We start from the raw sequence: 110,510 nt of genomic DNA on the forward strand, positions 1-110,510 counted from the left end.
ACTCCACCATCTTCGGAGGATATAGCACCTTCGCCACCAAAACGCCAAAATAAGAAAAGAACACCACCAGCACCACAAAAAAAATCTGCACGAAATAGACAATCGGCGCTGACAAATGCATTTGGCAATGCCATTCCAATAAACACAATAACTGAGGGCAGCGGGAAAACAAAAGGGTTTTGCTTTGAGATTGATTCGCCACCCGAGCAACCAAACTCAGAATTCCCGAGTTTAAAGACTCTAATTCAAGAGATGGACTTTACAGACAAAACCCCACAATATCAAGCCTGCCCAAGCTATCAGTCCAAAACACGGAACCAAACACACCGAAGTGGTGGACCTGACGTCACCAACTGACGAAGACATAGCAGACAACAACAAGGAAACCCCACTTATCAAAGAAAACGAGAAGAAACGAAAGATTGATGACAATGATTTGCAGGATGACGAGGAACATAACAAACAAGAGGTAGAACCATCAAAGGAAGGAAAATGATCAAACACTCAAAAGTCCCACGGGGACTCAAAAATCAAAAAATTACAACGGTCCCACGTGGACCCTAAAACTCAATTCGTATTTATTATTTTTATCCCAAAGGGAAATGTCATCCGGCATGGACCGACAAAACTTAGATATAAATATTTATTTCTATACATGTTTTATGTTAATGTAGGTTTTAACCATACATATGGCTGGTCAATCGACCCTGAGAGATTTTCTCTCAAACAGCGACCGAATGGTCGGTCAAACCAAGAATTAACATTGGTTCCAACTAGTTGTTTTATCTCGTTTCGCATTAGAATATCAGTTTGTCGATCCATTCGGATTCTAGAATTAGAAGTTCATACACTGAGGTATGACAAATGACTTGAGAGATCCCGTTATTGAGCCTTTAAACTACATCTACAAACTACAAAACATTACGCACAAGTAAACAAGACTACTCGTATCAGGACGAAGCCCTGAATGTTCCGACTGCCTTTTAATGTTTATGGAGCAGTAATGACCTGAAAAAAATGAATAAAAAAAACAAAGCTAAAAAAAATTTTTAAACTTCACCCCACACGCCATAAAAAGTTCAAAGCGATCAATTTCGCTCCTATTAACAAATCAATTATGGCATATAAGCTTCCGTGAACCAATTTGGAACAATTTATAAGACTTGGAACGATTTCTAAGCCGGATTAAATCTCTGCTTACGCGTTAATAACGCGAAATTCATCTCGCGGTAATTGTCCCAAACTGGCCAAAATGGCAATCTTCAAAGCCCCATAAATTAACAAAAAATGGTCACAGGTAGAATATTTTTTCAAATTTAAGCTCAAGAGAACAATAGCTTTCGAATGTTAAAAAACATTCCGTCAAAAATGGCTAGTTAAAAAGTCGAAATTTGTCTGAAGAAAAAAAACCCACCCCGAGAATTCCGTTACTTTCATTCCGTTCCGTCAAGTTTGTTTTCCCACAAAGGTTTGGACGGGTGCTAGGTTATTGTAATAGAGAGTTCGCTGTTTTTGTTGAGTATTTATGAGTCACAACTTTTGCTTGTATTCAAAATGTTGTTCTGTTCAAATATAAGAGTCTCCACTCCAAAGAGCTCTAATACGTACTTCCATATATGTACAATTCGTACTACTTCCACTATAAACAAGACTGCTCGTAACAGGGCAAAGCTCTAAATGTTTCGACTGCCTTTTAAGGTTTATGGAGCAGTAATAACGTTAAAAAATTCAAGGAAATAAAATTAATGAAAATTTTTTTTTAATTTGAATTTTTTTATGAAAATCATCTCCCCACACGCCATATAAAGTACAAACGGATAGATTTTGCTCCTTGTAACAAACCAATTATGGCAAATAAGCTTCTTTTAACCAATTTGGAACTTTTTCTATGACGGATTAACTCTCCGCTTACGCGTTAATAGCGCGAAATATCGCGCGTTAATTGTCGCAAATTGGCCAAAATTGCAATCTTTAAACCCCCGTAATTTTACAAAAAATAATCACAGGTGAAATATCTGTTCAAATTTGAGCTCATGACAACAATACCTTTCGAATGATATTAAAAAAATCCGTCAAAAATGGCTAGTTAAAAAGTCGAAATTTGTCTGAAGAAAAAAAACCCACCCCGAGCACAAATATTCCGTTACTTTTGTATCGAAAGTCGGAACAAAAAAATTTTATCCTGGAGTTTTCTTACAAATTTCCGAATCTATGAAACTGTAAGAAATTGTAGGATAAGCTTTTTGTTCCGACTTTCGATACGAAAGTAAAGGAATATTTGTGCTCGGGTGGGTTTTTTTTCTTCAGACAAATTTTGACTTTTTAACTAGCCATTTTCGACGGAATTTTTTTAAATCACTCGAAAGGTATTGTTGTCTTGAGCTCAAATTTGTAAAGACAATTTACCTGTGATCTTTTTTCGCAAAGTTATGGGGGTTTAAAAATTGCCATTTTGGCCAATTTGGGACAATTAACGTGCGATATATTTCGCGCTATTAAAGCGTAAGCGAGATTTATTCCGTCATAGAAATCGTTCCAAATTGGTTTAACGAAGGTTATTTGCCATAATTGATTTGTTACAAGTAGCGAAATCTATCCTTTTGTACTTTATATGGCGTGTGGGGTGATGATTTTCATAAAAAATTTTCAAATTTAAGAAAAAAAAATTTTTCATTTTGTTTTATTTTTTATTTAATTTTGTAATGTTATTACTGCTCCATAAACCTTAATAGGCAGTCGGAACAATCAGGACTTCGCCCTGATACGAGCAGTCTTGTTTCATAGATGGAAATTGTAGGACAAGCATTTTTAATCAACCTGGGACTGCTATAACGTCCATTTTAACTGCGCTAGAGTTCTAAATAAGGATTTTTTCAATGAATATCAATTTTACGGTCATCTTGCTGCCGACAATCAACCTCAAAATTTGTAATTTATAGTCGCGAAAATCATCACTAAATTGTGTAGGGATAAAATCAGCGATAGAATCAGAAGAGGTCTATGATGAATAAGATTATGATTTCCTGAATTAGGCAAATGGGTTTGGTCGATCTTGGATAATTACTGAGATTTTGAGTTGCTGCCTCCACCAAGAAATCTTGCTGGCGTAAGAACACATCTATCTTCTACAATACTGCACATGTTGTTTTTCTTTTTATTTCACTGGGGCAGGGGGGCGAATCTAGGATTTTCTCGAGGGGGGACGGATTTTCATAAAATTTTCGAAAATTTTTGTCGACTTTTTTTAGGTCGACCAAAATGATTGTTCGAGCTCCCCCATAGCACTAAAAACCCTGTTTTGGCCCAAAATTGCCCAAAATTTTGAAAAAGAATGCCAAAAATAGCGTTTTTAGGCACCTTTCAGAAAATTTTGGCCTAAAAATTGGTATATACTAGCGCCAAAAGCGCCTTCAGAATAATAATACAAAGGGTGGACCCTTTGGGTCGGCAGGGGGTCGAATCCCTAAATCCGCCCCTGGCACTGGGGTATAAAAAAAAGAAAAAACCACTACCCAGTTTGATTATTTTTGCACAGCAACTGAGTCTGCGCTTGTTTTCCTACAAAGAAAGAGTAACAGGTTTTTTGCTAATTATATCCCAATTGTCTTAATAAACCAGCGTTTACAGGGCATGGAATTAAGTGAAAGTAGTTGACGCACAGCTAGACTTCTACAAAAGCTTGGATTGCTTTAATCTGCCCATATCCAAATTGGGTGCTTTAAAAAATAGGTTGGCTGGTTCATTGGGAGCCATTTGCCATATGGTTTATATAAAACAGGGGAGCTTGTTAGTGCCGGGTAGTTTAGCAAACCGGTGGTTATTCGATTCCCACATCCGGAATTATCTCGAGGAGACTTTTGTCAAATTTTCCCAATTAATTTCCGGCCTCCTTTTCAGCCCGGGTAAGAGTGCGCAACCCAGTGAGCCAGACAAAATGTTGGATGGGTCTATTGAGAAAACCCACTGACACATGAGCCACAAATTGCCCCACAAAGCGGGGCTCAAAAGTGGGCCCAGAAATAACAAGGAAACAAATTAGAGCTCAGTCCAAATTGACTTAATAAAAATGTCTATAGGCTTCAATTGAAAAGTAATTGTTATACATGGTGTAACGTGCCAATTGCAACAAACACCGTTCTTTTTCTACACATGGAGTATTATGAACACGTTTGCTCCTAATTGATTTCACAAAATATGGGCTGACAATAAATTGGATAGAAACGGAATTCAAAAAAAAACTTTCATATCTAAGTCAGGAATTGATTTAGGGGAGAGGGGTGAAAATGGGTAATAATTTATTGCTTGTCTAAAGCCATGGTTCCTTTTGCAGCTTTATTTTTTCTCTGGAAACCACAGCAAAAAACAAAATTCCTTTCATTTTGCAAAAACTTGGTCATATGTCTAGAAATGCAAACCATTGTTGGTCTTTTTAAGCTTTGTTTTTAAAAATTTTTGTTCCGACTTTCGTAACGAAAGTAACGGAATATTTGTGCTCGGGGTGGGTTTTTTTTTCTTCAGACAAAATTCGACTTTTTATTTATTAATTTTCGACGGAATTTTTAAATATCATTCGAAAGCTATCGTTGTCATGAGCTTAAATTTGAAAAGATATTTTACCTGTGATCGTTTTTTGTAAAGTTATGGGGGTTTAAAGATTGCCATTTTGGCCAATTTGAAACAATCAACGCGCAATATATTTCAGAAATCGTCTTAGAAATGGTTCCAAATTGGTTGAAGGAAGCTTATTTGCCATAATTGATTTGTTAATAGGAGCCAAACCTATCTCTTTAAACTTAACATGACGTGTGGGGTATATTGTTACAAAAATCTAAAATTTTTCTAAAAAAAATTTAATTTTGTTTTATTACATTTAAGTTTTTTATGTTATTACTGCTCCATAGACCTTAAAAAGCAGTCGGAACATTCAGGAATTCGCCCTGATACGAGCAGTCTTGTTTATTTTAGATGCTAAGTTTTTTATCATTGCAATCGTTTTCATAAGCAAAATTGAGTGAAAAGTCAGAAACTGGCTGATTGTGGTTATCAGCATCCAAATAGTTTTCTTTGTATTTCGTCAAAAATGGATTTTTCGGTTTGTTTCCAAAGCCATTGAAAACTGTGAACTGCATAGCCACTTATTTCGCTTTTAGTTAATTGGATTCGCACATAATGCCCGGCCTAGCTAAAATCCGGTACAAGGAAATCTGGAAGGGTAATTGAATATTCAAATACTCGCCCGCTCTTCCTCTAAGCTATTCTGTTTCCCCCCTAGCTCTGCCTCATTATTCAAAGTGAGACCGGATTAGAGCTCAGTCCAATCCCATCAACCTATTCTCTGGCATTGCTCATCATCAGCAGCGGGGGAATCCCTCTTGGCCGAAGGACCGGTTGTCCGAAAATTATGGCAGCCAATCAGAGTTCAGTATTCAAAATTTCGAAGGAATAAAAAAATTAATTTTTGGCCCATTTAAGCAAGTTTACTGGCAAAAAGTTTTCGCGCATTTGGTCCCTTTATTATGAGAAAAAGACCAGTCTTCCTCTGGTAGTGTAAATAATTGAAACGTACGTGCATCAATCAACGGAAAAGTGAAAGGATTCATCAGCTGGCTTACCCCACCCCAATTTTTTTTGAAATTTTTCCCAGATTCACTAATTTGAGGATTGTTCAAGTTTGGATGGCCGCTAAATACAGTATGAAACTTTTGTTTCGATTTAGTCTCAGGTACTTTAAACTAACACACCGGGACCGATTTAGTAACTTCGCCAGAGAGGGTCTATTTTTCGTAATATTTCTTTTGGTTTTTGGTAGGTTGAATAATACTCATACTTCCGAGTTCTCACATCTAGAGAAAAAACACCTCTGGCAAATTTTCCAGAGAAAGTTCCAAAATGCCGTTTTCCGGTTAGTTTTGGAAGCAAAGCGGCGCCCCTTTAATAAAATGATTATATCTTGTAGCCGTACTCATTTGTTGAAAAAAAAATTTTGCAAATTAAATAGTCAGCACAAAATCACGCTGTAAAATGACCTATTTTTTATTTGCTTGTTTTCATGAAGTTCCGTCAGCTGCAAACAGCATGAAAAACAATGGCAAGAAAAAATAAAAAACAACAATTATAATTGACTACCCAAACAGGAAGCAGTTTTGTTATACTGTTCAGCAGTCGGCTCAGTTTTGAAGGAGCCAAGGCGCTTGCAGAGCAGATTGGAAAATTTGAAAATGGAAAATGGATACAGTCATTTTTCCATTACCCCCACAAAAGCCCTTCCGTAATAGACTGTGAGGTGATGAGAAAAGTGGATGCGATTTCTGTTTCTGCGCAGAAGCAAGAGTGGCCGTGCTTCGTTTGGTTTTTAAATAAGCAGTTAATGGATTTTTTATCTTGGAAAACGAATATCTTGTGAAAGCCAAACTAAGGGTCCTCAAAATCCAAAGTTAAGAGCCAACAACAATGAGAGGACATTGCTAATCAGAAACAAAACAACAAAACAACCATCTTCACTCATCAATGGCCTCATTCAGCTCCTATCCATCAATAAAAACAAACAAGAAAATAAATAAGAAAAGGAAGTGGATTAAGAGTGGCTCCGAAATTATGCTGCTATTATTGACAGAAAATCCATTTTGGAAATGCACTCGAATAAACGCCGGGAAAAGAATTCAAGAACTCGACAACTAATGAAAAATGAAAACGAGTACTACAAAGACTTGATAAAATTTGGGAGGTCTTTTTGATTCATGACTCAAGGGCACTCCGTTTTCCGTGATAAACAGAGTTTTAATTCTTTTCTTATATTTATCATTCAGCTCAATGATTCATCCGTATATTCATTAATTGCTGAAAAAAAAAAACAAGACTGCTCGTATATCAGGGCGAAGCCCTGAATGTTCCGACTGCCTTTTAAGGTTTATGGAGCAGCAGTAATAACATAAAAAAAATTAAATGTAATAAAATAAAATGAATTTTTTTTTCTAAAATCATCCCCCTCACGCCATATAAAGTACAAAAGGATAGATTTTGCTCCTTGCAACAAATCAGTTATGGCAAATAAGCTTCTTTCAACCACCAACTTGGAACGATTTCTAAGACGGATTAAATCTCCGCTAACTCGTTAATAGCGCTGAATATATCGCGCGTTAATTATCCCAAATTGCCCAAAATGGCAATCTTTAAACCCCCATAACTTTACGAAAAATGATCACAGGTAAAATATCTTTTCAAATTTAAGCTCAGGACAACAATACTTTTCGAATGATATAAAAAATTAGTAAAAAAATAGCTAGTTTGAAATTTCGAAATTTGTCTGAAGAAAAAAAACTCACCCCCTGCAAAAAATATTCCGTTACGTTCGTATCGAAAGTCGCAACAATAAATAAACCAATAGCGAGTACGGAGTGTTGGAATTGTGGGCTCTTTTTCCTTTTTTCCCCACCTGCAAATTTTTATATTTGAGGTTACTGTTCACTTTGTCCGATTGTCATGAAAATTGCCATGCAGACTAATTAGGCCATGACAAACATGTTTGGTCTTCATATTTAACCTTGTAAAACCACTCGTTAGAGCATAAAAATCATGTTTGAGTGAGGTGGGGGGGGAGCCGAATTGTGTATCACATATATGATCTAGGAAATTTCAAATTTTGTTTTTTAAGTGTTGAATCGATTGACATCAAATTGACAGAAACAGGTGCTAGTTTGTTTAATCAGCTCTATGTTTGCATTTTTTCAGGCTATCAGCTTTGGCGATAATGATTTTATTTTCTTTTGCAGTTGATTTTTTTCTCGCTAAGTTTGTTGCAACCAACAAACATCAAATAGGGAGACTGCTGAATCATATAAAAACAGTTCCTTCTGCGTTGGAAAAAAATTCAAAAACGAACCGGGTCTAAGTCTGGGTTTTATGTTCAAGTTTAATAAAGAGTTTGAAGCCAGGGGTAGCTTACTCATAGAGTAATTTCAGATAAAGTACACCATCTGTTCGTCACGCTAACTCATTTTCGGCCGGATAGATTCGTTCAACTTCTTAGTCTAATACCAATCCTAATCTTACTCTTATATCTCCTAGTCTCAATAATTCTTGTGTATACTGGTATTTGCGAGTTAGTTTTGGAGCTTGTCCAAAACGATAACAACTGTAGTCTTAGATTTCTTCAAATTGTTCTGGTGCTGAAACTACAAGTAGTTTCAGTACTACAAATAATTGTCAGTTTAAGTGATGGAATATGATTGGTTAGTTAGTAATATTTTATAGGGATAATTTTATCAATAAAATAATTGGTTTATAAATACTAGTTCAGAACTGGTTCCAACAGTGTGAATAAACTTGCCTGGAGGCCTAAACTCGTAGACCCATTGCAGGTCAAAGTCAGCGAAGACTGAAAACAGTTTGCGCAAAGTCTGAAAACATTCTGCGCAAAGTCGAGCCAGACTGCTTGTATCAGGGCAAAACTGCCCATTTGCTTAGTCTCGAAAAAATTTTAGTTTATGAAATATTGACAAACGATAAATTTTAGATTATCAAATTTTAAGTATTGAGTTGTGCATGCAATTGATGAACCAATTAGAATAACGAAGCAAAAAGCAGGCAGGTCATAAAGTAGACACATCGTAGCCAATCGAAATTGACAAAAGAAAATATTCCGTTCGTTAGCAAAATTATCTCGATTTTTTTTGCCTTGACTGTTCTTTTTTATGGCATGGATACTTTTCGACCGCACTCCACCAATTAACTTGCTTCAGATCAATTTGGAACAATTTTGTGGTGCGGGGTAGTTCGTCGCGCGTACAAATGTTGCGTACAATTTCACCATCAAATATAAAACGAGCAGTTTATTTAGACTCGTTTCGCAGCGACCATAAAATTAGGTTAGTTTAGTGATGAGAGTATAGTGATCTTCAGTAATCACAAAAATCTAGGAATAAATCCCCCGAAAAAAGAAATCTTCTAAAAACTGGTCTGAACCAACAAGGCAACCCGGACATATATATTTCCTAATTTCTTCGAAAGTCGGAGCAAAAACAGTCTCTTGAATGTCAAACAAAGCTAACAATTTTTTTCTAATTTAGTTGCAATGTCCTAAGTCATAAACGTACAAAAAGTAATATCCCAGATGAAAAAAGCATGTATAAGATGATTAACCATGTTTTTAAAAAGTAGACATCATTTTGAGTATATGAAATTTCAGAAAAAAAAAACATTAAAAAAAATTTCATTCAAAAGCAGCTTGATCACTTTTGTTAATCATTGAAAAAAGTTTTTCTAGATAACAGACAAAAAAATTGACATGAATTGCATGCAAGACTGCTCTCATATTAAGGCAAAGCCTCGAATGTTCCGACCGCCCTTTAAGTCGTCTTAAATAGATTTTTTTTTCATTTGAGTAGAACTAATATGTAAGTACAATTCATGTGACCTATTTTAGTTGGCCTCAGTTCAATGTAAAACAATTATGAACGCAGAAAATTTGTCACGAAAAAAAAGTTAGCGTATCGAAACTACCAAAATTTAATTCGAGCAGCAATGCCAACCACATTCCAAGCTATATCCACCAATTCCCGGATCGATGCCCATATGCTGTCAACCTTTGTAAAGTTGGTCTCAATTAAAAAAAACTAGGTCAGTTTCCTTGAAAATTAAGAAACAAATATGCGTGTGGATCCAGATTATGGCGCTAGACAAAGTCTGAAGAAAGTTTTGTTTAGTTCCGAAGGTCTGAACAAAGTTTTTGGTCCCCACGGTCTCAAACCGCGTTTTTTGGAACGACGATCTGAACCCGGTTTTGTGTCAATCCTTGCCATCTGAACTTGGAATAACTAGTCTACATGATCTCAACTTAGCAGCTTTTTGGTCCCACGGTCTGATTATACCAATTTTTGGCCCCCATCGTCTGAAAATATTTTAACTTGAACAACACAGTACTGATATAAAACCAAGAGATCTTCAAGGCAAATTTTGAATAATTACTTTGATATATGATCTACTCAACAACCTTTATCAGATATAAGTTGTTACTCATCGTATTACTACAGGTCCCCGCATTTTTCTTTCTCTCTCAGAAAATTAACAACCTCGCCGAAAGTTCTGCCCTTAAGTACAATTTCACAGCACATTTTTTTCGCCGAGCATCGTTTAAAGTTTTATTAACAAAACATTTCTACTACGCATAATAAATAACTGAAAAAAAAAAACGCTAAAAAATATTAATAGTTAGCAAATAAAAGTACTTTTCAGTCTGAACTTTCTGAGACGCTTCCAATGCAGAGCACCTGGCTATCAAATTTTTTTGATAAATTTGGAAGCAATTGCGTTTTCAGATTTGCAAAATGAGAAAAACGCTATTTTAAAGGGTAAAATCAGTTTTTGGGTCATGAAACTGAATACTAAAGGAAAAAAAATAAGTTGAATCAAAAATTGGATTTTGTTCCAAATTTATTCCCTCTTGTTTGCCTTCATTTAAACAAACCTTATAAAAAATGCTGTCCTTATTAGCTACAAAACTCTCTCAAAAAACCGCAGCTAGAGTATCAACTCTCAAGATGTTTTCACCATAAAAAGAACATATTCTATGTCTGCCAAAAGAGCTTTCCAAAATAGAAAAGAAAGTAAATTAGCAAAAACGACTACCCTTCAAATGCTCTCCAAAGCTAATTATCCCAAAAAATCGTTGAATATGTCAAAGTGGCTTGCCAAAACCCGTAAGTTAAAGCTAATAGCTCCATACTCAAACCAAAATACCTCTTAAACTTCGAGGCGAGAATAAAACAAATTACTTTGAAATATGGCGCTTTTTTGTTTCTACCGACAAACGGTAATTAGCATATGCGCACGAAACTGAAAAGCAAGCAAAGGTCAACATCTAAACTATTATACTTCCGTGCACAAATTTAAGTTTTGTGAAATCATTTCTTTTAGAGAAATCAAAAGAAGCTTTCTGAGCCGAAAAACAGTTTATTTTTTGTTTATTCTATAATACAACGAAATCACACATCGCGAATGGGAACTTGCAGTATCTTTTTAAATGCTTTTACAAATGCCTCCATTAGCGTTTGTAATCAATTATGCTCCAAAATTCAGGAAATGGTACGCCAAAACTAAAACTTTGTTTCGAATGTTCCAAAAAGTGCCAATTGTTTTCTCAGAATTCGCAATACGTTATGAAAAGTGTTGTATTTTTAGCTCATTAGAAAATAGAAGAATCGGTCATGCTGCTCAGTGCGTAACCACAAAGCCGCAATGCAGGATAGCCAAAAAACCAAAACAAATTGCAAATTTAATGAGTAATCAGCGTAAAAAATTATGACTAAAAAGACAGGGCCGCTATACAACTTGCTTGCTAATTGGAAAAGTGAATCCCAAAATAGTTTTTGAAACTTTCAGCTAACAACAATTATAATAGATTTAAGTAATTTTAAAAAATTGTTCTTCTTAAGGTTATTTGAGCGGCATTCCTTATTCGATGAACACTTATGAACACTAGAGAATAATCTTTTTCTAGAAAAAAAAACGCATATGTTTGTGTTTAGATTATGATCACTAACTCTTTTCTGAAACAAATCCGTTCATATTAGATTCATTATTCATGCTCCTCAGTAACCCCAACACACTTCGCTTTTTCTATTTTGATGAAGATGGAGTTTAAAGATTCGTCTATTTTAATTTTCCGTCTCATTATCGACTTGTTGATTTTTCTGGTTCCAATTAGCGCTCGATTGCTTCCACTTAAGACCAGAGCGCTTCTTTTCATAAAAGTCATTCTACTTTCAGTAGTGTTTTGTGGAAAAAAACGCATTATTTACGGAATCCATTTAGCAAACCAGGGCTGTTTTAAGGGCATTAAAATTTCACTTAGCTGAAAAAAAAATAGAAAAGTGTTTAAAATGTGGAAAACTGGGATAATAAGAGAAAAGAATACTGTAAAAAACCGAGGCAACAATACAAAAGAAAAGATAAGGAGGCATACTATTTTTGTTCAGAAAGAATCAGTGGCTAATTGGATCTTGCCAAAAAAGAAGTCAACAAAAATAATTAACCAGATATGTATTTATACCTGTTGTGTTCTCGTTTAATTGCATCGAAATGAAACGAATAGAGATCCAAAAATCAGGTCTGCGTCAAAATATTAGGATCAACCTGGTACAACCAAAAATTGCCTGCTCCCGCCCACCCCATTTCATAATATTCCAACCCTCACCCCCTCTAGTGCATGGAACTAGAAGTCAAAATATTTTCAACTGAATTGCCATCAACCCCAATGCAAGCTGTTAATCTAAACTAAGCTCTATATTTTTATGAACCAAAAACAAAAAAGCTTTTCTGATTTACTTGAAAATTTTAAAATATATTCAACATCGGAAAGGTCTTGGCTCTTTTGTTAAAATTGTTTGCAGCTAAATAGCTAATCAAAAGCATGACTGGCATTTTCACCCAAAGCAATCTACCATTCTACCCAAATTGGCTTTTTCATTTAATTGGAACAAAAACAAGCTCAATTTTAGCCCGTTTTTCGGAACAAAAAAAAGAAACAAAACAAAGGCAAAAAACTGTCAATTTGGACTTCTATTTGGGCTCCATTTTTCCAAATTGGTTGGGAAAATGATCTCCCAGAACGTCTTGGGAATAAAGCAAGTTGGAATTTACAAAATTAGCCCCAAATCGGTCGGGAATTAGTAGAAAAAAGAAAATGGCTTTTGGTCTTTTGATTGTACGATGGAATAACTGTCATTTAACGAGATGCGCAGAACTCCATCCTTTTTTGCAATCACTCTTTTTCTGCTTAAAGGGGAAAATAAACAAATTAAAATGTTTGTACAACAATGGATTATCAATACTAAACAAAAGACTCCAGTTGTTTATTGGAACTGAACAATTTCAACTTTTTCAACGCGGCCTTTGTCAATTTGGGAATTCATTTTTAAAAGTTGGGCTAATTGGGCGCTTCGATTCAGGATATCCACAGGTTTTTTTGTCCCAAAATTTCCAAAAGTTTTTGTTTTCCGGACTCAATACTGAAAAGAGTCTTTGTGGAAGTAAAAAAAATTACTCCCAATCTATTTTAAGCTCAAAACTAACATTTTGTCTTTCTTACTGACAGGTCAAACCGGCGCCATATGCCTGAAAAACAGTCAGAAGGACAGAATTAGCTTAAGTTATTTTGGTCTGAAAAATCAGTATTTTAATTTAACCGTATTCTCTGCTCAGAGATTTCAATTTAACCCTCGAAAACTCTTTTCTGCGTGGCCTCTTTTGAAAATCTAAGCACTTAAAATTGTGTTAAAAAACTGTTTTCAGATTTTTGAAAAAATTTTGATTTTGGGCTTTCAAGTTTCTCAAGAACACCGTATAAATTGTACAAATACTAAAACAAAAAAATCATCAAAAATTGTTCTAAAAAAATTGTATAAATTTGAAAAGCAAGCAATAAGCAGCTCATTAGGAGGCCTCCTATTTTTGTCTCTGGTTGCTGGTTTCATCTGAGTGTTTAAACTTGGATCTTGTGATCCAGATGAAATTTCATCAGTGCAGCTAATGGGGCTAATCACTTTTCCGGACTGGAGGAGTCTATCCAATTTCTCTCCACTTTTAACCGCAATAAACCTAAAATATTATGCCTAAATCAACCTCCCTCATATTTTCAGAAAAAGTTACGGTAAAATCACCACAACGCGGTTTAGGTAAAGATAAGTTCAGGTTAGCTTCGACTCAACTTTACTTCAACTTTATCTGAAAAGAATAACAAGGATACCTTTTAGCTCAACTGTGTTACGTCTTCTCAAAGATCATATGCGGATTTTCAACTAAATCAAAACCCGGACAGTTTTATATATTTCATTTTAAAAATAAATATTTAATCAAAATTCTGGCATTAAGCTAACTGCGTATGTTTTTTCTTTCGCGGCAAGAGAAAAATATATCACGTTAGCAAGCAGTAAAATGGTTCGCGATGATTCTCAAACCAACGAGTGTTAGACTCAAGCCGGAGCAGTTAGCAATCAAACTGCGTTCATGATTCAAAAACTTTTCGTTTTGTAAAAGAATTATAAGTTTTTCTGCCTGTTACTTGCCCCGCACTTATCAGTTTCAGAGTTTTGTAGTAACAAAAATAAGAAATCAATCAGAAACTCCTTAGGTTTTATCCAGCTTTTTCGAATTAAAAAAAAGTTTTTATTACTTATATTAACAGAACACTTTTGGGTAGCTAATTTTTTTTTGAGAAATTATGAAAATTGGTTTCACGCATCTTCTCGGCCATATATTTATATATGAAGAGGTCCAAACAGTTTTGCAGTTACGAGATTACTTTTTGAAGAGGAAAAATAGTCGAGAACGCCATAAAGTATGAACCATTTTCTTCATCTAAAGCAAAAAAAAACTGGAAAGCAACGGCGTAGACTAAATAAATCGCAAAAAAGGCGGTTGAATGACTGCTATAAATCCAGTGCCAAAATTGTAGGAAAATTGAAAGTACACTATCATTAAAGCGCTTCTAACGCCAAGTCGCCTTCAGGAATGAGAGCCAGCGCAATATAGGTTTTCGTTTTATGATATTAATAATAATTAATTGTTCCCAAACGATATCTAGTTACAGAGTTAATTATAGAAAATTTAGAGACACAAATTGGAATTGTTTAGGAAGAAACATTAAGCCATCATGGCCCGTTTTCAGGTGTCTCATCATGCGGAGAACAAAAAATCGAATAACTTTTTAGATCCAATGGCATGGATCTTTCTACCAAGGGCATGGAACATTTATTAAACGTTAAACTCTTTGTTCGCACCTTTGAACACTTCTCTCTAAAAAATATCATTTTGATGTTTTGTCGGGTAGTCTTTTCTACTCATAACCTAGAAACCAACAGAAACCAACTCTACATAATCAGCAAAAAAAACATGTTTAAAAGTTTGCCCAATAAAACCGTATTTCCTAGAATGTAATTATCAAACAATTTCTGATTAAAACCATCCAATTGAGACCGAGAAGACTTTTCAAGATGTTGACCCAGGCGGGAAAAATTACATTACTAAAATTTTTCTAAATTCAGGTGTAGTCGACCCTCTGTTGAGTTTATTTCTATTGGAAGCTAACTTTTGATTTGGTGCTCTCTTTGAAAATATCACGTTTAACTCTAGTTCAGTAATTGCATATCTTAAGGGACTAACTTGGCACTCTTTTCGGATAAATTTCCCGGTTATTTTCAGAACTTCGTACGCAAAAGTTTTCTTAGGGTATAAATTTTCTTTTCTTGCATTATTTCAGTGTCTGCATCCACCCTGCGCTTATAAAAATTTATTATAATTAGCCTTCTGATTTTCATTTCCGGCTCTAACAGTCTGGTTTTGTCGGTATTTGCATAAACTAAAACTCCATTTTGAATGATTGTTTGCGCATAACTTTTAAACGCAAATATTAATTGCTGCCTGTTAGAAATTTACCCAATTGAAATAACACTCCACAGAATTGCAAAACTTCAACTTATATCTGGTCAATATGCTGATGAAAATTTATTTCACTGTCATAGTGATTTCTAAGAATTTTAATAGATTCTAGATCTTCTATTTGGGTGTCATTCAAAAAACATTTGACAAGTCTTTCAGTTTTTTGGGTCCGAAAGTGGCCCATGGTCTAGGTTCTTTGACATTTAGTGTCAATTTGTTCTTTCTTAACCAATCACTTACTTCAAGCAAAGCCGAATGATGTGCGTGAGCAATATACTCTTTGATGTTAGTCGATTTCAGAACAGTGTCATCAGCATACAAACTACCCCTGTGTTTTTCGTGACTATTTGAGGATCGTTAATGTAAAGTGTGAATAAAAGTGAGCCAAGGATAAACCTTGAGGTACTGCAAAAAACACCAGCTTCAGTTCAGTCTTAAAAGATTACGAGTATCAAAGTAAGATTCCAAGAGTTTCAATACAGGCCTTCTGAATCTCATAAAGTCCAATTTTATTAACAAATTAGAGTGTTCAACCATGTCAAAAGACTTAGTGAGTTCTATAAAAAGTATTTTCTTTTTTTTTAATGCTGAATAAAGTTTTATTCACATTTTTATTTATTTTCAGTAAAACTCTCTGCAGTTACGAATCTTCTGTAAAATTCTTAACTTCCAATCTTCTTATTAAATTCCTCTACTTTGCTTAGGTTCGGATCTGCTTTTCTCATATTATCAACCACTTAGCTTGTTTTTTTTGCAAAGGGTATGTGGTCCAACTATTTGAAAAATGAGCGAAATTCAAAAGCCAAATAAAAGTGAATGATGCAATCCCAGGAACCCATTACGAATGTACAAGTTTCTGATTGAAGAACATCACCTTACCCGGGAGACAATTGCCAGTTAAAAACTAAAACATCAATTTTTTCAGGATACTTTGTTTATAATTGTTTGTAGTCTTTCCTCTTCCTTATAGTAAATAATTTTTAAAAAAGATCAAACGAAGATTTTAAACACTGAAAACTCAGTGAGAATTTGATTTGGTTTCAGATTCTGGTGCCTTTGGTTTTTGCAGTTTCCCAATTTGATGATTTTTGTTTTGTTTTTTTTTGTTGCCTAATGGTTTAATTTTTTGGGATAAATTTTTTTTTACAATGTTAGCTAAAGTTGATATCACGTCTAATCTCAAGTTTTCAGCTTCGCTTCAATTGAAAATGACGTAAGACTGAACTGAGAAAGAAACCTTTGATGTGATAACTAGCCAATGTCAATTTAACCACCATATACGAGCAACGGTACCGCAACAACTCGCAGCAAGTCAAAACCCGCAAAAAAAGACAACGCGCAAAATTTTTTAGAAAGACAACTGGCAAAAAAGACAAACCGTAAAAAACTCGGGAGGAATAAATTTTTCTTTAATTTATATGTGAGGCAAAAAAACGGTAAAACATCAAAGCCTCTGGGGCGCCAGAAGATCTTCCACACAAATGGGTTTCACAGATTAAAGTAAGAAGAAAGAGCTTCCAGCTGCAAATTAGGTCATTGTTTTGATAGTTTTCAAGCGTTTCTGAAATCTTTTGTTTCAATTGTTCATATTTAGGACAATTATAAGGCTTTTCTCCAAGTTTGAACCAATTAAGGTGCTTTTCGTTCAGGTCTTGCTCCTTCCTCATTTGCTGAACGAATTTCGATACAGCTGGTTTCATTACAGCAGATTCCATATAGCTGGTTTAAAGTCTGGATTTTTTCGTACTCTATTTTCTCCCACTAAATATTTTCCAAACAACCGAGCTGCTCATTCTCAGTTAGTGTTGCACAAAAAGTTTCTAATGGCAAGTCGCATTCATGAATGAGAGCCAGCGGAATATCGGATTTCACTTTTTCCTAAATCTTTGTGTTTTCTCTACTCAACCGCGCGTCCTATTTTTTTTGTTTTTGCCGGTTGGCCTGAAAAAATGAAAAAAGCGCCCTCTGACAAACGCTGTTGGGAATTTCCGGTTTAAAAGCAAAAGCTGTTGTTGTTTAGAAATCAATACAATTTCTGTTGGCTTTAATCGTGGGTTACGTTTTCGTAACAGTTATTTAGAAGCAGAAAACACTGCTTTTTCGGAATCAATAACAATTTCTGTTGGCTCTAATAGTGGGTTAAGTTCTCGTTTGTTCGTATTACTGGTGAGTTTTTGTTATAATTGCGAAAGTAAATAATTGCGAGGGAGCAGTTGTTTATAGCAGCATGTACATAATATATCGCGTACGTATCAGTATCTAAAGCATCAGCATCGAGATCTTCTTAGCCTACAAGGATGTACCGAGAGATACATTTTGAAATTTGCATGAGTGTCAGTGTAAAATACAAACTAGGCGAACTAGTAGAATATCTCATCTTTTCCATGTCAGGGTAGGGCCTACAAACAAGTGAGCCAAACTTTTTCAGCAAACCCCCAAAATTTAAGCGAACAAAAAATTGATGTTGTTGTCTATAGCAAGCCTTCAAATCTTCTTTTGAATTCATATTGATGTTTCAACAAAATCGCCGAATTCAAGTATTATTCCGCGATTGATGTTATCCTGAAAAAATTGAAAGTAATCTGGGATCAACAGAGACTCAGACGCAAAATATTATGCAAACAATTTTTCAGTTTTAACTTCGGCCATATTGATAGCGTTCGTGGTTAAAGTCAAATGAACAAAATAAGCGTATTTAACAATTTCGTGTTTTCATCGTGGTTATCAGACAAACAATATGCAAATATGGTTCAAAACAATTATGGAATTTAGTTTTCACCTAGCGCCTAAAAAGTTTTAACGGTTATAATCCTTTTGATACTTCTCAAAATCGAATTTACCATTTTTTTTAAATACCTTTTGTTCTATTTGTTTTCTTAGTCAAAATTTTATCTTGAAAATTGGTGTATCCATTTCCCTAGTTTTCAATCCGTACGTTTTTTACAGTAGTAGACTTTTGTACGTCACAAAAATTAGCATACACAGATTGTGTGAGATCTTATCAAAACTTCAGATGTTTAGTCAATGATTTGTTCATGACGCATTATTCAAATCGCTATTGATGTTTAGTAATAGATTAGAACCAGTTATGAACCGGAAGAGTTACAGTTTCCAGAAGAATTGATTCAAGGAAATAAGGAACTATTTTATCATAAGATAACTTTTATTTGCATAACTAAACAACGATAGCCGGTTACTGTGCAAGTAGCACAGAATGTTCCGACCATATTCATAGAAAACTACAGATAAAAATTCTTCAATTATTTTAAGTTCTGTAAATTAGTATCGTTTTTGTACGCGACGTGATCATATAACTATGCACACAAGTAAAAAGATAGTAATGAAGCACAATCGACGACATTTGTCTAAAAATAATAATAACAAACAAAAAAATTGAAAAAAAAAAATATTTAAAAAAATTGATTTTTTTTTCTATTTTTCAACAATGTATCAAAAATAAAAATCTTGACAAGGAAGTGCTAACTAGTTTTCAGTAAAAAAAACTATGTTTTTTTTAGCCTAAATGACCAATTTAACAAGTTATTATCAGTTCACTTGGTCGAAATAAGACAAAAAAAAATTTATCAATACTGGGATTTGGATGTTGTTTGAATCCCGACTGAAGGTGTTTTATAATGACTCATCGCTCCACCCAGCCAGATTATTATGCAGCCTAACTTTGCGTGAAAAAACAAAAAGAAAAGAAAAAATTAAAACACACCCAAATACAAAATTCCTCCCCATTTTCTATGGTCGGAACAACAACATTAGGCTTATCAACAAAGCAAAACTAAAGTGTACATCCTAGACCCCATCCAGCAACACAACTACGAGAGAAGTGAATAATTCTGAAACTCCAAACAAGATGCTTTCCTCAAATGATCTTGGCAACCTTGAACATATTGACAATCATAATATAGAAAAAAGTTTTACCCTGTCAAAAAAGTGAAAAATCTGTGAAAAGTATTTAATAAACGAATCCACTATTTTTCTTCACTTTCATTTGTGTTTAAAAATTAAACGTCTCAAAAACTGGGATAATTTGTAACACAATAACAAAAAACGCAATTTTTTAGATTAGCTGTTCGCTTGACAGAAAAGGGCCCGAAAATTAAATACGAAAAAAATTAAGATCTAAAATAAGCAAAACAAAATTAGGTCTGAAATTAGACATTAAATTGACCACGAGAAATTCAAATGATAATTGAACTTTTCATACATGTTCCTTGAACATATGTTTTTCAAGCAAACATCTTAAACGGCAAATTTTGGATTTTTCCCGCAATAGTATTTCTAGTATTATTAATTATCAATATATCTGATGTACCTATTGAAGAATATATCTAAGTACCTATTGAAACAGTTGGTTCCAAACTATAAATATAGTCCACATTTTTCAAAAATACACCTGTTAAAAACTTTGTTTTCCCGCTCTCGTACGACTCCTCATGTTTATGTTACCATAGGGGAAACATTTTTCAGCAAACTCGTTTTGAGATTTTGTCAACTACCTGCTAGAGAGTACTTGCCAAAGCAGCAGAAACAATAATTTCTACAAGAGATTTATATCTTATAAACACCTAGTTGCTTTGAAACTAAAATTGGAACGCAAAAACCTAAGATCAGTCAGCAAAACTCTAAAAAAACAGAAGTTGTAGGCAGCTGCAGCAGTTCTAATAAAGCTGCGGATATCAATCCAAAATCGTTTAAAACACTTAAAAAAATTATTTACGAGTTATAGAAAATCGAAAATAATTTTTGAGGAAATATTTTTTATTTTCACGACAAACTGTTTTTAGGACTTTCGATTATCATATTTTCCAAACAATTTTTTTTTGAAATCGGAGATAAATTTGAGAGAATTATTTTTAATGAAACAATTGTAATAAAAGTTGAAAATAAAAAAGCAAAAACTTGTACATTTTTCACTCTAAAGCAGTATAGGCACTTACAAGTGTGCTCGTATACAGGGCAAAGCCCTGAATGTTCCGACTGCCCCTTAGTCCATATCGAATACTTTTTAGGAATTTTTTTTTGAAAAACTATAAATTTTGGACAATATCAAAGACAATTTGAGTCTTATGAGCTTAATACGAACAGTTAGCTAGGCCCAGTTTAATTTGGAACAATTTTGTTCAGCGGGATATTTCGTGTTATGCTTTCAAAATTATGAATAAAACCTTCATGGTGCGCATCAATTAGTCCAGAGCATGACCAAACTGGCAATTTTTAAACTACCATAACTTTGCAAAAAATGATCGGCAGTGAAATATCTTTTTACATTTGGTTTACAAGGAGTCGGTAATTTCAATAGGGTATAAAAATTTTGTTAAAAACTTTTAATTCGATCGCCAAAAGTTGAAGAATAAAAAAAATACCCCAAGCATAAATATTCCGTTTTTTCGAAAGTCGGAACAAAAACTAAATTGAAACTTTGAAAAGTCTTCGGTACAAAAAGCAAAACTGAAAGAAAGTGTTTCATTTGATACCATTTTTTGACGCAGAATCATTAAGTGCCAGCTAAAAAATTTCGAACGAGTATTTGCTCAGCTACCTTAATCAGGGTTAAAATATTGCATTAGAGGGCAGTAGAAGACAGTTTAACCTCATTGAAATTCACTCGAAAAAATTCGAGTTAGAAACAGTTTTTTACGGGAAAAATTCTAGTTCACGATTATAAAACACTTGCTATGGCAACTGTAAAATGTTTAGATTTTTCGATGGACAAGCAGGGATCAGTGGAGAAGAAGCTGAATCAAAGCAGTATGGAGAATAACCGATTATTAGAATTTTGTTAAATCAAAATGCTGCTGTAGTTTTTTTAGTATGTATTATTTTACTAAGAGGCTGCAAAAAACTCATTGAATTTTTTCATTTACTTGATTGATGTATTTTCATTTCTGGCATACATTTTCTCGGAAGCCGCATGTAATTTTTAGATAAGGAAGAACATGAACCCGCTGCTGTCTTTACTTTGAAAATTCCCTTCCAAATCAAAGCCCATATATCAGCAATATGTGGTCCAGCTAATAAATCTGTACATTTTTATTATCCTCTGGTTTGTTTAATATATATAACGTAGTATACATTCATTTAGATTCAGAAAAAGGAAGGCAGAAGGAGCTGGGTTGTCCGTCTCTCTTTAAGAAAGCCCTCCAAATCAACCGGGTAAAATTGACTCGATACCCGGGGTAAGGGGCAGCTAAGTGGGTTGGAATTGGAATAACTACATGTACCTAATTTCTCAAATATTCCCTATCAGTATAGAAACAATTCCATCACTACCAGGCCAAAATTGCAAGCTATTTTATCCATCAACTGGTACTCTAAATTCCAACAACCAGCCAACACCCCCCTCCCCCGCCTCCACTCTTTTCTCTTTCTACCCTTCTGCCTTTTAGAAGAGAAACCCAACTTTCGCATCATGTGGTATATACTTGACATATCATCTCTGATTTGTTAGACCAAAAGTGCTCTCATCTAATCCAAATTTCAGTACTTTTTCTCCTGATGCTTCCTCTCACTCCCTCCCCCTCCATTATTCCGTACCCCCTTAATTCGTCATTCATTTTTTCCAGTACTGGACTGTTGGGATGACAAAGTAGAGTACCGGTTGTGGTGAGGGAAATTCTTCCTTTGGCTTTATCCACCATCTAAGTGCGATGGACGGTAGGATTTTGTACCTTTCGTTTTTCTCCTGCCAATAAATCACTCTAAAATGGCATATTTTAATTCAACCCGCCGCCCACCCGGCCGAGAAAAGGTCTGAATACACCAGTAAAACACTGGATATCAATGCATTCCAGATACAAAAAAAAAGAAACAACAAAATGTGTATTTTGAAACCATAAAAAATACAAAAACAAAGAGCAGTATAGAAATCTGTTCAAATAAATTGCTAGAAATGGCCTATTTCGATTATAAGTAGACTGAAAGATAAAATTTTTGAAAGTAGACTGAAAGAAATTGAGAAAGATAACATTTACTAATGAACAATACAAGTTTTTTTGTCATCTTAACCAATTTTTTGCCCCTCGCACCGGGTGCCGGATGGTCTACTGGTTCCTTCTCAGGATTAATTTGTTGACATCTTTCTGTTAATTTGTTTTCATAATATCCACAATAAGCACCCCAAATTTTCCCTCTCTGACCCATCAGTTCCATTTATGACAGTTAAGAAATCGACAACTTAAAACTACTCCATTTCTTATAGTCACAAATGTCTAATTTCAACTCTCGCCAAAAGCAACTCACTAAATCTGCAACAGAGAGATCGCAACCATGAAACTACCAGAGGAAAACAAACTGCTCAAAACATCGTTTTTTATCAGCTGTTTTCTATCAGCTGGGAGGTTGTTTTCTGGGAGTTTGTTAAACTGGAATCATTCGAAAAGAAAGTTTTTTTGCCGAAACCTAATTCAACCTTTTTCTATTTGGGTTGATTAAAAACAAGTTAATTGTGCCAGTGCAAGAATTATAAAAATATGCAGAAACATTTGTTAAATTTGACAAAATTTTGATAAAGCCAAAACAAAACACGACATTTTTTTATTTAAAGAAAATATGAATCTAATTTGTGACTTCCGGGTTAGGATGAAATTAAGTTTCTCATATACGAACAAAACTGCTCGTATCAGGGCGGATCTTTGAATTTTCCGACTGTGTTTTAAAATGTATTGAGTAAATTCAATGTTTAAAATAAAATAATTGAAAAACTTTCAAAAAAACTTAAGAAAATGACCAGGAGCAGGCCTCCATTCAATTTGGAACGACGGATTAAACCTCCGCTTACGCGTCAAAAGAAATGAAAATATCGCGCGTTAATTGCTCATTGGCCTCAAAGGCAGTCTGTAAACCCCTATAACTTTTCGAAAAATGATCAGAGGTAAAATAATTTTTTAAATTTGAGACCAGGATAACAAAATTTTTAAACGAGATGAAAAAATCATCACAAATTGCTGGTTAAAAAGTCGAAATTTGTCTGGAGAAAAAACACCCCTTTGGAACTCGGATTAAAACATGATTTTGAGCAGAGAAAAAGGAAAAAAGAATGGTTAGATCCCAATGACCTTGACCGTAAGGATATTACATTCATTACATAGATAAATTACAATATCAACAAGGTTACTGCCAGCGCAGTACCACAATACCCTCACGACAAGAAAATTTTTAGCACCAATTAGAGATAAAATTTTATAAAAACCATAAGAGTTTGAATCTCAGTTTTGCATTGTAATGTTTTTTTAAGTAGTTTATTTTTTAAAACAATTTTAAACAGTTCAGTTCTATTTCAATTTGCCAGCTCGGCTTCCAGTTGACGTCTGGGTCCAGTGTCCGGTAGCCAAGTTTTCGCCTGAATAAGTGGCGCTCTAACAATATTGATCTCGATTCGATTGGCCTATTCTCTTGGTGTTTGAAATTCACAAGCTTGTTCCTATAATTTGTTAAGGCTTCCTTGAGTCGACCTCCGTGTGCCTCCATCTCTGAGTCCGTAAAATTTTTGTTCGCCGAGTGCTCTACTGGATTGCCTTATCTCGCTGGTCCTCTACTACTCTACCTTGCGCTTCTTCTCCTGTTTTATTCTTGGCTTGATTCATTGGAGAATCCCGGTGGATTTTCATATTTGTCATCTCTTTTATCGTTTGAATTTTTCTCAAATCCGATTTCGTCCGCAAATTTTTGGTCAGCCAGCGACTCCCATTCCCCTGGTGCTAGATTCTGATTTTGGAAAGTATCCAGAATATTTTCTGGTTCCATCTTCATGTCTATTTTCTTTAATTCCGTTGTCCTTTTTTTTCGCTGTCTTTTTCGGGTTGGAACTGCTGGTTACTTCTTCAGGGTCCAATGATGTGTCCAATGATGCTGTTTTTTTTTAATTTCCTTTCTACCTCTGTGTCCTTTGTTGTGGATTATCTCCATGCTGCTTGAGCAGCTTTAATTCCCGCTTCCTGGGCCGTTAGCTCCTCATCCGTTAGTTCCTCCGTGCTTTTTTGCCGATCCCTTCTATCAGGAGTAAAAGAGTTCTGGATTTGTTAGTTCAGTCATATCCACCACTCTTTCAAGGTCATTGGCCGCGGCGTCTCTTCGTTCTTCATTCTATATCGCGTTGGCTTTGAGGGGGTTTTTGAGGACCTTCGCACGATTTCGATGTTCTCTCTAGAATGGCCTAATTGTCTCTTTAGTTGAGACGCAGTCAGCGTTGATCGTTCCAGATGTTCTTTAACTGAACGCGCAGAATTGTACAAAAACCTGTCCCTAATTAAATTCGACTTTAGATAACCTTCTGAAATAAGCTTCAAATGGAGATTTTTGGATGGTTTTTTGTTTGTTCCATCTCAAGTCTCTGAATTTTGTGCTAAGATTACGTTTTATTGACTTAGTAGTTTAGCCCAGTAGCACTACTCCCAGTCTCCGTTTTATCATTTGTAGAGTTCTTTCGACCACACCACAACCCCACTGGACAATGGTCCCCCACTGGACACAACTTTTGTTCGAAATTAAGTTTTGTAAAGAAGCGTTTCATATCGTTCACTTTAAATCCCGAGAACTGATCTGCTCTAATTGATTCAGAGGTTCCGTTGGTATCAATGTACAAATGTAAGAATTCTATGCTTGACTTGCTTCGCGTTGATTTAGTCACTTTAACAGACGGAATTTTAGAGAATCTATTTATTGCTTCTAGTAAGTATATTTTCGTCCCCTTGTGGTTTTCAATGGGCTCTGCCTAGTCTATTTGCAATTCCTGACGTGATTGTGAATGAGAGGGGTGAGAAAGGTTTCGTCAATTTTTCAGGGATATAGTATTTAGCGTTCTTACCGTATCGCGTACAATTGCGGCATTCTTCCATGAAGCTGACAATATTCTAGTGCATATGCGGCCACCGTAAGTAGTTTGAAAAGTTCAGCGTCGCCTCTCGCCCCAGATGTTTTTGGTGTATTCTATTTAGGACGGCTGGTCTCAGCAAAAACTGTACTGCGAGTCTATTGTCCACAAAGATACAGCCAACCACCACTGCCATCTGGTTCCAGAGGGGATTTGTGCACGGCCCCATCAGCTCGAAGTCTTATCTGTCTCCCCTCTCGATCAGTCTCCGCATTTTGTCTAGCCACATATCCTGTCGTGAGTTCTGCTGGTAGACTTTCATCGAAGAGGCGTGATAGCTGTGAAAGTCCCTGATCTTCTGACTGCTCCCGCAGTTTGTGTGCTTCATTTCTCGTTAGCTAGCTTACTCGCCAATTTGGGTCCACCAATTGTATTTTTTGTTCCCCTCCTCGCCCATGGCTAGGTCTACTTCCATGATGGGTCCTGTGAGCTCTGTAGTAACTTCTTGTTGACTTTCCGCCTCCTTTAGTATCTCGTGTGTGATGGCTTCCAGGTCCCCTGTCGTAATGTTGAGGGCGACCTCAAACCCGACTCGCCACGGTTGGAAAAGGAGAAGGTTCTTCTACTGACTCTGACAGCCTTTGTCGTTCGATGGACTTTTTCGGTTATCTCCTCCTCCTCCAATGCTTCCGTCTGTTATATTTTCTTCCTTTATATTTTCTTCCTTTAGCAACAGTCTTAGTTTTTCTGTGAGACTAGCGGCGTTGGGGTGAAAAAATATTTTTGTTCATCTACCTGATCTACCTGAAAATGACCTTGTTTGTTTCAAAGTCTTAGGTGGGCTAAGTTTTATGTTTGCTTCGATCTTTGATATTCTAGGAATAACATGACTTTCTGATAGATGGTCTCCTAGTTAGCCTACTTTCTTTGTGAAAAAATTCACACTTCGTGATTTTTAGAAACAAAACTTTTTCCTCCTTATTTTTCATTACCATTTTGACTAACTTTTCAAGTTCATTTTCTGTTTGCTTACACACCACTAGAAAATCATTCATGAAGCAAAATGTATTTGGGTTTTAATAATGGTTCGGTCCAACTTTTTTTGAAATTCTTTTGGCATTTCTGCCAGGCCACAAAAACCCTTTAAGAATCTGTATGTGCTTGGTGCATTGCACCCAACTATATTGATATTACACGATTTAGGTGTTTCTGCAGTTAATTTCAATCGACTGCTCTCATATTTTAGTTGTAACACCAAAAAGTATAGCTCTCAATGTTGATGTCCTGCAGCGGTTTGGCTCACGCGATCTAGCAACTCGTCGATATTAGGCATCTGGTATTTGTTCTTAAAAAATTGCTTGTTGATTGGCTTAGCTTCTAATGCCAACTTGATTGACTATCGAGTCGTCTTTTTTAACGGTAATGACAATTGCTGCGATGAAGCAGTCGCTTAGTTATTTATCTAATTTATCAATTTGGCCCTCATCTAGTAGTCTTTTATTCCCAGTCGAGCTTGGTCTCCTATATGTTTGGGGATTCTCCTCTCCTTCTCTTAAATTGGACAAAATGGGTACTTAAATTTTGAAGAAAATGCGTGATTATTTCGACCTTCGCTGTCTTACAAATAGTTGTTTGAATTTGCTTAAAAAATTTTGTTATCCAACCTTTCGATTGCTTGTACAGTAGCACGTCAAACCCCAACAATTCACTGGGCGCTGTCCTTTGCGTTGTAGAAATCCCAAACTGGCCTATTAGGTCCAAGCTTAAGATGCACCTCGTTTTTTTGATGTTATTAGGAGGATTGCCCCTTCCACTTCCCATCTCGCGGAGCCTAGATTTGTCTTTAAAGCTCCTAGAATCTGGAAATAACCTTTTTTATAGTTCACAAAGTGCGCAGGTAATTTCAGTTTCTTTGGAAAAGGCTTTTTCGATACATCCTTGGTTTGTTTCGTCATTGCCCATTTCAAAAATGATTCTCCACTACCTGTATATACAGTCAAATGGTTGATATATCGGTCAATTTAGACTATTGCTTTTAGTGATTTCATCTTGATCCTCTTTGAATCTCTTGTGATGTCTATCCTTACCACGAGTCCTTATTCAACTCACCGTAATATGTTCTACTCACCGATGTGATGTCTCTTGTGATGTCTATTTTTGCCAAAAGTCCTTGTTCTACTCACCGTAATATGTTCTACTCACCGTTGGCCTTGTTGGCTAATCAATTTCAAACATTAGTCTGAATTTTCCCTAATGACATAATTTCATATTCGAGACGATCCTGGAAACCTTCCACCAGGTTATATTCAGTGTCTAATGCTTAGGATTCCTCCGCCAATTCACAACACTGTTCAGAGCGGCAAAATTTTGCAATATAAATGGCTTTACTGCAAGGTTGGATATTTTTAAATTTGGGGAATTTTTTTAGGTGTTCCTCCGTAAACGATCTATCGCAACGGTTACAATGTTTCTTTTTCCCGTTATTTCTTGTAGTTTCATTGTTTGCATGTCTTTCGTTGGAATCCTCATCTCAGTATTCTCTCTGATTTGTGTTCTTGACTGCCATTGGTGGTTTCTGTTTTGTTTTGCACCTTGGATCGATGTTTTTTAAGCTGCTCCTGCAGTCAATGAGTTTGTTTTCTGGAATGCTGATGTTATTTGTTGATTATGTTTGAATATTATCGCTCTTTTGAATATCTTTTGTGAGTTTAATTTTTCAAATGCTAAAGTGTCCTGCAAAATCACTTTTTTCATTCTCGAGGTGAATAGATCTCTGAATAAATAATCTTCTATTGTTCCTAATTCCGATCTAGCTATTTAGGCAGTATGTGCAGCGTAGAACGCCTCTAGTGCTTCTCCTTGTCGTTGTTTTCAGTATTCTATTGAACAATTTATATCGTCCGTAAGTTACACTTTTCACTTTTTCGAATGCCACTTTAGCCATTTCTATAAACTGTCTAATGGTTATTTTTGATTTTTCTTCGTCAGGATTTTAATGCATGAATCTTTTTACTCTCAATTCCTAGTGCCAAAAAAACAGTCGTGTTACTTATCGTTGTTCTTCAAAGTAAAATACGTTGTGTCCAACCTTTGGGCCTCTGGCTTATTTCTCATCATTTTCTTGAATGCATTTATCAAGTGCTAATTTGGTTCTTAGCTTTCTCGCTGCCAGTGCAGTCGCATCTTCTCGCGTTTTGGGGGATTCTGGCGAAGTTGATGGTTTTTCTATCACATCTTTTGGGTCTTCCAATAGCAGTTCTGTATTGTCATTCTCCTTAATTGTCACCACCATCAAAAAAAAGTTCTAACTAAAAATTGACTTGCCATGGTGGGTCTGAGTTAGCTCTTGGTCAAAAGACTGGAAATCCCATGTCTGTTCAACTATCCTGCATATGGAACCCTGCTGGCTGCGCCATGTGATACTCTAAAGAATTAGGAGATGAAATTATTATTCATTTCTTCTGGACTTTAATTTACGCTTTCAGAACGTCTGCTGTTTTCATAGCTAGGGAGCTGCTGAGTCTTGCTCAAGCATAAGAAACTATGATCGCGTTTTATTAATTACATGGTTTGATACTAGGTGATCTTTACCAAAAGTATAGTACTTTCATTATATACATAAATAAAATTACTGTCAAGGTTACTGCTTGTGCAGTACCACAGGGTCCTTTGGTGTTTTTTCACGACACCAAATATCGACCAATCCACCTTGAATTTTTTTAAAAGGCGCTTTTTGCGCAAGTTTGTACTAACTTGGAGATAAATTCCTCGCCAAAAAAAGGGCTGATTTAGAAGGGGTGGAGTATTCGGCATCAGTAAGTTTTAATTTTAAAGGGCACCGCGCACAAACGAATTTTTTTTGCCTCAAAAATCCCAAGTGCCCGGCTTTTTTGATCTAGTTTCCAAACATTGCCTGCGACGCAACCTTTTTGGTCAAAGTAGGGTCTTTATAGTGTTCTGGGAACACTCGGAAAATCAATTTTGTCGATTTAAAAAAAGGCCGACAAAATTTTTAAAATTCGGCCTCTTTGAGAAAATCCTAGATTCAGCCCTGATCTAAAATATAATTTTTTGGCTGTTTTTTTGCGGCCAGAAATTATCTTCCAACAGGACTTTTATGGTGTTTTTGGAGCAGCTTACAATCATTTCGTCGACCTCAAGGTCGAAAATTTTTTCTTGAAATTCTTTTGAACCCCTTCTTCCTCCCTCTAGAAAATCTTAGACGCGATGATTCAGACAATTCTTTCATGAGAGTGAAGTAACTTAAACTGAGGCATCCTGAGATTGCGACTCCAATATAATTACACACTTGACCACCTAGAAACTTCATGGAGGCTCCAAAAGTGCGGGGATCACAAACCAGGCTAATTCACAGTTTTTGCCATTCCTTGAGTCGTCCGTCAGAATAAAACAATTAACTTATTAAACGGTAATGGCTGGATAAAATAAGTGTTGGTAAACATTGAATTGGTCAAAGCAGATAGCGTTTGATAGAACTCAATTATTCTTGGGACATTCAAAGTTCGAAGAAAAGATTTATGCTAATGTATTAAACATCAATTTAATTTAACATCCTCGCCCTTGGGCGAGTTATTTTGCCACATGAGGTTTTACTTAAAATGTATCATGATATTTTACAAAGTTAAGATCACCAGTATTGCAACATGAACCAAATTTGGTTAGGTAATTAATAAATTAATAAATGTTAACAAGAGTGTTAGCCGGCAAGGAAATGATAGATTATATCTTATAAGTACTGATTGTCGCTTAGAGTTCAGCACACAAAAATAAATTATCAAAGTTATTTTTAACAGAAAAGACAGTTTAGTTTGAACGTTGATTGATGAAATGTGATTACATAATTTGGCAATAGTTACTGAACGGAAACTTCCATCGGAGTCGCCGATCTCAGAGGTTTCGGGGCCGCTTCGTCTTTATATGTCGATTTTAAGGAATTCTCCGAGAAATCCGACTTGGTCAGATTCAAAACATCCCCGAGGCTTGCACTTGTCGGCACGACTGAATTTGCTATCGACCGACTGATGATGTTGCCGTTTGTTGTCGACGACATGATTCCGAGACGTTTGTCAAACTCGGAAAGCAAATTCTGCGCGACTGAATTGGTCGGGAATGGGGACGTTTTCTCGGGCTGTGACGAGGTTCCATTCATTATATCAACGTCTAATCCTGCTCCCGAGAAGTAACTGTTGATAGCACTTAACGAAGAGTAAAGACTCAAGTTCAGTTGCTGCTGCGCTGTCGACTCGGTGAAATCGGGTCGAGTTATCCCATTAGCCAATGAGGTTGCAGTACTGCTTCGGGATATTGTCTCGGTTGTGTTCGGTTGGCTGAGTGGCGAGGTGAAGTTTCCCGACGGTGGGGGTGGGGGAGGGGGGACTCCGCTGTCTTTATGCGCGATGCTCAGGTGTCCGAGAAGTGATCTGCGTGACTTGAACACTTTGTCACACTGGTTGCAAGGCAGATTCAAAAAGTGGATCTTTTTGTGTTCACGAAGATCGTTCACAAAGCCATACGCTTTTCCACAAATGTCGCACTAAAATCAAGCAGACATTTCATTTCTAAGTATACATCTACAATTCGATAACTTGCAACTCAATAACCATGCATTTAACTTTGTTGCAATCAACCGCTTTTTGATGATTTCGAACATAAAATGTTCTCAAGGATATTGCAAACGGAAAAACAGTCGTTTTTGCACCAAACTAAAAACTTTAAATCAAATAAATCGTGTAAAGAAAGCACACTGATTAATTAAAACGCTATAGATGTTAGTTAGAGTTGGCATCATGCAGAAAAAGCTGTTTATAAATTCTGATTCAATTTTTATCGATACTTGGATGAAAACTATTCTGCGATCGAAAAGTAATGCGTAAGTATGCAAAAACATCAGGCCCAATCTGTGTTAGAAAGAGATAAACTTCGGATCAAATTAAATAGAAAGAGAGAAAGCGACGCATTTGTGTGAGTGTTGTTGTTTCTTTCACAAATAATCATACCAACCAAATCTTCGTCCCAATTCGCAACAACGAACCAGCAGGAGTTACGATATCTGCCGAAATATGAATAGCTTTAGGTAAAAATACACAATATCAGAGTCATCATTGTCAAAGTAAAAAACAAATTCCTCATAAACCTTTAATAACATCTGTTTAAAAAAACTAAAGACTTTGTAATTGGTGCTGGGGAATGTTTCGTATTTTTAATCTGAATTTAGTTTTTTTTCTCATTAGAACATGTGAGTTGACTATTAACAATATTATTTACAAGATCTTCAACAAATAAAACTCTTTGGTCTTTTTTTCTGGTACAAATTTATTTTTCTTACTTATTCTTGAAAAAATTATAATTGGACAAATGAGCTGATTCTGAACCTTGTGAAGGGGCGTGCTATGTTTTCTCTGGATATGTTTCTTCAGGTTCATGCTTGACCCCAGGGTCACAGGACAGAAAGGACAAGGGTGCACTTTTGTCTGGTCAGTCTTGTTCGGCATGAACGGCGACGGAGACGCTCCTCCTCCCGCTACTGGTCGGCTTCTCGAGCCAGAGTTCGGCTTTCGTTGTCTCACAACTGTTGACGACATTGAGTTGGGTGTTTTTGATCTCACATTTGGATGCATATCGCCATTGATGCTCAGAGCGGCTTCGCTTTGCGGCGAAGAAACCATAAATTGCGAGTCTGAACATTTGATATTTGGAGGTTCAATCTTCATATCTAAACCAAAAACAGTAAATTAAAAATTTGCCAACTTCAAAATTACATTAAACGGCAAAAACAACGCAATAAATATTTGAAAACAGACTTATCGAAGATTGATTATATTCCAGAACAACTGAAAAAGAATATTTTTTGGGGGTATGCGTTCTACAAAATAGAAGTTCAAGCTTACCCATGAGGCAATCGAGCGCACTTTTATTCGATGTAGTTGTCGACTCAATATCGACCGGTGAGTCATTACTGTAGTCCGAGCACTCGTCGAAGCTTCCATTATCGTTTTCATCTTCGCCTGACGCTTCAAGCTGATGACTTATTCCATTCGACAAATTTCCATGACCTCCCAAAGGGAGACAGCCAACCGAAGCTAAATTGAGAGCCGCCGTCTGTATCGCGGTGGTACTGATAGCTGTGGGAGGCGAGATTTGCCCACCCGCAGTCACGCTGCCGAAAAGACCAAGAGGGTGAGTCATACTTTTGAGGGAGAGGTCGAGTCCACGAGAGACGACAGGGGAGTTGGCTGAGCGATCGTAGAGGGCTTGACTGAGCGACAGTGCGCTGATCACGGGCGATGGCATTCTGAAACAAAACAAAAACAGCAAATAAAAAAAAGTTACTACTTTTTGAAATTGAAGGTTCCATTCATTTTTTGGGATTTTGGTGAAACAATAATGTGTCAGAAATACGGACCAAAAATAATAAATTTAAGACTCTAAAATTTTATACTATTTATTATTATTATTTTACCTGTTGTCCGAACAGAGGTTGAAGGAAGAGTTGGGTGTGATGGGTTCCAAGGGTGCACAGGAGGTGCTGTCGGGACTCGGCTTCTTAGATTGCGACGAGAAGTGGACACTGTTGGGGGTCAAGAGAGGGTACTGCTGTTGATCTCCCAAATCTGCCAACTCTTCGGCACACAGTTCTGCTTGGTACTTGTACAGTACGGTGTGACATCTGAAAAAAACAATATTGTCAATTAAAACAAACAAAAAAAACTAATAACTCCAGTCGCTTCAATTTGTTAATAAAAATACTTCGTACTTCGAATATCGTTTTATCACTAATTCGGAAAATATCATAGCAAAATACCGTAAAAAATACAAGTCTTCAAAAAATACTATACTTTTTAGTCACAAAAGAGTAAGCTCTTCTCTCTAAAATTAAGAAATTTCAATGATTATTTCATTTTTTTTTTTCACCTTTCCAGGGCTTCCCAAGTTCCTTCAATGACGTATGTGCAGTCAGCATTCATCTGAGGGTCAATTTTGACCCCGGTCATCGTTTGAAGTAGTTCGAAAAACGTCTGCTTGTTGTCATTGTGTCGCTTGCAAATTCGCTCCAGCAGGTTGTCGCCCAGTTGAGCTCTTACCATTTGAAATACTGACATATCGGTTTTTTTCTAATCGTCGCGACTAGTCAACCACAAATCAGCTTGAAACTTGATGCTGAAACAGGCAATTTATTTTAATTACCTCGCAATTTTTTTGTTTATATAAAAATTTGGCGGTGATTTTTGCTAACTTGTTGCAGTTTAGGATGAAAAATGAATGGAATTTGCGCAATTGCAACCGTTATTTTGAATCAGTTAAGATATCGTCAATAATTTCAAAGGTAGATTCGAAAGGCGGGAGCGGGCTAAGAAATCCATCCGCTCAATTAGCGTTGTTAAGTACTTGTTTATGAAGATCGGCTCAAATCAGCTTTGATTCATTCGGTAAGCAGCCCCGAATTCTAATCGCCAAGAAAAACAAAATGCAGAACGGCCAAAATTTAAAACAAGACTATTTAAAAAGAAGGTTTGGTGTTAGCTAGGAGTATCAATCATATTTTAACAACAACTGAAGATATCTTAAGTAGTTATTAACCTATTAAGAACTTGTTTTATGATTTGCAAAACGTTTTGGAAAACTGAAAATAGCAGGTTTTATTGGATTCTTTTGTTTAGGCCAGGGTTTATTTAGGATCTGACAAGCAATTCAACGAGTTGTTCTCACGATAATCCAAAAACAAATTCTAGTGACAACAACTGGACGAAAGAACATAAAACGAACTAACCGACTGATAATTTTTCCGAATTCGAACCTGGAGTGGATTTTTATGCTTGTTTTATCCTGTAGAATAAATGTGAACAACCGCTGAAAAACGCTTCAAAATGAAATGAACTTGTGACCAAACTCGAAAGCGTAAAAAACCACACTGAAAAACTGGCTTCGAACTGAAATCTTTTGGACTTTTGACAGCGCATCAAATTCCAGCGAACGAATTCTTTCTTACTTGAAATTGATGATTACGGTAAAATTTTTCAGAGCGGAAGTTCAATTTGAAATTTAACTCGAAAATGCAAACAAACGATTTTCGGGAAGAAAATTTTAAAGCAAAACAGGACAATGTGTTGCAACAAAACTAAGAATAATGTTATCAATATCTAAAGAAAACTATCGAAAATTCTGCCTCAAGCTGAAACCAAAAACGTACCCGATTAAATCAGCTGTTGTGAATAAAATCAAATTTATCGAAATTTTGACTTTGTTATTTTTCTGCTGGCAACAGAATATAAGCAATCAAGGTGGGAGGTCTGTAAAGCAGAAAGAAAAGAGGAGAAATGAGGATAGCGGGGAAATACTATAAATAAAAGTGAGCTGCGTTATTGTATTTGTATATTTTGAAAAGAAATGAGAGGTGAAAATGAAAATGGAAAATTGGGAAGCAAAGCAAAGCAAAGCAGAGGATGGAAATTGGCTGAAGGAATTGCTTTTGGATTTGGGCAATTCAATTGGTCGATTGTCTTGTCCGGTCAACCCATCCCATCCCAACCCAACCGACCGGCGAGTCTTGAAGGGGTACGGCCCGATTACAAGGGAATTAAAAGCAAACATTCGCCGCTCTAATTTCGCGGTAATTGTTGCGCTGCATTAGTGAGGAGCTATTTATTATTTCTTAAACCAATTTTGGGAAGCACCAGAAAAAGTAAATAAATGGGAAAATTGTAATGAGGAAGCTAGTCAAGTATAACAGGAACAATCTTGGATAATTGTTAGATTTCCCCTGTTTTTTTTCTAAATGAGCGCGCAAATCAACCAAACACAACCCAAAACGAACCCGTCAATTGACGATTTCCCCTAGCAGCCGTAACTAAGTGCGGGTAACAATTATCCAAACCAAAAAAAAACATATTTCAAAAATGGGTTCACAATTTGGGAATCTAATGCAAAAGAAGCCCGTTATGGAAAAACTGTGCGGATTAAGTGGCTTGGTTGGGTTTTCACATTTCTATTACAGCAGAGTAAAAACATTCCTCCTAAGCCAACAAAAACCTCTCTTTTTTGCATTTCGTTTATTATCTATTGTAGTTTTGGAGCTTCATCCGATTTTTCCGCTTTTTGTTCCCCTGTATCTTAATTCAGCAGACGCTTTAATCTTTTCACGCGGTCAATGCTGGGTCTTTTAGGAACAAAAAGAAAACAAAATTACCTTTTTCTTTCCACAGGAATCGAAATATGCAAAGGTAATTGAAATTTTGTGTTTTTCAATGAAGCTTCCAAACTAGTGAGTCAATTATTGGATTGAAAAGAAAGCACAGGTAGTGAAAATATGAAGAGCAAAATTGGCACAAAGCAGGAAACTGAAAACTGGGAGATGAGTTTTGTTGATTAATGGTGTTCCAACAAAACGCAATTTGCGCTCATGCGTTTCCTGTTTTTCAAACATAATTAAAGAAATTTCGGCATTACTATACAGCACTCCCGTTTCTTTAAAGCCACATTTTTCCAATTTCGAGCTTGAAAAGATGAAGTAAATTGTTGTTTGGAATGTTTTTTGTTTATTTTTCCAACCAAACTGGTGCTATTTATGGGAATAAATCAGAGGAAAATTGAGGAGTAATTTAGTTTTTGTAGAGCGCGTTTGAGGGAATTTTTCCGGGGCTGAGAATTTTTTCCGTACTCGTTAACTGTTTTTTTCCCTCTTTTTGGAGCAAATTGCTTTAATCGCACCGCAGTTTTCTGCTTGCTTTTGTGGCATCTCCTAACTTGTTTTTCTGTTTTTGTATAATTCAAACAAAACTAAGTACGCTATGTCAATCGATTTTTCCTCATTATTTTAAAAATATTCAATATTTGAGCCAAAAATGTTAATTGTGCCCCAATTCAAAAACAAAACGCTGAAAGCAGTGGCTAATTTGGACTTTAAAAACGAGAAAGTTAAACCAGAATTTAGATTATTTTCGTGATAATACAAAGCCTGCACACAACTGTTTACAGATAGTATCAAACGAAATGTTCCATAAAACAGCAAACAATTTGATTGTTTATGGGCAGTATGTTTTTCATTGACCAATTTTTATGCGTATAGAATGTTATTAGTCGATGGAAAGATAAAATTCTACAAAAAGCAGAAATTGCTCCGACCATTGGAAGGAACCTTGGTCTTCGGGTGTGTTTTGGTTTTTTTATTTACACGCAAAATCAGGTACTACAAATAATAATCAGAATGGGTTGAGAAAATTATCATATTGAAGCGCTTTTAGTCGTAATTGGATTGACTCAAAAAGTGTTAACAAAATTTTCTGTGCCGAGAAAAAATGGTATTGATTTTTTGCTTTTTATCTAGCTTCAATTTCGAGCGAGAAAAGTAAGAAAATAGACGTATTATAATAGATCTTATAATTCAAATTAAGCCATGAAATCTTAATTTTACTCCAAACTCTCCTCAAAATGCCTCAAACTTTTTTGGTGCGTCTTCACAGAGTTTTTTAATATCAAAAACTGAATTGAAAAATGGATGTCAAATATCGCGTCCAGACAATTCGGCCAAAGACAATTCAGCCGATTTGAAATTCACACAATTCAGCCAAAAGTATGCAGACAATTCAGCCAAAGACAATTGAGCCAATAATAGTGACCGCCGCAGTCGCGCCAACGTGTTGCGAGCTTGCCAACAGAGGGTAGGACTCTAGACGAAATTTAGAGCCAGTTATCGCCGCAAAGCGGCGACGCGCGCGTAGCGCGCCCCCGGCGACCTTAAATCGAGAAATAACTCCAATTCCATTTTTTTTTCAAATCTAGCGTTTTGTAGAATTGGCTGAATTATCTTTGGCCGAATTGTTTGTATATTTCTGGCTGAATTGTCTGAATTTCAAATTGGCTGCATTGTCTTTGGCCGAATTGCGCCGTCAAATATACCTACTTTATTATCAAAATCGAATAAAGGTGAGTTCTACGATTTCTTTAATACTCTGTCATAACATCGCGAATAAAAAAACGACTCAATTTCAAAAATCAAAATTGTTTTTTTGTTAGTTTTTTGTTTTTGAACCGGTATGTTCTGTGCTATCTTTTGTTTTGTTTTTGTTTTCCACGCAAAATCAGGAGTCGAAAATAATCATCCAAACAATCAACATTACAAAATATCATTTTAAAAACTTTTCAATCGTTATTCGAGTGGCAAAACAATTTTCAGACAGAGAACAGCGATGCAACAGATACAAAGCAGCTTTTTGAGAGAAAATGAGAAAAAAAGCTTCCGAGTTGACAAATTGCAAAAAACTCACCAAATGAAATTTTTATGTTTATCGCAAATTAGATCTAATTAATTGAAAACCTGATGAGGAAAAAAATTGCCGGTTTATAAAAAGTATTGCGCCAAATTTATCGGGCTGTAACTACGCGGACAAAAAAAATCAGACGCTATTGGGCCGTGAAAAAATGTGACGGCCATTTTTTATAAAGCTTTATAATGAACTGCAATTTTCAAACCTAATTTAGAAACTGACAAAATTTTAAGTCTCTGAAAACATTTGTAGACAGAAAACGTAATTTCAAAACTGAAAACTAACTTCTGTTCGAGAATCCAGTTATAAAATAACTCAAATTCATACAGAACTAAGACGCTAAATTGCTAAACACTGAGTCCAAGCCAACTAAGGCAAAGAAGTAAGACGAAGAGAAAACCTAGCAGTAAATTAAACACCCTAGTTTCAATTTTACTTTTCATTAAAAAAGTTAAGCGTGAAAAAAATATCAAAAAATTAAATAAGAGTTAAATTGATTAAAACTGAATTGGAAACGCACAAAACCTATGGAGGACGAGAACACTACAACTAATTTATCAGTAAAAAAGTCAAAAAAGACTGTTCAAAACAAAAAATCATTAAGATTTTGAGCAAAAATTATGAAAATTTGGTTTTAAATTTGATATCACATTCCATCCTTTCACAGACTTGAGCAGGAAAGACTGAAAACAAAACAAAAAAAAATGTTGACAGAAAACAGATCAAAAAAATATAAAGGGTGAGACGAAAACTGTCCAAAGCTCATTTCAGTGGCCTTCAATAAAAAGATATAATAAAAACAGCCGGCCACTCAAGAAGATTTGAAAGATTTTGAAAAAAACAAATTGTGAAAGTGACTAAAAAAGACGAAACAATTGCGAATTTTCGATCAGTAAATTAAAATTAATCTTCGTTTTTTTTTACAAAAACGTCAAAAAATTTGATTTGAAGACTTTTGTCAGAATTAACTCAACATCATTCAACTTTGCCAGAAATTGTAGGAAAAAGTATCAGGTGAATAAGCCGACAGAATTTAATTCGACACCCAATAAGCTGAAACTTCACTGAACCGAAAATTTTTGGCAGCGCGAAAAAAAACAGCTTGCAACAAAAAATAACCTAAATAGCAAGCACGCAATACACGCAAATTACCAACTTATTAGCAAGCACTCAAGAGCTCTATTCATGAAATATAAGTAAAAATGCCATTTCTAAATTTGACAATTTTGTGAACAAAGTTGTTTAAGGGAGAAATCTATAACTTGGTTGCAGTGCCCTGCTTATTAGAGGTTCTTTTTTAGTGAGAAAAGTATAAATTTACATATTATGATAAGTTACACTATCATACACTTATTCTTATGATGACTAATTCTTACACTTAAGGCTAAATTTTGAAATTTTAATTTTACACAGTTTTACATCTTTTCAATAAACAAGGATAATTTTTTCTTTCGTCGAATATATCTAAGTTTTTGTTACTACCGAATCTAACTATGCTCTGGGATTTTTCTCGATTCTTTTCATTACACAAAAAAAAACGACAAAATTTGAAAAACAGAAACTGAAAATTCGTTCATTATTGTGGTCGGAGCTCTCTGTGCTCCTTACACAGCAACCGGCTATCCTGGTCCTTATTTCATTTTCGACACTCCATTCTGGCTTGGAAGAAGGATGAAGCTGTAGGATAGTTCGGGTGTATCTGCATAATTTTAGGTATTTCAAAGCAGCTTTTAACTCGTTAAGCGTGATATCATAGCAAAACTGATGATGCAACTTTTTTTGCGTAAAATTATTGTCAGTGTGAACTTTTGCATAAAGGAAAAGTTGTCGGCAATCAGTCTTGTTTTACAATTGATTTGATTTACTATACTTAAGCGCACATTAACTGTATTTTGAATTATATTTTGAAACTCCATGTTACCGCAAAAACAGCAAACTTTAAAAAACGAACAAAAAAGATTTTTTAGAGTTTTTTTTGAAACTATTTGCTATGATAACAACAGTCGGAACTTTCTGTGAACAGGCACATTAAAAAATACTTTGTGGTATAATTTTAACATTTAATTTATTTTTTTTGAAAATTTAATCAATTGTTTTAACTTACACTACTCCATAGAAATTATGATGCATTCGGAATACCCAGAGCTTTACCTTGATATGAGCAGTCTTGTTGTATTTCCTTAAACTTCTTACCAAATTTCAGCAAAAGTTTGAATAAAAAACACGAGACAGCCGTTTAAAGAATTTAACAATTTGTGTAGAAAAAGTTAGGTATGATCTTGGAGATAAACTTTTGTGTCAGCTGGTAAAAAACTTGGATCTATTTGCTAGCTATATTTATTTTCAAAAAAATTTCCGAGTCGGATTTATTCTCTGCCTGCGCTAGCGTCTATAGAATACTGGTGATTTTGCCATCTTTATTTATTTCATACTGATCACTTTGGCGCTTTCCGTACCTCTATTATTTGACAAAAAAACGCCATCTCAATTTAAAAATTTTCTTGTTTTGGTCTCTGGGGGGCCAATATTTTCTGAGTGCTATAAAAAAAATTGTCAAAAAATTAGTCGTTCAAAAATCGAAATTTTTCTGGTGAAAGAAAACACAAACTCAAACAATTCTAAGCGCAATTCAGGACAAATGCATCACCCGCACCAAATTAGGCTTATTCCCAAGTTAAAATGATTTGAAATTATCCCAAATTGCATACTCTTGGTCAGGCGCTAATCTATTGCGGCGCGCGTTTTTTCCGACGTGCTTTCCTTCAAAATTATTAAATAGTAGCACCCTAAAAAATTTTGGGTCAGTTAGTTTAAAATGGAGAGACCACTCCCTAAATCCGCTAATGCTTTGGGTGTTTACCTTATTTTTTTTCTCGTTGTTTTGTGTCAAACACATTGCACGAGATTCTCCAGAAGACTAACAAAATCGTTTGCCAGACGAATAAAGGTAGTTTCGTTTATGTTTTTTATTCAACCTAGAACTCAAGTAAAAGAAACTTCATTAATGTAGAAACATCGGACCAGTTCTTTTTTACACGATCAAAAAAACTTAAATTTTCCCCGTCAGTGGGGAACAAATCTGCTTTCTGCCAGAGCAGAAAAGTAATCAGGAAGTTTAATCTCACATTTTTGCAAATCCCGACAATGGACAAGGTCTCGAGGATATTAGTATAATTATGTGCCGATCCAAATCTTTGGGTTGGAACAAAATATACAATAGAACCCAGATTAAATAGAGCTGCTTGTTGTTTTTATTTATTATTTTTATCAGCCAGCCCTGAGTTCAACCACTGTTTCCATTATGTCCCAGAAAAGATGCAAAAAATAATCAGTTAGGTTCACGAAAGTTAAAAAGATACAAAATTACAACTGCCTTTGAAAACTCCAAAGTCCGTCCCAGTTCAGCCGGTCTCGCGCAACGGGATGCAAAAATAATTGCAAAGAGCGTGTTTATTATTATCAGCTTGATTTAGTATTATAAAGCTTTCAACAAATTTAACTTTGATTAAAAGCTAATTTTCTATTTCTAAAAACGGAGGCTAAAGTAGGTAATCCAGCGTTTTTTGATTAAGTTCCAAGGAATAGTAGACTAAGTAAAGCGAAATACTAATGGACTTTTAAGTGTCTTCTTTCATTTTGCAAAGTATGTTTGATAAACTAGGGCACAGTTTGATGAAATACTGTCAGACATTTAAGTTTCATCCAGCATATATAAAAAATGAACTCTATTGCTAAAATCTTTGATAATTCCGATTTTTTTTAACTTGTTACTGATTATAAGTGCACAGACGACGTCATTTTTAAAACTCAACCTGATTATTGAAAATATGGTTTTTTGGGTACTTTATTATCAACTAGCGTGAATAGCACCCATATTTATCCCTGATTTTGACACGTCTTTTTGTTAGAATTGTGGCATTTGGCTCATAGCTGGGTCGACAGGGCAAATTGGATATTTTTGGGGGTTAATTTGGAAGCGCGAAAGTGGAAAGGGGCTGTTTTTATTGACAGAAGAGAGAATAATGAAAACAAAAGGCACATCCTCATTGATTTTGTTGCCAGGGGGAACGCCAATACTTTCACAGGAAGTGTGGTACAATTTCTGGGGCAATTTTCCGACAAACAGAGACAAATTAGCTCCAATTCCAACCATTCTTCATCCACAAAATTGGAAAAAGAGGAAAAGTTGTTGAAAATTGGGGAAAATAGTCAATTTGGCTGGGCAAGACTCAACAAATCGGTGGTTTTTGAGCGGAGAGAATTTGATTGATATTTGGAATTTCGATATAAGAGGGTTAATAATTCCGGGTTATTTCAGTCTCCGACTTCGTTGTTAGCTAAATAAGGGGTTAGGGTACCACCGGTAAGGGAAGGGGCAATGAAAGGGAAGGGAAGGCCGGGTAGGTTGAGGGCAGGAGTAAGAATTGGTGGGGGGATAATGGATGGATGAAGGGTTGATTCTAGTTCATCCTTGGCTGTTACTTGGGCTATTTTCCCCACTTCAACTTAGCCAACAAAGTAATTAGCCAAAAGCTACGAGGTAATCTAACTGTATGTCTTGTGACTGACAGCTAATCAAATCAGTCCCCACCAACAACAAGCCCCAGCCCCAACCCCTTCCCCCACTCCTACCAAAAAAAAAACATTATACTATTCTGCGTAGGGGCATTAATTTTTCAATCGAAAATTATCCGGATTTTCATTTTACAAATCACAATCTCGTTGCCGAATATGGTGCTGATTCAACACTAGATGAAAGTTGTTACCTGCTTTTAAAAAATTTATCCAGTGCTTCGCACATTTTTGAAACACCTCTGGATATGAATAAATGTGAAAAATGGAGCCATATCACTCAAGAATATTGATTAGTATGAAAATTGTTTCAATTGTTATTGTTGTTTTTCTAACAGTTTGAACTTCGATAATCAAATTAATGTGGATTTTAGCTCGGATTCTACTAATTGATATAGAAAAATGTCAAATTTTGGACTCCGAAACTGTCTGTTTTCAACTTACCACACTTTTGGATACCCTTAATAAAAATAACTTTGGTTCCAAAGAGATAACATTAGGTTTTTTTCTAATATTCCAGCAAAAAAATAAGACATTAGTAAGAAAACTTTCGTTCGATCAAAATTATTTAAGTTTTCTTTTCAAACTACAAATTGGTAAGAGGATGTTTTTTTATCAGCAAAAAAATAACTTTCCAAATCTATGGTTTGAGATAGCACATGCCACCTATGAAATGGGATGAGACTCAGAAAACAAATGAATTTTTTCAGCAAACAGCAAAAAATAATAATTTTTTTTGTTGTCATTTAAATCAAAAGAAGAAATTTAAAACTGGTCAAAGGGACTTGTAGATGGACACAACTGGTGAAATAAGCCAGATATGAGGGAATACCAGTTGGCATATCTGGGTCAAATTCTGTGGATATTATTACATCACATCAGTACATCAGTACGACAAAAAATACTCATCCGATCCAAAATAAGAAGTATATACACTGTGCACATAACTGTCACATGGTCACCACAAAAGTCTCTCAACCAACTGAAAAAACTTACATCGATCATAGTCTTTTCTGCACTCTCCCACTAAGACGTGTTCCTAAACACATTACTCAGAGCCAAAGTAACCGGAATAAAAAAGTCAGAAAACACGAAAGTTGTGATATGGGTCAGAAATCTGGTGTACACATTTCAAATGAGTAATAAAAACCAGATTCTAAATTAAATATTCGAAGTCAAATAGAACCAGTTTTACTACATCAAAACACACGAAAAAGTTCGATATATATGTATAGAAAAAGAATCCACCTATTTTGCAAAGTGTTTTAAAACCAAAAGTATAGAAAATCGGATTTAGATTTGAAATTTATCTCAGCTAGATGTCGCCAGTCCTCTTATTTTGACTTCAGTTAGAAATAGGTAAATCTATCTCGCGCAATAAAAATCTGGCCGACTTTGTGAGCTCTCAAATTGCGTCTAGAGCTATCCAAATTGACATCAAATCATCATTAATATCATTACATGTGAAATCCAACCATATGTCACCTGGAAAAAGTCACATCTGACCCAAACACAACAAAGACGAAAACAAAACTCATGTAAAATTTTTGTTCTTTGGAAAGTTCGATAATTTTTAGTTGCCTTTCAAAAGTGCTAATTTTCGTTCAAAATAAAATGGTTCTCAGGTATTTTTTTCTATTTTTTTGCCTTCAGTTTTTCCATTCTCTATTTCCCCAAAATTTATTTTTGAATATTTTGAAAAGGGTTTATATTTTTCAACTGTCATTTGTTGGGGAAATAAAACAGTGTGTTCTACTACTTGGGAGTTAGGCTAGATGGGGCGGCTGTCGGGAAGTGTACCAGAGTGTGACAGGGAAGTCCCAAGAGGAGACTGAATGAAGACTGAAAAATGAAAGAAGGGGGAGAAAGAGACAGAGCTAAAATAGAGACACAGTATGCTGGGTATGGAATAGAAGCATTGGAGGGCATGAATGCCGGATGAACCCAAATTGGGTCGGCCTTACTAATGCACCCCGTCCACGTTCCCGTCCCAATGTACCACATCAGCACCAGTTATCAATCAAACATACCAAAAAAATATACAGCACGCCACTACTTTTAACCAAAACTGCTATTGTTCCAACCAGAAAAAAAGAACACTGGGGGTATCCAAAACAATAGAAAAAGAGTATATAGCGGGTGGATGCGGCAGTGATGGTAGATTTGGCGGTTGAGTGGGGAAGGGTGATGATGCATTTAGGAAATAGGGCAGAGGAAACTGGCACAAGGGGGAAAATTGAGGATACATTGCGAATCAAAGACACGAACAAGAGGAGATAGCTTGGTTGGGATCCAAACATAAAGCCAGCACAGATCGAAATTTATATGCTCTGGGCTTAAATCGAATTCGAAAAATGGTTTTTTAAATACCAAAATAATAACTTTGTTTCCGAAAATTAGGATCAGAATAGAAAACTAGAATACAATACCGATCAAAATATATTTTAAGTTTTCGAAATTGGACTTAAATTTCATATTTGGGGCTTTAATCATTTTGCGAGTGAAAAAAAAGCGTGTAAAACTTTGGCCTCTATAACAGAAAACAATACCTGTGTTTCACGATTCCGGATCGCCTAAATACTGGGTCTTGCAAATCAGAATGATGTATAAAATCTGGCTTCCTACAATGAGCTAAGTAATCATATGTCGACAAAAGTTCTTCGCGTTGGCCGACAGAATAAACTTTAGGTTTCTCAGATTAATTTCTGGGCTTTCGCTATTTCAGCTGAACTTCGAATTGAGATCTGGGTATTTAGAAGATGAACCAAGTTTGGACAAAATAACTCGAGCGTTGACAAAAGATAAGACAAAGAGAGAAGGGGCCATCAGTATTCATAATGGGAGTTTTGTGCCGAAGAACTTTATTGTATGATGTATGTATATGGTGTACAAAGAAGCACCAACTTCAGCGGCATTCACGACACTAAAATGACGACAGAAATGAACCGCATCTTTTGGCTCTATGTGGTCTTTCTTCTCTTTTATCAATTGAGAATGAAGCCTTTCAGAACTGAACTACACAATGCTGTGTGGTTTGCCTATAGTGTATAACCAGAAGATGGTACAGAATGTGGGTATACAAGTTAGAACAGTGGCTGTGCTGTTTAACCTCTGTCACTTGTCCGATCCGAGATGATCCGTATCTAAAGAGAAGAGAACAGAGCAGAGCCAATGTTTGGTTTGCTGTGGGAATGGATGAGAGGCTTCATTTCACTCAAACAACAAACTTTTGTTCACTTTCTCTGTGGGGTATCTGACTCTTCATTGCTGGCAAAGATAACTAAGACAGAAACCACAGAAACTGTCCGAACCCCAGAATGAACATATTAGACTGATCACTTGCTAGGACAAAAACCAAGCAAACCAATACTTAACCAGTTTAATTATCCAAACAATCGCAGAAACACAAATGGAAAGTACACAAAACTTTTTCCAGTAAAACAGTGAAATATTGTCGAAGTAGTGAGTAACAAGCGACTATTCTGAAAAAATTCACCCTTCGTCTTTTTGAGAATAGTTATTGGCTAAAACATCGATTTATCAATATCCACCAAAACCTAAAGGGCAGTTGGCAGCGTGAAGGTTTTGCCCTGATAAAAGCAGTCTTGATGTTCCGACTTTCGAAGAAAGTGATTTAATATTTACGCTCGGTATGTTGTTTTTCTCAAGACAAAATTCGACTTTTTATCAATTAATTTTTGACGAAATGTTAAAACGTCCACAACATATTGACCTTCTTGTCCAAAACCTAGACAGATATTTCACCTGCGCCATTTTATCTTCTCAATTGGACCAATGTCGGTTAATTATTCCGCGCGAAATTTCCAGTTTTCTCCTGAAATCGAAAAAACCACGAATTAAAAAATTTCAAAACTTTGTCTGGAATCAGATTCTTTTCAGAAGCCTACGTTGAGCGGTAACTAAGCTGACAAAATTTGAGTAAGCTCCCGTTGAGCCGAAAACAAAACTTTTGTCATGAAAAATTTGTGAAATTTTAATTTTTTATACCCCACCCGGAAACAAAAGATTTTAATAATTTCATCCTTGCAAATGACGCAAGGATCGGTTATTCAAGCCGATATACCATAGCCTGAATTATTATCCCGCACCCTAAAATGTTCCGAAGTGAAATCAGTCAATTCAATTGATTATATTATTTCGTTTCCAGACTTCCTTATAATTGTAACACTTGATAATTGATATTGACATTCCTAAATTTATAGTTCTAAATTTTCGTTACCAAAAAATATTGGAGACCAAATCAAGGGCATTCGGAACAGTGAAGGTTTTGCTTTGATATCTGAACAGTTTTGATAATTAATCATAATAATTTCATTGAACTTAGGACTATGTTTTTATTTGTCCAGCAGAAAACTAAGAAAGCCGAACTGAATCAAACTTGTCAATCATTTTGAAAACTTAGTTTGACGATATTGCACATCTGGTTAAAGTCCAAAACTTCAGTTGGTTAAAGAAAATTTTCCAGATAGCGCTGGTTTAAGAATTTAAATGATTGCTTAAGAAATTTCCAGTTGGTAGCCGTTTGACATTCAATAAAGTTTTCAGGTTTTTCGGAGAAACTTGAAAATTTTCGTCCAAAAGATTTCAAGTTTGTTCTTTTCTCAATTAAAACAGACTAAAAATCCACTAAATTGAAACTTAATAGGATGTCATGGCATTAATGAAACTAATTTAAACTTTGAGTTAATGGTGAGATTATAGCCAATCAAAGCCAATTAACACCGATTCTTTTCCTGATTTGACATAAAATATGATAGCATCAGACTCAATATCGTGAAAAACAATATCGTGAAAAATAACATCATTCAAAACTAGTACTTACTTTTTCGATGTAATAAGTAGTTGAAAGAATTGCGACTAGTATTGCCTTTAAGGGTCCAAATTTTCAGCTGGAGCAAAAAATTGTCGAATTGGTTCACCGAAAGATTTTTCGGATCACATAACTTTGATGAGAAAAGTAATTTTTCACAAAGAAACTGTCAACTTTGGGTGTGAAACAAATGAATTGAAGACTGCTTTCAGAAAATATGGTGATGATATGATCTTCTAGATTCTTGCAGAACAGCTTGACCAATTTTGCCGATCTATTGTCAAACCAAAAATTCCTTGACCAAATTGGAATCTGCAGAGGATTTCGAAAACCATAAACCACAGAGTTATAAACTCTTCAAGAAGTATGATTGTTTTGCGGGATTAGGAACAATATTTCCAATAGATAAATAGACTTACACAAATCTAGAATAGTTACTTTGTCCAACGTTTAGGAAAACACTAAAAACGAAAAGTATATTTTCGTCAAAAAGCGGGAATAATGAATGTTTTCTGGGTTTTCGGGCATTTGAGCTCAAGAATAATTCAGATTGCTTAACTGGCTATTCAAATGAAGCGAAGAAGCTCAAGTGAAGAATCAAGTTGGTCGGAATATGGATTGGTCAAAGATGTTTGCTTTTTGGATGACATTATCTGAAGATCGCAACCAAAACCAACCAACAAAACTTCCAAAACAACCAAAACGCGCTATTTTGTTACGCAATACGAATGTTACGTTCGGAAAACTCCACTCCACACCAGCCCGAGTTATAACATTCTTATCCAACAAAAACTGACCATACTAACCGTTTGTTTAAGTGAAGAATCAACTAAAATTTTTGCAAAATTGCTCTAATAGTAGAAATAAGCCATGCTACGTTCAAACTGTATAATTTTTAATTCATAACTGCAACTGATGGCTGAATAACTGCTGAATTTTTAATCACAACCGGTGCTATTATTAAGAAAATTACGAATGATTAGTAGCGAACTTGGAAATGATCCGAAACTTCAGAGAATTTTAAGATACAAAGGATCTCTTTTATCTTTTGGATAGGTAATATTAACGTGATTCAGGGTAAGAATTCATAAATTCGGACCAGAATGGCACCACAAAGCACTGTATTGTAGTCTGGTGAATCTTTGTTTGGAGTCGATCATTCAAATTTGGATGCGATTGTTTGCCATTCGACTATTTCTCATCACGATTCTCACATGCATACAAAGCCACTCCAAGTCATTTGTACTTACCATAGTACCGAGAACCATGCCTAAGCTCGTCCAAACTCTACTTTACTTTTGGCTAAGTTTAAGTTGAATAGCTCAGCAAATTGCTGCTTTTATGTAAATGTTTATAGATCAACCAAAGCCAAAATCAGTTTCGGAAACGTCCTTTTTGAAGTCGACGGTGAAACGCCAAGACAATAGATTGTACAGTTTGGTTTGTCATTTTGTTTGGGGGCAATTTTGGCGTAAGGTTGACACGTCTAGGCTACAAAAGACCAAGTTAACGGCCTTTGATAAGAGTTTGATATCACTACGAGCAGTACTTGTGACTTATCTGATGAAAAAGGCTCAGCTTCTGGCACGGTTTCAAAAAATCTCACATTACGAGGCCAAACTGTGCACTGGATAGGAGCACAATTTTGTGTCTGTATGTTCCTGGATTCCAGAGACAAGTCTTAAAATATGTTCCAAAATGCAAGTGGATTCCACAAACAAAATTTCAGTGGATTCCGCATACATATACCTGTAACTTAAATTTTGTCGACACATTTGTTTGTCGGCACAAATCTAAGATTAGAAGAGTTTCCAGTCCCACCTTTTAACATTTTATCATTGATTGTTGAGATATCCAAATGATCAAAAAATGTGTTTCTGAAATAAAGATAATTGTTGACCATTTCACGAAGTGACTGGAAAGGAAACATAGCGCAGGATGGAGTTTTCTTTGCCCGATTCTGACTATTTTCAACTGGTCAATTACAATATCATATTAACTTTTTCAACAGTGATTCGGATTCCAAGCGTCGAGAAAAACCGGCCAGCAATTTTCCGATCATTAGACCGTATTTCACAAAAACTGACGACACTGAACTTGATGACACTGAATCATTTTAAACATAGCCAATCGAAGATTGGAAAAGATGATTAACGCAAGTAAACTTAAAAACACATGAAAAAATTTCGAAACTTTCGAATTTCAAAGAAAAAAATAGATGCCATTTAAGCTCTTTTGAATTTCTAGAACAATTTATAATTGTCGCTTTTTCAATAACATGAAACCAACTAGAGAAAACTGGATCAATAGGTAAAGTTTTATTCCGCTAGAAATCTTAAAATTAAATTCCACTTTCGAAACTAGAAATCGTTCACGTTTTTTTTTGCGCCAATTTCACGTTCGTATTTGGAGAGTGCTATTTACGTCACCTTCAGCATATGAAATTCAATTGAACTCAAAAAGTGCATATATACCTAAGTGCATTCATGAATGCATCAGTATGTATGAATGCAGATCTGTAGTTATTAGAGACTTTTAAGACTTCCTGAAAAAAAAATTAGCAAGACTTATATAAGAGTCTTCACTACACTACGTTCATTACTCTTAATTAAACTGGATTTATAGGGTACACTATCTATAAAAACCTCTCAATCTTGGATTTTTGTATTTTAATTTTCAATACATCATACAAATGAAATTCAAAATTTTTAATCCACTTGAGAAATTAAATTACATTTTAAATTTCTACTTGAAAACTGGATCAATAGGTACAAATTTTATTCCGCCGAGAAATCTGAAAATTGAAATCCTCTTTCGAAACTAAAACTCTTTCTAAGTTTTCGCAACCCTCACACTTTTGCTGATTGACAGTGATCGATTAAACAAAGGAAAAAATTGAACTTAAAAAAATCAAAAGTCAAACCGCAAAACATCAAAATTGATCGGGAACAAACTTATAGACTTTTCCTGCAAAAGAACAAAAAATCATCACGAACTATACAAGATACTTCACTACAATCATTGACTCTGAAAATTGAAACATGGCTCTACAGAAAATCAACTTTAAAAAATACTAAAATATACAAGGATAGCCGGTTACTGTGCAAGTAGCACAGAATGTTCCGACCATAGTCTTAAAAAATGCAACAAATTTTTTTTTCAAATTAAGGTCGTTTTTCAGCGTGGGGTGATAAAAGGATCTGGATGAAAAAACAGAGCTCAAGTATAATCAAAAGTCATAGTAAAATAAGCAAATTGGAAAACAATTTTTCTGGAAAAAACGACTAGAAAAACAGTTTTTTTTTTAAATTAAGTTGTTGATTCCAAAAAGGCGCAAAATAACTAAGCTTAATTCGATTAAAATTAGGTTTTACGGCTTAAATTGAGCTTTTGTCAGCTTTTAAGCCATTAAAATAAGCTATTGTACGCCTGATCGCTCGTAATATTCGCTTGAAATGAGACAAAAGATCACAAACCGGTTTTTTCTCCACGCTGGTAAAATGTTCTCAACATTTTTTAATGTCGTTCGAATCACGACTGAAAGGGCTTTAATCTGATTTATCACTCGAATCTCTCCACTGATTGTTTGTGGTAGCTGATTTAACAAAATACTGTCAAAAACTCGCACCAGCAATACCACACTCTTGAGCCAAATGCAGTACTAAGCTCGCTTTATTTAAACAAAATTAGACCAAAAATCAATAATTGTTTAACGAGTTTTCTCTACACTGCAAAGATTTTATGAACTTTTAAAAAGCGTTCAAGTCCCGACTGCAATGGCCATTATATGATATATGACTCGCTTCCTTTCGACAATTATTTGTAATACCTGATTTTGCATGGAAAACAAAAAGCAGAAAAAAAACACACCCGAAGACAAAGTTTCTCCCGACTTTCAGTAGTCGGAACAAAAAACAAAAAAGCAGGAATATGAGCGTGAACAAATTGTCAGTCGAACTATCTGGAAAAAGGAAAACACCAACTTAATAAGGTAAAAATCAACTTTATTAAGTGGAAAATGACTTTTAATTATTGACATTTAATTATTCACAATTATATTGACAAGTAAAAATACAAAAGCTAAGCATCAAAAGAAAAATTACAACAGCATCAAATTTGATTCTCAAATCCATTTTTGGATTAAAAATTAAAACTATTGGACTTCCATAATTGTGTCACTTCTAGAGCTCTTGTAAGCGACTGCTTCTGAAACAGTTTTTACTATTTGCTCGACACTTCTCCGTTCCAAATCGGTGTCAAACTTGTTCAAAATCGAGTAGTCCACTTGGAAAGCTAGATCTGTCAAGGAACTTTCATCGGTCAGTTTTGAGAGCACATCTTGAAATTTCTCTACAAGCGAAGGGGCAATTTCGTTGGCCAAAAGACTGAACCACTGAGCTCGTACGTATTCCACAGCTTGTAGATTTTCAACTACATTTTGAGATGTACTTGTCTCTTGGGAGTTCCCGGCGGCGGAGGAGATGACTGCTGATTTGCACAGTGACCCGGCCACTGGAATCACAAACTCCTGAGCGAGACGCAATCCCTCCATCTGTTCACTTAAGTCTTCACTCTGGAATTGATCTAGAGCTTCCTGGTTCAAGTTCTAAATAACCAACACTATTAACTTGTCTAGGGCAGATGACAGAACAAAAGTTAAAAAGCAGCCAGTGTAACTGAACTGATTATTCACGTAAGAAGAACTTCTTCAAGCTCTTTACCGTACCCGTTACAACAAGGAAACGTGTAGGGTCGAGTAAATTATTCTTCTAAAGCGCATTTGGTCGTGATTGGACGAAGCGGCAATGAAAACTTCCGAGAATCATTGAGCCAATTGTCAAAAAAGCAATGTTTGCTTTAAAACTGTATCATATATCTACAGCCAATCAACGACCAATCTGTGAAAAACACTTTCTAAACAAGCCGCTTTTGTACTGTTTGATGTTAACTTGGTTTTACTTAATGGCTAAGGCTTAACTAAGCTTAATTTCAAGCCTTCCTCCTTTACGCTCCCTTCCATGTAAAGCTGCCTTTTTTCAAGTTTGCAAATTTGGCTGTGAACTTACAATAAAACAGACTCTTCGGAAGTAGCACAGCAGTTCAGCATCTAGTCTCTTTCCAGGGTCATACTCGCCTGCAACACATACACACGTAGCCATGGTGGGCATAAAAATATCTTAACTAAATTACCTCAGAAATTAGCATGCCGCTATAGAACAGCTTTTGGAAGGTAGAAAATAAGAACATCAAGGAACTACAGTCTCTTTTCACTCTGACCCATTAAATTTTTTTCACATTCCCGCAAAAACTATGCTATAACCTTATTGAGCAAAGGGACGTACAGTCACAGTGACGGATAGGGATTGTCTCAGAGTGGGTAGAAACAAAAGGAGTTGAAAATATGAGTAGCCAAAAAGTGAGAACCTATATTCTAAAATGGGATTTGGTCTGTGAATGTCTTGGGCCAGGAAACAGAGAATGTACATACCTTGTGAGTTGATCTCTAGCGCATTGATGAACTGTGGCATGGCTGCTCTGTGACGTCCCTCTTGAAAGTGGAGGAAGGCGTCTGAGAAGCGACTGGCCGCCCGGAACAGTTGGAAGAAGTCCCTGTGCAGTTGACAATATTGCACATATGCCTCTGCATCCGGGGGCCAGGTCCATTTCTCCAGAAAGCGAGTGGCCGCATTCTGCAGGGCAACCGTATCGTCACTCAAACAGCTCCTATCGCTGGAACAACGACATGACCATGATCATCCAGACAATTTCGTAGCACAATTTAGGGAATTAAGAGCGGTCGACCCATCCCCCTCCCCAACAAAAACTCATCATAAGGTACAACAACACGGCACCCTTTTAGGACCGAGTAACCGAATGCGCAGAATCAGTATATGAATTTGAAAATTTTCTGGCTAGCAAATGATTCACTGATACTGCAAGACAAGTTGTTAATCAGAAAAAAGTCTGTTCCAGCTAGTAAAGGAATTTTGATGTGAAAAACCACATCGATAACACAACAAAATTGGGCGCCAAAGAATTTAAACAATTCTTTTTCAAACAAAACCACGCATTAAAACTTCGTACAAAAACACTTAACAAGAGTAGCCAGTAGCTGTGTTAATACCACACTTTTACTCACATGGTCAATTAAGCAACAAAGTATTTTTTTAACATAATTTTGTTCGGATCTTTGGTTCATTTTGTTGTGTTTTCCTCCACATTTCTTACGGGAACATCTCGACCGAGACTTAGGGTAATCATTGTAATTTACTAATTTCCCTCACAGGGTGATCATTGTAATTTACTAATTTCCCTCACATGTAAGTCAGTGTCTCCAGATTGCATCTGTTAATGACCAGTGAGTTTAGGGAGAGCGAGATGGCCAAGTAGGCTATGTGTCTCAGTCGGCTAACAGCACCCTTTACTGTCGGGCACTCTGCATCTCCGTCTTCATCTGCTCTATTCAGCCTCTCGTCCATCTCTTTCTTCAGCAATGTCAACAACTAAACAGTTAAAATAGCCAACAAACAGTTGGAAGAGTCAATGAACGCAAGTAAACAGAAAAAACACTGATTTGTTTTTTTTTGAAAACCTCAACTTTCGATTTTCCGTGAAAAAAATAGATGGCATTAGAAGAGCTCTTTGAAGTTCTTGAAAAATTTATGATTGAAATGTTTTTGATAAAATTAACTCAATTGGAGAAAACTGCATCAATAGAAAAATATTTATTTCGATAGAAAATCCGATAATTAAATTCTATTTTCGAAATTAGAAGTCGATGACGCTCGCTGTTCCAAACTTTTGAATAAATCAAAAGTCAAACCGCGCAAAAGTAAATTTGCGGCTGAACAAAATTTTGGACTTTTTCTGAGAAAAAAAACGAAAAAACATCATCGCAACCTATCTAAGAATCTGATCTACGTTGATCAACTCTTAAAAAGTTCCAGTAAATTGACAAAATCAACATATGGAAAGCTACATGGATCGGAAGCCTATTACCTTTGACCTGAACTCACAATTCTAAACAAAAAGGTAATAAGAGGTAGCCAAATAAACAGAAACTACAAAAAACACTAAGAGGTCAAAATCACCGAAATAGTTTTCATGTATCATAACATAGTCAACAGAAATTGGAGAAGAATCAATCAACGCAGGCAAACGGAAAAAAAATCGAAGAATTTCAAACTTCGAAAAAAAGATGGCCTTAAAAACTTTTGAACTTCTAGAACAATTTATTAGTGAAAACTATTGGATAAAAATAGGCTTATGAGAAAAATTCATTAAATAAAATACTTATTTTGCCGAGAAATCTGATAATTAAATTCTACCTTCGTGACCTTTATACTTCCCGATTCGATAGTTCAATTTACCTTCTCTTTAACAAATGAAACAAATTGAGCTTGAAAAGAAATAAAACTTCAAACGGTGAAAAAATGAAATTTGAGCCTAAACTAACTTTATAACTTTATCAGAAACAAAAAACCTTAAAAAAATCTCAACCTATATAAGTTTCAACTAGTTTGATCGACTCTTTTTGAAAAACTTTAAGATAAAACAAAACTAACTCAAGAAACCAGCAAAATCATTTTTTTAATGTTTCATGCTTCGATTTTCAAGAATAAATGTAGCCCAACAGACAGCTGAAGTGTCAATAAGCTTAGAAAAACCGAACAAAAAACTGATAACTCTGAGAAAATTTGCCTTGAAGCCCAAAGAATCTCAAGAATCTTTTATGATTGGCACTTAATTCAGCAAGTAACATTATTTCAGAAAAATTGATGAAGGTAACTTTTTCATTGAATTTTTCGAGATGAAAACCAAAATCTGAAACTAAAAATCAAAGACATTTTTTTCGCGCCATTTGCATTTTTGTTAATGTAGAGAAAAATTTGTGTTCTATTCAACAAAACATAGCAAAAAGAAGCTTGGAAAAAAGTAATGAAAGCAAGTAAACATCAAAAAAAAAACAGTGACTTTGTTGAAAAAATCGAACTTTCGAATTTCTAAGAAACAGTGACTTTGTTGAAAAAATGAAACTTTCGAAATTCAAAGAAAAAAAATGCCCTTCAAGCTGTTTGAATTTCTAGAAAAATTTATGATTGCCGCGATATGAACAATTTAGGAAACTAAATTCCTCTTTCGAAACTAAAACCCGTTCACATTTTTTCGCGCAATTTCCACGTTCATATTTGGAGAGTGCTATTTACGTTACTTTCAGCAAATGAATTTCAAATGAACTCAAAAGGTGCATATATACCTAAGTGCATTCAAAAATGCATCAATATGTAGGAATGCACATCTTTAGTTAATAGCTACTTTTATCCACATTTTAGGACTTTTTCCTGAAAAAAAAATAGCAAGACCTATAAAAGAACTTCACTACGTTCATTACTCTTAATAAAATCGAAACGACCAAAACTCAAACATTTACTCAAAAACATGAGTATAAAAAAGATTTTTTACTGAAGCAAACAAAATAAGAACACGACTGAAATCATAGTCCTTGCTTGTTTCAATGAGATTTCATAAAAAAATTAAAAACTCCTCAAATCTCGAGACGATCTTCCGATTAGCACTTTCTGAAGTAGTAGTGAAGGTGCACATCGCAAAGACTAGCGAAAACGCGCCATGTAAAATTACAAGAAAAAAAACGAACTAAGCCAACAGACAGTTGGAAAACAGTCAATGAAATCAAGTGAACAGTGACTTCTTTTTTTAAAAAAAAAATAAGGAAAAAAATTTAAAAAATTACTGACTTCTTTTTATTAAAAAACTCAACTTCCGAATTTTGAAGACAAAAATAGATGGATGTAAAGCTCTTTGAACTTCTAGAACAATTTTTGGATGACAAGTTTATAATAAAATAACCCTATTTGAAAAAACTGGATCAAAAGCTAAAATTTTTATTTCGCTGGAAAATTTGATAATTAAACTCCATTTTCGAAGGGTGAACAAATTTTAAAACTTATTCTCTGACAAAAAAAAACGAAAAAGAAATCATCACGACCTATTTAAGAGTCTGAATTACGGTCACTGACTCTTAAAAAAGGTGCCAAAAAACAGAATAAACCACCCACAACATTCGAATTCCAGAACTCAAGAATTTTGAGTCATTCATCATCACAGCAGCGCCCCATTGCAGAGCTGTTTTCTGAATAACAAAGTGGATAAAACGCATAGAAATGAACCGCAAACAAAAACTTAAGCAGCACTCTAAATTAAAACTGATCACAAAAAGGTGCGAGTTGAGTTCGAAAGAACTCTTTTTTTTTTTTTTTAAAAAGCGGTTTGCTAGGGAATAAACCTAATTTTTACTGGTTAAAAATTAAATCATTGACATTTAGCCAGATTGGCAATCAAGTTTTTCTTTGCCATCCAAAACTTTATTTTTGGAGCGCGTAAAGTGCCTTCTTTTACAGAAGGAATTACCAAACCACTAAAACTAAAACTTGAGCTGTACAACAAGTTAAAGAATTTTTCCCAATGGGTATTTGTATTGATCAGTAGAGCCTTCAAATTAATGAACAAAGCTCGTTTTTGAAACCAAAAATCAAGCGCGTTCCTTCAAGTTTTTTGATTTTTTCATAAGACAGTAATTTGATTTCGTAAGTGAATTCGATTGAAAACTTGAAAAAACCAAAATTCATACTGCCAAAAAAAATAAGGAAAACGCCTAACACATTATTGCGAAGCTTGCTAATTCAGCGACAAAAATAAGGAAAAATTCAAAGCAATCACATCAGGGGCGGATCTAAGATTTTCTCGCGGAGCGGCGGATTTTCAAAACAAATTTTGTTTAGGCCGACTAAATTGATTTTCCGAGCTCTCCCAAAGCAGTAAAAACACCCCGTTTTGGACAAAATGTCTGCGCCGCAGGCAACAGTTTGAGAAAACAGGCCAAAAACGCGTTTTTAGGCACTTTTGGATCATTTTGACCAAAAAAACGCGTTTTTCGGCGCGCGCGCTTTCCCCTCAAAATTAGTATTTATTGGCGCCCAAGGCGCCTAGAAAAGATTAAGGGTACGTCACCAAAAGTGGATATCTCAAAATAGTACAAGGGACGGACCCTTTGGGTCAGCAGGGGGTCGAATCCCTGAGTGGGTGGGGGCGTCCGCCTCCCCCCCCCCCCTAAATCTGCCCCTGAACCATATAAAGCGTTACCTTCGAGACTTTCGCGTAGGCATTGCCTTCTAAGCTCGAATCAAACTGAGCCGACACTTTCTGGACCAGTTGTTTCGCTTCCATAGACGACAAATCGAACATGAGCTTACAGACTCTTTCATTTAATTGATCCAAAGAGACGTCTGCATTGTCCCTCGGAGAGCTTGTAAGCGTCTGACTAGGAACCAGGCCGTATTCCTTATTCGTTTGGTTTAGTCCCACATTCTCTGCAGCATGAGATGACTCGCTGTGTTCGTCACGGCCGTGCTCGGCGATAGAATCTAACGCCAGAACAAAATGACTCGCAATTCCCAATTTGAATTTGAATTGTTACCAATGCAAAACTCTTACAAAATATATGTTTTGTGAATTAATGGCTTGTAGTCTTTTAATCTATCCGTCAAACAGGCAGAACCATTTCTCAAAAACATGAAACTTAAAGTTCCGTTGCAATAATTTGCCTGCTTCAAAGGTGCTTCCATGTCGAGTCCAATTCGCGGTTAAGACGATAACATTAGACGAAATTACGGGGAAAATAGAGACAAAGGTGGTAGTTAAGACGACCTACCACGTTCTGCAACAGCGAAGCTTGCATTGCGCGTGGAGTACTTCGCTCCTCCTCCTTCGTCCAGAGTGGCCAAGTCGACTGACTCCTGTAGTTTGCTGTTGCTATTCCAGCTGGCCAATTCCTTCTCAAACGACTCATTGTCCTCCCTAACAGTCTGGCGGAGATCCTCAGGGAGGGACTCCAGACACACATTTCCAGTCTCTTCTACAATCAATCACACTGGCCATTACATCCTATCATGTTCAAGTAGAACAAGTTTGCTCACTATGAGGGAGAATGGTGGAGAGCATCTAGCAATAACCTCAATCAACATTGTAAAAGTTATGAATAGTAATTAAATTGATCAGCATTAGGTATATTAAGTGTTGTTGTTGTTTTTATCCCGATACTTGAGGCGCGTCTGGCATGCTGCTACCGAATTTGACAATCATTGCGGCCTCTATCGCCCGGAGCCACAAGTCTATTGCGGATTGGGAAGTTGGGCTTTTGGGACAGTTAAAAAGATGTAGTGCAGTGTGGGGTGCTGGGCATTGAGGCAGTTAATGGGGACATTCGTGTCTATCCTCTTTTAAAAAAGTGTTAAGGGAAGGTACGGAGTGTAGCCGGATCTGATTTGAGGGAGGATGCGTCTAGTTGATCGAGGGAGTATCAGTTTTGTGAGGGAGACGTCTGGTGGTCTTAGAGGGAGCACTTTTTTTTTGGGGGGGGGGCTTCATCAATGGCTTTTTGAACTATGAGTATGCTTTATTGGAAAAACGCTAAGTTGGCTAAAATCAGTTATAAAGTTGGATTTGTTTGCCTCACTAAATACCAATTGGAATTCCTTTCTGTAGGTGCCTATAACATTTGGGCGAATAGTTAAAAAGATGTAGTGCAGTGTGGAGGGGGTTACGGCTGGTCAGGGTGGTACAAATGGAATAGCTCATGGTGATTTCTCATATTAAGGAATAAGCAGGGCTTTTTTGTACATTGTCTGCAATGTTCGGAGAAATTAAGAGCTGGGTCGAAATACACACCGAAAATTTTAGGGTTAAATTATAGGTACTGGTTAAGCGATTCGCACATTGTTAATTTGGGGTCAGGGTTGAGTTCTTCATTGTGTGAGGTAAAAAAAAACAATTGAACCTTTGGTGGAAGAAAAACTTGGTAATCTACTTGAGAAAAAAGTCATGTAGTTTATTGATACAGCTACTCAAGTGTAGTGGAGGTGTGTTTTAGATCGCACGATTGAACAAAAGGGTTGAAGTCATAGGACTGAAGTTTAATTTCTGAAGACGGGGATTCGAGTGCAACGCGAACGTAAAATTAAGGGAAGGTGAGATAGCTTTGCCTTGAGAGACACCTGTACGCACAATTCTTGATGTAGACATGGCATCCCTGAATTGAGTCTTGGCTCGCCCGCCATTTAGACAGTTTGCTAGCCATCTTTCAAGAACTAGCCATCTTTTTTGAAAGCTTTCGAGAACACTGGTGCTATGCAGCAGTCCCTAAAGAGTACGGCGGCAGACCATGTCAAAATCTTAGAGATTTAGAGTGGCAGGTACAGTCCGCTCAGGGGGTTGCCGTTGATTATAACCACTGTTGATTTTAAATTCAAAACTAGATAAGGCCGTCGTTGTTTAATGTAGGGGTCAAAAACCGGGCTGATGAGCTGCTTTTGGGGAGAAATTCTGATAAGGTTGGGTGGATTAAACTTTCTAAAACTTTTACTTCCGAGCCTACAATTGTAACAGGGAGCTAAGAGTCAGACTTTCACTTGGTTTCGGTAAAGGGACGATCTTTGAGTTCTTCCAGTCTTGGTGTATGTTTTTTCCAGTCTTGCGGTTTGATGTACACTGTGCAGAGGCCAAGTCAGCAGAGCCCAGTTTAATGGCTGTCTCAATTTCACATGGCAAGAAAAACAGTGGATCGTTCAAACTTAATTTTAGAAATGTCTTTTTGGTTTTCCGTTACACTTTCTCCTGCATTCGAAAATTTTCATCTTTTTAAAGAGATAGACAATGATCCTGCTACCTATTTTGTTCTAATTAGAGAGTGGACCACTTTCCGAAACTTAGTGGACGACGTGTGGTGTCTAAACGTTCGCAAGAAACCGTGCCATTTTTAGTCTTTTTCCTTTGCAGTTTTCTTTAAAAAATTAAGTCTTTCAGTATTCGATGAGTCTTTTAGCTTGAGTTTGTCTCGCTCCTTTGCCAACTTCTTTGTTTCGTTGTTTATAGCCGGATTATAAAATTTTTGACGACCTGCGGGTATATTGTGCCTTGCTGCCTCTACAAAGTTTTTTTTGGAAATTATCAGTTTTGCTTACATCGTTTATAACACCAGTGTTAAGTTTGTATTTGTTTTTTTTTTGTAAAATGTTCAAGTTTGTTTATTAAAATTAAGGTTTTTCAAATAAGGCTTTATTAAAAATAATATCATTATTAAAATAAGTTTTTCTTGCGGATTTTCTCAGTTAAAGGGAGATTTATTAAAACTGGTCGGAGACCAAAATCAAAACAAGTTTCCAAGATAATGAGAGCAAAGATGATGATTACGCTATAAAGATGTCCGGTGAAGAGGATGAAGTGTTACCGAAAGGTAGGTGGGTCTGATTATGGAAAGAAAGACGCAGTGGAAAAAAGAGGTTCCAAATGGACGCGTATGCTAGCAAACCGGAGCAAAGAAGGGAAGGAGCACCTAACGGGGAAAGCGAGGAAGAAAGAGAAAGAACGGTGGAGAAGCAAAGTGAACCAGAAATTCTCAAGGAGAACCAACCGTGACTCTAAGGTAATCACGTGGAACCTGCAGAGGTGCAAAATCCAGGTGGATGGACGAGGCCGAATTCAGCATATCCTAGCAGCAGTACAGGAGAACAAATGGGATATTGTCCTGCTGTCGGAAATATCCTCAAAAGAGGAGGGGGTATGGTGGTACGAAGAGGACTCAGTTCTAATCCATAGGAAAAGAGCCGGTATTATCTTAAGAAACCATTGGGCCCAAGAGTGAAAGAAGCAAGGGAGCTAAAAATGGTTGACCGAACGAGTAGCCATGGTAACAGTGAACAACGTCAAGTTGATCGCAGTCTACCAGCCAGTATCGCCGAATGATGTGGAAATCGACGAATACCGAAAACAGCTAGAGACAGCGATATCGTGTAGGAAAAAGGACGAAATGTTGCTGATCGGAGGAGACCACAATGCTCAAATAGGCAAGCAAGATAATACGGGAAAAGAGAGGCCTCCGGGAAAGTTCGGGTTACGAGCAAACCCGGAAGCAGGGGACGAAGTCGTCGAGTGGGCGGAAAACAATAACCTGTACATCGTGGACACCTATCTTAGAAAGAATAACAGAGGTACGTGGTGTCATCCAAGAACAGGTAATTGGTACGAGCTGGATTATTTCTTAGCTAAGAGACACAGAAATTTAATCATCAAAGATATGAAGGTGGTACGTGAAGACAGATGGTCCGATCATAGGCCCAAGATGATTAAAGTGAGCTTCAGAGAAAAAAAGGAAAGACTCAACCGTACAAAAACAAGAGAAAACAGACTGGCGGAAGCTACGCATCAAGAAACATCATGATGAGTATTAGGAACACATTAGCAAGGCCTCCCTTTCAAACGAACCCTCTTGGGCAGAATTAGCAGAAACCATGAAAAGGGCAGCTAAGGCTGCTTGTGAGTTAGAAGATACAAGAAGCGAAACCAGTCAATGGATGGTAGTTCATGAAGACCGTGCAAGGGAGTTCAAAAACGGAATTCAAAGGGCAGTCAAAAAGCGGAACGAGGCAACAAACGAGGCGCAAAGGCACAACGCCAGGGAAGAGCTTAAAACAGTACGAAACGAGTATAAACAGAGACTCAGAGATAGGGAAACAGAATGGTGGGAAGCTCTCTTAGTCAAATGCGAGAAACCTATGCGTAGGCAAGACATCGGGGAGATGTACAGCATCCTCAAGCAGCTAGGAATTAGAGGTTACGCAGTACCTAATTCTAAAGCAACAGTAATCCCACCGGAAACTTTTAAGCAACACTTCCAGAAAGTGCAAGAAAAACGCGAAGAAAATGGACTGACAGAGAAGATCCAGTCGAGGAGGATCGTACGAGAGTTCGCTCAAACGACACCAGAGGGACGTCAAATGGCCAAGGAGTGCAGTACAATGCCTTCAGAAGAAGAAATTATGAAAGAGTGGGCGAAGGTTAAGGAAAAAGCACCGGGCGAGGACGACATCCGAATGATCTACCTTAAGTCAACTCCAATAGAATTCCAAAAGAGAATAGTAAAAGTGATACAAACCATGTTCACCACATCAGCGGAATATTGGGATGATATAGTCAAAGTGGGACTCATTATTCCACTGCACAAGAAAGGAGCGAAGGACAACCCCGATAATTTCCGCGGTGTTTGCCTGTTATCCATGGTTAGCCGATTTCTCGCTAGAATTTTAACAACACGACTCCGGGATTGGAGCGAGGAATTTGGCGCCCTAGATGATAATCAAGATGGTTTTGGACAACACAGATCTACAGCCGACACCACCCAAATAATGGTCAGACTACAGGAAGATAACCGAAAGATATGCGAATCACAAAGTTTGAACAGAGACCGAGCGTGTCTATTAGATCTGAGAAAAGCCTATCCAAGAGTCAATCGGCCACTATTGTGGAAAATACTGGAAAGTTTTGGGTTCGAAGATAATTTCCTAGGACGATTAAAGGACCTACACGAAGTAACTTCTTACAAAGTGAAAGACAATAAGGAAGTTAGCTCCGAATGGACTTCTCAAAGAGGATTGAGGGAGGGATGTCCTTCTTCCCCAATGCTTTTCAACATATTTCATCAGATCACAATAAGAGCAGCAGAAAAACAAAGGGAAGACAATGGTATAAGAATTACTTACATACCTGGAAACACCTGCATGACACAAAGGAGAGACAAACAAAATGCTCAAGCGAAGCATATAGACCTCAAATACGCCTTGTTCGCTGATGACACTACTATCTTGAGTAACAAGAAAAGTATGGATGTCGCAAGAGACACCACCAAAGTAATGGGCCTCTTCGAAGAGAAGACAAACGCATCTAAAGAGGAAAACATAACTCTGGGTGAAATCAGTGCGGCAGGAACCAGATTCTTGGGCCTTTGGCTGGGAGAAGCTGAAGACACAAGAGTACGATTACAACGCGGGATGGGAGCGTGGACAAAGGTCAAAAGACGCCTCAAAAACTCAAGGTTAACTAAAAGAACGCAAGCGCGTGTAGTTGAGGCAGTAGTGGAAAGCACCGTGTTGAACAACTGCCAAGTACGTACCTGGAATGTGTCAGAAATAAACAGAATCCAAAGGAAAGTAGATCAATGTTACCGTTATGTATGGAGTTCCAAAACCCAACCACCGCTGAAGGAAATGGAACAAAAACACATGGAATGTAAGGAAAGAACTCAGATTAAAATCAGTCAGAATTAAAATCGAAAAACGGAGTACGTAACGCCTAGGACATATGACATGTATGCCCGACGACAGAAGAGTGAAGCACGTAACTTTTGGCTTGTTAAGCAAGTTAGAAAAAACTGCAAAACCGAGAGCGAAGTACCGTTGCACTCCCAGACAATGGATCAAATTGATGTGCGAAGCAGGAATTGACCAACTAGATATCGAAGAGATGGCAAAAGACAGAAAGCAAGGGAAAGCGATTATAAAGAACAGAATGACACATCTGGAAAGATGGGAGGAATCCCAAGAGAATGGATGGGAAGGAGGCAAGATAGAACGCTCACAAAGAAAGGAAAGCGTCAATCTCGTGTGTAGTCACTGCGAGAAAGTCTGCAAATCTAGAGCTGGTCGGGCAGTGCATATAAGAAGAATGCACAGAGAGAACAACGTGGAACATACGTGCATCAAATGCCACGCCAAATTCCCAACGAAAACAAACCTGAAGAACCACGAGAAGAAATGTCGAGGAACAACAAGCCCTACCAAGTACGTCCCGGCAACAAAGGAATGTCCACTGTGCAATAAAATGATCTCCGCAACCAACCTAGCGAGACATATGACCAGGAGCTGTAGAAAGCGACATGGGGGACCCTAACAGGGCGAATACCCGAGAGAGAGAGAGAGAGAGAGAGAGAGAGAGAGAGAGAGAGAGAAGAGAGAGAGAGAGAGAGAGACAGAGAGAGAGAGGTAGGTGGGTCTGATTATGGTAATTTAATAGGGTAAAAACTGAGTCCGTGATTTTTGCACTTAAAGAACACCACGGTGTGAGTGGGCATTAGCGTCTCTAATGACAATTGCATTATCTTCAGTGAGTATTTGAGCACCTGAGGCCTTCCAGTTTTTGCGCAACTGTTGCGCGGGGATCTAAAAACTTGTAAAAAAAAATGAGGTTTTGGTTATTTGCCAGTATTTCAAAAAACGGGGCCTCCGAAGTCCCGTCTTTAAAGATTTGTAAATCATCGTACATAAGCGATGTACGTATGACAGTTATGAGGCCTCCTCTCTCTCTCTCTCTCTCTCTCTCTCTCTCTCTCTCTCTCTCTCTCTCACGAGCGGTCTTTTCTTATTACTGTGTAGTTTGGATCAAACGAGGGAGTGCGGTTTTTCCAGTTAATTTTATTTTTTGGAAAACAGCAATGTATACCTGTTATTAGCAGATAAGTTCTGCTATGTCGGGCGCTTGCCCGGATAAGCCAATACAGTTAAGCTGAAAAAAAGTTGAGGAATTTAGCGCGTGGAGTAATTTCCCGTGAGAGGGTCTTTAGGATATGGGGTAATGCTTTGGTTAATAGGTGGGCTATTAACTAGGGACTAAGTAACACGTTGACTTTCGTCATTTGTCTATTAGGGGAGTTAGATACTGGGTGGGGTAGGATGTGGTTAATTGTACAGGTGGGGCAGTTAAAGTTTCGATGGTGTTGCTTTAAGTTCGCGAGTGAAACTATCCGCATATATGGCACCGCACACTAGCTTAAGTGCGTGCAACTTTTGAGTTACATGCGGAACAGGCATAAGGACCAGGGTTGAAATTGATGCAGGCACGTAAAAGTAAGATGAGGATTAACAGACGGAGTATCCCAACCGAATTTGATTGCTCCGAAATCAAAAACCCGGTTCGAGCATGCTTGATGCGCTCCCAAAAACAGCATTTGCTACGGCTGTAGTCACTCGTCGGGTCCACCGCGAGAAAACAGTACCACTGGACCCAGGTATGTATAGTAAAATGAGCTGACCAAATATGTCATTGGACGCGGTGTCGATGTAGATGAGGCAGTATGCGCTGCAGGACAATTGGCGGCAGCCTTTTTGCGTCCCACTATCACTGCCACCAACTCTGCCACTGCCTCCTCCGAAGGACTCCGTCTGCATGTGAGACTTGTCGGCCCAACTGACTTGGGTGTCGTTGAACTTAAGCCAAGCGGGCGTTTGGGCGTTGCTGTAGTCGCTCACCCTCTGCTTCACGAAGCACCAGTAATGACCCGAAAGTGCCTCTCCTTCGTGCACAAGCACTGCGTGCAACTTGTACGGCATCTAAATAACAAAAAATTACAGTTCAGTCAGATCATTATTTGGTCGACGCTGTTCATATGAGCTGAAGATAGCAAATTTCAATAATTATAGATGCATTTTCGTAACTAAAGCACATAAGTGAGTTATTGGTAAAGTATTCTTTCGAAAGGTAAACGGTCACTTTAGTGCCTTGAAAGTTTAGAAATGGACGAATTAAAACATCAGAATATGTTCTCCGCCTACAACAAAGAAATTTCCAAAAAATATCAAACTGTTTTTAAAAATCTCATTCTAAGCGCACCATTTGCGATACAACAGAAACAAAAACATGAGTAAAAAATGAAAAAACTTGAAATAAAACTAGGTGAACCAAAACTTTCGTAAGCCTCGATAAAAGACAACAAGGGGCCCAGCTTAAGCTCAAGGTACGTCTTTGATATTTTTTGAATTTGTTACACTGATGCGAGAAGAAATGCGTAACTAGGTACCAGTTGGATAAATTTTGAATTTGTTATACTGATGCTGGAGATAGATAAATTCAAAAACTGGGCTTCACCCAAAACCTTAGTTGCTACTCTTTGAAATTTTCTTTGACAAAACATTTTCGTACTAATTTTAACGCGCAGTTGTTAACGCAAAGAGGCTTCCGACAATCTGATGCCTCATTAAAACATTTGATATCAGATTTAACTGAGTAGTTTTCGGAAAGGTCAAAATGTTTCAAAAAACGCACAAATCAAACTGCAAAGGTTTCAAACAGACTTTTCTGGGAAGCATGCCGATTATACTGGGGAGCTTCACGCATTCTTTTCTTTTGATTGCACGCAAAATCTCAGATTTAGCAGGGTAGTTTACGAGAATAATCAAAAAGTTTCAAAAACGGTCAAAAAGTCACTAATGAGACTTTTCCGAGGACAATAACTTTTTGGGCTGAGACAGGGGTGAAATAAAAAAAGACAGGGAGAGTTTGCATGCAGACAGTTCTGTTAATACCCCTTTTTTGGAAATTGGTTCACTTCTTTTTGAGAAAAAAACTAAAACTTTCGCAAAAAACGGGGAAAAATTCTGAAACCTTTAAAAAAAATTATAAAAGACCGATCCCATACATTTTCCATACAAAACCTGTTCTTATCAAACAGGAAACCTAGGCAAACCTGTCATGCAAAAATTTCGAACTTTAAATTAGCAACGGAACAAAAATCACGAAACGAAAAAAGCCGACATCTTTTTGAGCAGACAGTCGATAAAAATGAATTTCTAAAAAAAACGTTTTAAGCTTTCAAGCACCCCTGAAAAAACAATGAACAACACTTGCAACTACCATGATGATTGCTTACAGTATCAGACAAATTTGTGGATGTAGCAACTAAGCCGACAAAACCTGACCAGATAGACGAAACTTAATTTCAACCGGAAAAGTTTTTTCAATTGCCCTCATGCTAAAAAAACAAGGTACGGTCGGGATTCGAACCCAGAACCACAGGGTTAAAAGGCGACCGCGTTACCTCTAGGCCAAGTTCGAAAAAAAACCTGCAACTGTTAAGATTCCAGTAAAGCAAGCTGAAAATTTGTAGACAGAGGCGAACCTGCGCTTCTCAAACACTAGCGAGAACACAACAAAAAGCAGCTCTATAAAAAGAAAAGCAATACAAAAGAAGAAATAAGCCTCAAATTGAAAAAAAAAATCGGCTACGTCTAGGATTCGATCTGCGACCTAGAGATTATTGAGTCGCACACATTAACCACTTAGCCACGGACGCTAATAAACCAGAAACACTAGCCACAAATAAAGCAGAGAACAGATGATATGATCTTTTCCTTGCTACAGATCGTGGTTACAGCATAGGAAAATTTTAATGAACACTGTAATTTACTAGTTAGGTTAGAAAAAAAGAAAGTTCCTACTAATACACTGCTACTAAATAATTGCCAGTATAAAGTAATAGAGGCGAAGCTATGCTTCGCGAACACTTACGAGAACCCGAAATAAAAGCAGTTCTATTAAATGCAATAAGAAGTAAAAACGAGCCTCGAATTACTATCAAAAAAATTCGCCTATGTCTCGGATTCCATCTGTGAATTAGAGATTTAGAGTCTCATGCACTAACCACTCAGCTACGGACGCTTGATTAATCACAAACACTAGCCGCAAATAAAAACAGATAACAGATGCTCTGAAATTCTCTATGCTCCAGATCGTGATTATAGCCAAATCAGTGAACACTTTTAAGGAACACTTATTTGCGAGTTAGTTTGGAAAAAAAGAAGGTTCGTACTAATACACTACAATCGCTGGCTCGCAAGTGTAAAAAGTTGTTTACGGCAAAAAATTCAGTTCCCAATTACAAGACACTTTTTCTCAATTGTAGAAACGTAACCTCAATACAATTTGAAAAATGTCTGAGCCGAACTAAGCCGCCACCTTGGCGTTGAAAGAAAACTAAACCAAATGGCCGATAGACAGTTGAAAAACTGTCAATGACATCTAAGCAACCGTGGTTATGGCTATTTGAAAATCCTGAAGGCTCTAAACCGCGATTACTTGAGAAGTATGTCACAAAAGCAGAGTGGCCCAAAATAAAGTCCAAGAATTACAGGGAAAGAATTTGAAAATAGCCCGACATGTTAATCAGTGGTGTGATTGTTCGCTAGCCGCCAGATCGCTTTTCGCTAGTCTGAACCTCGCTACGCTACTGCTAGCAACATCGAGCAAGCTAACTTCATTTTTATCGCTAATTAACGTTAATCGAAGACAAGGCAACAAACAAGATACAAGGCAACAAAAAAATCAGAAACGATGCGAGTCAAGGTCCGAATAGTCAGAAAAAAATTAAGAAAAATGGATTTATCGGAAAACAATGATGAACAATTCGGCACTGCCGGAGCTGCGCTGCACACTCTGGACACTTTTTCAAGCAAAATGGGCAGAATGATAACCAGGAAAACACTACATTCTAAACATGGAAACATTGGCTTTTTTCCGCAAGTTCGAAATATTCTGACCTACTCATGAATTGTTTGTCATAATATAATTCAGGGCTTTCCGCTCAAAAATGGTCAAGAAAGTCGTCGGAATTTGCTTAAGGTTTCCGATTGTTCCATATGGACAAAAAATTGTCAAAAAGCACAACCCAACATGCATAGTTTCGCTGGTGATTGATTGCGGACACATGATAAAAAAAATTGCTTACATTATTGAATTCGATTATCTCTAATTTGTTTGAGGTCTGAGGCTGATAAGAACAAATAACATATTACTAAGTTCAAATTCATAGGTTGTATAAAGCCTCAGATTCTCAGTCTCCGTGTCATATTTTAAACATAACTAAATCACGGATGAAATTCGCATACTTACAGAAACTACGCAAAAATTAAAGAACAGCCAGTCAACACAAGAAAAAAACGAAAATGATAAACTTTTGTGTTTCTAAGATAAATTCATCAGCTCAAAGCTCTTTCATTATCAAAATTCTTTGATGATTAAAACTTTTTTGAATTAACTGGTGAAAAAAATGGGATGAGCGAACAATTTTACAGAGAAGCGAAGCTGATTTTTGCCACAATTGCGGTACAGAAAGCTGTTGTGCAGCAAAAGTTGGGAAACGAAAAATCACCAATCCGACTGAATAAAACTAGTGATTCGCAAAGTGTAAATTATTTCATGAGTTATAGATAGAAGTCAATTGATTTTTGTTAAATGCGGTTTTAAATAAGTAAATCAGTTCAATCGTAGATTTAGTTCAAGTAGAAAGCTGAGATGTCTTTTTTAGGCTTCAACATTCCGCCACCCTTGAAGTGTCTTCAATTTTCAGATCGTTATTATGTCTGGATATGACTACCCATTTACAGTGTATGAGACGAAGGAGAGGAAGAGTAGGGCGGAGTCGGGTAGAGCACCACGTCTGCTTCCACATGGCGAGGTGCGAAGGTCCAGTAGGCGGGGCGCTGTCGACCGGGAGGACCTGCAGGGTTTCTTCGATGCAGTGACCAGAGGAGATCTGGGTTTCACTCCGATTCCTGTAAAGTCGTTGGATGAGATCCAGTCTTCAAGGAAGGAAGCTGCAATCGTGGATAGGGCAGTTCTGCGGTTTCCGAAAGCTGAGACTGTGAGTAGCATTTATTCCATTGTATCATAGTAGTAGAGTATAGCGGGTGTCCATCAATTGTTTGTTTTGTTTTAGAAGCAACTTAGAGGTCTTAAACGTATTAGTGACCTCAGCGTAGAAGGGTCATTGTGCACTGGCTGGTAGCAATGATTCGGAGATGGGGTTCACTGATGCTGCTAAGTATCTGAGGAACCTTGGATCTCAGCAGAAGAAACTGGTCCGCTATGGTGTTCTTGAGAAGGGGAAAAGTTTGTATCTTCCATATGCGTGGTGCCATGCAGTTCTGACTCTCTGCGACGAAAAGAGGGTCTGCTGCATGTACTATGCGGAGATGCAAACTCGACTTTCCTTGGTAGCATCTGCGTGGAAGCGCTGCCAGCAACACTGCAGGGTCAACAAGCGAAGAGGACCAGATGACAGCGAATCGCATGACAGCGAATGACTGTTCAACGGTAAATATGTAAACAATTATTCAATAAATGAACTAAATGTGACTGCACCATAAGTAAGGAGTATACAAGTGAAGTATTAACGGTACGAGTCATGAGCGAAAATTTGTCCTAGCTGTTTTCAGACAATAATTACATTTTGGGTCATGAGGGTACAACCTCATACGAATTTTAATGCTGGGAATTTACAACATTGGGAATTTACATGAAAGTGGTCAATATGAACGATTCAGACCATAATGTATTGCATAGGGGGTAATTTAGGTTCCTACTTTCAAAAGGGTCATGGGGGTACTACCACTTAAAATTTGAAAACTTCCAGAGTGAGGAAGATATTAATGTGTCAGCTAATACACCACGAGAGGCTAAATCAGCTGGATTTACTTCTGTTGGCACGTGTTTCCAATCACTTCTGTGTAGGGTCTCTTGTATTTGTGAAACTCTGTTTGCAACAAAAGTGTTCCACGTTCTTGGAAGTTGAGCAAGCCATTGCAAGACAGTTGAATCAGTCCAGGCGTGTGAAGTTATCTTGAGATTTGTTTTCCTCAAAATTGAATGAACTGATTTAAGAACTTGCACCGCAGAGCTCTAATTTGGGAACAGAGATTGCTTTGACCGGAGCAACCTTTGTTTTGGAGGTCAGTAGATACGCAAAAGTTTTGCCATCATCATTGGTAATTCTTGCATAGATTGCGGCTGCATATGCTTTTTCGGAAGCATCAGAATACGTGAAGTTGAACCTCCTTTATTGGATGTAAGCTCATAGATCTTGGTATCTGTAGTTCCAGTAGTTGAGGCAAAGTTCAGGTGAGCTCATACCATTTTCCTTGGTTTTCTGATCGACTTCAGAATCCCAATTAAAACCTTGGACCCATAGCTGTTGCATGAGACATTTGAAATTGATGATGAATGGAGCTAGCCATCCCATCGGATCAAACAATTTTGAAATTGCGGACAGAAGAGTCCTCTTTGTAAGCAGTTTCAGCTCTGGTAAGGCAGTTGAAAAACAAAAGATGTCCTTATTGAGCTTCCAACTGACTCCTAGCGCCTTGATTTTGTATTCGTCAGAGAAAAGTTCCAGCACATCCGATTTTTCGCGGAGATGTTCTGGCAATCCTTCAATTATTTTAGCATTGCTTGAAGTCCATTTTCGTAGAGGGAATTCATGAGAGTTCAGCTCTTCGCATAAATCAGAGATGAGTCTTTCTGCTTCATGCTTATCATTAGCGCCACCAAGAAAGTCGTCTACATAGAAACAATTTTTGAGACTTTCTTTGATCATTGGGTTCTTAGATTGATCTGCTACTTCATTGAGGCATCTTGTTGAGTGAAAAGCTGACGAAGCTATTCCATATGTAACACGTGTCATCCTGAGATGCTTGATTTCATCCGATTTATTTGATCTCCAAAGTATGCGATGGAAATCTTTCGATTTGTCCTCTAGAGCAACTTGTCGGTACATTTTTGCGATATCTGCTGATAAAGCAATTGGGTAGAACCTGAAGCGCATGATTATCGAGTAGAGGTCGTCTTGTACCGTGGGACTAACCATAAAAGTGTCGTTGAGTGATTTTCCTGTTGATGTTGTTGCAGATCCGTCGAAAACTACACGTAGCTTTGTGGTAGTAGAATCTTCCTTGAAAACGCAGTGATGTGGCAGATAATATACGCTATCAACTGGCTTTTCGATTTCTCCAGGCGGTATGTACTCCATATGCCCCATATCGAGAAATTCGTCTATGAATGCGGTATAGCGATCTTTTAGTTCTGGATTCTGTTCCAGTCGTCGCTCGAGATAATTGAATCTGCGTTTTGCTTGTGCTAAACTGTCGCCAAGTTGACTATTGGGCTTGAAAGGCAGCTGCACGGTGAATCGTCCATTTTGTAGTATGGTTGTTTCCTTAAAGTGAGATTCACATCGATCTTCTTCTGTTGTTGTCTTTTTGAAATCAGGAATTTCTTCTAATTCCCAAAATTTCCTTAGACTATCACCAATAGACACATGAAATGACTTGAAGAAGGTTGTTGGAGGACCGGGTTTTCTGCCGCTAATCATGCAACCAAATAGAGTGTCACGTGCATAAAGCTTGTCTGTAAGCTTAATCTTTTCGCAGCCAACAATGTCGTTGTAGACATCACAGCCTAGGATTATATCGATTTCCTTTGGTTTATCAAAGTCTGGGTCCGAGAGCTTAAGACGTGTGATATCCAAACTGTTCGGTATATTCACCCGTTCTCTGGGCAGGTAGCCAGAAAGTTTTTGAAGAGTGAAGGCTTCAATATGTAGAGATTGATTCTGAGAATCCTTTGTTTCCAGATTGACAGCACAAGATTTCACAGTTTTTGCTCCTCCGCCAACTCGAGTTAGTTGAAGAGTCAATTTCTTGATTGGTAGCTTGAGTCGGTTAGCACAGCTGGTTGTAACGAAACTGCATTCAGATCCGCTGTCCAGAAAGGCTCGACAATTGTGATAACCGCCATTTGCAGTTTTCACCTCAATTAGTACAGTTCCCAGTATGGTAGTGGCACCGGTAGTACCCCCGTGACCCGCAAACTTATTTTCAGTTCCCGGTTGCTTGTTTGGGTCTGTATGGATGTGAAGTAACGAGTGATGACCCTTTCGACAGGTTTGGCACGTTGACTTCGACTTGCACTCATGATTTTGGCGTCCAAGGGACAGGCAATTGAAGCATAATCGCTTTGATTTGGCTTCTTGTCTTCTATTGGAAATAGACATTTCCTGAAATTTTGTGCATTGATACACGCGGTGATCACCACTGCAGCATGGGCAGATGATCGTCTTAACAGAGTTTGTGTGGTATGTCTGTACCTTGTCATCTTTCTTAGAGTTTCCAGATTGGTCTGAATTTCCTTGATGATTTTTTCTACGAAATGAAGTTAACTGGAGGTCCTTCGTAGCTTCTAGGGCGCGAGATCGTTCCTCCAAGAACTTCTTCATCTGTTTGATTTTTGGCACGTCACTTCCCGCGCAGGAAAGTTCCCATTGTCTTCTAGTTTCAGGATCTAATTTCTTGGCCAAAACGTGAACCCAGATCAAATCGCATTGATCAATTTTTAGTCCAAGTCCTGTCAGTGCCATCGTGTTTTCCGTGTAGGTATTAATCAAGCGACGTATTGCAGCGGATGACTCATGCTTCATTGGAGTGAATTCAAAAATTGCTTCCAAGTGAGCTTGTGAGATCATCTTGACATCAGCATATCGATCCTTTAGAAGTTCCCTTGCGACTGAGTAGTTCGCGTTTGTAGTAGGCAAGTGGGATAGCAAACAAAACGGTTCATCCTTGAAGGCACCCTTTAGGTATTGCAGTTTCTGAACATCAGACAGCGATAAACTTAAGTGAACTGCTCCATCAAAGGAATCTAAGAAAGGTAGCCATTGATCATACCTTCCGCTAAATGTTGGCGAATTCAGTTTCGGCAACTTCAGGCAAGTATCTTGGTTTCGGCCAGCACCACGTTGGGAAGTGGATTTGTAGGATCATGTTCCGCTTGCGCTGTCGTCATCTTTGACCGATTCAGTTGAATATTTTCCTCGGTCATCTAACATAGTTGTGATCATTTCCATCAAACAATCTACTTGAAGGTAGATTTTCTCAGCTTCTTCCAATTCAACTTCAAGTGCATCTTCATCATCGTTTAGAACATTTGAAATTTGCTGATTAAGCTCTTCCAGTTCCTTTTTGTTTCGTTCGCACATCGTGAGATTGGCCTTGAGAGTTCCAATTTCCTTGTAGGTTAGAGCAGATGCCTCTTTGTTGAAGATTGCTGAGACGGCATTTTCCGATCGGGTAATGACACCGATGTTAGCACTTCTTGATCGCTTCAAAGCAGGAAGAGTGAGCGTCACGTTGCTCATGTCACTAGCAGGTGATGACATTTTTAACTTTCCTCTTTGTTTCTAATCTTTGGTTCGTTCCCGAGTCGCGGCACCAAAAACGTTGTGCAGCAAAAGTTGGGAAACGAAAAATCACCAATCCGACTGAATAAAACTAGTGATTCGCAAAGAGTGTAAATTATTTCATGAGTTATAGATAGAAGTCAATTGATTTTTGTTAAATGCGGTTTTAAATAAGTAAATCAGTTCAATCGTAGATTTAGTTCAAGTAGAAAGCTGAGCTGTCTTTTTTAGGCTTCAACAAAAGCCACCGAATCGTTAAAAAAAATTAGAAAAAAAAACGTCAAAAAACAACAATCAAAATTTCGTATGTTTGTGTCATATGAAACACATTTTGATTTTAAAAAATCTGTGGTGAAACAAAACTGCCACCTTTAAATTAGCATTGGAAAATTACTGAGGGGTACTTAGAGAGACAAATTTATTGTTAACACCCATTGAGCCGGGAAATTCATAAAATAACAAAAAGTGAGATTTTTAAAAAGCAGAAAACCTAGAGAAAGTGATGGATTTTTCAATCAAAACTCGACGAGCCGTTAATTCGAATTGGTTTTCAAACACAAATTCTCAGATATCACGAGAATTAGGATTACAAGCTGCGAGAAAGTAAGCACAAACAAACAGACGAAAGAAAAATGCTGCAGAAAAAACTGGCGTCATTTCATTTTTCTTCACTGGTATAAAATTTTGGAGTTAAGAGAAAACAAGAACTATTTAACAATATTATGCTGGTACTTGCAATCTAAATTAAAAACAATATATAGAATGAGAGAAAAACATTGAGAGGACAAGAAACAAATATCGACATTGAACTAAATGACATTTTGAAAGCAATTCGGAAAAATTACGATCGAAGTATGGATAAACGTTTTTGTTTCAAGACATTCATTCTAATATCACTTGAACCCTCTTAAACCCTAGTCGATCACTTAAAAAATTTAACTTTCTACAAAAATATAAAGGCTAGAAAGCACTTGAAACAATATTAAAATTATCAATTGATGAAAACAACTGTGATTGAAAATTTATCAAGAAAATCGCGAAGTCAAAGTTGAATCAATTTAAAGTAATGAACGCAAGTAAACATTTAAAAAAACACTGACTATCTTGAAAAAATCTTAGCTTTCGAACTTCAAAAAAAATAGATGCCCTGAAAGCTCTTTGAACTTCTAGATGAATTAATGATTGGCACTTTTTGATGAAATTAACCCAAATTGAGATAACTGAATCAATAAGTAAACTTCACATTCCGCTGTAAAATTTACGCCACTTTCAGCAGATGAATTTCGATTGAACTCAAAAATGCATTATACCTAAGTGCATCAATATTTTAAGACTTTTCCTGAAAAAAAAATCAGCAAGACCTATATAAGAGTCTTCAGTACGTTCATTACGTCTGAAAAAACCTGCGCAAAAATAGAAAAAAAAACACTCAGTGTAAACACGCCGACAGAACTAAAGCCGACACTCAAAAAACCGAAATACAGCGTAAACATTTTCAGTTAAAATCATACAAAAACAAGGGCATATACCGGCTATAATGCAAGCCCTATACACAGGGCTGTCATGTTATTAACAAGGTGTTATTAACAGACCTATATTTAACATGTTAATAACACCTATTGGTACCATTGTTTTTAACACATGATGTACTAACAGCATGCGTCATACACTAACAAATATTTATTTCAGATTGTGTCATGCCGCGGCAGAAGAAAGACGTGTGGTACAGCTTCAAAGAGATTATCGTTGGCGGCGTTAAACGGGCCAAATGCAAGACCTGCGGTTTTGAGGTTGTGAACAATGCGGCACGCATGGAGAAGCACATGAGGGATTGCCGGAATGTGGACGATGACGATGACATCCAGGAGCAATCCACATCTTCTGCCACTACAACATCATCTGCTCCGCCGGCTCCAAAGAAGAGACAGACAGCTCTCAATGTCATCTCCACTAATCCCACGAGGCAGCATGAGAGCGATATCCTTGTGACTCGATATTTCATCGCAACCAACACTCCGTTTAATGCCGCGTCAAACAAGCATCTCGCGAAGCTTGTCCAATTTCTGCGACCAGGAACAACTGTTCCAGATCGCCGAAGGATTGGTGGAGAGTTACTGGACGAAATTTATGCAAGTGAACAAACGAAAGTGAAGCGAATGGTGTCGGGCTCCAACGTCACACTTGCTATCGATGGTTGGTCGACATTGACCAATGAATCTGTTCTCGGTGTCAGCTTTTATCATTGTGGCAAATGTTATCTAGTGAAGACGATGAGTACTATTGGAGAAAGTCACACAACAGAATATCTTGTTCAAGTCACGTGTGAGCAGATGGAGCATGTCAGGAAGGAGTTCGAGGTCAATGTGACTAGCGTTGTCACGGATAATGCAGCTAACATGAATGCAATGCGCAGAGAATTAGCACTTGTTCACACTTATGGGTGTCACTCGCACATCGCCAACTTACTTTCCAAAGACTTCTGCAGACCTTGTGGAGAACAACATGACTCGACCTCCATTACCTTGCGAAACTCGCTGGAACAGCAATATCGACACAATCGAATACTTCCAGAAGAACTGGCTTATGCTTGCAGAAATAGCGAACAAGCATCTGAAGAATACCGACATGGTATTTCGTCATATGGAAGAAATATTTCTGAAGAGATCTGCAGAAGATATTCTTCAGTTCATGAAATCAGTCGGGGTTACGTTGGACAATTTGCAGAAAAATTCTTGCACTTTGTCGGAAACATTCAAGCTCTGGAAAAATGTTGCCGGACAAGCACCAATTCAGTATGCAAGTGCCGTCGCTAAGCGAGTTCAGCAGGCCATTCTACCCGTCGTCCTAGCGGCTAATTTGCTCGATCACAAGTATGCCGGAGAGGACCAGAATCCGGATGAAACAAGACAAGCCATCGACTACATCCGTGAAACGGCTGGTGAAAATATCATGCCGGAGCTCACAAATTACATGGCAAAAGTTCCTCCCTATAACGAATACCTTTTTGCTGAGGGTTACAAAAAGGTCGAGAGTGAAGCTTGGTGGAGAAGTGGACTTCGACTGGGATTCTCGAAAGAATTGGTCGACTATGCATCGACACTGGCCAATGCTATCTCCTCCATTGCAGGATTGGAGCGGTGTTTCTCAACTCTCGGACTCACTTATGGAAAACTCCGAAGTTCTTTGGGCGTCGAGAAGGCTGGAAAGCTGGCTTTTCTCTTTAAACAACTCAATGAGTGATTTTAAAACTCAATTTTGTTTTTAACGTGTTTTTTTCATATAATTAACATGTTAACATGTTAAAAACGTTTTAGTTAACAATATGACAGCCCTGCCTATACAAGCATAACAAGTAAGCTGTTTCTACTTCTTTCTACATATGTACTATTTTGCAAACAAAGTTAGTTACGGGAAAAACATCTACCAGGTTGCAATAACCTTGATTATCGCAAGGCTAATAATTACACTGCAAAATCTTAAATATTAAAATCACTTTTGAAACGATAAGTCATTTCCTTTTTCGCTCCATTTACTTTTTCTTATTGGTGAACGTAATTTATTCACTTTTCACCGAATGAATTTGAGTTTAACAGAAAAGAAAACCAAAATCAAACCTCGTGAATAGCTTTTAAGACTTTTCACTCACAGAGCAAAAACCACACGACTTTCACTTTAATTATCGATGAGCTTTAATGAGGTTCTTAAAATAGGTCTTTTTTAGTCCCCCCTCCCACCTTTCAAAACCAAACTTCTCTTTTTCTAGTTGTTTTACGTGTCATTATAGCTATTTGCGTGATGTAACGATGTAAAATATGAAAGACCAAATCTCTTCACGATTGTTAGTTTGTTCATCATGCCCAGTTTCATTAAATTATGACAACGTTGAAGAAGTTTTGAAAAAGAAAAATAGAAAGGTGCGGGAAAATCGAAAAAAATCCGTAAAATCGTGCTCAAACATTCTTCCCCGCACCTCTAAGTAAAAAGGAAATCAAACCGTTTTGAGGGAATCCTGGTTATACATTGCGTCAATTTGATTGGTCAATTCCTGGATGGACGCCTGCAAATCTAAATAAAATACCACATCGAGTAACAAATGGTGTCATAATTGCAAAGATCGATGTCATACTTTTTGATCGATAGGATTTGCATACCTTGTATTTGTCTCGCCACTTTGCTTTTCCACATTGTTAGTGTGCTAATGACAGTTTTCACACTGTCGGACCTTATGTCTGACGCATCTAAAAAAAATAAAATTAGAAAGAAGAGCTCAAAGTCTAAAACCACAGTCAAATTGTAAAAGCTCAACATCGAATAGCTACATTTGTACCAGTTGACAAAGATCATTATCGTAGACCTCAATATGTACCAGATTATTATCGTAGACCTCAATAATCTTTTCTAATAGGATCTTTCTCAAAAAAACTTTGAGAAAAACCAAATTTGCAGAAACCCGATCAATCGTTTATTTTTAAATTGCTGAAAAAACAAGAAAAAAATCTTTATCTGAAGCAACGAATCATTCACAATTATTGCGCCACTAGCTCATTGTTGTTAGGCGGGAGCAATTCACCTTCCATTAAGCACCAAATACAAAAAGACACAATTTCGCATGTAATAAATTGGAAAGCATAAAGCCAAATTATGTATAAATGGTGCATTTCAAAAAAATTGTGAGTTGGAAAAATTCTGAAATCGAGCTGTTTATCATTGCACTGTTGTTAGAAACAAACAACTTTTTTCGGTTCATTTGATGAATTAAAAACGCATCAGCTGTGTTTACATTTTACTAATCAAATGTCTAAGCACATGCTATCAAAAAGCTGTAAGGGTGCACCAAAAGGAAGTTCGTACTAATATACTTTGTTTCGCAAGAATAACTAATCTATACTATATTTAAATGCGAGTGACAGCTATCTCCTATGTTTAAGCATAATGATTTTGCATGGTTAACGAAAGAATTTTTTCATGTTTAAGCTATAGCTTATACTGAAATGCTTAAAAAAACTTTTCAATTAGTTTTTCGCAAGGTCATTAATTTTTCAGTATTTTTTTCGAGGCCAAATTAAGTCTGTCTGTCTGTCTGTCTGTATACCTGCTTTTTTATTTAATTTGATTATGTCTGTTTACCCGTCGCCTAATTTTTTAACTTTCATCTATTATCTATCTATGTATTATATATTTAATTGCGGGCTGCACTATCTCGTCATGTTTAAGCTTTTTCAACGTAATTATTTTGCATGTTTAACAAAAGAATTTTTTCACGTTTCGGCTATATCGTATGTTGCAATGTTTAAGGTTTTTCTCGATTTTCCAGTTTAAATTCAGTGTTTATTTCATCAAGTTGGAAATTAGCAACCCATTAGTAGGATATTGTCTGAGTTATCCCAGGTTTTGCGATTCTGGCCCCCATATATGAATAGCCAAATTCTTTTAGTTTACGAGATAGGCAATTTTCGAGGTTTTTCAAAAATTTCTAGAAAATCTATACTATATTTAAATGAGAGTGACAGCTATCTTCCATGTTTAAGCATAATGATTTTTCATGGTTAACGAAAGAATTTTTTCATGTTTAAGCTATAGCTTATATTGAAATGCTTAAGAAAACTTTTCAAAAAGTTTTTCGCAAGGTCATTAATTTTTCAGTATTTTTTTCGAGGCCAAATTAAGTCTGTCTGTCTGTATACCTGCTTTCTTAATTAATTTGATCATGTCTGTCTACCCATCGCCAAATTTTTTAACTTTCATCTATTACCTATCTATGTATTACATATTTAATTGCGGGCTGCACTATCTCGCCATGTTTAAGCTTTTTCAACGTATTATTTTTGCATGTTTAACAAAAGAATTTTTCACGTTTAAGCTATATCGTATGTTGCAATGTTTAAGGTTTTTTTTCTCGATTTTCCAGTTTAAATTCAGTGTTTAATTCATCAAGTTGGAAATTAGCAACCCAATAGTAGGATATTGTCTGATTTTTCCCAGGTTTTGCGATTCTGGCCTCCAGATATGAATAGCCCAATCCATTTAGTTTACGAGATAGGCAAATTTCGAGGTTTTTCAAAAATTTCTAGAAAATTTGATTTTAAAAAGTTTCACAATTTTTGAAATTCTCACCCTGTAGTTGGGTGCTGTCAGGACACTCTCAGGGGTTGCGAATCTTGCCTCCAATTCTCACTTCTCAAATCCTTGCAGTTTTCGAGATATGATCGTTTTCATGATTTTTTCAAAATTTTTTCAAAAACGAAGATCTCAATCTTGCTGTTGGATATTCTGAGGGTACTCTCAGGGGTTGCGAATCTTGCCTCTGATTATGGCTGCTCAAATCCTTGTAGATTTCGAGATATGACGTTTTTGGATTTTTTCAAAATTTTTCAGAAAACTAGATATAAAAAATATCACGAAAACTTGAAATTACTATCTGTTTAGTGAGACTCTGTCAGGGTACTCTCAGGAGTCGTGAATTTCGCCGCCAAATATGACTGCTCAAATCCTTGTAGTTTTCGAGATATGACGTTTTTTATGATTTTATCCAAAATTTGGAAAAAACTTAAATGTTAAAAAGCTCCAAAACTTTTAAGATCTCAATCCTGTTATTGGAATCTGTGAGTGTACTCTCAAGTGGTTGCGAATCTTGCCTCTGAATATCGCTGCTCAAATTCTTGTAGTTTTCGAGATATGACGTTTTTTAGGATTTTTTCAAAATTTTTCAGAAAACTTATTTATAAAAAATTTCGCAAAACTTGAAATTATTATCTGTGTAGTGAGGCTCTGTCAGGGTACTCTCTGGAGTTGCTAAATTTGCCTTCAAATAGGACTGCTCAAATTTCTGCAGTTTTCCAGATATTAAGTTTTTTGTGATTTTTTTCAAAAAAACTCATGAAAATTAAATTATTTTTTTTTCAAAGTTTGAAATTCCTAACCTGTAGTTGGGGGGCTGACAGAGTAACCTCAGGGATTGCAAATTCGGCCTCCATTTAAGAATGCCCAATTCAGTTTTTTTTAGGAAATACGACGATTTGCGTGATTTTTTTGGAAATTTTCAGAAAACTCAAATTACAAATTAATTCGTTAAAGTGAAATTCCCAACCCTGTAATTGTCTACTTTCAAAGATTGCGAATATTGCCATCAAAAAAGACTGCTCAAATTCTGGTTGTTTTCGAGATAGGAAAACTTAGGTGAAGTTTCAAAATTTGAATTTCCCAACGTTGTAGTTGGGTACTGTAAGAGTACTCTTAGGAGTTGCAAATCTTGCGTCCAAATGCGACTGCTCAATTGCTTTCAGTTTCCCAGATGTGACGTTTCTTAGTTCATTTTAAATTTTTCCAAGAACCTATATAAAACTTCACAAAATTTTCTGGTTCTTCAAAATTTGTTTAAAAAACGTGAATAAAAAACTTTGCAAAGTTTTGAATTACGAACCCTGTAATTGGGTGCTGTCAGAGTACACTCAAAGAATAGTTTTTTTGAGTTGTTGAAAATTCAAAGCACCAGAGGTGCGGACACGCTAGTCTTTTTTAGTTGTAACTCTCTCAAAAAAACTAATCAAATTTGCAGAAACTGAATCAATCGTTGATTTTTAAATTGCTGACAAAAAAAGGAAAAATCTTTATGAAGCAACGAATCATTCACAATTATTGCGCCACTAACTCATTGTTGTTTGACGGGAGCAATTCACCTTCTATTAAGCTTCAAAAACAAAAAGACACAATTTCGCATGTAATAAATTGGAAAGCGTAAAGCCAAATTATGTATCAATGGTGCATTTCAAAAAAATTGTGAGTTGGAAAAATTCTCAAATCGAGCTGTTTATCATTACGCTGGTGTTAGAAACATATAACTTTTTTCAATTCAATTGATGAATTAAAAACGCATCAGTTGTGTTTACATTTCACTAATCAAATGTCAAAGCACATGCTATCAAAAAGCTGTAAGGGTGCACCGAAAATTGCGACTTAAGTAGGAAAAAAAGAAAGTTCGTACTAATACACTTTGTTTCGCAAGAATAACTAATCTTTTCTAGTTGGAACTCTCTCAAAAAAAGTAACCGAATTTGCAGAAACTGGGCCAATCGTTGATTTTTAAATTCCTGACAAAGCCAAGAAAAAAATCTTTTTCTGAAGCAACAAATCGTTCACAATTATTGCGCCACTAGCTCATTGTTATAACATCCATTCGGCAAATGATCTTGATGAAAGTCAAACGACTAAAAAGTCCCAAAAGACAAAAAAAATTTTGGGCGAATAAATTTCAAGACGTTTGGGGGAAAATAAAACTTGCGACATATACAAGTGTATATATTTCATTCAATGAAATTTACATGTGAGTGAACAAATGTTAAAGCTGTTTCCTAAGTGACACAAAAACTACATTAAAATGTACACTGAGGCAAAGCGGAGCTTCCCATGACGACCTTGGTAGTTGGTCCCTTGCATGTTTCTGCCTTCTGAGAATTTGAAAAATAATTAAGTTGACAAACAACATGAAAATATAATACAAGGAAACGTACAGCATCAGAAATAAAACATGGCACTGAAAACGATATAAGTTAAGCCCAATTAGAAAAAACTATTTCATACAATTTTAACCCAGTAGATGATCATTGCATTAATGAGAGACATCTAATTGCTCAAGAACTAGAGGAACGTGAGAAGTCTGTTATGTAAACCAACTAAAAATGATACCTCGAAACGATGCAACTTTCAGCTCGTGCAGATGAGTCTCTGCGTTTAAAGCAAACAGTATTCAAAATATGAGAAGATCCTTTTTCAAGGAATTTCAGGCATGGTTGCCGCTCAAAACAAAAAAAATCAATCGAACCAATAAAAAATAGTGTAGATCACGAAAAATGAAAAAATATATATATGAAAAAAACTACGCAAAAAAATTTGAGCTCAACTACTACAACAAAAAAGATAACGACAGAAACAGTCGCTCGGTTAACGAGAAGCTTAAAAGATATGGACAGCATTTACCATTGTAAATCTTACTCAAAAAAAGTGAGACAAAATCAACATAAAATTCAGCTGAGCTTCGCACCATTTGCGATACCAAGCAAACATAACATTGCAAACTAGCCGACAGAAAATAAAATGAATGTCATTGAATTGGAAAAATCTTGTTAATACTCAAATAAATGGGTAGTTTAAGTTGCAACGCAAGAAAACTGAAAAATACTGGCTTGTTTTTTTTGAGAAAAAAATTCAATTTTCGAATCTCAAAGAAAAAATTAGACTCCCTTGAAGCTCTTTGAACTTCTAGAACAATTATTAATTGGCACTTTTTTGATAAAACTATCCCAATTGACTAGATCAATAAGTAAAACTTTATTTTGCTGGGAAATCTGAAGACTGAATTCCACTTTCGAAACTAGAAGTCGATCAAGTTTTTCGTGACCTTAACACTATTGCACTACCCTTGCTTATCGCAATGGTATAGACTTTTTCCTGAAAAAATATCATCAAGACCCGTATAAATGAAAATCACTTTGTTTTTACACTTAATAATGGAGAAAAATGGAAGAATAAAAAAACGATTTCTAACAAAAATGAGACAATACGACTCAAACAATTACGCGGGGTAGAGATATCAGCCCAAGCTAATAGTTGAAAACCAGTTAAATAGCCGGCTATGGACAAACATGTACAAAATGGTTTGGGACAAAAATTCAATTTCTTGATTAAATAGATTTGCTATCGTAAGTCTAAAAACTCTTTAGAAACTGAACGCGGAGCACGCGGTAACAAAATCGACGAAATTTAAGTAAAGGCTTACTAAGCCCACAAAAAGGGCATTATTAACGTTTGTACGAAACTTGAATCAAAAAATCATTGAAACATCTTATTTTCGTCCGTAAGCGCGCAGTATAAGCATAAATAATATTATGCCGAGATCCAGTATGGAAAAGAGTGCACATAAAACAAGCATTCCTGTTGGACAAAACATTTAAAGGAAAAAAGTCAAGTAGAAACAAAACAATCACATGGCCACAGAAAGAGAAAATTTTCTTCGTTTGCCAACACTTCATCGTTCCTCATTAACATAGCCAACATACAATTAAAACCAAGTCAATCAACGCAAGAACACAGAAAAAAATCTGGCTTATTAAAAAAAACCTCAATTTTTGAACAAATATATGGCCTTAAACTCTTTGAATTTCAAGAAAAATTCAAGCTTGACAAATTTCGAAGAAAAATAAAACAATTTGAGACAACTGGATTATTGGGCAAATTTTTTACACAGAGGCGAAGTTGCACTTCGCATACACAAGCAAAAACATGACCGATAACGCAACTGGGAAAAACTGAATGAGTGAAACTTTGGGTCTACAAAATTTCTTAAGTGACGCAAGCCAATTATGAAGCATTAGCAGCACCAGTCAATTTGAAAAAAAAAAACTAACTAACATGCCTCAATTTATAGAGCGGACGCATTTTAGCTAGTATACAAAAAAGTTCATAAGAACATCCGACCCTGCCCAGGTTCGAACCCTCTTATTTTGTTGCGGGTCTCCTTCCCTACCTCTACGCTACAGATCCATGATAACTTGAAGCTAAAGTGCTATTTGCAAAATAAATGTCTGCGTTTATATCCTTAGCACTGGCTGTACTTGATAGCTGGTTATTGATCAAAATAAACACTTCGAAAACTAACACATTTTGTCGCAACAATATTTGCGTGGCAACCATATTTGCGACTTAGGTTGGAAAAAAAGAGTGTTCATACTATCTCACAATCTTTGCTTGTGTAATGACTTTCCCAAAAAAATCATCAAGACTTAAAATAAGAGTCTTCGGTACGTTCATTGATTCTTCTTAAACTAATTCGTAATCAGCTCGTTCACAATCTCATGTCACTTTCAAGCACTGACGTTTACAAAATGTAACAAAGTGAAAATTTAAGTTGGCCACAAAACATTCCTTTTAGACCGAAAACTTGACATACCAGAAGACGCCACAGTGGAAAGGGTATTGTCGCTACTTGTGAAGTCATCTTGCAAGTCAATTTGCATATCATCACATAGTGACGAAGACGAATTCTTCCCGGGAGATCTGAACACAAACAAATTCGCATTTAGTTTTGGTTAAATCCAGACATAGTACAACAGATTTTTTGTAGAAACTGAAAAACTACTGGTTTTCAATGTATTCTTCATGATTGAAACAAACTGCTTTCAGAGAGCTTGATGAATGGGAAAATTTATCCTTAATAAAAGTATACAAATCACAATCCACGCTTTTTTTTCGAATTTAAAAAGCGAGCATAAATAATATTGAAAATTGAATCAACTAGAAACAAAACTGAACACAGAGGCTAAATTGCACTTCTCACTCACAAACAGAAAATAGTCAACAGGCAGTTGGAAAATGGTATTTTGTTTTGTTCCATATTATTCCTATCGAAATTCCCAAAATCAAAATCAAAGCTCTATTTTTCGAAATTAAGCAGCGAGCAAAAACAATATTGAGCCACACACATAAACAAAACAGCTATCAGACAGTTGGAAGTGTCAACTAACTCACGAAAATCGAAAAAAAAATACATTGATTTCTTTAGATCTCGGCCAGTAGGTAATTTTGTTATTCTGCTGAATTCTAAATTCACAATTTTCGACAATGAGCAAATCAAACTGATTTGTACTTGAAAAGAAATTACAAGTCAAACTGCGAAAAACCAAATTTAAGCTTGATAAGCTGGAAAAAAGACAAAACCACAAAATCTAAATTAACCTAGATGAATCCTCATTTCTTAGCACTGAATAAAAATTGATCTCTTTAACTATATCCCCCCCCCCCCCCCCCGGTACCTAGTAACGAACATCCCGCTATAAAGAAATAAATGAAGGTTAAGCATATGAGAATTTTATACCTAGTAGCGAATCTCCCCACCCCCTCCTTTTGCAAAAGTGGGGATATATTTAAAGAGATCCTCAAAAAGGAGCTTGCGACGACCTCTCTACATTCAGACTATGCAGGAGCAAACGCTATCTACTAGCATACGCTTGATTCGTCTCTCCCTCACCGCAAACTTTTTTTATAATCCTACACCCTGCAATCCAAAATTAAGATATTTATAATTATTTATATTTTTGTATTTTTCATTTGCTTGGAAATGATTGGTACTATCAGATTTGTGTACTCACAAATCTGATAGCACCAAATATTTTCAAGCAAACAAAAAATATAAAAATATTAATAATCATAAATACATTAATTTAGGATTGCAGCGTTAAGCAGTTTGAATACTTCAAAGTTCATAGAAAAAATCGGTTCGCAAAAATTGAAGTTTTTCTGAGCAATCCATAGAAAAACTTCAATTTTTTGCGAACCGATTTTTTCTGTGAACTTTGAAGTATTTAAACTGCTTAACGCTGCAATCCTAAATTAAGGTATTTATGATTATTATTATTTTTATATTTTTTTTGCTTGAAAATGGTTGGTGCAATCAGATTTGTTACACAAGCTACAAAACATTTCACCTTATCTCGAGAAGTGATACGAAAATTAAAAAAAAATCAATTTTCTCTAAGCAAGCTACTCAAGCTTTGAAGCTTTTAAATAATACAAATTATTACATAGACCCAATCAGTTTGCGATATCTGTTCAAGTTTTTCTAGGAAAGTTATTAAAGCCATGAAACTTTGGAAAAAGCGAAACGGATAAAAAAAGCTTAAATTTCTTAAGCAAGCAATTCAAACTTGTAATTATTTCAAGTTATTTTAAAGACCGAGTCGGTTCGCGAAAATTTCAAGTTTTTTTAAGCAAGCTATACAAGATGTGATTCTTTGAAACGAAGCATATCGGACGGTGAAAACTTAAATCTTTATATTGAAGACAATTAAGCGATAGAACTTTGAAACATTTCTTTTTACTTTATAGCGCTGATCGATCCGCGAAAAATCAAGTTTTGTTATGCAAGCTATTGAAGCTATGAAACATTCAAACAATCTTATATCTTATATTTTAAATGCATGACATGTTTTCAGCATAAGTCCTAATGTTTAAGGGGCTATCGAGCGCAACGTTTAAAAAGGCTTAGATTGTTACTTTAAGAATCACTCAGAGCAACAAGAGCAAGATGAACTCGATTCAACTTTAAGGCTTGACAGTACCTGCCCACCTTTTGTCCAAAATTTAGCGTTTTTTAGATTCATTTCAGTCTGGAACGAATCACTTAAAAACAGCAACCTCTAGGCTAAGAAAGAAACTTTTTGCAAACCGGTTCGGTCTATGAAATAAATGGAAATGTTTCAATGTTTCATCGCTTTAAAAGCTTGCTTAGAAAAACTTTAACTTTTTGCAAACCGATTCGGTCTATGAAATAACTTGAAATAATGCAATGTTTCATAACTTTAAAAGCTTGCTTAGAAAAAATTAAACATTTTGCGAACCGATTCGTTCTACGAAATAACTTGAAAGAATTCAAGTTTTATTAGTTTGATTAGCTTGCTTAGAAAACTTTAAAGCTTTTCGCGTACTGATTCTGTTTATGAAATGACTTGAAATATTTCATAGCTCTATTAGCTTGCCTAGAAGAACTTAAATTTTTCGCAAACCGAGTCGGTCTATGAAATTACTCGGAATTTTTTTCAGTCTCGTAGTTTTCGAAGTTTCGAACAGTTCAAAATTTGGAATAGCTTTGCTTACACAAGTTTTTCGTGAACCGATTTGTTTCATTAAATATCTTGAATCATGTCAAAGTTTCAAAGCTTGAATTGCTTGCTTTGGAAAACTGTAACCTTTGGCAAAAACAATTCGGTCTAAGAAAAAGCTTGGATTTTTTTTCGAAGTTCCTTGCTCCATTAGCTCGCGCAAAAAAAAATAACTAAAGAACTAAAAAAAACTGGAAATCACTTAAAAGCTTCACTAGAAAAACAGTTTGCCATCCGGTTCACTTTTAAAAAAAAACTTATTTAAATTTTATAGCTTAAACAGCTTCCTTAGAAAAGTTTAATTTTTTTGCGAATTTTTTAGTCTATAAAATAACTGGAAATAATTCTAAGTGTCATAGCTTAACAGTTTGCTTCGGAAAACTTATACTTTTCTTGAAACAAATCAGTGTATGCAATAGCTTAGAAACTTTTAAAAGTTTTATGTTTTAAACAGCTCGCATAGAAAAACTTCAACCTTTTGTGAACCAGTTCGCTCTGTGAGTTAACTTGAAATGTTTCATTTCATAGCTTCAATAGCTTACTAGGAAAAAGTATAAATTTTTCAAAGCTTGCCTAGAAAAACTTATTTTTTTTTGCTAATTGATTCGCTCGTTGAACCAACTTGAAATATTTCAATGTTTTATTGCTTGAATAGCTTCCATTTAAAAACCTTAATTTGCGTCATCCGATTCGCTTCAAGAAACATCTTGAAACATCTCAAAGTTTCATAGCTTGCTTAGAAAAACTTCATTTTTTCAGGAACCGATTCTTCTATGAAACCTTAAGTTTTTCAAACCGACTTACGATATGGCCTAACTTGAAGTTGTTCAATTTTTTTTGCTTGGATACCTTGATCAGAACAGCAACTAATTTTTTGCGAGCCAATTGATTATTGGAGGCGGTCTTGCTAGTATTGAATGAAAGTCTTGATGCGCTATGTACAAAACGTTTAATTTTTTACCGAGCACAAAGTTTAAGCACGCTTAGATCAGAATGTTTGAGAATTCTTCAGAGTAGCTATCGAGCTCAATGCTTAAAAGGCGTTTAGGCAAGAAATTTCAATCAATCTAAGTTCTGGAATATTCTAGAATTCTTTCTGCAAAATTTTCAAAACTGTTTGAACAAGGTGAACTCAATTCAACTTCCAGGCTAGACAGTACCTGCTCACTACTTTTTGTCCAAAAGTTTGCATTTAAACATTCTTTTCAGTCTGAACCTAATTAGCTATAAAGGGTCACCACCATGCTTAAAAAAACTAACTTTTAACAAACTGATTCGCGCTATGAAATAGTTTGAAATAATTCGAAGTTTCATAGATTGAATAGATCGCGTAGAAAAACTTAAGTTTTTGAGAACAGAGTCAGTCTATGAAAGACCTTGAAATAATTGAAAGGTTGAATAGCTTGCTTAAAAAACTTAAAGCTTTTCGCCATCCGACTAGCTTTTTTAAATAGTTTCTTAGTCTGGATATCTTGGATAGAAAAATTGAACTTTTCGCGAACCGATTCGGCTATTCAGGCTATGAAACTTATTTCATAGCGCGAATCAGTTGCTTAAGGCTAGTTTTTCTAAGTATGAAGGTGACTTTTTTAAAGTTTTTTAGGTTCAGACTGAAAAGAATCTGTAACGCAAAAATTTGGACATATTCTGAAATCGAGTTTTTATTTGAAACAATTAGTTTTTTTTTCGGTTCATTTGATAAAGTAAAAATGCAACAACTGGGTTAACTTATTACTAAACGAATTTCAAAGCACATGCTATCAAAAAGCCGTGAAGGTTCCACAAATAGTGGCACCAATATTTGCGACTTACTTAAGTTGAAAAAAGAATAGTCCTTCTCTTTCACTAAGATCGACAAAACCATCAGCACTGCAGCACTACCTACGTCTTTCGACTGAAGAAAAAAATGCCTAAAATGTACGCGGAAAAAAACCAAACTTTTGCTATACTTCCGACTGAACCATCGAACACTGCGAGCAGATCAGTACGTGCATTCCCGAGATGCAATCAATGAGAATAGAAATGCTCATACGCTGGATGACAGATGACTCTTCCGAAACCTTCTGCATGAAAAATCAAAAATCCAAACTCGTTCCGAAACCACAAGACTCTCGCGCCCATACGCATCTGATCGGCATGACATAGTAGCTCGAATACTTGGAGAAAAAAGTTACTGGGTCTTGTGGCAAAGCAGATCTTCTGAGAGGTCCGTTGTCAAATTGCTTCAAATGAAGGACAAAAGCGAGGGTTACCGCATGTAAGACTGGTTTAGCTAACGACTCAAATTGGGTCAAGGAGACAGATAACTTTTGATGTGCCGAAATTTAAATTCCCATAGATCCATAATTGCTCGAAATAATTGGCAGAAACATGCTTCATGAACCAGTTAGCTCAGCATAACCAACTTATATATCATCATGAACAAAATATGCAATAGAATCGATTCACAAGATGTCACAGAAACTCAATCAGATACACATCGATATTGTCTCTATCGACGCAGAGGTACTGCCGTTGGCGGCTTCACAGAACCAAACAATCAGAGGCCGCAACTTTACTGCAGACAACAGCTGGGTAGAGCCATCGATCGAGTAATGACTTCAATCGACTAAAAGCAAAGGACACTATTGCAAGTACTTCAACAAGGGTGCAGGTTATGGCAATTTACAGTCTCCAACGAGATGACACAGGGTAAATTAACGAAACTATAAAAAAAAATGTCGGTGAGCCAATGCAAAAATCATCGGCGCGGATAAACTAACTGTGTGGAATAAAAGCACAATAGCACAGAAATATCATTGCGGCTATGGATATCTCCGGCAGAACTCAAACCCTTTCGGAACTCAACCCATTTCGGCGGCTCCATAGTAGCATTTTCTAACAATTTCGGCAGCTTTTTTTCCCAGTGGCGTTTTGTGGAGAGCGTAATATTGACAGCTAACATGAGAGCTCGCCTCTTTAGCGATACAACAGTAGTGCAAATTTCAAAAACTCTCCCACACATCGAAAAAAAAACTTTCTCGAAAGACTCCTTTGAATGAATATAATTTCAGAACTACGCAGGAAGTAGAAGACGCAATTTACTCAAATAACAAGCAGAACAATACTAGCACGACACGGTTGACAAAACAAGACGCTGTTTCGCTAATGAATGAAAGACTGCTCTGCTCGCCTGTAATTCGAACACAAATTCATGCATTTATCAAAAGATACAGTTACTAGTAACAGAAGAAAATTCCGTGCAACTTCCGAACGAATTCCCTTGATTCTTCTGGTAACCCTCACGAACTCACTCTCAAATTTGGACAGAATACCATGCTGTTGCGGAACTTCATGACTGCAATGGCACAGGTCTAATAGTCCATTCACTGTAATCAAACGTAATGGAAAGCGACCATTGTTTCCTTCAGCAGTTTCAAAACCAAATGATATAAAACCCAAAGAATTTCAAAAGAGCAGCCTTTTAGTTTATAACAAATTCAGTTTCCTGTCACTCTGGCAATCACAATTTCCCTTTCAACACAAGATCAGAATAAACACAGAGGCGAAGCTGAGCTTCGCACCACTTGCGATACAACAAGAGGACTTCGAAAGTTGTAAGCGTAGAAACAACTAAAAACAAAAAAATGAAAATCAGTTTTTTTGTTTAAAAATACTAAAAATTTTAAAGAGCTCAAAGTCTTAACGATCGCATAAACAACATCGGAACTTTGTAGAAAACAAAATATTAGGCAAATAAAGCCGACAGAATTAAAGCCGACAGCCAATTTCTACAAATATTATTTTGCAGCTAATTTCTGCAAAAGGGCTTGAAGGACCCCTTCGGCAAAATTTTATTGGAAAATATACAGGTACTGTCCAAATAGTATCTACGAAAGCCATATAAGTGCTGAAAGTAAAGATGGTATACATAATTCGGAAGCTAAACGTAGGGCTAAAACATCGAACGCTAAAACATCGAAAGCCGAAAAATCATCATCACAAAAGTAATATCGATGTTTTATAAGTATACATAAAATCAATCTATCAAAATGAAATTTTTGAAAAAAAAAAACAAGTCAATACAAAAGAATGCAAAACTAGGTTCGGAATAAAACTAACCAAGCAGTAACAAAAGAACATCAGCATAAGCGCTTCATGCCGAACATAAAGAAAAACTTCGTAACAAAAAAATACATGAGTCCCACTTCCCCTCAGAACACATAGGCACACAAAACGTTTCTCGGCCATCAAACGATGCAAAAAAGTCCACTAAATTAAGCCGAAACCGACGCAGTAAAAAAGCAGACAAAAATTTAACAAATCGAGTTCGTAAAATTACCAATAATGTAAAAAAGCAAATTTCGATTCGGCCGGATTTTTAAAATGCTAAGACAGTAAGCATCTACAGCAAAAATCGTTTGCACCAAAAACAAACGATCCTTAGTTCTGGCAACTAAGCCGATAAAACATAAGCAGACAAATCATAGGCCGAAATTTTATTGAACCGCAATTTTTACCGTTTGAAAGAAAAAAAGCAGCTCCCGGTCAGATTCGAACCCAGGACCTTTTCCCTTCCAGGCGCATTCGTTACCTTCAGGCTAAGCGCGCAGGAGATAGTAAAAAATTTGAATTCGTTTTGAACTAAGGTACCACCAGGAGTCGATGAGTCCCGTGGACAAAGTTGTTTAAGGAAAAAAAGTCTAGTACCCGATTGCAAAACCCTTGCTTATTGCGAGGGTAAAAAAAACAGTTTACAATAACTCCGGCCATTCATTACTCATGGATGAATTTATGCTGCATGTTCTTTGACTATTTGTGCTACAAAAATGACCAATAACCTCGTTTATTGGAAAGTTCTCCAGCAAATATATATGTCTTTATCTTATCGTGTTTAATACAGCATGCTGTAAATAAATACACAAAATCACTCAAGAAAACCAAAAAATTAATGATTTCTTTTGAATAGTTTTCAGCTTTCGAATTTCGTAGAAATATTTATATGAAACAAACCAATCAAAGAGAACTGGGCCAAAATATATTTTTAATCATTATTTTTTTAAAATCTAGATTCGAAACTACAACTTATTCACTGCTACAACTTTTTCGCAACAACTGAAACTTCGAGAACTGAAAATGTAATTTGCCGTTTAACAAATGAATGTCAAACAGCAAAAAAACATCCAACAGGCACAAGTAATCGCCAGTAAACAGAAAAAAAACCACCTTTCGAACTTCAAAAAAAAATAGATGACCTTGAAGCTCTTGGAATTTCTATGACTCTTTTTTGACACAACTAAATCAATTTGAGAAAACTGGATTAAAACCGCCAAAAATCAAATTTGAGTGGTAACAAATTTTAAGACATTTCCTGAAAAAAATCATCAAGACTTAAAAAAATCTTCACTACGTTCATTGACTTAACTGGACCGTACACTAAAAAGAAAAAATTGAACTACTATTGCTTAATTATTAATTGTCCACGAACTACGTGACGAAACTTTTCTGCTTAAGAGTCGATGAACATAGTGAAGACTCGTATGTGGGCAGTTACGATTTTTTTTCGAAGAAAAATTTGTTCAGGCGCAAGCTGTTCAGGAATAGTAAATTTCAGTGCTTCAAAATGACATGAGATTGTAAATACGCTTATAATGAAGTATCTTTTTTCTTAGAGCTACCCACATAAAAGTCTTCACTACGTTCATCGACTATTAAGCAAAAAAATTCTTCGCTTAGTTCCTGGACAATTAATAATTAAGCAATAGTAGTTCAATTTTTTCTTTTTGATGTACGGTCCAGTTAAGTTGAATAGGACATCGAAGTTAAGATATGAAACATGATGTACAAGATTGGGTACCGGGCCAAAATGTCTGGACAGCTAGTTGAAAACATAGCCAACAGACAATTGAAAAATAGTCAATGAACTAGTAAAAACCGAAAAAAATTGACTAGTTTTTTTTTATTTAAGCTTTCGAACTTCAAACAAAAAACATATGGCCATAAAATTCTTTGAAATTCGAGAGCAATTAATAAATGGAACTTTTTTGATAAAATTAACCCAATTAGCTTACACTGGAATATTAGGAAACGTTTTTTTTTAACGTGGAATCTAAAAATTAAATTTCACTTTCAAAACTAGAATTTGATCACGTTTTTTTGTGCCATTTCAGCTTTCATAATTGAAGAGTGCATTTTGCCCACCTTCTAGCAATTGAACTTTTGAATGAAACACGAAAAATGCATATCTATCTAACGCAATTCATGTGTGCTTTTATACGTATGAATGCACTTCTTTTGTTATTAGAGCATTATAAAACTTTTCCTTAAAAAACGAAAGAAGAAACCATCACGACTCTTAATAACTACTAACCTCATTTCTTCACTCTGTAAACTGCTATATGTTAAGTGGCTGTCCCCTGTCGTTTTATAATTACTCAAACTCCTATCGTCTGCATGTGCTGATCTGTCTAGGGTGGAAGCATAGTCCAGTACACACTGCAGTCCGTCCTTCAGGGGTATTGCCTTGGATCCGAACTCTTGCAAGCTGAAAAAAAGACACAATCAAAAAGATTTTGCATAAACAATTTCAGTCAAATTATGGGGTGCTAATAAAGCGAGCTGTTGTTTCTTAGCATAAACACGTGTGAATCAAAAATTATACAAAGTAATACCGTTCATGTAGTCAAAGTCGGGCACTAATACCAGTAACGGATTTGGGGGGAGTTTTTTCAATAAGTTGCCTGCGGCGTAGTAAATTCGGTCAAAATAGGGTCCTTATAGTGATTTGGGAGAGCTCAGAAAATCAATTTGGTGGACTCCTCCAATTTTGAACATAGCCAATCGAAGATTGGAAAAGAGTAATGAACGCAAGTAAACAAAAAACACACTGAATTTCTTGAAAAAAAAATCAACTTTCGAATTTCAAAAAACAGATGCCTTTCAAGCTTTTTGAATTTCTAAAACAATTTCTGATTGGCGTTTTTTTGATAACATGAACCCATTTTGAGAAAACTGGATCAATAGGTAAAATTTTTATTCCGCTGGGATAACTTAAAAATAAATTCCACTTTCCAAACTAGAAATTGTTCGTTTTTGTCGCACTATTTCCACGTTTGTATTTGGAGAGTGCTATTTACGTCACTTTCAGCAGATGAATTTCAATTGAACTCAAAAAGTGCATTATACCTAAGTGCATCAATATTTTAAGACTTTTTCCTGAAAAAAAAATCAGTAAGACCTATATAAGAGTCTTTACTACGTTCATTAAAAATCCCCCCTCGAGAAAAATCTACACCCGCCCCCTGTCTAGAACAATAAGGTGAATCTTGCACTAGAAAAATTTATTATCTAGAGACTGCTCTTAATGACAATTTGGGAAAACGTTCACTGAGCATTCGAATTTTTTTATGACCCCATCAAAAAAATGATCAGAGCTGCTCTACCCTCATTAAAAAGCCAGGCTTTTCATCGGGACACGACCAAAAACCAGCTCTATCAAGTGGAATAAGAAAAAGTATAAATAAGCCTCGAATTAGCAAAAACTCGGCTACGTGCAGGATTCGAATCTGCGACCTACTACAATGAAGAGATTTTGAGTCTCACCCATTATCCACTCATCCACGCAAGCTTAACAACCGACAAACACTAGTCACGAATAAAGCAGCTACATATGCTAATAAATTGCCAATGCAATTCAGCAAATGTGGCACCAAATACAAAAAGACTTAATTTTGCATGTCATAATTTGGAATATAACAATCTGAAAGCATCCACACTAACTTTGCATTTAAGAAATTTTGAGATGTAATGAGTTAAAAAATTTCTGAAATGGAGTTTTCATTATTGTTATGTTGTTTGAAACAAATCACTTTCTTTCGGTTCATTTGATGAATTAAAATGCATCAACTGTGTTAAAAATGCATAACTTATTACTATTCCAATGTCGGTTTCCAAAAACAAAATCGATACATAAATTCCGTGTCGTAGAATATTGATACGCACTTTTCCAGTTTTCAGACTAAATCAGCACATGCTATCAAAAAGCTATAAAGGTGCCCCACTATTATTGAAATCTGAAAAAAATCGTCTTCCAAACTAGAGGTCGACCACGTTATTTTTAATTTACACTTTGGCTGTTCGATAGTAGAAATTTCCTTCCTTTTAAAAAAGAAATGAACTTAACTAAATCAAACGTCAAATCCTGAAATGAAAAAAAAACGCTTAAAAAACATCACAACAGATATGAGTGTCTTCAGTATGTTCAATTTCACTTGAAAACAAAAAAAATTCGCATTACTAAGCGATTATATTGTTACTGGAGAAAGCTATATGAATGACATCATTATCAATTAAATAGAAATGTCCAATGTTTCTTATTCCGATCAAATCACAAAGTGAGAAGGAACTATCAGACAGCTCGTGGTTTTTTTCTGTATCAACTGAGGTATCATTTTAAAGCAGTTTCAGACATGATTTTGTTTCCAAAAAAAATCGAAACATTAATTCCGGGTTGCAGAAAATTGATATGCATTTTCCAATTTTCAGACTAAATTATACGTTTACAAATGACACAATCAGTGTTTGAAATAAATTTAATTATTCTGCAAATTTTAAATACAGTAGCGAAGCGAAGCTTCGCATCATTTGTGATATAACGCAAGCACAGCACTGCAAGCTAGCGAATAGAAATTGAGACCGATATAGAAAAAAGAAAAAACTACATTTTGAGAAATGTAAGAAAAATTCAAAAAAAATCAAGAAACTCAACAAACAGCATTAACTTAAGGCTTTAACTTTAACTGATTGAGCCAAAAACAGCCGCTCTAAGCCTGTCAATGAGCCGAAAACAAAAAAAGCTATACAAATTTTGACAAAAAAAATTTGAGCTATTAAATTTTAAAATTTTAAATCCATGCACAAAATAGGATTTTGACAAACTAACTGATTTTTTAAATCAAATGATTTTTGCCCTTGAAGAGACACAAACAGAGCTAAGTAAGCCGATAAAACATAAACCAAAAATAATTAGGCCGAATGAAGCTTTTGAGCGATACAAGAAAATATACAAAATCAGGGCTAATAATTTTATAAATTACAGGAATACATCAAAAACACTTGCATCTACGACGAAAACTGCTGGCCGCAAAAAAATCTGCACTGTGGTAACTAAGCCGACAAAACATACGCAGGCACTATAAAACATACCGACAGTTCAATTTTTCCCAAATCGTTCAATTTCATACATAGTGAAAAAAAACAAGGTCCGACAGGGACTCGAACCCAGAACCTTAGGGTACATAGAAAACCGCGTTACCTCTAAGCCATGTTGATGCAGTCTCAAAATTGCAAAGACTCACTAATAAAATAACTGCAATATCAACTTAAGATGTAAGAAAAGTTGTTTACGGGAAAATAATCTTAATTCCGGATTACAAGACACTTGCTTTTGCAACTAACAAATTTAGCAATTATTACCTCTCAATTGGCAGATGTTTACTTCACTAAATTTCCCTTCCCCCAAAAAAATTCAACAAAAAATGAGAAGATTATTTTTTTCAATTTTTTTTCCTGTTTTTTGAAGCAATCGCAGTAGTCGGAAAATGTGTGCTACTTGTTCATCAACCTGCTATCCTTGTTTAATTTCATTTTGTTAGCAGACTTTCAGTGAATTATGGATCTGTGCCGTGTGTTTTTACCACATTTGTTTTTTGCATTGAATATAGTGAACCTGACCAAAATGCGCCGTTATTCTAAACACAGAGGCGAAGCTGTGCTTCGCAAACATTAGCGAGAATATGAAAAAAAACCAGCGTTATAAAGTGAAATAACAAAAAACCTTATTTCACAAACTTTGTTACCTACCGGATTCGAACCTGCGACCTCAAGATTTAGCGTCTAACACCCTATCCTCACGATCACGAACGCTTAAAATTCAGCAAACACTAGTCACAATTCAAGCAGCTAAATTGCCAATGCGATACAGCAAAACTAACACCAAATACAAAAAGACACAATTTTGCAAAAAAATAATTTGGCATAACAACCTGAAGGCATCCGCACTAACTTTGCATGTAATAAATTGGAAAGCATAAAGCCACATTAAGTATAAGTTATGCATTTCAGAAAAAAACGCGTGATATATTGAGTTGGAAAACTCCTGAAATCGAGTTTTTATGATTGATATGTTGTTTGAAACAAAAAGCTTTTTTTCGGTCCATTTGATGAATTATAAATGCATCAACTGTGTTAACTTATTAGTATTCGAATGTCAAAGCACATGCTATCAAAAAGCCTTAAAGGGGCCACCAAAAGTAGCACCAATAGCTGCGACTCAGGCTAGAACAAAAGAATAGCCGTACTATTACACTACGCTCACTAAAGTTCGCCAGTGTAAATATCCTAAAATACCTAACAAAAATAAGTGAAGATTCCGCACAAATAAATGAAAATTAACTTGGTTCATTAAAACTTGCGAGAACCCGGCAAAAAGCTGCTCTATAAAGTGCAATAAATAAAAAAAAATTAGAAATAAGCCTCGAATTAGTTAAAAAAATATATGGCAACCACTGAGATTCGAAAGTGCGACCTAGAGATTAAGAAACTCACACACACAAATTAAGCTGAGAACAGATGTAATGCAGTTTCCAATGCTACATTGAAATTTCCAAAAAAAAAAACTGGAGACTTTTAATGAACACTTTTATTTGCGTGTTTGTTTAGAAAAAAAGAAGGTTCCCAATAACACACTAAGCTGATCGCAATTGTAATAATTAAAAACCCTATGTATGAAAGAAAGGGTAAACATCGAACTACTAATACTACTACTCACTGGTTCAGCTGAGAGTTTAGTACATTCAATTTAGCCTTCAACTCGCCCACCCGTTTCCTCTTCTCCCTTGTGACTTTTTGGTTTCGGAGGAGGAACCTGTCCAAGTAGAGCACTTCTGGGAACTGCAACCTGTCATGTATCTTCTCCGTCCTCTGTGAGCTGGGGTTGTAGATGAATCTGTTCAAGTTCAGAATCACCACTCGTGGAACCTGTTATGCACAAAAATATGTAAAACACGCAGTCTCACTGTAGCTATTGTTGCTTCCTAACAATGAATTAAACACGCCATTATAACAAAAATAATAATCATCAAGCAAATTCACTTTATTGTAGCATCGGCATGCCCAAAAAAATAACGCATCAGACTGAAAGCTCAGACAAATGAGGTTTTAGACTCTACGGGCATAATTTCTGTTCTGCAAAATTTCTGTTCTTGTACAAAACGACGATATATTGGTCATCAAAAGCTAATCAGCCACAAGTCGCATCCTAAAAGAAGGCCCATTAAATTGGAAAACTAACATATGGAAATCGACATAGATCGGAAGCCTGATATTTCTTAACAGTTCTTATATTTCTTGGCAATTCTTAACAGTGATGTAATTACAGGCAGTAATATTGAAAGAAACAACAAAAGTACTCAAAATATGCCTGTGAAAAAACTAAATTTGGGTGTCCAGCTCAACTAATCAAACGCTTCCAGCATCTTGCAGCTTTATTGGATGAAACAAAAATGATAACCCAAAAAGCTTTTTCATTGTACCTTGAAAAAGCCATAATACTGTTATAAAATGTCAAAAAAAATTAGAGCCAAAAAATGGGTTCAAAAAAAAGGTTCAATATATCTTTAAAAAAAAACAGACAGCCCACAATTATAGAAGTACTTCTTATTTAATTTGGGAACTAAAAAAACAATGGAAATTATAAGGACTTCTCATAAGATGAAGTTATACCAGTTAGAGAAAACTCAATAGATACGCAACTTTTGTTCCATTGGGAATGCAGAACAAAGTCAACAGGCAATTGGAAAAGTCAAAAAACGCAAGGAAACAGTAAAAAAACTGATTTTTTTTAAAAAAACTTTAATTTTAGTACCATATTTTAAAAACTAGTGACATAAAAACTCTTTGATTTGAAGAACAACTTATTATTAACACTTTGTTGATAACAATAACCTAATTTGAGAAAACTAGAAATTTGAGCGTGAACGAAAAATCACCACGTTCATCGACTCGTAAAAAAGTCTATTTTTAAAACTAACAATTTTTCGTGACCTTTCACTTTTGCTGTTCGATAGTCGAGTTTGCATTCATTTAACAAAGTAAGTGATGCGAACTTAAAAAGTAAACTATTACTCAAACCGCAAGCAAACTCTTTTTACAACGTGAAAAAAATCTAAGACTTTTTACTACCCAAATCTTTTCTTCTCGAAAATCTTCGATTCATCCACCTATTCTTTGATTAATCAAAAAGACCGATGAGTCCAAATGAAGATGCAATTTAATTGACACTAAGAACCACCCAAAATTCTGAATTTAATCTTGAAATTTATTAAAGCAATTCACCAGCTCAGGCACTAAAACTCGGGTAGTCCCGTAATTTTAAGGCAAGCAACATAGCCAACAGACAGTTGAACGCAATTGAACAGAAAAAAATACCGACTTTTTTGTATTTTAAAGACAAAATAGATGCCCTTAAAGCTCTTTCAATCTTAAGATTAATTTATGATTGGCCCTTTTTCTATAAAATTGACCCAATTTGAGAAAACTGGATCAACAGGTAAGACTTATATTCCGCTGGTCAATCGGAAAATTAAATTCCACTTTTGAAACTAAAAGTCGATCACGTTTGTTGTGATCTTTACAATTTTGCTATCGATAACGGAGTTTGCCTATCTTTCAATAAAGAAATGAATTGAACAGAAGAAAAAAAAACGGGAAAAAGTGATTTTGAGCCTAAAACAATTTTATAAATTTTCCTGAAAAAAAAACGTTCATCGACTCTAAAAAATCTTCAACAGCTAGCTAAGAGACAGTTGGAAACCCAAAAAAAAGTGATCCCTTTTTGAAAGTAGACGAAAAAAACATACCTTTTTCTCTCGTAGATTTTCAATAATTTTTCTTATTGGAACGCTCTCAAAAAATTATCCAAATTTGCAGAAACTCGTCAATCGCTGATTTTTAAATTGTTGAGAAAACTAGACAAAAAATCGTTTTCTGAAACAACAAATCATTCACAATTATTGCGCCACTAGCTCATTGTTATTGGAGAGTGCAATTTACCATCCATTAGGCAAATGAACTTGATGTGAAGTCAAACGACTAATAAGTCACAAGGAAGAAAAAATTTTGCGTGCGAATAATTTCCAATTCATTTTTTTTTTTAAATAAAACTCGCGACATAAATAAATGTATATATTTCCGTCAACGAAACTTGAAAAATTCGAGAATGAACAAATTTTAAAGCTGTTTCCTAAGTGACATAAAAAAACTAAATTAAAATTTACACTGACGCGAAGCGGAGCTTCCCACTACTTGTGATGCAAAAATATTAAGAAAAAACACGAAAAAGCAAAAACATCGAAGTAAAAAACGAAAGCAACAATTTCAGTCTCAAACTAACTTGGAAGTAAGGCATTAAACTAATCAGATCCTTGTTTTTCCGTTTTTTATTTAAATGAAGCAAAAAAAAACAATAGCGTAACTTCACTTCCAAGTACCATAATAATAATAATAAGACATGAGGTAGAAATCAATTTAAAGGCGGCAATTGATAATTAAACGAAAATGGGACAACCCAGAAACTTACGATCATTTTAAAACCAAATTTGGAAACTTTGTAAGATTTCAAAAAATATATTTATTCAAACCCATAATCTCAATGTTAGGGAGGTTCATATTTATATTCGAATCTTGGAGCCATTTCTAAGCAGGGATAAAAAAATAGAACATTTATGCATACATATAAATTTTTTTCAGAAAATATTTCAGCATAAAATTCTAAAATTCTGTAAAATGGTTGAACAGCGCAGCCTTATTAATTTTAGAATTGATTGTATAACTGTAGCACCTGAACTATAGCACCTAACTGGAACTCCACCCCTAAAATTCCTGCTGTTTTGATAAAAAAAGTGATTCATTTTCTGAACTACCTTTGTAATCCACTGTTCCCCACGCGAACTGCTGGCTGTGAACTCTGACTGCAGGCTGGCATCTATGCTGTCGTAGAGTGTCTGGAATCCACGCACTTGCAGAGGCACCTGTATAACCTTTCTAGCTATACCTCAATTACATCGAAATAGTTTCCCTTTTGGATCTTTATATCAATATCAATCATGTTCTTTTTTCCCACCATTTTCATTCGTATTTTTGTTCTTGGAGCTTATTTGGCCATCCATTTAGCAATTGAATTTGAAAGGAAAACTCAAATTAAAAAAGTGAAGAATAAAATTGCTTTTCCTGAACACCAAGCAACGTAGAAGAATGAAAATTCAATTCGTATTAACACTTGAAAATTTCTGCCCTTTTGGATCAACCGCACAGCCTCAACTCCTCCGCGCCTCTCTTCGGTGAGTCTTTCCTTATGCATTCATTAATTTTGAAATATGATTCCTTATGAAATGAGAGTTTGGTTCTTTTTTTCTTTTCCCCACCGTTGAATTATTAAAAACATATTTGCTCTTCATGTCTAATCTGTTAAAATCACTGGTTAAAATTGTCCATTTAAACAAATATTGAATTCGTAGAACAAGGGTCTAGACTTTGTGTCTACATTCAAGTCGCTAATTGAGGGAATGAGGAATACTTTACAGATGAATTTTGGATATATTTGTCCCCAGCCTTTCTTCGTCCTTGGTATCGTGGGCCTTTTTTCCCCTGGGGGAGATCGAAGTCATCCATATCGCAGTAGCCAAGTGGCGTTAGAAAAAGCATACTGATCAATTGAGGCAGTATTATTAAATCACCTTGACGGTGACTGAGCAGAATGGTCTCAAAGCGGAAAGACTTTAAGAGCAGAAAAACTGAAAAAACTGCATTTTTGGGCTAACTGAGCTCAGTTCAATTCATTTACCAAAATTGAAAAAATACGCAAAAAGCTTGAAAATTTGTCACTAAAGACAAGCGGAGCTTTGCACCACTCGCGATAGATCAAAAACATAGCATGGCACTCTAGCCGATAAAATGAGAAATGAGACAGACAAAAGCCGCAGAAAATTAAATCTAATTGATCATCGAAAAAAACGCACAAACAAAAGCGATTTCAAAGCCGACAATACCTGAGCAAGACACATGTTCAGCTGTTAAAAAAAATTAAAAGAGCTTTGAAAAATTAATGCTAATTGATTATCAAAAAAAAACGAACAAGCAAAAGCCATAACAAAACCGACATAGACAATACCTGAGCAGTCACATGGTTAGCTGGTAAAAAAAATTTAAAACAACTTTGAAACTACAAAAACCGAAGTAATTTAATCAAAAAAGTCAAAAAATCTTCATCTACCATATTTTTACATGTTTCGCTCGTATGCAGTAAAACCTGAGGAAAACCAGTCTTTGGCACAATTTCAAGCGAGAAATTAGCATTCAGGCAAAACTTCACCAGTCGTAACTTTTTAAGTCGAGAAAAAACCACAACTAAAAACCTCAAAAGATGTCTGTAATGATGTTCATTTGCGGAAAATAGAAACAAAGGCGTTTAATGAAAATTCAAAAACAATTATCAATCGACAAATGAGCCGACAAAACTTACCGTAGAACTAAAACTAAATGTTGTCATGAAAAACTCTGACCTATAAATTCTATAGTAGCATTTTTAGCAGTTTGTGCCATCCGGAGGGGAGCACAAATAACAAATATTATTTTCCTTAAAACAAACAAAATTAGCTCACAGAGCCAAAAAAAATTAGCCGAAATCATTAGTGCCGAATGAAACTTTTAAGCGAAAAAAAGCTGGAACGAAAATATACGAAATTAAGGTTACTAAAACTACAAATTGCAAGAGTGTATTATTCACTAAAAGCAACTATAGCGAAAATGAGTACAGTAAGAACACTACGACACGGCAACTTAACCGACCAAACATAAGCAGAAAATTGATAAACCGACTACTTGCTTGAAACGGAATATTTCCCGTTTGCATAAAAAAAAACTGGTCCTGGTCAGATTCAAAAACAGAAAATTAGCTGTCCCAGCCGGAGACGCTGAGAAGTTCGGATTGATTATGAAACAAGATACCAAGTAATTCTTTTAGGCAAGTTCTTAACCCGAACAAAAATCTATATTCCCATTTAATAGCGCCTGCTAATAGCAAGCGTAATAATGACCTGCTGTTATAAAACTACTGAAATCGGAAAAATCTCATGCTGTCAAAAAATCCGACAAAAAATAAAAGACAAACAAAAGACCAACAAAAATTTTTCCGAGAGAAAATTCATTTCAAATCTCGAAAGAGCACTGCTGCATCAAGAATACTGCTAATGGCAAACTGTAACAAAAAACGTTTAAGAAAAAAAATACGCTGTACAGGTGGGACATAAAATTGGGCCTGGGTAAGTCAAATTGCTCTTGGCAAGCGTTCAACTTGAGTTATATTCAATAGCAAAAAACAGCTGCTGAAAAAATTTATTTATACGTGAACAATTGAAAACTTTTTAAAAATTAAATCGTAGCTAATTTTTGAGAATCCCACAAAAATGTATCAAAAAATTTACGAACATAAGAAAAATCATAACAAACATTAAAAAAATCAAAAAACAAGAAAAATACAAATAACACAATAAAAATCAGGTGATTGACGTTATTGAATTTGCCATACTGATGCGGGTTGAAATGACTTATTTCGAGAATTAAAACATTGGACTTTGCCCAAAATCTCAACAAAACAAGTGAGATGAGTGAAACTTTTTGAGAAATTGGAATTTTATTAAGGACAACTAGCTTCGTGCAAATAACTAAAGAGTCGCTTCTTCTGCACGAAAAACTCTCGCAAGTAGTTCTTTCAATTGAGCTCTTCTTCTCAGACATGAGAGGGTTAATTTTAACTTAAAAATTTCCAAAAACAATAACTTTCCAAAATCCATAACTGACATAACAAAAAACGAAAAAAAAAAACATCACGACCTATATAAGAGTCTGAACTACGTTCATTGACTCTTAAACACTTACTGTTTGAAAAGCAAATAATTATTTCTAACGAAAATCAGCGCAGCCGCTTAAGGAGGTAGGCTTTCAAAAACCTGCTGTTTCGATTAAACACTTTACATCAGATTTCACAGGATAGTTAATGAGAGAAGTAAAAAAAACTTCAAAAAAGGTTCAACAAATCAAAAAATCGACTTTTCGTCAAATCAATATTTTTACTTTCCCGAAGGCTATAACTAAAAGAGTAAAACAATTTTGACGTAGCCATTCCTGCATGGGAGCTTCCGGCAACCTGTTTTTCGGATTGAACCCAAAATCTCAGATTTAGGAGGGTTATTTTTGAAAACCAAAAACATGGGTCAAATATTCTCCCCATTTTCGAAGGCTATAGACAGTGGGATAAAATGAAAAAATAACTACGCCAGTCAACAGGGCAGTAGGCGTCCTGTGCATTGATATATTTCGTTTTGAGAATTGGTAGAGCATGAAAAACTAAAAAAGTTTAAAAATTGCAAACAGTGAAAAAAAATCCAAAGCGTCTCAAAACAAATAAAACCCAATTCCATGCAACTTCATGATTCTAGGCAAACAAGCCAAGCAAAATGTTCAATTTTTGAATTAGCATATGAACAAAGCTTACAAAGCGGAAACAAAGAAAACAATATTTGATCAGACACCAGTTAAGCCGGAAGAAAATATATATATATTTTTGAAAAACTTGAAAAAGATTTAAATCCCCTGAGAATAGAATAAAAAAACTTTTCCTTATAGCACACAAAAAAAATCTTAGATGTGGCAGCTAAGCCGACAAAACTTGAGCAGACAAACGCAAGTTCGATTCAATTCAATTTTTACCGAGAAAAAACTTTTCAATTTCATAAAAGTGGTCCAACTAAAGCCAGAGATATCAGTTTGATATTTATTAAATTTGTTGTTTACGGATAAGTTTATAATTTAAAAAATTGTACTTCACCCAAAACCGTCGTTTTTTCTAGTTGTTTACTAACAAGTTTTTTCTAGTTGTTTTTGACACTTTTTTTACTAACAAAATCACAAAAAGTGAACGTTTTTTTGAGAACAAGGAATTTTTTCAGGGACACAACGTTTTTCGTACAAAAATTAAGGCGTAGCTGCTTATACACGGAGACTTCCCACAACCTGTTGCCTCAATTAGATCCTTGATATCAAATTCGGCCGGGTAGCCTTCGAGAAAGATCGAAAAGTGTTTTTAAAAAACGGACAAGAAAAAAACGTTGACTTTTCTGAGGGCTATATTTTTTAAGGGCGTAGCCGCTTATACAACTAGCTTCACACAAGCTGTTCTATCAATTTAAACCAAAATCTCAGATTGGATGGCGGCAGTTTCTGAGAAACGTTAAGAAAAATAAAAAAACGTCTAAAAAATCAAAAATATGAGTTTTCCGAAGACGAAAGTCTTTAAAAAAATTGGGTAGAGCCGCTTAAGCAGGGGATCTTCTCACAAGCCATCTTACCCATTTAACCCAAAATCTCAGATTTGAAAGGATATTTTATGAGAAAAAATTTAGGTCAAACATTCACCCCACAGAGTTTTTCGAAGCCTGTAGAAAGGGAGGTACGTAAAAAAAAGTAGAGGAATATGCGGGCAGTTAGGGGAATGGGCGGTCTTTCTATTGGTAACACTTTTTCAAAAATCTAAATTTTTTGAGAAAAGTGAAAAAATTCTTTTCAGCGTCTAAAAAAAATAAAAAACCAAATCCAAAACATTTTCATAATACCTGTTGTTATCAAACAGGAATGTAATGGAAAAAACAAGGTCCTGCCCAGACTCGTACCCCAGAACCTCCGGTGCAAAAGCGAGCACGATACCTCCAGGCAAGAGGGATGAAACCTGGAAGTTTAGCGTTCAACAATAACGCAAGTTCAATTTCTTGTAAAAAAAATTTTTCACGTCAAAAGTCTAGTTCCCGATTACAAAACACTTGCTCTCGCTACTGTAATAAAAAAACTGATATTTAGGTAATGTGAGAGGAAAACAAAAAGAGCCCTGGAAATGTGCAAACAACGCTGATAATAAAATTTTGCATAATAGCCGTTGTTAAGATTATGAATCAACCAACTTATTGACTGTTTTCGTTATTTTTTGATAATCAAATGTAAATTTCAAACCAAACTTCATTAAACTTAATGTGAATTTGTGAAAAATCTCTATTTTTTCCTCTAAAACGATTTGGACAAAAATTGTACGGTTGATCTCGACTATTTCATCTGGACATCAGAGGGCAAAACATATTAATTGCAAGCATTTTAAGGTCTTCAGTAATTGTAATATTCGGCTGTATCACCTGGATGAAGGCCTCTTTGGCTTGGAACTCCTCATTCCTATCTGTGAGTCCGTGAGTCTCAATCTCTCCATAAAATATGCCCTTTAATTGATCTGGAGACACCATCTCTTCAGCTGAATTGTCCGAAAATAATGATGTCGTCGACTGATCTTCTTTTTCTATTGAGTTTAGTTGCGATGACTGTTCCAGAGCTGAATTGTAAATTTGCAGTGATTCTTCGACCCACTCCAAGAGTTTGCTGGTGAATTCAGTCACGTCTTGCTGTGTGTTACTATATGCACTACCCTCAAACGCTCCTAAAATTGCTAAACTGAGATCAATGAGCACAAACTATGGATGAGCAAAAATATAGAGAAGATTAAATAGCCGTCCAACTCAAGATAGGTCACGCTACAAATGCATGCAAAAACTAGCACTCGACACTGGCACTACGAGTGTCTGCGAAACTAGCACTTGTTGGTTTGTCTGCGATAACAAAAATCGTACAGAAATCTTCAAGTTCAAGAAACTTTTTCGCATAACCTTTCTGATGAAAAATAACTGAATTATTACTATCTGGATCAAAAATTATTTTAAAATTCCGCTTGCAGTTCTAAAAACAAATAATTTAGAACAAAAGTAATTCAGGTATTTTTGCATTATTTGACTTTGGAAGCGCAATTTGCTTTCCAATTAGGAGATAAAATTGAATTTAAAAAGGAAACAAAATTTGAGCTGCGTAAATATACTTGAAAAAACGCGACTTAAATAAGCGGCTTACAAATCATTAAATGTGTCATTATGTAACTGAAGTTTGTATCTTGAAAAAAAAACTAATGGACATATTGTGTAAACATTTCATTAGTTAGGTTTCACAAACGAAAAAGGCCGTAAAATTTAAAATTAAAAAGAACGAAGTTAATCTCAATTTGCATCATTTAGCGAACGATAACTTCTTTTCATGTCTCAATTTGATGTAAAACTTACTATTCATTCTGTGAGCCTCTGCAATGAAGTAATAACTCATCAGCAACTGATTTAACTGGTTAGGAATTTTCCAAATTATGCCAACTGTTATTATATGTTTGGAAGAATGGAGCCAGCAGCTCACCTTTGAATATTTCGACCGATCTGCGTGGGTTCACGTATTTCCTAGAGCTGCCAATGAGATATGCAAAGAGGGTTCTGAGCTCCTTCATGAACTGGAACTTCTTCTTCGCGCTTTCGGTCGGGGCTGCATTGAGGGGTGGGTTGAAGTTAAGCACGAGGTTGCGAAATGCACTGATGTTGAAGAGAGCTTGGATGACTGAATTGAACCAACAACTGTTGCCTATGTTCTGCAGTCCTAGGGGCCACTCACTTGAACATCTAAAAGAAAACAAGCGTGTACAAAGAACAAGCGAAGACTTGATACAACAGTGAAGCTGTAGTCATTTAGCTCCAGGTTTAATAGCTAGATAGTGATCACCGCACGCTTAGCATGCCATGACAGCTTTCGAAACCAAAAAAGGGTCTTCTGCGCCGTTCCCACCTTTCTGTATTAAAACTTGTCACTCTGACAAATGCAACAGAGACGGTTGATTACCCAATCAGAAACACATTTTTTCATCACATACAACCTTAAAGTGGTTGTTATCTTGTGGGGATGGAACGGTAGACGAGCACTCAAATTTTTCTGACAAATTCAAAAACACACTAGTTCTGCCAAACTGTTTTCCTTTCATAAGTGCGAAGTATTACTCAATGGTCAACAAGAGAGGTCAAGCTGCTTACCTCTTCCGTTCATTGGGATCGCCGTCGAAAGCATACAGACTGGCATTCTCTAGTTTACTAGTCCTAAGACTCTCCTCCAACGCCTTGTTGATGTCAGTGTCTTCATTCGATATCCGCATATCTCCCCACGTCACTCTTTTGGCCCCACCCCCCATGCTGCTTTCGCCCATAGTGTCTTCATCACTCCGGTTGTTTTCTCCCCCTCCCCCCACAGCCGCACCCTTGGACTGCTGTTCCAGACTGAGGGCTATGGCTCTTTGCAGGTCATTGTCCTCTTTACCGAGGTTGTTATCTCCCATCTGGTTACTGCTCTGGAAACGATGCACTCTTGATCAGATTTTGTAAAAATAGTTTCACAATTAAAAATATCCATAAAAATTTCAACATGCGGATACAAAAGATGACTAAAATAAGGCAAACTCAGGTTTTTTCTCTGAAATTCCTGTCAACAAGGATCTTGGAAAACATTTTCTTAAAAATTGAACAACAATTCGACTAAGATCGAGAGCAAACGGTTTCAGTTATGATGCAATATCTCGATTACGCACAGTAGAAAAAATTGTTTAGCACAGAGGTGAAGCTGCGCTTCACATCACTTGCGATACAACACAAACATTAAAAAAACTAGAAGTACAAAAAATTGTTAAAAAGTAGGTCTACTAAAATTTTCGTATGTCACGATTAAAATTCAATCCAGGCAAACATGCCAAGCCAAACAATTGAATTTTAAATTAGCAACGGATCAAAACTGACGAAGCGGAAACAAAGCCGATAATTTTAGAGCAGACGCCAGTTGATCCGAAAAAAAAGTTGATTTTATTAAAATGAACGCAAGAAATGATCTCAGCCTTCGCATTTCGAAAAAAAATAGATGGCCTTAAACCTCTTTGAATTTCTAGAACAATTTATAAAAAGCACTTTTTGATTAAGATAGCCCCATTTGAGAAAACTGGATCATTCGGTAGAGTTTTTCTTCCGCTGGGAAGTCTGATAATAAAATTCCATTTTCAAAACTAGAACTCGATCACACTTTTCCTGCTTCTTACATTCGATAAAGGAGTTTGCCATCCTTTTACAAAATAAAATGAACGGAACTTGAACAGAAATCAAAAGTCAAACTTCGAAAAAGTAAATTTGAGCCTGAATCATCGCGACCTATATAGGAGTCTGAACTACGTTCATCGAATTAAAAAAAACTGACATGCTCTCGGATTCGAACCCTTGTTCCTTCGCGACATAGCCCCGCTCCTTACCACCACACTACTGAACACCCACATTTTCACGAAAATTACCTTCATTAATAAAGCAAGGTTCAAATTATTCAAGTGATTCTGTTAAACTAGTTGATAACTAGAAAAAAGACTATATTCCAGTTTGATAACGCTTGCTTATCGCAAGCGTAATGATGTGAATCATTCTCAGCAAAAAAATGAAATCTTCAGTGAATTTCTAGTTGGCAAAGATTATTACAAATATTGAAAACTAGCATTTTCTGAAACTCAAACAAAACCTTTATACTTTCCAAGAGGATAGCTCATATTGTCTGCTCTAAGTAAATGCAAAAATGTTGTAGAACTTTTAAGTAAATTTCGTTCAATATCATTCTAGTATAAATTTTTTATATGTTCGACGCACAAGTGGAGAAATTTTAATAAACAATCAAAACTGCTTTATCTTAAGTGCCTCTTTTAGAAGACCATTTTGAAAAACTTAAAACTTAGATAACAGTTTTCATTTACCCCGAGAAAACGATCAAAGCCCAATTCCCACTTCAATCCGGGTCTGAATGGCCATTTTTTGTTATCGATTGCGGTAAATTGTACGAGTCAGCTGATTTAAGGAAATCATCACACTAAGTAATGAGCATTTCTCGTTGAGAATGTTTCAAATGGCATCAACAACAACTTCTTTATAATTCAATTTATATGTGCGCTAACTTTCCTAAACTCAGGTTTTTCGAAAAATTACGACGCAGGGAAAAGTTATCATGAACTGCTATTTTAAGAGTTGGAGCAAATTAGTATTTGACGCAGAAGCATGACATTTTCGTAGACTACTCAAATAACTTGCTCTGGCTGTGTAAAATTGTTTCGGAAATGATCCTTGAAATAGGCATTTATGAGAGCACAAACCAACACTTGCGATTAATTTTGTCACTTATGTAACTTAAAACACTTATAAGCAAACGAAAGACAAAGAAATTAGAAGCAAAA

At 36.0% G+C, this 110,510-nt stretch overlaps 2 protein-coding genes across 7 annotated transcripts; both read right to left on the minus strand.

Moving 5' to 3' along the window:
* Nucleotides 1–29,715: 29,715 nt before the first annotated feature.
* On the minus strand, nt 29,716–48,037 carry LOC134842123 (protein sister of odd and bowel-like). 6 transcript variants are annotated; one of them, XM_063858320.1, is made up of 6 exons: nt 47,746–48,037; nt 33,188–33,433; nt 32,736–32,942; nt 32,164–32,567; nt 31,648–31,988; nt 29,716–30,809 (listed from the first exon to the last, which is right to left on the minus strand). In XM_063858320.1, exons 2-6 carry the CDS (start codon nt 33,373–33,375, stop codon nt 30,129–30,131), a joined length of 1,821 nt encoding a protein of 606 aa, XP_063714390.1. In that variant the 5' UTR covers nt 33,376–33,433; nt 47,746–48,037; the 3' UTR covers nt 29,716–30,128. The 6 variants fall into 6 exon arrangements, with proteins under 6 accessions (XP_063714390.1, XP_063714392.1, XP_063714389.1 ...); XM_063858322.1 differs by lacking the exon at nt 47,746–48,037 and adding an exon at nt 47,359–47,523; XM_063858319.1 differs by lacking the exon at nt 47,746–48,037 and adding an exon at nt 46,952–47,329.
* A 2,945-nt stretch (nt 48,038–50,982) lies between these two features.
* Nucleotides 50,983–108,700, minus strand: LOC134841362 (ubiquitin carboxyl-terminal hydrolase 25-like). Its single transcript, XM_063857296.1, has 16 exons — nt 108,298–108,700; nt 107,636–107,892; nt 106,546–106,841; nt 101,233–101,340; nt 98,082–98,290; nt 93,624–93,797; nt 84,568–84,674; nt 77,777–77,863; nt 77,620–77,690; nt 64,875–65,172; nt 57,669–57,872; nt 57,101–57,381; nt 53,258–53,442; nt 52,428–52,669; nt 52,006–52,073; nt 50,983–51,545 (listed from the first exon to the last, which is right to left on the minus strand). Exons 1-16 carry the CDS (start codon nt 108,594–108,596, stop codon nt 51,093–51,095), a joined length of 3,339 nt encoding a protein of 1,112 aa, XP_063713366.1. The 5' UTR covers nt 108,597–108,700; the 3' UTR covers nt 50,983–51,092.
* Between the last annotated feature and the right edge of the window lie 1,810 nt (nt 108,701–110,510).

Source organism: Symsagittifera roscoffensis, chromosome 3 (genome assembly GCF_963678635.1).
Source record: "Symsagittifera roscoffensis chromosome 3, txSymRosc1.1, whole genome shotgun sequence".
NCBI classification, from domain to species: Eukaryota; Metazoa; Xenacoelomorpha; order Acoela; family Convolutidae; genus Symsagittifera; species Symsagittifera roscoffensis.

Excerpts from the sequence above, each read along its gene's own strand:
- LOC134842123 (XM_063858320.1), bottom strand. The coding sequence starts at position 33,375 with ATGTCAGTATTTCAAATGGTAAGAGCTCAACTGGGCGACAACCTGCTG. Across the intron at positions 32,943-33,187 it reads ACTTGGGAAGCCCTGGAAAG|ATGTCACACCGTACTGTACA; the intron begins GTGAAAAAAAAA and ends TGTTTTTTTCAG. Across the intron at positions 30,810-31,647 it reads ATAGCACGCCCCTTCACAAG|TGCGACATTTGTGGAAAAGC; the intron begins GTTCAGAATCAG and ends GCTTGATTTTAG.
- LOC134841362 (XM_063857296.1), bottom strand. The coding sequence starts at position 108,596 with ATGGGAGATAACAACCTCGGTAAAGAGGACAATGACCTGCAAAGAGCC. Across the intron at positions 107,893-108,297 it reads GATCCCAATGAACGGAAGAG|ATGTTCAAGTGAGTGGCCCC; the intron begins GTAAGCAGCTTG and ends GTTTTCTTTTAG. Across the intron at positions 77,691-77,776 it reads AGTGGCGAGACAAATACAAG|ATTTGCAGGCGTCCATCCAG; the intron begins GTATGCAAATCC and ends TATTTTATTTAG.